The 144,179-nt window shown below is 41.7% G+C and overlaps 3 protein-coding genes and 1 pseudogene across 7 annotated transcripts; all 4 read left to right on the top strand.

Annotated features, from left to right (window-relative positions):
- The first annotated feature begins 20,039 nt into the window (after positions 1-20,039).
- On the top strand, positions 20,040-33,500 carry LOC308091260 (mixed lineage kinase domain-like protein). 3 transcript variants are annotated; one of them, XM_080436720.1, is made up of 14 exons: positions 20,094-20,122; positions 20,244-20,300; positions 25,803-25,930; positions 27,856-28,299; positions 28,578-28,676; positions 29,049-29,226; positions 29,511-29,611; positions 29,737-29,866; positions 30,336-30,420; positions 31,022-31,149; positions 31,328-31,377; positions 31,476-31,622; positions 32,679-32,701; positions 32,756-33,500. In XM_080436720.1, the coding sequence occupies exons 3-14, from the start codon at positions 25,843-25,845 to the stop codon at positions 32,780-32,782; spliced, it is 1,500 nt and encodes a 499-aa protein (XP_080292846.1). In that variant the 5' UTR covers positions 20,094-20,122; positions 20,244-20,300; positions 25,803-25,842; the 3' UTR covers positions 32,783-33,500. The 3 variants fall into 3 exon arrangements, with proteins under 3 accessions (XP_080292847.1, XP_080292846.1, XP_080292845.1); XM_080436719.1 differs by having other exon boundaries at positions 32,679-33,500; XM_080436721.1 differs by lacking the exon at positions 25,803-25,930 and having other exon boundaries at positions 20,040-20,122; positions 32,679-33,500.
- Positions 33,501-48,403: 14,903 nt separating this feature from the next.
- Positions 48,404-109,572, top strand: LOC308091619 (mixed lineage kinase domain-like protein; annotated as a pseudogene). Its single transcript, XR_013935103.1, has 13 exons — positions 48,404-48,451; positions 48,573-48,629; positions 72,428-72,877; positions 73,303-73,752; positions 74,079-74,153; positions 74,491-74,668; positions 75,112-75,212; positions 75,767-75,890; positions 78,404-78,488; positions 83,076-83,218; positions 83,392-83,441; positions 108,757-108,903; positions 109,445-109,572. The product of XR_013935103.1 is annotated as a mixed lineage kinase domain-like protein (transcript).
- Positions 56,308-72,360, top strand: LOC308091620 (tyrosine-protein kinase JAK3-like; the record flags this gene model as incomplete). The annotated part of the gene is made up of 14 exons (XM_080437282.1): positions 56,308-56,460; positions 56,589-56,916; positions 57,569-57,714; positions 57,813-57,865; positions 60,013-60,177; positions 60,631-60,753; positions 60,862-61,003; positions 61,151-61,478; positions 62,160-62,302; positions 62,400-62,452; positions 70,058-70,225; positions 70,707-70,829; positions 71,801-71,908; positions 72,314-72,360. Exons 1-14 carry the CDS (start codon positions 56,321-56,323, stop codon positions 72,358-72,360), a joined length of 2,067 nt encoding a protein of 688 aa, XP_080293408.1. The 5' UTR covers positions 56,308-56,320.
- A 6,975-nt stretch (positions 109,573-116,547) lies between the features above and the next one.
- Positions 116,548-137,060, top strand: LOC308091256 (mixed lineage kinase domain-like protein). Of its 2 annotated transcripts, none has more exons than XM_080436715.1 (14): positions 116,548-116,668; positions 126,941-127,282; positions 127,408-127,677; positions 129,031-129,153; positions 130,467-130,919; positions 131,195-131,311; positions 131,715-131,895; positions 132,198-132,298; positions 132,424-132,547; positions 132,974-133,058; positions 133,875-134,017; positions 134,193-134,242; positions 134,337-134,483; positions 135,728-137,060. In XM_080436715.1, exons 1-14 carry the CDS (start codon positions 116,551-116,553, stop codon positions 135,775-135,777), a joined length of 2,304 nt encoding a protein of 767 aa, XP_080292841.1. In that variant the 5' UTR covers positions 116,548-116,550; the 3' UTR covers positions 135,778-137,060. The 2 variants fall into 2 exon arrangements, with proteins under 2 accessions (XP_080292841.1, XP_080292840.1); XM_080436714.1 differs by having other exon boundaries at positions 132,394-132,547.
- The last annotated feature ends 7,119 nt before the right edge of the window (positions 137,061-144,179 follow it).

The raw sequence follows: 144,179 nt of genomic DNA, 5'->3' as shown, positions 1-144,179 counted from the left end.
GGAAATCTCATACGGTATGTACAAAACTTTGTAGATTTTGATTATTATTACAAAACCACTTCAACCCTATATACATTTCGGCCATTTGAAAATAGCTGATCTACAAACTCACAATGTTTCGCATCATTGTGAGCTTGTAGATCTGCTATTTTCAAAAGATTTTTATGCATTTTATACATTTCAAAACTTAGTGAAATGGGACATTCTGCACAATGAGTACTTTCTACTTTTGGTACTTTAAGTACATTTTGATACCAATACTTTTGTTTTTTGTTTTGATTTCCGGACCTTTACTTGTAACAGAGTATTTCTACATTGCAGTATTGATACTTTTACTTAAGGAGTACTTTTTACACCACTGGTTTTCATCATAATAACACACTAATAAATAACATATTGGGAAGCAGACAGACGTATACTTTTATTTTCCCTTTGTGCTTTTCTTATGCTTGTCCTGTTACGTTATATGTTTGAACCTTTTACATGTGCAGCCTGAGGCACCAGTCCTAGTTCCCATGTACTATATACACGGTCAAATCCTCAGCGTTCATTTAACCCATTAAAACTGGGAACGCATCTGTGTCATTTTAGAATTTAGCTACATATAGACCAATTATTTGTTTACCAACATTGAGACTGGATGCACAGGTGATTGTTTCACGCAATTAATTCTCAACCTGTTGTTTTGGGGTGCGCTGGTTTCAGTGCACCCCAACCCCCTCTTAGTGAGGTGCGTCCTAGCGAGACCTGACAGAATGGGTTTCATTGCGTGCATACTGGTTGTTTTTTCTGTTTTTCATGTGTCTATGAGGTTGATAGAACTTCATTACCCCCTGGTGGTGTTTTTATGGTGTTTTATGTCTTCTCTGACTATTTTGAGTTTCTACCTGGAGGCTGAAACCTTGAAGGTCAAACGTGCCAATAGAAAAACAGCCCTTTAGTGACACAGTAAAAATATACCCTCCCCCTCATTATCATAACACAACAGGTGTGGGCATGAGGAGGAGGAGGGACTAGGACAGGTGGGTGGTGCTTAGGTGGTGGAGGAGGTGCTAAGGTGAGAACCAGGTATACTTAATGAACTGGAGGCGTGTCCACATAAAAACATAATTTTAACAATTTCTGTACACTTTTTTGAAAACAATCTTCCTCCTAGCATAACCATAATACCTGATGATTATGTTTGAGGGGGGGGAAGAAATCACTGAAAATCACGGCACCCCGTCTTTAAGGGGTCTATATAGCAGCATACGTTTTTCAGAAAACTCACAGGATTTAAAACTGTGGTTTAGAATAGTTTTTCTCAAAAATAGCAGATATACAAGCTCACTGCACAATTTTATTTTATTTTTATCTTGAAAGCATTTAATATCCTTTTCCTATCACAGCAACTCACGAATCTTGCTGCTGTGTTTGCACATTGTTGTACTTCGCCCAGCAGATATGGGAGTTTTTTGTCATTGGTCATGTTTTCAAAATCTCCGTGTGTGGTTGTAATCTGTGGGAAGTATGTGTCTCTGATGTCTTGGTACAATGGACAGACGGTTAGGAAGTGTAGCTCGGTTTCCACTTCATTTTGTGTGCAGTGGGTGCATAGTCTGTCTTCTCTCGGGATATAGGTCTGCCTGTGACGACCTTTCTCGATCGCAAGACTGCGCTCACTGAGTCTGTACCTAGTTAAGATTTTTCTTTGTTTTGGGTCAGTCACGGTGCTCAGGTATTCTGCCACTGCGTATTCTCTGTTTAGGGCCAGATAGCATTCTAGTTTACTCTGCTTTTGTGTTGCTTCTTTCCAGTGTGTCAGGTAGTTTTCCTTTTGCTGTTTTATAATTTGGTTTAGTCCAATGGGTTTTCTATCTCGTGGCTCTGTTTGTGTTTGTGCCCGGAGTTCCAGGGCCAGCTGGCTGAGGGGGCATCTCTCTAGGGTTTCGCTGTGTGTGAGTGCCTTGTTATGGAGTGCATCTAGGTCGCTTTCTTTTAGGTGGTTGTAGAACTTAAGTGCTCTCTTTTTTATTTTGATAATTAGTGGGTATCGTCCTAATTCTGCCCTGCATGCATTATTTGGTGTTTTTCGCTGGGTACGGAGAATGGATTTGCAGAATTCTGTGTGTAGGGTCTCGGTTTGGTGTTTATCCCATTTTCAAGGTCATGGTTTGCTAATGGTCCCCAGATCTCACAACCATAGAGGGAAATTGGTTCTATCACAGAGTCCAGTATTTTAAGCCAGGTTTTAATTGGGATGTCTATTTTGATGTTTCTTTTGATAGCATAGAATGCCCTTCTTGCCTTGTCTCTCAGGTCATTTACAGCTTGGTTGTAGTTCCCTGTGCTGCTGATGTTTAGGCCAAGGTAGGTATAGTTTTTTGTTTGTTCTAGTGGGATTGTATTTAGGAAAAATTGATGGTTTTGGTGGCTGGATCTTTTTTGAAATATCATGCTTTTAGTCTTAGTTAGGTTCACTGTCAGGGCCCATGTCTGGGAGAATTTGTGTAGGAGATCAAGTTGCTGCTGTAGTCCTTCCTTGGTTGGAGACAGCAGCAGCAGGTCATCTGCAAAAAGTAAGCATTTGATTTCTGTGTTTGCCAAGAGGATGCCTGGAGCTGTGGACTGTTCTAACGTTTTTGCTAATTCGTTGATATATATGTTGAAGAGTGTTGGACTCAGGCTGCATCCCTGTCTAACTCCTCGGCTTTGGGGGAAAAAGTCTGTGTGCTTTTCGCCTATTTTAACTGCACATTTGTTGTTAGTGTACATTGATTTTATGATGTCATAGGTTTTCCCCCCAATGCCACTCTCCAACAGTTTGTACATCAGACCCTCATGCCAAATTGAATCGAATGTTTTTTTGAAGTCGACAAAGCAGGAGAATAATTTGCTTTTGTTTTTGTTTAATTGGTTGTCAATTAGGGTGTTTAGAGTGTAAATGTGGTCTGTTGTGCGATATTTTGGTAGAAAGCCAATTTGTGATTTGCTCAGGACATTGCTTTCTGTGAGGAAGTTTAGAATTCTGTGGTTGAGGATCATGCAGAGGATCTTTCCGAGGTTGCTGTTTACACAGATCCCGCGGTAGTTATTTGGGTCATATTTGTCTCCACTTTTGTGGAGTGGCGTTATCAGCCCTTGATTCCATGTGCTGGGGAAGATCCCAGAGCTGAGCACGATATTTAGGAGTTTTAGTATGGCTATTTGGAATTTGAGGTCGGTGAATTTGATCATTTCATTTAGAATACCGTCCGCCCCGCAGGCCTTCTTGGTTTTAAGTGTTTTTATTTTGTCTTGTAGTTCTTTTAGGTTGATTTGGGAATCTAGTGGATTCTGGTAGTCTTTTACGGCTGACTCTAGGTTTTGTAGTTTATCTTTTATTTGTTTTTGCTCTTTGTTCTTCTCGATTGGGCCAAAGAGGCTAGAAAAATGGTTCACCCATATATCTCCATTTTGGATGGGTAGTTCGTCCTGTTTTAGCTTATTTAGTCTGTTCCAGTTTTCCCAGAAGCTGTTTGTCTGTATGGAATCCTCGATATCTTGCAGTTGGTTTCTAACATGTTGATCTCTTTCTTCTCTTACTATTTTCTTGTATTGTTTCAGTGTTTCCCCATATTGGAGACGTGTGTTGTGGTTGTCTGGGTCTCTGTGTTTTTGGTTTGATAGTTTCCTTAATTTTTTCCTGAGATTATTGCAATCATTATCGTACCATTTGTCATTCTCAACATTTTTCCTGGCTTTCCTGTTTGATACTTTTAGGTTTGCTAGTGAGGCTGTTAGTTCAAATATATGATTGAGGCCTTCTACTGCCCTGTTTACACTTTCACTGTTTTCTTCAAAGGTTTTTTCTAGGAACTGATCCAGTTGTGATTGGACTTGTTTTTGCCTAATAGCATTTTGGAAAGCTTCTGCGCTGTGAAACCACACAGTCTCATAGTTTAACCCTTTAAGACCTGAGGCCTTTCTTAAAACATTTCTAAATCCTAACAGTTAAAAAAAAAAAAAAAAAAAAAATAGCAGATCTACAAGCTCATAGATCACTCGGTGCCGCGCTATGAGCTTGCATATCTGCTATTTTTGAATAGCCAAAGAAATCCAAAGTGACACAGATGCGTTCCAGGTCTTGTGGGTTGAGGATAGACTGGGGTGGCAGTGGCTCAGGGGTAGAGTGGCCGGGTAGAGTGAACTGGGTTAACCGCAAGGTTCCCAGTTCGATCCCGGGCTGGGGCGCTCCCCTACAGTTAGTGTTGAAGTGTCCTTGAGCAAGACGCTGAACCCCTAATTAAATAGATGAGCAGGTTGGTGCCTTGCATGTTTTCCTCCGCCGTGTGTGTGTGTGTGTGTGTGTGTGTGTGTGTGTGTGTGTGTGTGTGTGTGTGTGTGTATGTAATGCACAATCTATGTAAAGTGCTTTTCGCTATATAAATGCACCATTTAAGGATAGGTTGTTTTTATGAAAACATAAGCCTATGTGTAGTATAGCACTACTTATAAATGTTGACGGACAAAAAAAAAATCACTTTTTCCTGTAAAAGATCAGTTTATCTGGAATGTTTTGGCACAGCTTTTATATGCATCTGTCATGAGAATTATTCGGAGTAATACAACAGATTTGAAAGGTATGGGAGTTCATGAAACTGGAGACATAAATGATTCGCAGAAAACCTCAAATTCAAACATTTCAAAGTGAAATACTTCAAGCAGCCCATGAATGCCCTGCTGTGTGGTACAATATGGCCCGGTTACTGCATGATGTAATGTAATGCTTCACAAAGGGCTGTGTAAAGTATGCAGCTGACCATCTGGCAGTGTTGCCAGATTTTGCGAGAGCAATAAGCAACCAGGTCTATGAAAACAAGCACCCAAAAAAGCCCCCAATGAGCACTTTAAACCTATACACATCGGCTATTTGAAAATAGCCGATCTACAAGCTTGTAGATCTGCTATTTTCAAATCTCGATATGAATGTGAAATATTGTGAATATTTGTTTTAACATTTAAACAACACAAATCGTGTATTTCATATGACATCGCCCTCCACACGAAATAAAATAAAGATAAATATCACTCAGAATAACTTTGCATTGATTTACAGTGATCCTAACCCTCATAAGACAGGGGTGTCCAAACCTTTTCCAAATGGGGCCATATATGAAAATATGAAAATACCTCAGGGCTGAGTCAGCCGACAGCCCTCTCCTGTCATACTGTACCTTAGTTTGGACCATAACAAAGTTACATACAAATGCATTGTATTACAACCATTTTATTTAACTGCAGCGCAATATCAATAGTCTTGTGTTGGCACAGTGTGTAGCACTGCACTGCTATTAGATTTACAGTCCAAGTCTTTTGTTCAAACGACAAATGACTGTTGTGAACATTTTTATACAAATGGCCTTTCTTTCACATCTTAAGAATGAAACAACACAGGGAACAAGTAATTCTTTAGGAATTCAAATTCTACTGAGAAATAGCCTGTCTGTCCAGGTTAATTTCAAAACACTAAAATGTCAATGTATGAATCTTACATGACTGTATACTGACGGGCCATAAATAATACATTTTAGGAAAGAAGCCCCGGGCCATATAGAATCTGCAAGCGTCCTCAGGGCTGGACAAGCGTTCAGGCCGGTACCATATTGTTCTCTTGGTGTATACGCCAGCGATTCTCAACCAGTGTGCCGTACGAATATTGCAAGTGATCTTGCGACCCAAATAATTGGCGAAAATACAGCCCAGAAGATTTTAATGATAGAATAATGTTAATGATAAAATAACGTTAATGATAAAATAACGTGAATGTTTAAAAAAAAAGAATGAAAACTATGCTTTCCTCCGAGTGAAAAGCCTGGTGACGCGAGGCTAGCTAGAGATAATATACCCTCTTTTTCATAGTCACTTTTCCTCTAGCCATCTTGATCCAAAATCAGATCGGCCACAGAGCATGATAGATAACATGTTAATTACTTAAATTGTATGGTGCAGTACACCTTACCGTATACAGTAGAACCGTTTGAATTTGTTTCTTCACTTATCTACTCAGGTTTTTATTTGAATTGTGTTGTTGTTGTTCTGGTGTTGGATGAAGTATTACAGAGGTTCTCAAAGTTGGGCCCGGGCGTTCGTTGTGAGCTTTTAACTGGGGGTCCCTGGCACAAAAAACAGATGGGGGTCCGTGGCCATATGCCTATTAGTTATAGGGGTCCTTGACACAAAAACATTTGAGATGATGTTTGCACACAAATTACACACACAGAGCTGTGTGTGATAATTTGTTCTAATACTTTGGCACCTGAGAGTAAAATAATAATTGTGTCAGTCTAAAGTAAGAAGTTGGCATGTTGACACTCTGTCTGTGTAGTTTATTGATCACTTTGCATTAGGAATCGTCTTCACAGCTCCTGGAATTGGACAGTTCCGAAGTTCAAGCGTTGATGTCTCTCACCTTTAAGATGCTCTGGTTGCTTTCATTGCAAGAATAACAATCCGTTCAGATCCTCTCTTCTATAGATTTATGGTTTGCAGCCTGTAGTAAGGTAGTGATGGATGGATGGATGAATGGATGAATGGATGGATGGATGAATGGATGAATGGATGGATGAATGGATGGATGAATGGATGGATGAATGAATGAATTCATCCAATGACTGCTTAGTGGTTCGTTTAGTTTTTCTTCTCAACCATTTTGCTGCAACTCTCCTAAATATGGTCACATGTATTCTGTTTGGTTAAAGTTTATAGTAAAACTGTTATTTGGGGCTGAAGGGAAAATGTGGGTTTGATTAAGTTTGCCCTCAATCTGCAGTTTGGTAACATTTACCAACTGTGTTCAACAAATATTCCCGTATATTATACAAGTAGTCTTTCATAGAGTTATGATTTACTTTGACAGAAAAAACACAAAATGATATGTTTTTGGTCAAATACTAGAAGTAAGTATCAATAAAAAAAACAAAAACCTTAAGTACAGCACTTGAGTAAATGTACTTAGGTACTTTCCACCAGTGTATACGTAAGTGAAAACACTTGAAAGAGGAAGTTGTCCCTGAATGGGTCCTTGGTGAGGTCAGCTCTCCCTCCATTCATTTCGCTTAGACCTTTGACCTTTTCACTCTGACAGCCCTGGGAAGTGTCTTTTCCGTCAGCCTGGTTTATGCTTTACTGTAACCCTCTGACATGCTGTGAGCTTGTAGATCGGCTATTTTTGGTGCTTGACACCAACACACAGCTAAGTATAGCCTCTATACTTAACTCTCAGGCTTTATTGTCTGTTTTTTGCAATCGGCACAAGATTGATTGATTGATAGACAAAGTCTAAAAGGATATTACAAATAATGTTCTGGCGACCTGTTTCCATTGTGGTCCTTTGTAATTCAATTCATCCACATAGCATAACAAATGATCACTATAATACATGATCTGAATTCTTAACTCCCCCTGACTCCCCACCTTTAAAAGAGTCCAGTGGCTATAAGCGTGAATCAACTTTTGACTCCACGAATATTTGAGTTTCCACAAATATTTGGTAAGTTGTAAAAAACAATAAATTATACCTATACATAAACATCCATTGTTTTAAAAGCATGTGTTTCATGTGATGGCATTCCTGTCGTGTCATTTGGCATCTGTGCCCCTCAAACACAATCACAACACCAAAGGTCAAGTGGCCTTGCCCCCTATAAAAAATGATGAAATTCCAGGCCTGGATGTACGTAGGGTAGACTTGGTGAAAGGGAAAGTCCACCGTGGGTCAATGCACAGTGTTAATACTTTACTTGATAGCAAAAAAAATATTAAATAAAACCTGTTAACTTGTCATGCGGTGTCAATGATAGGCGTGAGGTACAAAAGTAACCCCCCCCCCCTTTCCTGTGTTGTTTGCCTTCCTCACTAGGGTTGAGATCCGGAACCGGATCCAACATTGAATTGAGTTTCCGGAAACCGGTTTTATCCGGTATGTAGACTCAGTGGATCAAACTTTTTAATTTCAAGGACCACCATAATATGAGAGTGTGCAAATGGACCAAATGGACCCGTAACAACATCAAATGGTTCCATTTGCACACTCTCTGAGTTACAGACCTGTAAGGGTCCATTTGGTTCCATTTGCACACTCTCAGAGTTACAGACCCGTAAGGGTTCATTTGGTTCCATTTGTACACTCTCAGAGTTACAGACCCTGTAAGGGTCCATTTGGTTCCATTTGCACACTCTCAGAGTTACAGACCCGTAAGGGTTCATTTGGTTCCATTTGTACACTCTCAGAGTTACAGACCTGTAAGGGTCCATTTGGTTCCATTTGCACACTCTCAGAGTTACAGACCTGTACGGGTTCATTTGGTTCCATGTGTACACTCTCAGAGTTACAGACCTGTACGGGTTCATTTGGTTCCATTTGTACACTCTCAGAGTTACAGACCTGTACGGGTCTATTTGGTTCCATTTGTACACTCTCAGAGTTACAGACCTGTAAGGGTCCATTTGGTTCCATTTGTACACTCTCAGAGTTGAGAGTACATATGGAATGGGACCTTTAAGGGGGAATCGTTAAAATCCTAAAGGATTCCATTCCTCGCCTGCCACCAGCGGTGGAAAGTAATTAAGTACATTTATTCAAGTACTGTACTTTTACTTTATTTGAGTATATCATTTGTTGATACTTTACTGTACTTCCACTTGAAAACATCTCAGAGGCAAACTTTGTACTTTTTACTCCACTGCAATGTTTTTGGTTTTCGTCTCTGTCGCAAAAGCAGACAGTCGTAGAAGCTCAAAATGCGACACTTCGTGCCACGTTGTGAGCTTGTAGATCTGCTACTTTTAATGCTTTTGTGTGACGCTTTAGTGCATACATGGGCAACTGGCGGCCCGGGGGCCACATGCGGCCCCCCACCTTCACTTAATGTGGCCTGCAGGTTAATATTGGAATACTGATATATTATTGATTTCAGCTGTTATGATTCCAAACATGCAAACATGACCCACTTTAGTTACTTCAGTCTATATTAGTTGCTTAATGACTAGTATTAAAGTTGTATTCTCTTTTTTATGTCCAATGTATTTGTATTTAAGTTCATAAAGTTAACATAAGTATAACTAAATGCATTTGACATTACATACAAAAAAATATACTTTTCAGGTTTCTAATTCAAAAATAGCAGAAAGAAAATCAGGATTCCAAAATAAAATAGCAAAAATAGCAGATCTTCAAAACACGTCGCACTCCGACGCGTTTTGAGCTTGTAGATCGGCTATTTTTGCTACTTTTGTGTGACATTAAATGGCGAAGTACGGCATCAATTTACGAAGAAAGTTCCCGCCTGGAGAGTGTCCCTCTTCATCATCAAAGTTGCCCACCCCTGCTTTAGTATGATCGAGTATAGGGCGTTAATTTACACAAAAAAATAAGTTAGAATAATGGAGATAAGAGGTTTCTGCCCGACGAGACAAATTTTACTTACGTAACAAAAACAATAATAATCAAGCATTCTTCCAACAGCAGTGCGTGCCGGTGCCACCTGCTGTTTTGCTCCGGCGACAGTGTAGCCATTGTTAGCTCAGGTCATGGTGGGATGAGGTGTTGATTACATTGTTACCGCCACTCATGGTCCCCTTGTAGAGGAACAAATGGTTGATGATGTAGCCATCGTTACCACCGCTCATGGTCCTTACAACTCATGCTGGATGAGATGCTGATTAGAGGAGGTGCTGACAGACAAGTACATTCATAGTGCGTTCAACTTCAAGAGAGGCTGGAGCCTCAATGATGTACAAGTTCCTGTGGTAAATACATGCTTATCGATTGTGTGTATATGGTGAATTTATTCAGAACTTTTATCCAAAGTGCTTTACAATATCGTCTCTGTTGGGTGGAAACCGTATATATATATATATATACTTATCAGGATTCAAATTCCAAATTAGCAAAAGTAGCAGATCCACAAGCTCAAAACGTGTCGCTTCGCGCCACGTTTCGAGCTTGTAGATCTGTTACTTTTGATGCTTTTGTGCGACGCAGTAGTATGAGGGCGTTAATTTTCCGAAAACACACACACACACACTCACTCACTCACTCACTCACTCACTCACACACACACACACACACACACACACACACACACACACACACACACACACACACACACACACACACACACACACACACACACACACACACACACACACACACGGCAGAGGAAACCATGCAGTTATAATAATGCAGTTCGCTGGGCTCATTTAAAACAGCCCTAAAAAAATCTTTCTGGAGGCCATAAGAGGAGACAGTACCAGTTTCCCGGTAGACAGACGACCCCCCTCCCCTTTTTTTTGTATATATTTTTTTTATTTTTCATGCATTTTTTTGTACATAGTGGTATTTTTTTCTCTATATTTTTATGTTGATATTTTGAACTGTTTGGTTGCTACTATATATGTCTATGAAATTAATTCAAGGACCCCAACGGAAACAAGTCCGCAAGGACTTTTTTGGTCGGACCTTTTAGACAAAAGTATTATAAATGTAACTGTGTTGTTTTACATTATTTTACCTAATATATATATTCAATCAATCAATCAATCAGTTATGGGGTTCAGTGTCTTGCTCAAGGACACTTCAACACTAACACAGTGGGAGCTGGGTGTGTGTGTGCGTGTGTGTGTGCGTGTGCATGTGCGTGTGCGCGTGCGTGCGTGCGGGCTCTGTCTATAATAAGCGTCACAAATCACAACGTGTTGGTGTTTCAGTTAAGACGCATGGTGTAAGACCTGTGTCTTAACTGAAATACCAACGAGTGTTCCTTTGAGAGCCAGGCCAGAAGAAATAACTTTACATCAATCCTGGGATCTGAGCAGAGTGCTAACAAGCCCCGCTTCTGTTTAGATTTGAGAACAGTTAATAAGCTGAAGTTAAAGGTGTATTTTAAAACAATGCCGGGGTCATTGAAAGGCCTACTCAAGGAATTCTGGGGTCATTGTAAGGTCTACTCAAGGCTTCTGTGTGCAGTTTATAAGTTGATTCAATACGCCCCCCTCCTATAAGCCCATTGAACTTCAAACTCCATGTTAGACTCATTGCATAAACACATCCCTAGTTCTGATGACTGATGTTGTCCTTCTGATGGGTGAGGGGGCCGTGCTTTTTCAAAATTACTTTTGTGTTTTTTTTCTCTTAATTTTTGTTTTTTTAAATTACCATTAAAGGAGTAGTTCACCCAAAAAATGACACATTTTCTAGCAATTACACACCCCATGAAGTATTGAATTCATGGAGATTTTTTTGTTTTTTGTCGCATTCCTAAGCCAATAATTTGATTACCGGCGGAAAGATGCTAATGTATCCGGTAGGAGACTCAAAGGAGTCACTTTGTGTCTCCTACCGGAACCGCTGCCGGTCATGAAATTATTGGTTTGGAATGCGACAAAAACAAAAAAATATCCATGAATTCAAGTCTCCATGGGGTGACTAATCGATAGAGAAAAAGTCATTTTGGGGGTGAACTATCCCTTTAAGAGTTACAGTACGATTAAGGAGGGATATGCTTTTTTGAGAAGCCATGCCCCCATTTTGACCAAAAGGTTAAAGCACTATATTCTGATTGTGATCATTGCTATAGAGAGTGTTTGTCGGGCAGAAACCTCCTATCTCCATATTTAAACTTTTTGTGTGTTTTTTTCGTAGCTTAACGCCCTACTTGATCATACTACGCAGGGATGTCAAACATACGGCCCGCGGGCCGGATCAGGCCCGCTAACTAGTTTAATCCGGCCCGCGAGATGATTTTGCAAAAGCATAAAAAAAAAAAAAAAAAAAAAAAATCTTTTTTTTTTTTTTTTTTTTGTGCCAAAAATGTTTTAATAGTTTTTTGGCCAAGTCTACACCTGCAACGACACGTAACTTCCACTTTCCTCTTCTTCTTCCTCGTCTTTGTATTGGTATTGTTTGTGTTGGAGCGCCTCAGTGCGGCTGCAGAGTTCATGTGCAACCTCTTCCAGAGAGAGATAGAGACACTAGAAACTCTGCTGGAGACACAAAACAAACTGTGTAGACACAAAACAAACTGTGTAGACTTGGCCCTTTGAAATAAAATGCATTTTGGCACAAAAAAAATACAAATTAAAAAAAAGTTCTTAACGGTTTTCGATTAATTAATCGGTAAGGCCTAACGGTAAACGGTTAATAAAATGTCTCCATTTGGCCATCCCTATTTGTGAAGTTTACATTTTCAGAATGTGCTTGTACTAACTAAGACTAAGTAAAGTAAACAAAGAAAAAATCTGAAGTTGTTGTTATTGTTATTATTAGTTATTATGCCATGATTTTACGGTACCGGTCCCGTACCGGTCCGGCCCTCTGGCCCTCTGGCCCTCCTCCATGTGGCCCCTGAGCTAAAATGAGTTTGCCATCCCTGTACTACAGCGTCACACAAAAGTAGCCTACCTAAGTAGCAGATATATAAGCTCAAAACGACTCGTTTTGAGCTTGTAGATCAGCTACTTTTGTTATTTTTGAATTTGAATCCTGAAAAGTAACAGTTTTGGAGGTTTCCACTCGACATAGACGCTATCTACATGAAGGGAGGAAAAATAAAAACAGACCTTTTCAAGTAAAAAAAAGAAAGAAAAAAACGTTCCAGTTGACAGACCAGCCTGGTGATATGGCAGTGATCAGGCCTTGTTCAGCAGTCTGATGGTAGCCGTCACTCCAAATGTCAAGATTTACAGACGCACTTTGTTCAAGATTGACTTAGGAGTTATTTCTGTTATTTCCAACTATTATCTGACCTTATCAGTGGTGAAAAAAGTATCCAAAATCTTTACTTAAGTAAAAGTACCAATACTGCAATATAGCAATACTCTGTTACGTAGTAAAAAGTAAAGTAAGTAAAAGTCCAGAATTCTAAATTTACTTGAGTAAAAGTACAAAAGTATTGGCATAAAAATGTACTTAAAGTACCAAAAGTACTAAAATATTTGAAAATAGCAGATCTACAAGCTCACAAGATCTGCAAGCTCACAACGCGTCGCATCGCGACACGTTGTGAGCTTGCAGATCGGCTATTTTCAAATAGCCTAGGTATAAAATAGGGCTAAACTGGTTAATGTATGTTTCATAATATCATATTTATCAGATTTATATCTGAAAAGTAACTAGTAACTAAAGTTTTCAAATAATTGTAGTGAAGTAAAAGTACAATATTTACCTCTGAGATGTAATGGAGTAGAAGTAAAAGTATTGTTAATTGGAAAAGTAAAGTACAAATACCTCAAAATTTTACTTAAGTACAGTAGGCCTACTTAAGTAAATGTACTTAGTTACTTTCCAGCACTGGACCTTATGGATTAAGCTGCTGCTACGTATAGTATGAAGAATAACGCCATAAAAGGTTAGAATGAAGTCCATGGTACATGTAAAACTGGGATGGGGGATATAGGAGCATGGCCAACACGTTTGTTGAAAACACATTTTTAGCAACAAATCTACCTAATCTCATTTGAGGGACGTCTGACTTTATGAGGTATATTCTGTCTACAATGGCAGTTAGGATCTCAGAATGCTTTTAGAGAAATTCTTCCTCTAAGTCGATAAGTGCACCTCAGGAAAAAAATTACTTTTAAAGCCAAATATATAACATAAATGCCCTAAATCGCGTATTGAATTATTATTCTAGCCTTTGACGTTTTTGTTTGTTGTGCGTGGCTGCCTCCATGCAGTGGTGGAAAAAGTACTGAAATGTTTTACTTAAGTAAAAGTATCAATACTGCAATGTAGAAGTACTCTGTTACAACTAAAAGTCCGGAATTCAGAATTTACTTGAGTAAAAGTACAAAAGTATTGGTATCAAAATGTACTTAAAGTACCAAAAGTAAAAGTACTAAAATGTTTGAAAATAGCAGGCTGACGCGTTGTGAGCTTGTAGATCGTCTATTTTCAAATAGCCTAGGTATAAAATAGGGCTAAAGTGGCAAATGTATGTTTTTATGATTTAATAATTGATGTCTGCAAAGTAACTAGCAACTAAAGTTTTCAAATAATTGTAGTGGAGTAAAAGTACAGTATTTGGCTCTAAGATGTAGTGGAGTAGAAGTAAAACTACTGAAAACTGGAAATACTCCATTAAAGTAAAAGTACCTCACAATTGTACTTAAGTACAGTACTTGAGTAAATGTACCTGGTTACTTTACACCACTACCCCCATGACACTGTGCTGTCACATTGATAAAGTGAAGCTCAGTGATCCATGCCGCTGCTCACATCAAACCCGCTCAAAAGAACTTTCCATCACTCCATGATTCAAAAAGACTGGTGACATCACCATTCCACCATTACCTAATGTTGACATCGAGTTCCTCCTGAACGGCTGGGCTGGCTTCTTGTCTGCTAGTAAATAACACGTGTCTTAATAACTGGAATGTTCCGTCTTCAACTTTATTTTATTTTATTTGAGAAACAGGTGTACAGCAGATACATGCCCCATAGCACACACAGTAATTCTCCCACTCCCTAGTCCAGCGGTCTTCAACAGGGGGTCCGGGACCCCTAGGGGGTCCTCAGAGCTACTATAGGGGGTCCGCCAAATCTTCGTGTGATAGGATTTAGTTTTTTTACATTAACCACTTGCTTTTCTGAGGGGAACATTAGCCAAAAATAGCAGATCTACAAGCTCTCAACGCCTCGCAGCACAAGGCGTTGAGAGCTTGTAGATCGGCTATTAACCACTTGAACCCTGGACAAATGAACAGCACCCGTCATATACACTGTGTAGAACTGTTGCATTGATGGAGTATTGTTGGTATTTGACCACTGTTAAAGTGGTCAAATACCAACAATACTCCATCAATGCATCAATGCCTGGTGATTTTTATTTATTTAATAATTCTTATTTTCATTGTTGTCGTTGTGCCGAGTCGGAATTTGGTCAGACCGGCCGGACAGATCAGACCGGCCGCCTGCCCTTCTGCCCGTCCATCTATCTATCCATCTCTCTCTCTCTCTCTCTCTCTCTCTCTCTCTCTCTCTCTCTCTCTCTCGCTCATCCACAAGTTTCCTAGGTAATTATGGGCATCACTTCCTGTAGGAATGTGAATTGAATGACTGACAACAGGAAGTGATGCCCATAATTCTCTCAATAGACACACACGACCGGAAGCGGAAGGCCTACAGATCCACGCCCACTTTTGACACAGCGCCGCTACTCGGGGTCCGTTAGAACGATGAACTGCAGCTGCCAATGCAATCCCTATGAGAGGATATGAGAGTTAGCTTTTAAAATATTCCTACATTAACTGGAGACGATATTGATTTAAATAAAAATATGTTTCCAAATGTATGGAGTGTCTTTGTCAACATATCTTCTTGTTTTCTTAATAGTTGATGTGTTTCACATTTAATTTGCCACTTTAACGAGTTACCCATAATGTTAACACAGCAGAGGGTAGACAGCAGACAGACAAGTTGTCGCATTTCGGTGACATCACTGTCTTTACGAGTGCCGAGCGCCGACCAGTGGCGTACCCACTATAGAGGCAGGACAGGCGGTCGCCTGCCCAACTAAGATCTCGCCTCCCCTAGAAAAAACAAATAACCCGAAAAGTGTTGCTTGCGTGCTTAATGTCCTCAAAGTCACGCATCCAACAAGCTTTGAACTGAGCAGATTGGACCTTCTGTTCCAGAGATAATGACCAAAACATATTGAAAACGGCCACTTTCGCCAGTTTTCTGGGTATTGAAAACCTCAAGGGATGCGTCCGTGACGTATATACCATGCGACCACTTAAACTCTAGATCTCCGATGCTAGCGGTTTTGACATACTGATGGAGTATATTATAGTATATTGTGGGTAGTATATCGAGATGACAGATATGGGACATTAAAAAGGACAAATTAAACAAATGGGACAGTTTATTAGAACACAAAAAGAATCGCTACAGCCTCAGTAGTTAACCAGTGAAATGACGGTATTTTACAATGTCTCTCATAGGGAATGCATTGAGAGCTGCAGTTCATCGTTCTAACGGACCTCGAGTAGCGGCGCTGTCTCAAAAGTGGGCGTGGATTTGTAGGCCTTCCGCTTCCGGTCGTGTGTGTCTATGCCCCAGGACACTGGAAACTTGTGGATATAACAAATAAGAAAAGGTGTCACCTTTTCTTACATACGAGCACACACATACACACACAACCGTACAAGTACAATTACACGAGCCAATATTCCTTCACTGTATGAGTCATGACATTGTAACACGGTGTAACACGGTCATGATGTTATGCTATCGAGTGTTTGTTCAGTAACAGGAGTATCCATGTCTCATTTCTTTGGGTCATCACTTTCCAAATGTATTTTCTGTTTATTAAAGAGCTGGAGAGGCAGGGAGACTGTTACTGAACAAACACTCTATAGCAATGAGTCGAATCAGAATATATAGTAATTTAACCCTTAGTTTAACAAAGGAATATCACTTACTCTAACAAACTGTCTCTACACCTTGGGAAAACTGAATCCATCCTATTTGGGACCAGACATTCCCTCAGTAAAATGAAGGTAAATGACTTCAAGTTCAAAGTCGATGACACAATCATCACTAGCAAAGAAGAGATTACCTATTTGGGATGTATTCTTGACAAATACCTGACAGGTGAAAGCATGGCAACAAAGGTGGTCAAAGGAGTAAACCAGAGAACCAGATTTATGGGCAGAGTTTCCTCTTTTGTCAACCCTCAGGCCCTCAGGACCCTCTCAGGGGCCCTGATTCAGACCCTTTTTGACTATGCTAGCTCCTCTTGGTACTCCAACACCTCAGTGTCACTGCAGACTAACTTCAAACCTCCCAAAACAAACTGATCCGACTACTTCTCAGACTGGGGCCCATGACCCACCTCTCTCCCACTCACTTTGCCAGCCTAGGCTGGCTCAGGGTGGAAGACAGGGTTAAACAACTAAAAATGGGTCTGGTCTTCAAAATTGTAAATGCAGATTTGCCCGATATGCCCCCTATACCCGCATATCTGTATAAATACCTCAAAAAAGTTAGTGACACCCACAGCCACGAAAGGGAGCGTAAACAACAATCTGGTACCACCCACCCATAAAACAAACATGGGCAAATTCTCCTTCTATAGCACAGCCACCAAGGAATGGAATAGTCTAACCTCATCCCTCAAAAAATGCAGTTCGCTGGGCTCATTCAAAACAGCCCTAAAAACCCATCTTTCTGGAGGCCGAAAGAGGAGCTAGTACCAGTTTCCCTGTAGACAGACGACCCCCCACCCTCCTCTTTTTGTACATATTTTGTATTTCCTCATGCTTTTTTTGTATATAATTTTTATTTTTCCATGCTTCCCCCCCCCCTTTTTTTTGTACATATATTTTTTAAATGCTTTTTTTGTACATAGTGGTATTTTTTCTGTATTATCTGTATTTTCATGTTGATTTTTGAACTGTTTGGTTGCTACTATATATGTCTATGAAATTAACTCAAGGACCCCAACGGAAACAAGTCCGCAAGGACTTTTTTGGCCGGACCTTTTAGACAAAAGCATTATAAATGTAACTGTGTTGTTTTACATTCTTTTGCCTAATAAAAATTTCAATCAATCAATTACTCTACCTTTAAATAAGCATGTCAAAGAGAACATAAAAAGATAATAAAGAACAGCAGATAAGGTGCAAAAGTGGTGACACATTGGTAGTACACAAAGGTGTGTGCATGTTTAGGCATAAGGTGCAAAAAACACGTGCAGAGCAGAAACTTTACTGAATACAGATTAAATAAACAAGTGAAATTGGAAGTTGTGACACAAAGAAATAAGCAGGCACACAATTAGAACTGGAACACTAAACAATTGAAGCTGATAAATGGGTAGTATTGGGTACTCTCTCCTGATTGGCTCACCTGAAAATGTATTGTCTCTTTTTAAAGAGCTGGAGAGACCCCTGTTACTCTATAGCAATGATTACTATCACAATATAGTGCTTTAACCTTTTAACAAAAAACTTTTGTTTTAACCAAAAAAATATCACTTACCCTACCTTTAATGTACATGTGGTTCAATGTGTACACTCACAGACTTTACAGACAGTCTGTAAGGCTCCATTTGGTTCCTTACTGTCAATCATGTAGCTAGGGACCCCCTGGAACCTAGGAGGAGGTTCCAGGGGGTCTGTTGAGAATTTTTTTTGCACAAAATATGTGCATTATGACGCGTTATATTTGACATCAAATTACGTTTTGAAGCCTTTGTATATTTATACAATAGGTCATGGTAAAAAGCTAATAGCTTTTGTTATTGTTGAAGTAAATTTCACATTTCATTCAAAGTGTTAAAAACGTGTTTGACAGGATTTCCTCCTCCATGACTCATGACTTTTGGACAATCCCAAAAACACGTTTGCATTGAGAGACGCTACATTTGGAGCAAACGTGGTGATGTAATCAGTTTGGCATTTAACCTGGTCAGTGGGGGAAAGTAAGACGCATATATTATTATGATTTTAATTGTCAATCAAAATTATATGTTGTGTGCAGGTACATAAGAGAAAAGTTTTTTTTTGTTCGGCTTCCTTCAGACAATACAGCAGCATAGGTGATAATAATAATAAAGATAAGAATAACAACCCCCTCAGGCATTAGCAATATCAGTCACCAGAACCAGGGGGACGTGTGTTTTCAATTAATCAAAGTTTCAATGGGTTTATATAGGAAGGTCTGATAAATGAATATATCAAACATCTAAATATTCAATCAAGCCACTTAAAAAACTGTCTAGGGTGCACACAAAAACCCGGAGTAGATGTTAAAATGACCCCAGAAGTGTTTTTTAAAAGTGAAATACCCCTTTAGATGCAGTTCTTGAGTAATTGTACTAGGAGAGGATCACCTATTATTGTAGGCTACTGCAAACCTGTTACATTCCATTATGGAGTAGCCATTCACTGCCATCTACTGGTCAAACTTTATATTGTCGTTTGTTGATTTTTTTGTTATAGTTTTGGCTATTTTCTGGGTGTTAATTTCAATCAATTAATTAATTTATTTATTTTTAATTATTCAAATAACCGTTTACAAAAATGGCGTGTACACGTCAGCAGTGGTGGAAAAAGTACTCAAGTGTTTTACTTAAGTAAAAGTATCAATATTGCAATGTAGTACATAGCCTACTCTGAGTCTGTTACAAGTAAAAGTCCGGAATAAAACATTTACTTGAGTAAAAGTAAGTATTGGTATCAAAATGTGCTAAAAGTACCAAAATGTTTGAAAATAGCAGATCTACAAGCTCACAACGTGTCGATATGCGACACGTTGTGAGCTTGTAGATCGGCCATTTTCAAATAGCCGAGGTATAAAATATAGCTAAAGTGGTTAAGTATGTTTCATAATGTAATGATTTATATCTGCAAAGTAACTAGTAACTAAAATGTTCAAATAATTGTAGTGGAGTAAAAGTACAATATTTTCTTCTGAGATGTAGTGGAGTAGAGAAGTACTTACAGCTTCTCGCCTGTTTAGGTGTTGTGCCTTAAGTGTTGCCTTCAAGCGTCTTTATGTTTTGTAAAACTGTTGTTTTGGTCAGTCTTATTTTTTGTCTTTGCCAAGGCTGTTTAGCAAGTGTTTGTAGTGTCTTTTTGGAGCCTTGGACCAACTATCACATCCATATTCTAACTTTTTGTGTGTTTTTTTTCATAAATGAACGCCCTACTCCTTTACTACAGTGTCACTCAAAAGTATCAGATCCACAATCTCGAAACACGGCGTGAAACGTGGCGCGAAGCGACGCGTTTTGATCTACAAGCTTTATGGGCTTGTACATCAGCTAATTACAGCGAAGAGATTTTGTGTGGAGGGGTAAAAAGGAGCCAAGTACAGAGCCCTGGGGAACCCCTGTCAATATATATAGGGTTTAAGTGTTTAACACCTGCACTGGTCCCTCTCTATTAATTCATTATTTAATTGAGCAAATCATATAGTAAGTCAGCAATCTGTGCTTGTCAGAGCCATTGGCATGTCAGACTTGTCAGGTAGAGAGGAAGTAGAGAAAATAGGAGGAGCAGAGGAGTCTCAAGTTTCAAGCAACAACAAGCTGTATCTAGTTTCAGTTCAGTGTCCTCGGTGTGAACAGGCGTCCTGCATCAACACTCACTACAGGTAAATGAGCTCCTTACGTTCTTCAATGTGTTTTATTGAAATCAGTTTGTTGCTAAGTTGCTGCTAAGTTTACATGTAATGGTAATTTCCTTTTCCTGCTTCCTGTTTATTCTGTCCACAGTTCTCTCTACAGTACAGAGCAGACTGTAGGCCTGCTACAGCACTGAGTGTGGCTGCAGTAAGTATGATATGTGCACCGTGTCTGTATCAATATAAATGAACTCAGATCAATCCTCACTCTCACTGTTTAACAGTAATTTAACAGTGAGAGTGTAGAGGATTTTGCTTTGTATAAGTGTCAGTTCCCTTTTACACTCTCTTGAGTTACATTAACAGCATTTTTCAGTCAGGGCCATCTGTGGCATAACTGTTAGGGTTGCCAACAGTCCCGTATTAGCCGGGACGCCCCGTATTTGAGGCAAAAGAGGTGTGTCCCGTACAGGACATAGTTTGTCCCGTACTCCCGGGTGAAGGGGGAGGAAAACAAATCTGCTTGCGCACAATGCAGTGTGTCTGCCTGCGTGCCTGTGTGTTTGTGTGCTGTATACGAAGGGCGCTAGGACCCTGGGGGTGCCGCTCGCGCGTGTGTGTGTGTATGTGTGTGTGTGTCCATGCAGGGCCTGGCTGTAAATAAGTGTTAACTTAGTCCAACACCCTGGGTAAACAACAAACTTTGCTTTGCTTTGCTTTGCTTTGCGTGCTTGTGTGAGATTTCCTCATTGACGTGTGAGGAGAAATGTGCGCTGTGGCCGTGCGGTGGAAGAAAGAGAGATGCCCCGGCCCTTCTAAAAAGAAAATACTTTGTTCTTAAAAACAAACAGTGGAAGAACAACTGTGTTAAGTCCATGAGTGGAGAGTGGAGATGTGTCAGACTCAGAGCCTTTTGAATCTGCACCTTGTGTCAGACGGTCTGTAACCATAGAGTTAAAAATAATAGAGAGGGCACCCGAATTCTCCTCCCATCCACTTGCATTGAGTTGCTCACCCAGCGCATGGGCCTGTTTGAACCCTTCTTCCGGGTTGGAAATTTGGTGGGCGAGGCCTATTTGGGGCTCCAAACGCGTCACTTCTGTGACGCGTTTTGCGTCACAGTGACGCGTTTTGCGTCACAGTGACGCGTTTTGCGTCACAGAAGCGCGCAGCCCCGTGCGCAAGCTCGTGCGCATGCTCGTGAGTCGAGCCCATTGGTCGAAACCGTTTCCTCGTTCATGTGTTGAAGCCCCAGGCCTGCACGCGCCTGCACTACCATGAATGGCCAGCATGTTCAATTGGCTTCAGTGAAACCACTGGGTTCTGGGGGCTTGTCTGTAACATGTTAGAACTCCCTGCAACGCTCTGCAGGGACGCGGGAAGTGGGGTGCTGAGGGTGCTGCAGCACCCCTGGTGGTGGGGAAGAGAAAGACACATTTTTTTTTGTAAATTAAACAAATATATATCATTTTAAAGTCTATATACACACTTATATATTAAAACAATGATGTATTTAACTTTGGGGAATAAAATATTTGTTGAAAAAGGTGAAAAAACGTGAAAAATTTGGAAAATATCGCGGGACACATATCGCGCGTGCGGAGTCCCCCGCCAAGCCCAGCCCCCCTTGGCATAAATGACTTCCAGCGTCCCTGACGCTCTGGACCAGAGCTACTGTCGCAGGGACGTGCTGGCCACTGGGAAATTCGGGAAAATTCCAGAACGGCCGCGCCATTTACGGGCCGCCAGACGGCCGGTGGGCCACCCCCAAAAAAAAAAAACGGCCCAAAAACGGTGGGCCCGGCCCAAAAACGGTGGGCCGGTTCGGAAAATCACAGAGCTGAATTTTGGTCCCAGCACGCCCCTGTATGTCAGAGAGAGTTTTCATAACATGGCACAGACATGCTCAAGCGGGCCAAACAAAATAAGGTGCATCTAACATTGCTCTACCGAAAACAAGCTGTTGCATGTGAGGTTATGTTAATATATCATACTAGCTTATAGTTAGTTAGACACGGACGGGGCTGCAACAGCATGGACTGCACTAACACGCTGAACAGTGCAATGTTTAATGATTCAAATACTGCAAAGAAAATCCAATGCTGAGATGATAACAGCCCCAACACTGTAAGTAAATGCACCCCGTGTGTGTGTGTGTGTGTGTGTGTGTGTGTGTGTGTGTGTGTGTGTGTGTGTGTGTGTGTGTGTGTGTGTGTGTGTGTGTGTGTGTGTGTGTGTGTGTGTGTGTGTGTGTGTGTGTGTGTGTGTGTGTGTGTCAGTCAGCTGATTGATTGGAAAATGGTTGGTTGAAGGATAACATTAAAGGGATATTTCACTTTCAAAAAAACTTTTGGTCATTTTATCGTCTACTCAGGCCTTTGTGAGGCCCCCAGACAGTTTTTAAGTTGCTCGATTCAGTATTTAGACATTTGATATTCATTTTATCAGACACGCCCCCTTCCTATACAAACCCATTGTAACTTCAAACTCCATTTTAACCATGTTAGATTTGTCGAAAACACCCGTCCTTGGTTCTGGTGACTCACCCTGCCCTCGTAATGCGTGAGGGGGCCGTGTTTTTCCGATTATTTTTTTCATTTATTTTATTTTATTTTTTTATTGTATTTTATTATTTTTATTTTCCAAAACTGTCTGGGGGGCTCACAAAGGCCTGAGTAGATGATAAAATGACCAAAAGTTTTTTTTAAAGTGAAATATCCCTTTAAGTCTAATAATTATGTACCGTGCATGTTCACATCATGTATACTTTACATTACTTAATACAATTTTTCTAATATTTAATTTTTTAACATTTTGGACAAAATAGCCAATTGTACATCGAGGTGCCCAGATGTCCCTAGTTCTGAGGCAGAATAGACCATGCTCCACTGGTGTTCACGAGGGCTCTTTATTTTAACCCAAGTCAGACAACAACGTGAAAAACTGCAACATAAAACAAATAATATATATTTTTAAACAATGAATTATAAACATCATGAAATATAAATGTCCTACTGTATTTTTAAATGTCCATGAATGAATTGTCCGTGTTGATGAATGAATTGTTTGTCCATATTCACATAAACATAAACACATCTGATGAAACAACAATGATGACAATTTATACAAAGATAACACAACAAAATACTGTGTGCGCCTTCTGCACAGATATCTAGGAGGTTAGATTTGTTATAGTTTTCAGAAACTATTTTTAGCTGAAGGAGAGCTCCTTCCCTCTTCAGAAACTCAGTAGTACTGATTACAGGCCTCTAAGGTATAACAATGTTCTGTTGATTGGTGCTACGTGACTGCCCAAGTAATACCATGACACGAACCTGAACTGTAGATGGCACTGCAGTAATATACAAATAATCAATACAGTGTTTCACTCAAATATAAACCAAAAAAACACAAAAAATATACAACCCTTTTATGGCGACAGCTACATACAATGTGATGTAGTAGCCTAATGCAGGTGTAAGACCATTGTGTTTGTATTGTGTTATAGGCTGTTTTTTTTTCACTTTCGCTTTAACTGGAGAAGCACTTTGTCATGGTGATTTAAACTAAGGTTGCATTGGAAAGGTTGAAAGGTTGATTACCACATTGTGTTAAATGGCCCTTACTATAGTGATACATCAGAAACAACATGGCACTGTTTCACCATGAGCTTTCAGTTCCTTTTTAAGAAGTGATTTTTGAGTGTGTCGGTAAACACTCACTCCGATAAACAGCCTGACTGGAATGTGGGCGTGCACTTCTGTTCATATATATACGGTGGGGGCGTGACTGTGGAAAAGGGGGCGGGTTTGGTAAAAAAAGGTCTGGAACGCGTCATGATGGGTTGCCATGTCTGCTTATTGTGAGCGACATTGCCCTTGTTTTTCTGTGAAGGTGCTTGTAAAGACTGGTGGTTGCGGTCTGTCCCTGTTTCTAAAACGTTGATATTTGGACGTTGTTGATATTTGGTATGAGTTATTGTTAACGGAACAATGTCCCGCAAATCAGATATGAAAATAAAATACACTTTTTTTTTCTCCAAAAAACGTTTATTTTCTCTTTTTTTGGGCTAGTGAAAGTTAGAGGAGTTCTTACTGTATGGTGTGTGTTATATGAGATGAGGGCTTACCATAATAACAGTAATTCTTAATCATAAACTCCAGTCACAGCACTGCAGAGGGGAGGTGTGTGTGTCTGTGTCAAGCTGGCGCTCATTGACGTTCGTTAATGTTACATCAAGGCAATTATGTTTCTGCACTGTCAAATAGGCCAACATCTAATATAGCATTAAAGCCATATTTATTTTTACAAGCGACCCTCTCTGGCTTATAGATATGTTGTTCAAGTTGTTGTTAATAACTACACTTGGTCCAGATGACAAGAATATGACTATGATTTAAGTAGAATTTATATTTATGCAGTATTTATATTATATTTGTTATTAGTGTCTATATGTCCTCTGAAACAATTGGGGTTCATAATGAGGATTTACCTCAGCTTGTATAATTGTATTTCTTTTTGTATGTAAAACACTTTTTTAATATACTTTATAAATGAAGCACTTTGACATTTTTCGAATTGCTTCTCTGCTGACTATATCCAAAGAGTTTATAAATAGATGGAGACGGCGGTCTTGTGCATCCGTTTGTTTGAAAATACGCTAGTCTGTCATGCTCTCTCGTGTCTGGTGTCTTTTGGGTAAAGCGAGCTTGCTTTCATAATGAGAGAGAGAGAGAGCGCACCAACACCGTTTTTAAAAAAAGAACGAGGAGTTGATATTTAAGATATGTTTGGAGTTGAGTGAGGGAGATAATTATGGCTGAGAACGGTACATGCCGCAAACTGTACATGAAAATAGAGCATGTGAGAGCATGGCCATTCAATTAGCCTTAGCATTATTTTATAATCTAATACTATACATTGATATTTCCCGATATGTGTAGAGTGTAATGAAGAGATTTTAGGCTGCAGCGAACCCTGCGTGGTACTGCACAAGTAGAAGTTGTTTTTTTAAAAGTGTCCTGACTGCCTCGCATAACATACAACCAGGCCCACCTTAGTCTCGCGTGGCCAGACTATTGCCTCCCACAATTTTCAAATGTTTCCGGTCATTGAGATTGTGGAATAGTTGTCTGGCTACGCGAGACTAGGCCCACCTATATACACTATGCTCTAATTACAAAATAATACATAATTCTAATGGCAGAGATGAGTCATCAAGGTGATTAGCCTCCATCCATTCACATGCAACTCCTCTTAATATATATATATATATGGCCACCGATCGGATTAAAATGCTTTTTAATGAACAATACGGAATATAAGGGTACTTCTGAGGGCCTGAACAGAATTGTAACATCCGTGGCCATGGGATAAGCACTTTATATTTGAAATCTGTTTATATCATTTCCACAACCGTTAAGCGCAAGGCCACGTTTGGTTTATAATGACTGTTTTTTTAAAAATATATCACAGATTTTTATAACACTGACAAAGTAATGTCATGTTTATTTGGATAATTTTGCGCAATGGCCTTTGGAGCAGTTTGTTGTCAATTGTGTGCTTGCTTGCTTGTTAGTGTCATTAGATAACATTTTGATAAATTAAGGCAAAAATAAGAATTAAATAACATTAAAAAATAATAAAGCAACAGCTAAGATACATGTGAAGGCCTGTTATGTGTGCAGTACCTTTTTTGTCTTCTTTGCAGCGTGCGACGTGTTGTGAGCTTGTCGTCATGCACTGTCGTCATGCACTGGTGCACAAGAACTAAGTACAAACAGCCTTCAGTGCTTGAATGTGAATGTCTACAGTACTGCACAGCAGAGTCCTTTGAAAGTACGTTCACCAAACCTCTCTAAACCACAAGTTTCACCATTTCATTGTTCTTTACACTAGAAGAAAGCACCCTTTGGGAGCGTGCATGTAGCAATGACACATGTGTATAAATGCAGAAGTGTAGGTAACGATGGACACGAGGTAGCATTTGGTGTTAGAGTAGACGCTTTGTTGTCATGTTGCAGAGGGAGTTATGTGGTACATCTGTCCTCTCATCTTTGGTCCTTGTTTGAACTCCATGACATTCTTGGAATTGCCTGGATTTGTTAGAGTTCCTGTTAAACAGAGATTTTAGTTTAGGAAGGGGGATCCATGAATGGCTGGAGTTGGATCCCTCCATTATGGCAACAGGCACGGAAGCACTTGTTACCAACAGAACCTTTTGATGTTTCCCAAGGGAACTTGACAGCATTGCATGAAATGCAGACGCTATCCATATTCAGTGTGTGAAAAACTTATTTCTGTGAGTTGTTGTGGAGGTGTCCAGGCTCTTCTGAAGTGTGTGTCCTTTTTTGTGGTCCTTTTACAATGTGTTGTGTACTGATGGTCCTCATAGAGTGGTTCTGCAAAGATGGATAGGACACCATGTGTAGTGTACACCTTTAAGAGTAACCATGACGTCACTAGGCAGCCAGGAAGCGAGTGGTGATAGATGGCAGAATGTATGTATCTGTATTGTGTAACACATTTATATTTGAAATAGTTACAGCTATTATTTGAATGTTCAAAATGTCATCTACGCAGTTGATGACAAGTTGTTTTGTTTTGTTTCTTTTCTTGAAAAGAAAGGAAGGGATGTAGTGTACACCTTTAAGAGTAACCATGACGTCACTAGGCAGCCAGGAAGCGAGTGGTGATAGATGGCAGAATGTATGCTCTGTATTGTAAGAGTGACCACCAGTAAAGCATCCAATTATATTGTAACCTCAACGACATGTGTGGACATTCAGATTAAACCATGAATGACTTATCAATACAGTTGTGATGGGAGTTGCCAAATTTGTGCATAATATATAAATCATCATTTATTTTGTAGTAAACTATGTAGAAAAAATATTACAACTGATGGTATACAGCATATGTCATATACTGTAAATGACAATGTTTGTGACAATTATGATGTTGTGTATACATGTTGAATGACAATATGTAAGTGTAGTGGCTACAATGGATAACAGGGTTATGGGGGAAAAATTAGTTGTGACCTGTGGGCCTCGGCTGTTTCCAATGATTGGTTCACTTCTGACTGGCTCATCTTCTGTCTATTGTCCTCTCGGCGCTCAGCTGAGAAGTGAAGGTCGTTGTTATTGTAAATAGGTTGTTTATTAGAATGAGTTCCATACACATCCAACAACGTGCATTTGATAATGGTATTGTTGTATTCATGCAGTAAATTAAAGTCTGGCAGTGTAGTGGATACAATGCATTGCATGAGAAAACACAAGTAGTTATACCTGTGTCCTCCAGTGACTGACCGCCTCTTCCTCTGTTGACTGTCCTCACCGCAGTATTAGCTGAGATTGAGAAGTGCAGATAGTTGTAATGTATGCTTTATATTTGTAAGTACATGATGGAATCTGCACAATACCTTATGTGTGACAATGGTGTCTTTGTATTTGATGCATTAAATTGAAGTATGTGTCATGAGCACAATGCTTTACAGGGTTAATAGGATAACATGCATAGTATAGCTGTGGCCTGAGGCTGCTCCTTGGACCTGCTGTGCCTCCGATTCTGTGGCAATCTTTGTCACGGCTGAGTTAAACGAGTTAGACAGCATGTGTATCCTTATTAGTGTATAACTATGACATGATAATACATACATGAAGAAAATGTTTAAACATGGTGAAAATGTTGTTTGTGCATGCAAAGTTCAGATTCAGTCTATTGCAGTTCAACCTATCTGTCCCCCTTTCTCCCTTCAGTCATGGATTTAATAGACCCCATCTTGGGCATAGCGACTACACTCTACGCGCTCTGCCAGGAGGTCAAGGCCAACAAGACACGATGCACGCGTCTGAAAGAACGTGTGAAGAGGCTGGAGCCGGTGCTGAGGGCCATCAAGCGAAAAGGGGCCCAGATCTCTCCTGAGGTGAACACGGCCCTCGAGGAGCTCACGCTCACACTCAAGTCTGCTGAGGATGTAGTCAAAAAATACAAAGCTGATAAAAAAAATATCATCAAGCGGTTCTGGACCACCTACAACTACGGGGACGAGTTTGAGAGCCTTAACGACCGTCTCACCGACGCATACCAGGTGCTGTCCCTGAATCTGCAGGTGCAGATGGATCATAAGCTGTTTGATGCAGATTCTCAACGGAAAGAGTATGAGGCAGACAGGAAGAAGGATCATGCAGATATCCTGAAAAGTGAGAGGAGGGGGGTCTTGTCTTCTTTTGTATAAAATACATTTCTGCAAGAAGTCTATCATTGTTCTTTGAGCCAGATGTGTACAGCCTTTCTTTTTTGCGTTGTATGGGAGCTGAAAACTGAATTTGAAATAGGTCTAATTATTTGTTCAATTATTATTAGTCTACCAGTGTTGACTGTATAATAGTGTAAATAGTCAAATTGAAGCTGTACATAGGTATGCCTTTATGAAGATCTTGATTGTGTGATTGGCTTTAATATCAGATGTATTTCACAGTGCTACACGACCAAAAGGATACTGTGGAGGAGAAACTGGATGCTACATCATTGAAACTGGATGCTAATAAGCCAGACGTGAAACAAATGATTGAAATGCGTAAGTAAACAACTTGAAAGTCAATTGCCACATATCATTCAATATAGTGCATGTTATGGTTTGTGAACTATTGCACTTTGTATTTCACCCATAATACGTCGGGATGATTTTTCATCCCAGACTTCAGAGGAAGGGCTATTTATTTGTTACACATGTCACAAATAAAACTATTAAGAAAATAAAAGCCCCAGGTAAATATAAAATGCAGTTTTGTCATTTGAAAGTCATTTATTCACAGCGGTATCCCTCAGTGACTTTAGGCTGTGCTATTTATTCAATGTTTTTATTCCAGAGAGGGATTTAATTTCACTGACAGCTATCTGATGTTTCTGTTTTCTTCTTCAATCTCATTGGTGGTTTTGCCGTCACCAGTTCAGAAGTCTGAGATCATTCCTGAAGGCATCCGAAAGATCAACCCTGAGGACCTGATCTTTGATATTCCCCAAATTCCCATCATGACAACTGACAGCTTTGAAGTCTACAAGGGAGAATACAGGAAGTATCCTGTGGCCATCAAAAGATTCCTCTGTCCACAGACCACTATACCAAGGTTTGTGGCACACGTTTTAATTGATCAAATAATGATATACTATGATAATACAATATAGATTATTGGGCATTTGTCGGATGTATATGATATACATAACCATAGCCTTATTTATTCACAAATACAATGAGAAAATATCATTTTGGTTAACTCTCGTCTAATACAATTGAACAAATTGATGAACATTACTGTCAATCGGGTACAGTGTGGGGAGAGAGCGGGCTGAAAATGCTGCGAGCCTGGCTGGGTGTTTATCTATGTAGCCTACTGTAATATTTCTCTAAAAGCGAGGTGATGAAGATATTGGAAAAGGAGATCGCAACCATGATTAACTATGAATCACCATACATACTGCGGATGTTTGGAGTCTGTTTCCAGGGTGCCGATGGTGAGTCATTTTTATGATTGTGCTTGTTGAGAAGAATTATTGAAACCACGTCATCATCTGCTTTTTTCATTTTTCTACTTTACGCCTGTCTCCTATATAATATGAGATTTCCCTTTCCCTGCCAGCACTACTCATAGTGATGGAGTACTGTGAGAAGGGAAGTCTGAGAGGGGTTTTGGACAACTCGAGGTTTAAACTACGCAGTTGGGACAGGAGGGCTCGCATGTGTTTGGATGCTGCACAAGGCATCTACAGGTGAGTTCCCAGTGGTCAGTCTTTGATGGAGAAAAACAAACCAATTAGATTCAGAATGAGTTCAATAAGTAAGAATCTAACCTTGACATGGTACAGTCAAACAAATGTCGGTGCCTCAGCGATTTCTCTGTTGTTTTTTGGTGATGTCATGTCTCAAGAGATGAGAGTCGTGTCATTTAAATCACAAACATATGTCATTCTAACTCCTGGTGAAAACAAGGAACATGGATTTAATGCCTTGCATGCGCATAGCTTATTGCTTCAATATTTCACTTCAGTTGAAGGCAGCCAACATGCGCTACCTTTGATTGCCTGCGGAAATTAGATTAGAAATTATAGAATGGTCCAGGCTAGTACCAATTTGCCAAAACAAATATGTTTTGTCCAGGCAGGGTTAAGCCACACCTTTAAAATCTCTTACAATTTTATTCTGATAAGTTACACACTGACAACTATTGCTTCCTCTTAGATTACATCAGTCAGAACAAGAATCCAAAGTCCATGGGAGCATCACCAGCGACAAGTTCATGGTAGCTGAAGGCTACAGAGTTAAGGTATGACGTTAAATATAAAGCATTTTCCTTATTAAGTTGATGTCATTTTGTCTTGATTCATTTTGTTCACAGCTCACTGCATACATTATGATCTTTCAAATGTCACAATTTTAATCTTCTTCTTTCGGCTAATTGACCCTTTGTCGAGTTTCTTCACGCCTATTGGTTACTGTTTCTTGGTTGGCATAAGCAACCGTCCGTTTTTCAATTGCCTCGTATTGATAATTAATGTATTCAATTCTTATTTTAAACTTGCCGTTAGTAAAAAAGGAACAGCTCGGGTGCAGTAAAGTGACTGGGCTTAACGTGTTCTAAAAGAAAATATATATTTTTCTAATGTTTTGCAAACTCAACATAAACAACCAGAAGGAGGCTGAACCAGAGTGAAACAAGGCGGGAGAAGCCTGCTGGTTGGTTGGTCAGACAGACAGACAGACAATCAGAAGGCTGACGATGTGTTAATTTATAGCTATTAAATATTCCTTAGTGACTTTTGTTTTCTAGCCAGACATAAGTCACTGTTGCCTACACCTTTGTATGTATTTCCTATGGTGATTATTATATTGTATTATCATTTATTGGTTGTCTGTTTTGTGACTAGCTGGGTGGTTTGGAACTGGTTCAGACAGAGATGTCTGTGAACCCAAAGAGGAGCTCCCTTCGCTACCGATCACCTGAACAGCTGGAGAGTTTCAATCATCCATACTGCAAGAAATGTGAGATTTACAGGTCAGTCCTCTACAGTAATAAGATTTCTCTTCTTTTTTTTTTTTTTTACTTACAAATAAATAACATGCATAAAAACAATAAAGTTCAGAGTTTAATTAACTCTAATTGGACCTATATAGCCAATAACTGAAATGAATTAATGAACCAAACCACACTGTATTTTTCTTTTCTTTCCCAGTCTTGGAATGGTCCTGTGGGAAATCGCAACCTGTATGAAACCCCTTGACGGTATGTGTCCTGAAAACAGTGGTTAACGCAGACTGTACCTTTCTTGCAAACTTTCTTTACACTTTGTATGTATTTTATAACAATTTCTCTCATAACAGATTGTACCACAGATCTCCACATTTATAATAGAGTGTTTGTGGAGAAGCGAGTGCTAGAACCACTTCCTGAGGACTGTCCTGAACAGCTGGGAGGACTGATCAATGCCTGTCGTGCGTATGACGCTTCCCAAAGGCCAACAGTTGGAGGTAATTGTGTTTAGCTGCTTTCGGACCCGGGTTGAGTGTTATCCCAAGGAAGACAGAGTAGAGTAGACCAATGTGAAAAGAAAGATAGTAGAACCTGGGTGTGCCCAATCTGGGAACCCATTCGGTAAAAAAAAAGGGCAGGGAAACACAGTGGTGCTGACAGATGCTGCTGTTAGCAGAACCTGTCTTGAGAGATTAGGGTGTGCCTAACCCTAGGTATGATCTGATCAAATTGTGAAAACACTAACAGATGTTGGCTTGGCCAAACTCAACTCTTCAAACTGACCCCTTGGCAATATGCCAATGGGGTGAAGAGTCTCAGCCCCCGGAAGAACTCACCCCGGCTTGTCTACTGACCAGTGGTGGAAAGTAACTAATTACATGTATACTCAAGTACTGTACTTAAGTAAAATTTTGAGGTATTTGTACTTTACTTGAGTATTTCCAATTTCCAATAATTTTACTTCTACTCCACTACCTCTCAAGAGGCAAATATTGTACTTTTACTCCACTACAATTATTTTAAAACTTTAGTTACTAGTTACTTTGCAGATATTATTACATTATAAAACAGTTTAGTCCTATTTTATACCTAGGCTATTTGAGAATAGCAGATCGACAAGCTCACAACGCATCGCATCGCAACGCGTTGTGAGCTTGTAGATCTGCTATTTTCTTTTTTTTTTTCTATGTTTGTACTTTTACTTTTGGTACTTTAAGTATATTTTGATGCCAATACTTTTGTACTTTAACTCAAGTAACATTTGGAACACAGGCCTTTTACTTGTAACAGAGTATTTTTATATTGTGGTATTGTTACTTTTACTTAAGTAAAATATCTGAGTATTTTTTCCACCATTGATACTGACTCCAGGCCGGAAATGCAAGTGGCAAAATGCATTAAAATTACATTTTATTTTATTGTTTCACATCAATAATTCTTATCTCTCTAAGCCTAACCTCATTGGTCACTGTCGCTACCCCTTTGGTCATTTCAACTTTTGGTGTAGTCGTAAACATCCCACAAAATAAATGATATTTATCTCTATTCTACAGTGCTGGTGGACAAGCTGCGCCAGGTGGTGGAGGAGTTGGAGGAGGAGTTGGAGGAGGAGTTGGAGGAGGAGGAGGAGTTGGAGGAGGAGTTGGAGGAGGAGTAAGCCAACAGGTGTTCTCAGAAGAAGGAACAGCATGGTGTTTATGCATGGATGTATATTGTACCATGTGTTATACGGTTCAGGACATAAACGTCTTGTAACTGTTCGACCTCCACTCATATGCATATTATTACATATTTTTCTAAATCTTAAGGCTTAATGTCAGTGTATGTTTACAATTACTGCCTTTTTGTTAACGTGGGAGATTTTTCTAACATTACCACGTGTTTCATATAACAAAAAGAAAAGCTGTTTCTCTCGATGGACGCAGCTAATCAAAATAGATGTTTAGATGTGGCTGACCATCAATTTAATATGATTTTTATGGAGAACAATGAGCAGGGGTTGATTATGTTCAGGACATGATTATTGATTGATTGATTGATTGATTATTGAATACTTTATTAGTCAGAAATGTAAACAGCACGTGGTACAGTAGGCCACATGCTGCCAAAAAAAAGGCCCAACCCAAAATAAATTGCAGTAGTAATGTGATATAGTTTGTATTGGTCCTAATACCCTCCTACCTCATATATTAAAAGTTGTGCTTTATGGATTTAGTGGAAAATACTTTTTTCAGGGTCAAAAGCAACGTTTTGAGGTTTTAAAGCGGTGTCGGTCTTGGTCAAATGGTGTTAAATATTGGAGGGTTTATGTGGAGTTATCCAACATATGGGTGTCTATTCTTGAGTTTTGTGGGTCAATCTTTCCAATAAAACACTTTTTGAGAGGATATTTTAATGTCTGATGCCTGTATTTTTTTGCTACATTTGGCACTTATACAGTTTGTGTCACACCGCTCATATGGGAGGATCTAAACCTGGTATAAATTGCTCCTTATAGGCATGGTTAACAAATATACAGTAAGAAGTAAAATGTAAACAATTTATTTAGCGTTCTTCTATTGATTTCTATAGCCCCTGTTATATGCTGTTATTTGTACATCTGGGTCTATTACATGGTTAAATCAATTATATGTATTTTATGAAAATATAGGCTACGTATATTTTAAAATAATCGGGCTCATGGGCTCCGACACCTAATAATTGACAGATTAAGCACTGCAAATAGGCTATTTCTACAAATTAGATTTTTCTTACCTTCCTAGATTTAGAGGGATAGTTTAGTATAATTATTTTGATTTGTATTTTATGTTACATGGGACATAATGGGAGTGTAAATGTGATTCAAATTTTATTTTCCAAGGTATATTTAGCGCAGTGGCATTCACAAAAACATAGTTTTCAATCATGTTTGTTAACTGCCCAATAGCTTTTGTTTCCACTGTTGAACTGACTTTATTAGTGTATTTCAATGAATAAAATTCTATGAGATGCAGCTCCTTATTGTCAAATGCCTCAGGAGTTAATGTCACCTTGAGGGCCTGGTACCTCCGTATGGTTCCCAGTGTTTGTGGGGGAGTGTAGCAGTGCTGGGGTCCACCTCGGGGCAATAGCTGAATGGGTATATAGCCCCTGTTATGTGTTGAGGTGTCCATGAGAAAGGAGTACGCTGAAAGCTGAAATTATTCCTTTTTATATCAGAGAATGCATTGGTAGTGCCGATGCATTAACTACCCCTAACCAGACCAAAGCGGTGATTGAGGACCTTGGATGCCAAATAATGGCTGTCCTCCTTGTTAAGATTTGATGGGATATATGTCCTCACTTGTATGTACAGTAATACTGTGTTCTATATATGATGTGCAATGTTATGATTGTGCCACAGTGAGGCGCCAAGACACAGGGTATAGGATGCATGCCTGCCTCCTATGTCCTAATCACATCCATATGATTGATTACCACCTGTGTGTGGAGTAGTTCATTCAGTGGAGGCTGTCAGACTGATGAGTGCAGCCCTTCTAATAAATGGATTCTTATCTCCATCGTGTTTTCTCCGAATGCAACGTTAGCTGCAAAACTACAGCATAATTTTAACAGTCCTCTTCAGTGGGAAGTGCACAGATTTGCCCGTAACAATGCACTGTAACACCTTCAGCTTTGTCGCTTGTAAGTAACGCCTGAACGTCTGCCCAACTGAATCTGCTACCAAACTTCACTGTCTTAGAGCTTGATCTGGATGGGAAAATAAGAGGGCATGGATGCCATGAACTGGGGGTGGAACCTGTATGCAGGGGCGTAGCCACGGGTGGGCATAGGTAGGCCTGGGCCCACCCACCTGGCTGTTGTGCCCACCCAAAAAATAAAATAAATATACATTCACCCTAATATATTCACCCAATCCGCACAAAACCGCCCCAAAAACACCCAAATCCGCACAAAACCGCCCAAAAAATCTCGCACCCCACTCACGCACGCGCGCACGAGTGCCCACCCACAAATGCCCAGGCCCAGCTACTGCCAGCGTTCTGGCTACGCCCATGCCTGTATGAATGTTGCTCCAGTCCAGACAGTCTCTTTAAGGTCATTACTGTAACTGCTCCACTGCCTGCAAGACACTCTGCTGTTCTTGTTGAATATATGGACTATACCATGTAATAATGTCTACATGGGCGGTTGTGTCAACTTGAGGAATGTGGCAATCCATAATTATGTTTCTTCCAGAGGAGTCTGAGGATGGCAATGAATAGTGACTGTATAAGTCACGTGCATAATGAGCTGGTAAACCTGTTTTACTGGATTGGACTACTTTGTGGTTATTTAAGTAATTGTATAAGTAATAGATGCATGTTTCCAAAAATGTCAACCATTTTTACACTTCATGTGACAGTTTTTATTTTCAATACTTAAAATATTTTAAATGAGCAAAATGGGATTTAGCAATAAATAATTAACTGATGGTAGACTCTGACATTCTCGGTTGTATTGAATACTATTTGAGATATAGCCATTTTAAGCTCCTGGCAGCCAACATGGACACATCCTGAAAATAACGCCTTTCCTGGAGGTTTTTAGTCCGTTCCTAAGCATGCATAGGTACCAAAATAAATTGAAAGAAAGATATTTTGTATCCACCTGTTTCCGCGGGAATTTACTGGAGCAAAAATCCTGTGTGGGAAACATCCTGCGGGGGGACCGGAAGTAGGAAATAGCGGCTCAGTGTGTTTACATTTGCCAGCAGAACGTAGCTGTACTGCGAACGGGCCTTTTGCATGTAGGGGGGCGGGGGGAGTCAGCGCACTGAAGTCAAGGCACAGACTACTGTGTTGTTGACGGACAACGGATGCACGCTTATGAGAAACAACACAAATAAAAGCTGGCAAAACAGTTGCGTGCATTAGCGCAAGATGAGGATAAATGAAACATTCAGTCTAAAATAGGCTACAGTGAAGTCGGACTGAATGACTGAAACGTTTTTTCTTTTTTAACTCTCTTGGTGATTATCTGGCACAGTAGTTGTGGATTAGCAAACTGGACATTAATGTTTCCTTTTCGCGTGCGAATTACTGGACATTTGTGCGAACGAGCTACGTTCTGCTGGCAAATGTAAACACACTGAGCCGCTATTTCCTACTTCCGGTCCCCCCGCAGGATGTTTCCCACACAGGATTTTTGCTCCAGTAAATTCCTGCGGAAACAGGTGGATACATTTTTTCAATTGATATAGCAATTTAAAGATCCCCGCAGCCATCTTGGACACCATCTTGAAAATTACACCTTTCCAGAAGGTTTATTTTCCTAGATTTTTAGTAGGTTATTTAGCATTCCCAATATTACCAGAATGCATCCAAAAACCTTTCGTATCAATTTTAGGTGGTTCTTGGTTCGATTCCCGCCGGGGACGCTGTGGGCTCTGGGGGCGTGTCATCTCCTCCGCGTCATCAGTGCCCATACCCTAGGTTTGGCGGAAGGGCCTTTCTGTATGGAGTTTGCATGTTCTCCCCGTGTCCCCTAAGGTAGGTACCCTCACAAAAACATGCAGTAATCCTGATCTATACTGCCTCCCCCTGGTCAGCCGGGGCGCATTTTAAAACTATAGTATGTCTGCATTAACTACTGAGCCACTTAACGACCAACAAATTAAATCCTAATTATTTTTGGATAGTAATTGAGTCTCATCAGTACAGACAGTGCTTCAACCTCAAAAGGGCCACTTAGCTGCAAAGGTGAGTGGGTGCGTATTATACATCATATGCTTAATACTAGAGATGCACCGATTGAAAAATTCTTGGCCGATACCGATTACTGTTTTTTTTAAAGTCTGACCTGCCGATACCGGTTTTACCGATTTTCTATCTAAGAACTAAACAACTAGTGTAACTAGAATTGTTCAGGCCGAGTACAAGTACTTAATTTTGTGTATTTGCCAATATAGAGTACCAATAAGATTAAACCAGGAAAATAACACTTAATAGTACAATATCCACAATCACAGACGATATCCAGTCTAATATCATGATATGGCTATGATATTGATGCCCTAACTATACAACGAAAGGCCTAAAGTGATTACAAAAAGAATACTACTGTAGTCTATTTAATTTGTTTTATTTGTACCATTGCTGTCATGGCTGTCACTGTTATAGAGCTGCATGATTATGGCAAATTATGGGTCCATATTGAGATCAGTTATTGAAATGATTATTTTTTTAAATGGTAATCTTTTTTAACAAAAAATCTTATCTCAATGCAAAATGATTTTCTTATTTTGACTAAAAGCAAAAATAAATAAATACGGTTTTACCATTCAGACACATAGCATGTATGTCTGCATTTCATTGTTTTAAAGGTGAGAAATGTACCTTATGTCACTAGTCATGGAGCCTTCAACAGGGGGTCCGGGACCCTAGGGGGTCCTCAGAGTTACTACAGGGGGGGCCGCCAAATCTTTGTGTGATACGATATATTTTTTTACATTAACCACTAGCATCCCATTTTTGAGGAGGACTTAAGCCAAAAATAGCAGATCTACAAGCTCATGAGCTTGTAGATCAAAAAGAGGTATATAGGTGTAGAGGGGGGAAAATAGCAGATCAAGTTAAAAAATCTGAAACACAATCTGAAATCTGAAACACAATTTTATACAATATAGAGTAGGGGGTCCCTGCTTCATCTCTCTCTCAGCTAGGGGGTCCTTGGCCTGAAAATGTTGAAGACCCCTGCTCTAGTCTAGTCTAGTATCTTGCCTTTCAATGATATCAAAGGCAAAATATTACCATAAGTCACTGTTTTGGCTTATTTTAACCTCTGGGACTTATGTTACACAACTCTCTGGTCTATTGCTCAGTGGACTTTGTTAAACTATTCTCAACACATAGGCATAATGACACAAACAAAAATAACACACATAACAACCAAAATATTTTTACAGTATATAAGTAATTTATTTAACCATACGTAGCTACAACAGTGAACAGACCACAATGACATTTTTATGTGTAAACTGTGTTATACTTTTAGTATGACGTTTGAGTACAGCTGCAGCTTGTACTGTTAATAATCTTCTTAATATAGATAGAATTCAATCAATCACATTTACAGTAGCCCTACCTAATGAGATGGGTGGGCACTATGCTGGGAGCACAACAAGTCCATTCTGGGTTTAATTTGAGAGACGGCCACTCGGAGATCATCTTCCACGTTTAGTTTCGACCTGTACTTATTTTTAATGTAAGTCAGTGCTGAGATAGTCTTTTCACATAAGTACGTAGATCCAAACTGTATCAGTACATCCATTGCAGCCTTGTATAGCTGTGGGTATTCCCTCTTGACTGAAATCCAAAACTCGGCAAGCGGCATAGTATTGTAGCGACCCTGCTGGAATAATGACAGAGACTTGTGGGAGGGGGGGGTTTTGATGGGGGGAGGAGGTGCCTAGTTCAGGTATGCAGTTTAGGGCAGGCTGAGAAGGGGTTAACACATGATCAAAGGGGGTGGGTAAAGAAGAAGCCCGCGAAGAGGAACGAGGAAGTGGCAGAGACACTATGGTGGCACAGTGTGTGGAGAGACTCAAGCTAGACAGACAGCGCAGCCTCTTTATTGTTTTCGGCACCCTCCCAACCCAGTTTTAGCCTGTATTGAAAGGGCAATAAAACCCGGTTCTCCGGTTAAAACGTCAATCCATGTTTCCTCCTTTTATCTAAGTTAGTGAGTTAGCTGTGAGGGACCGCAAACGCTACATTGGTGTCTGAACGTGGGTTTGCCAGGCCTCTATTCCCCGAATACAGCTACCTACGCTCGCTAACAACCACCGAGGGAACGAGATGGACGAACGGATAAAAACAAGTGACTTTTACTCTCTGAACACTCCACCAGAAACGCCGGTGGGGAAACACACCGACGAGGGTCAGGTTGTACGAAGTAAGACTCACTCACCTGCTACGTTGCTTATGGCCCCCCCCAGCGACATGGAAAATAGCCCATTCAGCATTGCTCTGCCTGTAGATGCACGCTACAGACCGGGAGCAAGGAATGTAAAGAATGTAAACACTACAGCACATGGACCTCCCACAGACGACGGCGATGATGTCACAACCCTGGCTGATCTCAAAGGTAAAATGGATGGCCAACCAGGCTCTATTGCAGAGTTAGAGAAGGACATTACAGCTAAAATAGAGGATGGTTTTATGCAAAGAATGGCCATTGCAATGGAGCATGCTTTTGGCAATTTCCTGAATAACTCCAGGGGCAAGTTTGTGGCTATGATGGGGGAAGAAACACAACGTTATGTGACCTAACCTTATGATTTGGGGGACAATGTGAAGGCTAACCTGGCTGACAAAAATACTGCAAATGTGAACACCGACAATACAAGCGGCAAGACTGTCATAGTTAAGGATGCTAGTGTTAATGTGCCACATGCAAGACCAACACGCCATACGGATGAGAGCGCCGGTGCAGTTGGTTACTCTATGGGGGGTCGTGACCAGCGCAGCTCTATTACTACAGCCCCAGTTAGTTCACCTGCTGCTGCTAACCAGTTAGCTGACCTGGTACCTGCTCTGACTGCTGCATTCACTACAGCGTTGACTAACACACAGCAGCCTCCCCCAGCCCCCAGGGTTGGCCGCTTGCAAGTTGGGCACTACGATGGGCTCACATCCTGGGAAACGTACTGGGCCCAGTTTGATCTTCTGGCAACAGCCAATGGCTGGACCCCTGCAGAGAGAGCGGTCCAACTGGTCTCAGCATTGCAAGGCGAGGCTAGGAAAGTGCTGCTGGATGTAACTGCCGCTGACTTGGAGAATCCACAAGCTATATCCAAGGCCTTAGAGAGACGCTTCGGGAATACTACACCCGCCGTTGTTATACGGCAGAGGTTCAACGAGCGTGTGCGGGCACCTGGGGAAAAGTTGGGAGTGTTTGCGGCGGAGCTACGCTACCTCGCTCAAAGAGGATTTCCTGATTTTGATGATACATCACGCTTGGTGCTAACCAAAGAAGCATTCATTCGTGGCCTCCTACCCCCTCCCTTACGTCAACAAGTCCGACTTGTGGACCCGCAGACCCTGGAGGAAGCACTGGAGAAAGCTTTGGCGGTGGAAGAGATCCTCATAGAAGGTTTCGAACAGCCCCCTAGTAAGGTTTTGAATTACCCCCAGCCCCGGCCCACCCAAACCCCGAGATCAATTCCCCCTGCCAGGGCCTCAGGCCGCCCGCCAATGTCACCAGGAGATCAAGATAATAGGCTCTGTTGGAGGTGCAACCAGAGAGGTCACACACAGTGGTCTTGTACAGTCCCTGATTCAGCCTTGAATGCACCGGGATCGGGAAACGCACCGGGCTCGGCTTAGAGGGGAGCGAGCCGAGCCATATTCCACTTCCCAGAGACTGTGGCACTCAGTCTGCGACAAACATGCCCCATCTCCCTGTTAACCATGCCATTTGCACCCCCAACCCGTTTAGTGATGGCTGCTGCAGAGTACCGGCAGTAATTAATGGTCAGTTGGTACACGCCCTTATTGACACAGGCTCAAATGCAAGTCTCCTCCACCCCGATCTTCTGCCGCCGGGGACCCCAACTCAAGCTACCGATGTTCCCCTCATAACAGTCACGGGGGAAAGGGCTCTCATGTTGGGGAGGTGTGAAGCGCAGATCCAGGTGGGGGTCTACTCTGCCTGCCAACCCTTCTGGGTGGCCGAAGTGAAAGAGATGTGCTTACTTGGACTGGACTTTATGTGTGAAGCAGGGTTGGTACTAGACTTCAACAGACAGATCCTCTTGTTTCCGGACGGAACTTGCATCCCCTTTCTGAGTGACTCACCCGCACCAGGAATGACAGAAAATGTATCAGGGAACAACGACGTGCGGGGAGAACCAACTGATTATGCTGACCCGCCTCAGTGGGAGCCCCCTTATGCAGACTGCCCTCTTCCACTGCCTGCTGACAGTCTCCTGGTTCCGGATCCGGAGATGCGTGCCCAGTCGCACTTTCCTGCTGCTATACGTTCAGCGAGTGTGGCCCCTGTCTCGGAGAAGGAGACAGCGGCCAGCACCATTGTCAAGGACATTTGGGAGAGGAATCGGGGGGGGATGGACTCAAGACAGCAAGATGAGCTCATGTGTATCCTGTATGAGTATCGACACTGTTTCGCCACGAGTCCCCATGATGTGGGCTGCACACACTTGGTCCAACACTCTATTGATACGGGAAATGCACGACCGGTTCGACAGCGGCCTCGTCGAATGCCTTATGCCCGCCAAGCTGCTGCCAAACAGCTGCTGCGGGAAATGGAGGATGCTGGCATCATCGAGCCATCAGAGAGCCCATGGGTGTCACCAGTCGTTATGGTTCCGAAGAAAGATGGGTCCTGGAGGTTGTGTGTTGACTACCGGCCCTTGAATGACAGGACAGAGAAGGACTCTTATCCGCTGCCAAGGATAGACGAGTCTCTTGACTATGTGGCCGGGTCTGCCTGGTTTTCCTCACTGGACCTACAGAGCGGATACTGCCACCTGAACGCTGCCTTGTATACTTGGACGACATTCTAGTCCACGGCCCCAGTTTTGAGTCAGCACTTGCGAGCCTGAGAGAGGTGCTTGAGCGGATCAAGTGCGCAGGCCTGAAGCTTCACCCTGCAAAGTGCAACTTCCTGCAACAAGAGGTCTCCTTCTTAGGTCACAGAGTCAGTGGAGCTGGCATCATGACGGAGCCAGACAAGGTGGCAGCTGTCCGAGATTGGCCTGCCCCCACTGATGTCCACCAGTTAAGGTCGTTCCTGGGCCTGGCGTCCTATTATAGACGTTTTGTGGCTGGGTTCTCTTCGGTGGCTGCACCTATGTTCCAGTTGCTGCATAAAGACGCGTCTTATGTGTGGGGGCCGGACCAAGAGGCAGCATTCCAGATGCTGAAACAGGCCTTATGTAAGGACCCGGTACTGGTTGCACCCAACCCTGAGCTTCCCCTTGTTCTTGACACGGTACCCGGTACTGGTTGCACCCAACCCTGAGCTTCCCCTTGTTCTTGACACGGACGCTAGCAACACCGGCCTTGGTGCCGTGCTCTCGCAGCTGACCCCAGAGGGGGAGCGTGTTATTGCCTATCACAGTCGCACCTTTGACAAACCAGAGAAGAACTACTGTGTCACTCGCAGGGAACTGTTGGCGGTGATCGACGCGGTGGAGCACTTCAAACACATCCTCTGTGGCCTTCCATTCACCATCCGTACTGACCATGCTGCGTTGAAGTGGCTCATGTCATTCAAGGAGCCGGAGGGACAAGTTGCGAGATGGATCGAGCAGCTGCAGGCCTTTCAGTTCACCATACAGCACAGAGCGGGTGTGAGCCACACGAATGCAGACAGTCTCTCGCGCCGACCATGTGTCCCAGGCTGTGGCCACTGTGGCCGTGCTGAACGACGTGAAGCAGAAAATCTACGGGCTGGCGAGGTTGTCTGTCGGGCCCTGTTACCAGTGAGAGAGAGAGGGTGGGGAGACCTGCAACTCGAAGACCCGGACCTCAAAATGGTCATGGGGTGGCTGGAGACGAACGCCCGGCCCCCATGGGGAGATGTGGTTGCTCATTCTGCCACCGTGAGAGGCCTTTGGTCTCAATGGCCAGGAGTGAAGTTGGAGGATGGGGTCCTGAAGCGGTGCTGGTGTAAGCCATCCACTGGGGAGCCCCACTGGCAGGTGGTTGTGCCCTACGCGGTTGGGACCTACGCGAAAAGGTGCTTGAGGTGCATCATGGCCCTCCTGGAGTCGGTCACTTTGGGGTGACGAAGACGCTGAGGCGGTTGAGACAGACGTACTACTGGGGCCTGTGCAGGAGGGATGTGGAGGACTACTGCCGCCGCTGTGATGCTTGTACAGCCCGTAAAGGGCCCCAAGGCCAGTCGCATGCACCCTTGCAGCTGCACCGGGTGGGTGCACCCATGGACAGGGTGGCGGTCGATGTGCTGGGTCCGCTCCCCCGTACCAGTAGGGGAAACCGTTATGTTCTTGTCGCAATCGACTACTTCACGAAGTGGCCTGAAGCATACGCCCTTCCTGACCAGGAGGCAGCGACTTTGGCGGAGGCCCTGGTGCAGGGAATATTCAGCCGCTTCGGGGCCCCCTCGGAGCTCCACTCAGACCAGGGGCGCAACTTTGAGTCACAAGTGTTCAAGGCGTTGTGTAGCCAACTGAACATCCATAAAACTAGGACTACTCCGCTTCATCCACAGAGCGATGGCCTCGTGGAGCGTTTCATGCGGACCCTAGGTGCCCAGTTGTCTCTCACCACTGCCCCTGATCAGAGTGATTGGGACTTGCAGATACCGCTTATCCTCATGGCGTGTCGGAGTGCTGTCCAAGAGTCCACTGGTTGTACTCCTGCCTTGTTGATGTTGGGCAGGGAGCTGAGGACGCCGCCTGACCTGGCCTATGGGCGGCCACCCGATGTGCCAGACGCTTTGGCTGGGCCGGAATATGCCAGGAAGTTACAGGACCGGATGGAACTGGCCCACGGATTCCCCAGGCAGCAGGCTGAACAGGCGGGAGCCCGTCAGAAGCGCGGACATGACGCGTTCGTCAAAGGTCAGGACTTCCAGGCTGGAGACATGGTCTGGGTGTATGGGCCGAAGAGAGTGAAGGGCCGCTGCCCTAAGTTGGACAGCAAATGGATTGGGCCCTGCTATGTGGTCGAGAGAGTGGGGGAGGTGGTGTATCGTGTGAAGCTGGCTCCTAGGGGTCGCACGGTGGTCCTGCACCGTGACAGGATGGCTCCATATCGGGGGACTCAGCAGCCAGCCTTTCCAGTGACTCCCACCAGAGCGGAAATATTTGTGAAAGTGTTCCTGGAGGGCTCGCAGGTGAGCAGTGATAGAGCGCTTCACAATGTTAACACTTAGTTCATTTTCCTCCATGAATTCATGAAGCTCAGAAAACATATCAATCGTGCCCATTTCAACTCGCGCAGTCCAGCGCTCGAGTTTCCTTGTGAATGCGTGGATTTTATCACTCAGGGACAGGATGTTTGTGTTGTCACCTTGCAAGGACAGATTAAGTCCATTCAGTTTATCAAATATGCAAGATAAATACGCCAGCCTGGCTACCCATTCAGGTTTAGTCAGGTGCTCAGCCAGCTCTGGTGCTTTCTCCATCAGAAATAAGTACCTCATCCCGCAGCTCAAACAGGCGGGTGAGAACATTTCCCCTGGACAGCCATCTCACCTCAGTATGGAACAGCAGGCCTTCGTGCTCCGAGCCCAGTTCGTTGCAGAGAGTTGCAAATAGCCTGGTGTTGAGTGGACAAGATTTTATAAAGTTGACCATTTTCGTCGCAGTATCAAGAACACTTTTAAGCTCTGGTTCCAGTGTTTTGCTTGCAAGAGCCTCTCTGTGAATAATGCAGTGCGTAAACTTTATGTGAGGAGCCACTTTTAAGACTCTAGCTTTCAGTCCCGTCCTATTCCCCATCATGGCCCCCGCGCCGTCTGTACGAACCCTGATGCAATCATCCCAAGACAGTCCCTCTTCTTTTAGCTTGTTGTCAAGTTTTGTGAAAATGTCCTCGCCTGTACACGTTCCCTCCAGCGTAGTGCAAGTGAGCAGCTCCTCTTCCAGTTTTCCTTCAAAACGGTATCTCACAAATACAAGCAGCTGGGCACAGTTTGCAATATCTGTGGACTCATCTAACTGCAAAGCATATTTTGATTTCTTCACTCTGTCAGTCAGTTGACACAAGTTAAGTTTAACGTCCTGTGCCATGTCAGTGATGCGCCTGCTTATGGTGTTATCAGACAGGGGCACTGTATCCAGCTCCTTGGCGAATTTATCACCATGCATAATCCAACTAATAACTATAGCAGAGGGTTTAATAAGGATTTCCCCAATTGTATGTGGCTTTTTTGTCTGTGCAATTAAGTATGCAACCTCATATGATGCCATTTGGGCTTTGGCCGAGATTTTAGTTTGTTTTGTCATGGTCTCCTTTTCGCCGAGCAACGCTCATTCTTTTCGGCGAAAGAATTCCACTAGTTTATCAGCGTACTCGGCATGATTAGTTGTTAAATGTCGTAGAATTTGTGTAGGCTTCATGCTTTCATGTGCAAGCAAATCATTACAAATAACACATTGGGGCTGTTGTTCTTTTTGGTTGTAGTCCTCTCGATATACTCTTTTCCTCTGTGAGGAAGACTGGACAGGCTGCTGTCTTTTTCTTGTCTTTTTGGAGGAAGGCTTGTCAGGGGGCCTTTGTTTTACCCACACCCCGGTCTCCTCCCTGGGGTGTGCTCTCTTCTGCTGCGCTGGGGCTGGGGCTGTTTGACGGTGGAATTGTTTCGCCACTCTCCTCTTGTGGCTTCTCTTTATCTTTGGCCGGTATTAACCAACGTTTCATTTTTATAACAACTATGCTGGCTTATAGCCTTTTGATTTGTGTTAATTGCGTGCACAAAATCACTCCACAACAACACAACGTGAGCTGACCTCCGCACTCGCACTCTGTGCCTTGCAGCTGCGGCCTGTCGCTCCGTAATTACCTCACAGGTTGCGTGCGTGGGCGGAGAGAAAGACAACAGGACTTTTCCTTTCATGTTGATTCCACACATTCTACATTGCATCATTTTAACCTTACATTCTTTATTTACCCCTTTGTAACAATTATGGTTAATATATACTATTCCAGTGTAACATATGTTTAATTACCAAAAATAATTTTGCGACCCCATTGTCGGGGGTCGCGACCAAAATAATTTCGCGGTGCAGGAAAAGAGCAAAAGCAGAAGGTACTCTATGTCATCTGTTGAGAAGGAGCACCGAGGCAAAGGACGGCAGAACAGGACAAGTAAAGTTCATTTATGCCTGCTGAGAGAAAGCGTTTCAAAATGTCCAATAATGTTAATAATAACCATAGTAACACTCAACAATCATAATCCATGAAAACCCTTGATCCACAGCCTCACCATCAGACCTCCTCCTCACCTCTGATCAAAGTTAGGCTCCTTTGCATCAAACTATTGTGACACTGCATTCCTTTAAATCCTGTCATGCCCTTCATTAATCACTCATCATGTACATAATTATCTGTTTTGACTCTCAAAACAGATGGAATTTTCCATTCCATTCGGCATACCTTAGACTTTCTCATCAACATAGCATCATCATAATTGTGAGGCGGCCATAGCTGAGTGGTTAGTGAGCCCGCCTAGGGAGCCAGAGGCCCTGGTTGCCCCAGGTACAATTCCAGGCCACGCCAGCATATGTGTTGATGAAATGAAATTTGTCCCTGAGCAAGACTCTTAACCCCTAATTGCTCACAGGCCCTCATTGGAAACAAGCCCGCAAGAACTTTCATGCACGTCCTGTTAAAAGGAATTATCCTTATCCTTATAACAATTATCTGTTTTGACAGAAGCTAGTACCTGTTCACCTTAATGGAAACCACAACTATTAAAAAACTAGTTTAGCTGGTAGAACTTAATCTCTTCCTGTGCTCAAGTACAGTATGGCCCTTTTGCTCCTGCAATGTAAGATGGAAGCACTGTCTGTACTGATAAGACCCAATTATTGAAATCCCAAACATGGAATATACTTGGACCATGCCACATTTAATGCCTGTACACTGGACAGTGTACAACTTCCCAGTCTCCAGGTTTTCGAAAGTATAGCTACCACTTTAACCCTGACATCCCAATTTTGGGCATGTCATTATAGGCTGAAACGATAAGAAAATTACTGATCTACAAGCTCACAACATGCTGTGATGTGTTGTGAGCCTGTAGATCGGCTTTCCCCCCCAAATAATATGTGTTTTATTTATTTATTTAGGGCTAGGTCTATGTGATTCTGGCAATATTACCTTTTTTAAAGCACATTTAGCTATTTTCACAGAATTAGCAATCATTTATTTTAGCTTGCTGTCAATTGTGTGTACATAGTACCATGTGCAATAGGCCTACTAAAAATCTGCTGCAACTCATGTAATGAGCATGTTACTTTACGAGTCACCAAAGTTATAAAAATGCATTTTTGTATGTTTCTACAATATAATGAAGAATATATATAGCTAATATCTAGAATGTTAGTACTTCTTCCACCACTGGTGGTTTGTCATTGTGTAACATGCGTTCACGTAACCTCTGTGGCTCATCATTAGCCCCCTGTGTGTCCTCCCCCTTCACTGTAGCTCTACTCACAGACAAAAATAACTTTAATCTTTATTCAGGATATGAGGTTTGTAGGCTGATATTTCAGAGAATTGAGATGTTGTGTAGCCTTATCGCCCCATATGACAGTTATGAACACAGAAAGATGCATTGTAATGTCTTCTGTTCTTATAAACGAATGGAGTCCATCGATGGTGAAAGGTCCTTCCCCCCACAGACCTGTACACACGAGATAAGATGACCAAAGGAATGTACGACCCTGGTGGAATGCCTTCTAAAGACTTCACAGTGTCATGTGAATAAAACTGCTAATATGTGATTGTGTCCGTGATTTCTTTTTGCATTTTTCTTTCTCATAAAATTATTAATATTTCCCATGATAAATAGCAGTTATTGCTATAGTTGAATGGCTTGAAATGTGGAATGGACAGAGACCGCTTACGGAGAGAAGTATTTAAACTTTTTCATTGTGGATGTTCCCTTTTTTGATTGTTTGTTTATGGATCTGCACCTGTCATTAATCTAGGTTTTATGAGTTGACATACATGTACAATGCTAATATGTACAGTAGCAATGTCAGTATTGCCTGGAAGAATCAAACACAAGGTTAAATAAATGATACAGAACATTCAAGTACAACTTTTCGCGCCAAACGAGGCGAGTGTTGCACCGCCAGGGGGCGAGCGTTCAGCAAAATAAATGGGGGCGAGTGTGTTTTGGGGCGAGCGTTCGGGTTACCCATTAACCGATTAACCACATGAATCCTATAGCGTCCCTATTCTGGGACGAACATTCAGCGAACATAGCAGATCTACAAGCTCATAACAGGCTTGTACATCAGCTAATTCCAGCGAAGAGATTTGGTGTGGAGGGGCAAAAAGGAGCGGACCAAGTACATAGCCCTGGGGAACCCCTGTCAATATATACAGGGTTTAAGTGTTTTAAAGAATATTTCAGAACACCTGCGCTGGTCCCTCTAGTAAGTCAGCAATCTGTGCTTGGGTGTGTCAGACATGGAGCCATTGGCTCACTCTTAGTTCCAACAACAAAGGCATTTCAGACTGTCAGGCAGAGAGGAAGTAGAGAAAATAGGAGGAGCAGAGTCTTGTAAAAGCAAGCTGTATCTAGTTTCAGTTCAGTGTCCTCGGTGTGAACAGGCGTCCTGCATCGACACTCACTACAGGTAAATGAGCTCCTTAAGTTCTTTAATGTGTTTTATTGAAATCAGTTTGTTGCTAAGCTGCTGCTAAGTTTACATGTAATGGTAATTTCCTTTTCCTGCTTCCTGTTTATTCTGTCCACAGTTCTCTCTACAGTACAGAGCAGACTGTAGGCCTGCTACAGCACTGAGTGTGGCTGCAGTAAGTATGATATGTGCACTGTGTCTGTATCAATATAAATGAACTCAGATCAATCCTCACTCTCACTGTTAATTTAACAGCGAGAGTGTAGAGGATTTTGCTTTGTATAAGTGTCAGTTCCCTTTTACACTCTCTGAGTTACATTAACAGTATTTTTCAGTCAGGGCCATCTGTGGCATTTAGGGTTGCCAACAGTCCCATTAGCCGGGACGCCCCGGGGCCGTATTTGAGGCAAAAGAGGCGGAAAAACCGCCCAATCTGGCAACACTGCCCGTATTTGAGGCAAAAGAGGCGTGTCCCGTACGGGACATAGTTTGTCCCGGACTCCCGGGTAAAGGGGGAGGGAAAACAAATCTGCTTGCGCACAATGCAGTGTGTCTGCCTGCGTGCCTGTGTGTTTGTGTGCTGTATACGAAGGGCGCTAGGACCCTGGGGGTGCCGCTCGCGCGTGTGTGTGTGTGTATGTGTTTGCGTGCTTGTGTGAGATTTCCTCATTGACGTGTGAGTAGAAATGTGCGCTGTGTGGCCGTGTGGTGGAAGAGAGAGAGATGCCCCGGCCCTTCTAAAAAGAAAATACTTTGTTCTTAAAAACAAACAGTGGAAGAACAACTGTGTTAAGTCCATGAGTGGAGAGTGGAGATGTGTCAGACTCAGAGCCTTTTGAATCTGCACCTTGTGTCAGACGGTCTGTAACACGTTAGAACTCCCTGCAACGCTCTGGACCAGAGCTACTGTATGTCAGAGAGAGGTTTCATAACATGGCACAGACATGCTCAAGCGGGCGAAACAAAATAAGGTGCATCTAACATTGCTCTACCGAAAATAAGCTGTTGCATGTGAGGTTATGTTAATATATCATACTAGCTTATAGTTAGTTAGACACGGACGGGGCTGCAACAGCATGGACTGCACTAACACGCTGAACAGTGCAATGTTTAATGATTCAAATACTGCAAAGAAAATCCAATGCTGAGATGATAACAGCCCCAACACTGTAAGTAAATGCACCCCGTGTGTGTGTGTGTGTGTGTGTGTGTGTGTGTGTGTGTGTGTGTGTGTGTGTGTCAGTCAGCTGATTGATTGGAAAATGGTTGGTTGAAGGATAACATTAAAGGGATATTTCACTTTCAAAAAAACTTTTGGTCATTTTATCGTCTACTCAGGCCTTTGTGAGCCCCCCAGACAGTTTTTAAGTTGCTCGATTCAGTATTTAGACATTTGATATTCATTTTATCAGACACGCCCCCTTCCTATAGAAACCCATTGTAACTTCAAACTCCATTTTAACCATGTTAGATTTGTCGAAAACACCCGTCCTTGGTTCTGGTGACTCACCCTGCCCTCGTAATGCGTGAGGGGGCCGTGTTTTTCCGATTATTTTTTTCATTTATTTTATTTAATTTTTTTATTGTATTTATTATTTTTATTTTCCAAAACTGTCTGGGGGGCTCACAAAGGCCTGAGTAGATGATAAAATGACCATAAGTTTTTTTTAAAGTGAAATATCCCTTTAAGTCTAATAATTATGTACCGTGCATGTTCACATCATGTATACTTTACATTACTTAATACAATTTTTCTAATATTTTATTTTTTAACATTTTGGACAAAATAGCCAATTGTACATCGAGGTGCCCAGATGTCCCTAGTGCCCACCTATCCTGTATACGATTTGAACATGCTGATGTACAATATAACCGTTCCTAAATTATATTGTTCTGAGGCAGAATAGACCATGCTCCACTGGTGTTCACGAGGGCTCTTTATTTTAACCCAAGTCAGACAACAACGTCAAAAACTGCAACATAAAACAAATAATATATATTTTTAAACAATGAATTATAAACATCATGAAATATAAATGTCCTACTGTCTTTTTAAATGTCCATGAATGAATTGTCCGTGTTGATGAATGAATTGTTTGTCCATATTCACATAAACATAAACACATCTGATGAAACAACAATGATGACAATTTATACAAAGATAACACAACAAAATACCGTGTGCGCCTTCTGCACAGATATCTAGGAGGTTAGATTTGTTATAGTTTTCAGAAACTATTTTTAGCTGAAGGAGAGCTCCTTCCCTCTTCAGAAACTCAGTAGTACTGATTACAGGCCTCTAAGGTATAACAATGTTCTGTTGATTGGTGCTACGTGACTGCCCAAGTAATACCATGACACGAACCTGAACTGTAGATGGCACTGCAGTAATATACAAATAATCAATACAGTGTTTCACTCAAATATAAACCACATAAAAAAAAACACAAAAAATATACAACCCTTTTATGGCGACAGCTACATACAATGTGATGTAGTAGCCTAATGCAGGTGTAAGACCATTGTGTTTGTATTGTGTTATAGGCTGTTTTTTTTTCACTTTCGCTTTAACTGGAGAAGCACTTTGTCATGGTGATTTAAACTAAGGTTGCATTGGAAAGGTTGAAAGGTTGATTACCACATTGTGTTAAATGGCCCTTACTATAGTGATACATCAGAAACAACATGGCACTGTTTCACCATGAGCTTTCAGTTCCTTTTTAAGAAGTGATTTTTGAGTGTGTCGGTAAACACTCACTCCGATAAACAGCCTGACTGGAATGTGGGCGTGCACTTCTGTTATATATATACGGTGGGGGCGTGGCTGTGGAAAGGGGGCGGGTTTGGTAAAAAAGGTCTGGAACGTGTCAAGATTGGTTGCCATGTCTGCTTATTGTAAGCGACATTGCCCTTGTTTTTCTGTGAAGGTGCTTGTAAAGACTGGTGGTTGCGGTCTGTCCCTGTTTCTAAAATGTTGTTGACATTTGGAAGTTGTTGATATTTGGTATGAGTTATTGGTTAACGGAACAATGTCCCGCGAATCAACGATGGGCTAGTGAAAGTTAGAGGAGTTCTTACTGTATGGTGTGTGTTATATGAGATGTGGGCTTACCATAATCACAGTAATTCTTAATCATAAACTCCAGTCACAGCACTGCAGAGGGGAGGTGTGTGTGTCTGTGTCAAGCTGGCGCTCGTTGACGTTCGGTCAATGTTACATCAAGGCAATTATGTTTCTGCACTGTCAAATAGGCCAACATCTAATATAGCATCAAAACCATATTTCTTTTTACAAGCGACCCTCTCTGGCTTATATTTTGTTCAAGTTGTTGTTAATAACTACACTTGGTCCAGATGACAAGAATATGACTATGATTTAAGTAGAATTTATATTTATTCAGTATTTATATTATATTTGTTATTACTGTCTATATGTCCTCTGAAACAATTGGGGTTCATAATGAGGATTTACCTCAGCTTGTATTTTTGTATGTAAAACACTTTTTTTATATGCTTTATAAATTAAGCACTTTGAAACTGAAGATGATGGCCAATGTTGATGATAATTGAAAAATTATATAGGCCTATATATTTTTTCCCCATTGTTTTATTTAATTTTTCGAATTGCTTCTCTGCTGGCTATATCCAAAGAGTTTATAAATAGATGGAGACGGCGGTCTTGTGCATCCATTTGTTTGAAAATACGCTAGTCTGTCATGCTCTCTAATAATGCATAATTCTAATGCCAGAGATTAGTCATGCTTTTTATTGAAAAATACGGAATTTAAGGGTACTTCTGAGGGCCCGAACAGAATTGTAACATCCGTGGCCATGGGATAAGCACTTTATATTCGAAATCTGAACGTTTATGTCATCTCCACAACCGTAGAGTGCAAGGCCACGTTTGATTTATAATGACTGATCTACTCACCCTGCAACAGCTAAGGTACAGCAATGGTTATTGATGCTGCTGCCGAGCAGATAAATATTCAGTCGTCTGTTATTCTTTATTTTTTATATCACAGATTTTTAGAATTGTGACAAAGTAATGTCATGTTTATTTGGATAATTATGCGCAATGGCCTTTTGAGCAGTTTGTTAATTGTGTGCTTGCTTGCTTGTTAGTGTCATTAGATTAGATTTTGATGAAATGAAGGCAAAAACAATAATTAAAGTTGTACAATGCAGAATCCCAAATAACGATTTTTAGCAACCTCTGCTGGTCACTACCGTCACTGCATACAATTTCCGTAATCCTCGATTACCCAGAATTCCATTCGTTTTCACCGGAAGCCGGAAGCGTTTCAAAAAGCGATCTTTTAATTGTTTTATACTATCTACGGATCGTTTCTCTTAGCCAGTGGAGCATTAGTTACCATGAGCTGTGCTTTCTTTTTCTGTTCTTTTTCGATCTTCTAATCCTACATTCTCTTAACATCAGCGTGAGGTTCCTTTTTGCTATTACCGCGGTAGTTCCTGGCCAAACAGGAAACCGTTGCGGTAGTTCCTGGGGACGTCGGCCACGACGTCATGACGTTGGCCAGGAACGTCATTTTCCCGGGAAAGTCCCGTTCAATAGAAAATATATAAATAAAAGGCTTCCGGGGGTGAAATTCATGGAGTGGGTGTTGTGAAACTTTTGCCACTGACAAAAGATATACAATTTAACTTTAGTTTTGTTGAAAACGTTACCTAGTATTACTTTAAATAATAAAATAATAAAGCAACAGCTAAGGTACATGTGAAGGCCTGTTGTGTGTGCAGTACCTTTTTTTTCTCCCGCCATGGAGATGGTAGCATTACATTAAAGGGTCTACACCATGAAAATCACTTTTTTCTTGTTTTTTTGTATTTTTTGGGGTCCCCAGTGTCTCTTGTACCCAAATTTCTTTTTTAAATTCAGTCATTCCTTCTCATTTCATGGATTTCCAGAATGGGCGTGTCTGAACAGGCGATCTCAGAATGGAAATGTTCATGATGTCACAAACATTTTTGATGGCAAACCCAATGTTAAATGAAAAGTGCCCGAATCGCTCCGAAACTTTTTCTACCCCCCCTAAGTGGGGGTCTACGAACAAATATTTCGGGCTCGGATTTTGGCTCCGCCCCCCGGAAGTGGGTGAAACAGGCACCTCAAACACTTGGTGGAATTGTTCAAAAATGTTCAAAGTGTTTTTTTTTTCGATTTTGTATTTTTCTTAGATGCTTCTTTTTATGCAGAATTTTTCCTTTTTTTTAATTTTTTATATTTTTTTAATAATTTTTAATAATAAAACAGACAGAATTGCTCAGTAGCCCCCCCCTGCCCAAGAGGACGTTTTGGTATTGCAGCTGAAAGTGCTGTATAAGCCAGAGACAATTGACTTGGGATGAGTATATCTGAGTGATGATTTAGGCTCAAACCTTTTGAAAAAGGTTTGAGGGACATACACCATATGATATTAAATATCAAATATTTTTTTTAAATTCATGGTGTAGATCCTTTAAGACATTATAATGCTATTGTATTTGTTGTTGTTGGTGCATAATTGTAGCCTATACTTGTAGCCTTTTTCAAAGCACTTTCACTGTGTTGTTGTTTATTGTATAGAAGAGCATTTGCTTGCTATAAATACAGGGTGTTGAAAAAAATAATTTACTCCACTACAATTACAATTATTGTAATTATTATCATTATTATTCTTACTACAATTATTTGAAAACTTTAGTTACTAGTTACTTTGTAGATTTAGATTATTATTACGAAACTTACGTTAACCACTTCACCCCATATACATTTTGTCCATTTGAAAATAGCCGATCTACAAGCTCACAGATCTTGCAGATCTGCTATTTTCAAAAGATGTCGTACATTCGAAAACTTGTGAAATGGGACATTCTGCATAATGAGTAGCCTACTTTCTAGTTTTGGTATTTTAAGTACATCTGCTATTCAAAAAATAGCAAATACACAAGCTCACAGTGCATCACTTCGTGCCGCGCTGTACATCTGCTATTTTTGATGATTTTAGAAACATCTCGAAAGAACTACTGGTTTAGAAGGCATTTGTAGAATGGGCCTCATGCAGGTCTTAATGGGTTAATAGGATAACATAGTATAGCTGTGGCCTGAGGCTCCTTGGACCTGCTGTGACTCTAATTCTGTGGCAATCTTTGTCACAGCTGAGTTAGACGAGTTAGACAGCATGTGTGTCCTTATTAGTGTATAACTATGACATCATAATACATACATGAAGAATATGTTTAAAAGGATCCCTGGCTAATAAGACAAATATGCCTTAATACATTAATCGTCCTCTATAAAATTAAAACATTTAAAATTAAACACCTTAAGGGATAGTTCACCCAAAAGATTACTTTTCTTCCTATCGATTAGTCACCCCATGGAGAATTGAATTCATGGATATTTTTTTGTAACCAGCGGACCGGTAGGCAGCGGTTCCGGTAGGAGACACACAGGAGAGTCTTTGTGTCTCCTATACCGGAACCGCTGCCGGTCATCAAATTATTGGTTTGGGAATAAGACAAAAAGTCTCCATGGGGTGACTAATCGATAGAAAGAAAGTCATTTTGGGGGTGAACTATCCCTTTAGAAACAATTAATCTTTCACTCAATATGGGCACTGCCCGTCGCAAGTTCATTTGCCCATGTGTGGTCTAGCCCTATGGAATTTATAGAATGCATGTATTAAGGCATATTTGGCTTATTAGCCATGAGGGATCCTTTTAAACATGGTGAAAATGTTGTTTGTGAGTGCAAAATTTTGATTCAGTCTAATGCAGTTCAACCTGTCCCCCTTTCTCCCTTCAGTCATGGATTTAATAGACCCCATCTTGTCCTTAGCGACTAAACTCTACGCTCTCTGCGAGGAGGTGCGGGCCAACAAGAAACGATGCAAGCGTCTGGAAAAAACGCGTTAAAGGGCTGGAGCAGGTGATGGCCACCCAGCGAAAAGGGGCCCAGATCTCTCCCGAGGTGAACACGGCCCTCGAGGAGCTCAAGCTCACGCTCAAGTCTGCTAGGGATGTCATAAAAAAATACAAAGCTGATAAAGAATATCTCATCAATCCGATCATGAACACCTACAACCACGGGGTTGTTTGCGAGCCTGAACGACCGTCTCAACGACGCGTTCCAGAAACACAAATATGAATGTAGCTAAACTACTGCAAGCTACAGCGAAATGTAACTAAGCTACATAGCTCAGCTACATGTAGCTTAATGCTCCCCAACACTGAATGGAAGTACACTCTCAGAGTACACCCGTGTGGTCCCTGGACCACACTTTGACTGTTTCCAGTGCACAATATGAGGACCCTGACTCTGTTTGACCAGAATGGAACAGAGCCTTCATTAGTATCATTGGTAAAACCTGTGAAGGAACAAAGGAAGACGCTCAGTTTCTTTCCAATATGGCTGCTGAGCATAGAGCCTATTGTGCGTAACTTACTGTCTGCTAACCATCCCAGCTAGCGTTTGTGTAAACGCAGGAGGAGGGGATGGGGCAACTGACAAGATTCATGTCAAGGTTCTGCTGAAACGTCAGTAGCCTACTTAACGCGTTGTAAGGACTCAGTCAGTCATTAAAACCTTCAACTATGATACCGTACGATACTGGTGCAGGCTGCGCTTTTACTTTGTGTTTGGATAAATGCATTGATTCCATGATGACAGTGCATATTATGCTAAACTTGGTCATGTTAACATTATTGCTTGTATAGCTACTGTTTTTGAATGGCTCAAAGTGAAAGAGATTCAATTCCATGCATATGGTGGTAACGTCAGTTTCAGGACTTCAGATTAATTGTCCTATAATTATTTCCCTATAGTGTTGATTCTTTCATGGTTCTGTCCTATGGTGAGAGATGACACAGCGTAGCAGAAAGACAATTGGAGGCAAAAGCCTGGAGAACTGGGACTTGCTCGGCGCAGGGGGCTTTGGATTTGTCTATAGTGCCGAACACAAGGACTTGGGCAAAGTGGCCATCAAGCTACCTAATGATGGGTATGATGACAATAATCAAAAAGTTTTTTTACTAGGTTGATTTACAATAATGACTTATTTCATAATCTTCAGCAAAGTCACTGTATTCTAACTACTGTCTTTCTCCTCCTAAACTGCCCACACTGCAGCTCTCCCCAATCGTATGCTGCCCTTTGTCGAGAGGCTAATTACATGGAAGCTGCCGACCCGCAGTATGTGCCCATGGTCTATGGGATGTACCAGGGCCGTACCCCTGGCCTCCCTAGAGGGAGGCAGGGTATAGTAATGGAGCTGATGGAAGGAGGGTCTCTACAGACCCTCCTGCAGACCCTGTCTAAGCCTCCCCCCTGGCCCCTGGCGTTCCGTCTGGCCTACCAGGTGGCCCAGGCCATGGACTTCCTCCACAGTAAGAGGGGCCTCGTACACATGGACCTGAAACCAGACAATATCCTACTGGATTCCAACTTAAACACCAAGGTATGTTCAATTCAATTCAATTCAATTCAATTCAATTCAATTCAATTCAATTCAATTCAATTCAATTCAATTCAATTCAATTCAATTCAATTCAATTCAATTCAATTCAATTCAAATGTCAATCGGATTCGTCAATCACTCTAGTCACTCACTTAGAGTGAGTGACGCCCACTAGCACAACACCAGAAGGATGATCTTGTTCCCCCTAGAATTGGCACAAACATGGAGACAAATTCAATCCACTATAGCCTACTGCTACCAAAATGTGAACATTTTCAAGATGCCGCCCAAGATGGCTGCTGGGAGCTTAAAATGGCTATATATATCAATTACTGGTTTTGGTGTCTAACCCTGGGTTTTAGGGCTCAAATTAACATCAGTTCATTATTTATTGGCACATCCAAGATGGCATCCCAAGGTGATTTCCCATTCTACTAAATAAAAAAACGTAAAAAACAACAAATTAACCTTTTTATATTATTATTTTTTCATTGAAAATGAACACTATTACTGGCACACTTAATGTAGTCAAGTATTAGCAGGCCGTGTTGCATATTGCCACATCTTTGCCCTGACTGAGTCTCTTCACTGTCATGCTGAAATAAAAGCATAAATGCTTAAAATTACTGTTCTATCTTATTACTTTCAAAAGATAGCAGATTTCGGCTTGTCTAGTACGGTGTCCAACAGTGTTTTGGAGACTATGGGGAAAGGTGACAAAGGAGGCACTCTAGCCTTCATCGCCCCTGAGGCTTTTGAAGATGACTACCATTGTGCTCGCTCATATGATGTTTACAGGTGAACTATTGAAGGAATGCTGTTGATACAGAGTCATCTGATACATGTTATTTTGTGAAAATGTTTTTTCCAACTGGTTTACCTCTCTGTTTTATCAGCTACGCTATACTTCTCTGGACCATTTTGACTGGAGACAACAAGCCCTATCCAGGTGCATTTAAATGATCCATAATTGCATGTGAATGTCAGTGTATTCAGACGTATACAGTATGTACGTATACAGTACTCAGTATATAGTGTTGTAACAAGCCAGTGGTCAACATCCAGCTGGTGCTTAACACAGTTGTACACACATCTTAAGGCTACAGAACCACTGGTTTATGTACCACTACCATGTACCAACTCCATGTTCAGCTTTTTTTCTTCTCCATAAATCAACACTATTGAAAACCCTTTACGTCTGTGTAAAAAAAAATTGAACCAATGAAAAGTTTTGGCACATTGAGTGCCAAAACCGTATTAATACGGTTTTGCAAATACACCCGTGGAGTGCCAACTTTACTAAAAACCGTATATATATGTGAGTTTTGTCTTTTTGTTTTTTTCGTTTATTTCCATGCGGGAGGGGCTAGAGCAGCTCTGGGATCACCCTAGGCGATTCTGAGAAGGAAGGGCCAGATGGATCATCGACCGGAAGCGGATGGCTCCCCATCCGCTTCCTGTCTATTTCCTTCTCTAAAACACCTATAACTCCGAAACTTTTTTCTATGGGGAAAACAACTCATTTTGCATCCGCGATCGCTCCGCCATTGTTATTCGCTTGAGAGATGTTATCGCTCCAGCCGTTAGCCAAGACCATCGGGTAAAATGGAGGCATGGTTTTTTTTTCATGGATTGCTCCTCATGGAGTCTACAGCTTTAAACAGCACAATGGAGGTTAACGGTGAGATTCCCGGCACCGAACGTATTCTGTTAATATAACATTCTGGCACCCAATGTGTGTTAAAAAGCTCCTCTGACAAAACCTCCCAACTCCATTGGATCCTCAAACTGTCCGTCAAAACATGCAACTCCCCCTCTCTCCTCTCCTGCTGCTCTTCCACACACACCACAGCGCACTGCGCAGTGAGCGCGCACAGAGGAGGAGCAGCACATAAATAAACAGTAACGACGCAGGGTTTTCCCCCCGTAGTCTGTTAAAACTATGCAGTGTACCTGTTTATCAAACTTAGCACTGACGCTAATGTTATGAAAACAAGTCATTCTATTTCTAAAATCTATGAAGTGTTTAATGAGGAGAGCAATGTGACAAGAAATGATTTCTCTCGCTAGTTCTACTCAAACTCCAACTCTGTGAACCCCTCTTTGCAGAAGTTATTGTAATATTTAAAGGCCTGTTTATTATTGTAGGCCTATATAATAAGTGTCATGAAGCATCAGGGCATTAATTCACACGTTGTGATGCATTGTGAGCTTGGAGATCCATTGTTAGCTTTTGGGAATTTAGACCCATTTGAAACCTCTCCCTCAGCAGCGAGTGGAGCTATTGTCAGATGATCGGACTCCTAACTCCACTTAGGCTGGATTTCTGCTCGGACAAAACTCCTAACTCCACTTGAACTGTATTTGGGTGAAGTGTTGATAATATAATGACAAATGCAAGTATCTGACAATATATAAAGTCACTATACCAACTTTGATGAGGCAGCATTGCTTTGTTTTAAAAAAATATAAGGTTTTCTTCATTTCCTGAAAAACTTATATTTTGTTTTTTTATTTCCTGAAAAATGAGTTAGCTGGTTGCTGCTGGACAGCAGAGATATGTAAAGCACTTTTCAATAGCAAAGTTACAATGTGTTTTACAAACTACCAAATACAATATACAATATTAGAATTTGTTAGTTTGTAAATCACTTAACTTAATGTAACTTTGCTCTCACTATCAAGACAGCTGCATTTCAATCAAGGCAGCAAATGTGTCTGTCTGTCTGTCTGCCTGCCTGCCTGCCTGCCTGCCTGTCTGTCTGTCTGTCTGTCTGTCTGTCTGTCTGTCTGTCTGTCTGTCTGCCTGCCTGTCTGTGTCATTATCAAATGCAATCATGAACACACACACACACACACACACACACACACACACACACACACACACACACACACACACACACACACACACACACACACACACACACACACACACACACACACACACACACCCCACACAAATGTGTTTCCTGTGTTTTTTGTATTTATTGAATATTTTTTAGACAGAAATGTAAAAACAGTTGTATAGTCAAACACATTGTCTAAAAGGATAACACCAAAAAAGTCCTTCCTGTCTTGTTTCCATTGTGGTCTTAGGCCTAGGTGGAGGACGGAATCAATCCCTGAAATTAAGGATTCAAAAGGGAGACAGACCTCTTCTGGACAAAATAGATGTCCATCAAGCAGCTGGATTAGAAGATCTGGTGGAGCTCATGGAGAGATGCTGGGACCCTGAGCCCGAAAAGAGACCTTCGTTTACAGGTGAATTTACATTAATACTGAGAAGTCCTCGTTTAGAGGTGAATTTACATTAATACTGAGAAGTCCTCGTTTAGAGGTGAATTTACATTAATACTGAGAAGCCCTCGTTTAGAGGTGAATTTACATTTATACTCAGACGCACTCTTATATTTCACAATACATATTTGTATTAGATATTTCAAGTTGTTAAATATACTCCAACATGGTCAAATATATTAAATGTGTGGTAGGTCTACTATGGGGTCATGCGAGTGTTTACCACTTAAAGCAATACTTTATATCTATAATTTTCTTACCCTGTGATGTCTTGAACACACACTTTCGGTTGAAACCGTGACATACTTCTATGGTTATATTTTGGAAAAGCATAGAGCGAGAAAGATAGAACACTCCCGGGTCAAATATCTTTGTCCTGATTTTGCTTTGATCATTTCACGGTGATTTTCATTTCAGAATGCGTTGAAGTGACAAGTAGTGTTTTTTCAAGACATGAGGAGGGAATCGATGCAGCTGTCTGTGAAATCCTGACTAAGGAATCCACAGCGACCAACCTCAAAGAACTGAAACATCTGGAAGGTAAAGAGACACAGATAAAAATATAACCTTTGATTTAAAGACTGTGGTGTAACATTACACTGTTATAATACAAGGTGATAATGTGATATCACACTGTTTTAATACAAGGTGATAAGAGTGGCAGAGAGACAATTGGCAACAAAAGCCTGGAGAACTGGGAATTGCTCGGCTCAGGGGGCTTTGGATTTGTCTATAGTGCCGAACACAAGGACTTGGGCAAAGTGGCCATAAAGCTACCTCATGATGATGGGTATGATGACACTGATCAAAAATCTAGATTATTATGATGAGATTTTTTTATTAGCTTGATTTACAATAATGACTTATTTCATAATCTTCAGCTAAGTCACTGTATTCTAACTGCTGTCTTTCTTCTCCTAAACTGCCCACACTGCAGCTCTGGCCAATATGCTGCCCTTTGTCAAGAGGCTGATTACATGGAAGCTGCCGACCCGCAGTATGTGCCCATGGTCTATGGGATGTACCAGGGCCGTCCCCCCAACATGGGCTCTAAAGAGAGGCAGGGTATAGTAATGGAACTGATGGAGGGAGGGTCTCTACAGACCCTCCTGCAGACCCTGTCTAAGCATCCACCCTGGGCCCTGGCGTTCCGTCTGGCCCACCAGGTGGCCCAGGCCATGGACTTCCTCCACAGCAAGAGGGGCCTCGTACACATGGACCTGAAACCAGACAATATCCTACTGGATGCCAAACTAAATGCCAAGGTATGTTCAGTTCAATTCAATTCAATTCAATTCAATTCAATTCAATTCAATTCAATTCAGTTCAGTTCAGTTCAGTTCAGTTCAGTTCAGTTCAGTTCAGTTCAGTTCAGTTCAGTTCAGTTCAGTTCAACTCAACTCAATTCAATTGTCAATCGGATTCGTCAATCACTCTAGTCACTCACTTAGAGTGAGTGACGCCCACTAGCACAACACCAGAAGGAGGATCTTGTTCCCCCTAGAATTGGCACAAACATGGGGACAAATTCAATCCACTATAGCTACTGCCACCAAATCTGAACATTTTCAAGATGCCGTCCAAGATGGCTGCCGGGAGCTTAAAATGGCTATATATATATCAATTACTGGTTTTGGTGTCTAACCCTGGGTTTTAAGGCTCAAATTAACATCAGTTCATTATTTATTGGCAAATCCAAGATGGCATCCCAAGGTGATTTCCCATTCTACTAAATAAAAAAACAACAAATTAACCTTTTTATATTATTATTTTTTTCATTGAAAATGAACACTATTACTGTCACACTTAGTCAAGTATGTAGTCAAGTATTAGCATGCCGTGTTGCATATTGCCACATATTTGCCCTGACTGAGTCTCTTCACTGTCATGCTGAAATAAAAGCATAACTGCTTAAAATTACTGTTCTATCCTATTCCTTTCAATAGATAGCAGATTTTGGCTTGTCTTTGGTGTCCAACAGTGTTTCGATGACTGCGGGCAAAGGTTTCAAAGGAGGCACTCTGGCCTTCATCCCCCCTGAGGCTTTTGAAGATGACTACCATCGTGTTCGCTCATATGATGTTTACAGGTGAACTATTGAAGGAATGCTGTTGATACAGAGTCATCTGATACATGTTATTTTGTGGGAAAAAAAATCCAACTGGTTTTCCTCTCTGTTTTATCAGCTACGCTATACTTCTCTGGACCATTTTGACTGGAGACAACAAGCCCTATCCAGGTGCATTTAAATGATCCATAATTGCATGTGAATGTCAGTGTATTCAGACGTATACAGTATGTACGTATACAGTACTCAGTATATAGTGTTGTAACAAGCCAGTGGTCAACATGCAGCTGCTGCTGGACACAGTTGTACACACATCTTAAGGCTACAGAACCACTGGTTTATGTACCATTACCATGTACCAACTCCATTTTCATTTCTTTTTTTCATAAATCAACGCTATTGAAAACCCTTTACGTCTGTGTAAAAAAACCCAAGAATAAATGACTTGACAGTCATATTATTAGCAGCTGCATGTTGTATTTTGTCTCTCTGTGTGTGTGTGTGTGTGTGTGCGTGCATGTGTGCGTGTGTGCGTGTGTGCGTGTGTGCGTGTGTGTGTGTGTGTGTGTGTGTGTGTGCCGTGTGTGTGCGGCTTGTCAGCGTGTGTGTGATTGTTATCATAGACCTGATTGTTTCTCACCAAACCTGGCAACATTGAATGTGTGACGCTAAACGCTAATTATGTTTTTTATATAAGTGGTGGCAACATTTTTAGACACCACAAGTTCTTCCTAACAATAGCGAAGATTAAAGTAAGGGTGAACATGGCCAAATAATAACTTAATAGCCCGACTAGGTCTGAGGAAGCACGCTAGCATTTAGGCTAACTCTATAGCCTGACTTCTCGCCAAACCTGGCAACATTGAATGTGTGACGGTAAATGCTAATTACGTTTTTTATATAAGTGTTGGCAACCTTCTTAGACAACACACAGGTCTTCCCAACAATAGCGAAGATTAAAGTCAGGGTGAACATGGCCAAATAATAACTTAATAGCCCAACTAGGTCTGAGGAAGCACGATAGCATTTAAGCTAACTCTGTAGTGCAGGGGTGTCAAACTCATTTTGGGGTCCGGGCCACATTGGTCAAATGGTGACTTGATGTGGGCCGAAACCAGTTGCGGACGCGCATGCGCGCTCACACGCCTTCAGTTCAGTTATACAGCATCTGTTGTCTCAGACATTGCCACTAACTACGTATATCACTTTTTTATAATGTATTAAGAAGAATAGCTACTTTAATTATTGACATTAAAAACAAACAATGCAATTTGTAAGGAGCCCCAATAAACCATTTTAAGTAGAATAATTCAATTTGAAGTTAAACAATACCTGGTTGTGTGGGTGGTTAGGTAACGATTACCATGTTTTAAGCCACGTTTTCACTACAGTGCCAGAATTTTTCCAGCAAAATAATTAGATTTATAGAACAACAGTGGTGTAAAGTAACTAATTACATTTACTCAAGTACTGTACTTAAGTAAAGATTTGATATATTTTTACTTTACTAGAGTATTTCCAATTTCCAGTACTTTTACTTCTACTCCACTACATCTCAGTCACTGCTATAACTACAGTATATCAAATTCTTGGCCGAAACCGAATATAGGAAACACTTGGCCGAATGGCTGAAAATTATTATTGAAAAAAAAATATATATATATAGGCTACATTTTTTTAAATAAATATTATTTAGTACCATTGCTGTCATGGCTATGCCTCTGTTGTAGAGCTACATGATTATGGCAACACTTATCATAACTATAATCCATATTTAGATCAGTTATTTAAAATATGTTTATTTATTGTGTAGAATTATTTATTTACTATTGTGTAGTAATATAATACAATATATCTCAAAACATTAGCATGCCATACAGTTGAATTATTGCAAATTAAATAAATATGATTTCAAGAAATTAAAACTAATATTGAATAGCCTAACAAAAGGCAATATAATGTCTGCAGTTGCATTATTGCACATTCCCTCCTTTTGGAGAAGTTACTTTCAGTTCCATTTCAGAAACACACACACACACACACACACACACACACACACACACACACACACACACACACACACACACACACGTGGAAAGACTGGTGACGGGAGGTTACACACACACACACACACACACACACACACACACACACACACACACACACACACATCAAAGTCAAGCGTTCACAGCTGGTGTTAATTATTTTGCCCTGCAAACTATTGCTGGTTATCCTACGAATGTTACACCCTCTGACAAGTGGATTCTAGTTTTCAAGATGAGAACAGTTACAAAGGAAGGCTACTCCTTTCTCACTACCTTCAGTTGAGACGCTGCTGTGTGAGGGGGAGGTGAGGGGGGAAGGGGTGAGGGGAGAAATGCAGCCACTCCTCAGACGAGAGACGCAACGGATATACTTCTCCATACAACGGTGTTTTAACGGATTTGTGATGCTGTTGAAAAAGCGTTCTCTCCAGGTAGAGTTGAATGATGGTGATGGTCCTCTGTATGCTAATGACCTTGGCTGTGGCTTCACGGCTTGGCCATTGTTCTCACAGAACAAGTTTGTCCAGTATTCAGACCCATGCAGCTAGCCTCAGTCCATAATTAAGAAGCTGCTGCTGCCATTCTTTAGTATTTTTTTTTCTCTCGTCTTTTTCCATTAAAAGGTAGTATTAAATGGCGTTTTCTAAAATCACATCGCGGGCCAGATTTGACGACGTCACGGGCCAGAAATGGCCCGCGAAACACCAGTTTGACATCACTGCTGTAGTGTGAAGCTAAGTTGCACTTGCAGCGTACTGTTGTTGAAGAAAGGAGCCTTGATTTCCTCAGGGAGGGGAGGGGAGGGGGGGTACTGCGGAGGGGGGGCCATCTCCCCATTGGCTTAAACGGGGAAGTGCCCCAATTGGCTTAAAGGAGTGAAGGACAGCCAGGACAGCCAATGATGAATAGGTGTTGAATAGGTGTCGTGGATGATGATGTGTCTGTCTCTTTGTAGAGCAGCGCTTGCAGCAGCTGCTAAAAATTGAACCAATGAAAGGTATTAAAAAGCGCCTCTGACAAAACCTCCCAACTCCATTGGATCCTCAACATGTCCGTCAAACCATGCAACTCCCCCTCTCTCCTCTCCTGCTGCCGTTCCACACACCACAGCGCACTGTGCAGTGAGCGTGCACAGAGGAGGAGCAGCACATAAACAAACAGTAACGACGCAGGGTTTTTCCCCCGTAGTCTGTTAAAACTATGCAGTGTACCTGTTTATAAAACTTAGCACTGACGCTAATGTTATGAAAACAAGTCATTCTATTTCTAAAATCTATGAAGTGTTTAATGAGGAGAGCAATGTGACAAGAAATGATTTCTCTCACTAGTTCTACTCCAGTGATGTCAAACTGGCCCGCGACATCGTCAAATCTGGCCCGCGATGTGATTTTAGAAAACGCCATTTAATACTACCTTTTAATGGAAAAAAAACGAGAGAAAAAAAAAGACAAAAAAATGGCAGCAGCAGCTTCTTAATTATGCTCTGAGGCTAGCTGCATGGGTTTTAATACTGGACAAACTTGTTCTGTGAGAACAATGGCCAAGCCGTGAAGCCACAGCCAAGGTCATTAGCATACAGAGGACCATCACCATCATTCAACTCTACCTGGAGAGAACGCTTTTTCAACAGCATCACAAATCCGGTAAAACACCGTTGTATGGAGAAGTATATCCGTTGCGTCTCTCGTCTGAGGAGTGGCTGCATTTTTCCCCTCACCCCTTCCCCCCTCACCTCCCCCTCACACAGCAGCGTCTCAACTGAAGGTAGTGAGAAAGGAGTAGCCTTCCTTTGTAACTGTTCTCATCTTGAAAACTAGAATCCACTTGTCAGAGGGTGTAACATTCGTAGGATAACCAGCAATAGTTTGCAGGGCAAAATAATTAACACCAGCTGTGAACGCTTGACTTTGATTGTGTGTGTGTGTGTGTGTGTGTGTGTGTGTAAGGATAGGATAAGTAGGATAAGGATAAGGATAATTCCTTTTTAACAGGACGTTCATGAAAGTCCTTGCGGGCTTGTTTCCAATGAGGGCCTGTGAGCAATTAGGGGTTAAGAGTCTTGCTCAGGGACAAATTTCATTTCATCGACACATATGCTGGCGTGGCCTGGAATCGTACCTGGGGCAACCAGGGCCTCTGGCTCCCTAGGCGGGCTCACTAAGCACTCAGCTATGTGTGTGTGTGTGTGTGTGTGTGTGTGTGTGTGTGTGTGTGTGTGTGTGTGCGTGTGTGTGCGTGTGTGTGTGTATGTGTGTGTGTGGGAATGTGCAATAATGCAACTGCAGACTTTATATTGCCTTTTGTTAGGCTATTCAATATTAGTTTTAATTTCTTGAAATCATATTTATTTAATTTGCAATAATTCAAGTAGTTATATTACTACACAATAATAAATAAATAATTCTACACAATAAATAAACATGTTTTAACACATTGATGGCCAAGATCGCATTGATGCGTTCTTTCAAATCCATCGCTTGCTTGCCAGCAATTCAAAAGAACGCATTGATGCGTTCTTTTGAATTTTCATTGTTTAATCTGTGATCGCGCTGCTCTGTTTATTTTTCATCAGCACTTTCGTTTTCCACTTACGTCACACTCACCCGGAGCCGGATGTATAACGCAGATTTCGTTTCCGGGTCACATTGTTTTTCTCCGGTCATTTTTGGCCAGAAACGGGAAAAACACGTTTTTTCACACGGTATAAAAAACGAACGGACAGCTCAACTTCTATTTTCTTTGGTCCGGGTGACTAACAGTCATCGTCGTCGTGTATCACATCGTTTTCAGGCCGGGGATCAGGGATTGTCGAAAACATAACATCCGGTGAATGACCGGATTTGACGTGGGCCTGTTTGGGAGGGGGCGAGCGAGGTGATCAATGTGTGGATTTGCTGCTCTCTACTGGTGGAACTGTCGTATATGCTTAAAACCACAATCAGAGAATGTATTTGAATGAAAAATTACAAAATAAAAAAAATTAAATAACACGCAAATTGCTGGCACAGGGGTGAGTACATTATGAATAAACTCTGGCAGTCAATGTGTTAAATAACTGATCTAAATATGGATTATAGTTATGATAAGTGTTGCCATAATCATGTAGCTCTACAACAGAGGCATAGCCATGACAGCAATGGTACAAAATAATATTTATTTAAAAAGACGTAGCCTATATATATTTTTTTTTTCAATAATAATTTTCAGCCATTCGGCCAAGTGTTTCCTATATTCGGTTTCGGCCAAGAATTTGATATACTGTAGTTATAGCAGTGACTGAGATGTAGTGGAGTATAAGTAAAAGTACTGGAATTTGGAAAGTAAAAATACATCAAATCTTTACTTAAGTACAGTACTTGAGTAAATGTAATTAGTTACTTTACACCACTGTTGTTCTATAAATCTAATTATTTAGCTGGAAAAATTCTGGCACTGTAGTGAAAACGTGGCTTAAAACATGGTAATCGTTACCTAACCACCCCCACAACCATGAGGTATTGTTTAACTTCAAATTGAATTATTCTACTTAAAATGGTTTATTGGGGCTCCTTACAAATTGCATTGTTTGTTTTTAATGTCAATAATTAAAGTAGCTATTCTTCTTAATACATTATAAAAAAGTGATATACGTAGTTAGTGGCAGTGTCTGAGACAACAGATGCTGTATAACTGAACTGAAGGCGTGTGAGCACGTATGCGCATCCGCAACTGGTTTCGGCCCACATCAAGTCACCATTTGACCAATGTGGCCCGGACCCCAAAATGAGTTTGACACCCCTGTTCTACTCAAACTCCAACTCTGTGAACCCCTCTTTGCAGAAGTTATTGTAATATTTAAAGGCCTGTTTATTATTGTAGGCCTATATAATAAGTGTCATGAAGCATCAGGGCATTAATTCACACGTTGTGATGCATTGCGAGCTTGGAGATCCATTGTTAGCTTTTGGGAATTTAGACCCATTTGAAACCTCTCCCTCAGCAGCGAGTGGAGCTATTGTCAGATGATCGGACTCCTAATTCCACTTGAGCTGTATTTGGGTAAAGTGTTGATAATATAATGACACATGCAACTATCTGACAATATATAAAGTCACTACACCAACTTTGATGAGGCAGTATTGCTTTGTTTTAAAAATATAAGGTTTTCTTCATTTCCTGAAAAACTTATATTTAGTTTTTTCATTTCCTGAAAAATGAGTTAGCTGGTTGCTGCTGGACAGCAGAGATATGTAAAGCACTTTTCAATAGCAAAGTTACAATGTGTTTTACAAACTACCAAATACAATATACAATATTAGAATTTGTTAGTTTGTAAATCACTTAACTTAATGTAACTTTGCTCTCACTATCCGGACAGCTGCATTTCAATTAAGGCAACAAATGTGTAAAGGATAAGGATAATTCCTTTTAACAGGTCGTTCATGAAAGTCCTTGCGGTCTTGTTTCCAATGAGAACCTGTGAGCAATTGGGGTTAAGAGTCTTGCTCAGGGACAAATTTCATATCATCGGCACATATGCTGGGATAGCCTGGAATCGAACCTGGGGCAACCAGGGCCTCTGGTTCTCTAGGCGGGCTCACTAACCACTGTCTGTATGTGTGTCTGTCTGTCTGTCTGTCTGTCTGTCTGTCTGTCTGTCTGTCTGTCTGTCTGCCTGCCTGCCTGTCAGCCTGCCTGCCTGCCCGCCAGCCTGCCTGCCTGTGTGCATGCCTGCCAGCCTGTCTGTGTGTCATTGTCTCCGCCAGGCCGAAAGGCATGGCGAGAGAGTATGTTTTCGCCCCTGTCCGTCCGTCCGTCCGTCCGTCCGTCCGTCCGTCCGTCCGTCCGTCCTGTCTGTGTGTGAACAGCTAATCTCTGGCACCGTTGGCCCGGTCGCTCCGAAACTGTGCACACACACTCCCTGGATGCCAATTCAGAACCTCTGCCCCAATTTTTTCACATGGGCCTGTTATAGCGCCACCAGGAGGCCGATTTGTGCAAAACTTTTTTTTTTACATTACTCCTACAGATTTTATCCAAACGTCATGGAAATCGGTACACAGTATCTCTATAGTCATGTGATTAACACAAATCTGTCCGATTTCCCATATTCCATCCTCATTGCCTATGGTTGGCTTCCAAAGTTTGCAGGATTGGTCCGTTTTGAACAAAAAGCCTCAAACTATGCACGCAGCTTGCGATTTCCGTGAATTTTCACACGCACATTCCCACTAGGCCGAGGAAGAAATGCCACCCTTTTCACATTGGCCTGTTATAGCGCCACCAGCAGGTCTAATTTAGCAAAACACATTTTTGGAACAAAATGCCTCAAATCATGAATGCAGTGTCTGATTGCCGTGAAAGACCTAAGAATAAATGGCACCCTTTTCACATTGGCCTATTATAGCGCCACCAGGAGGCCACAATAACGTACCTGACCTGGCGGAGACCTGTGCTCCGAGGAGCACTTTTTCTAGTTATCATATGCAATTACAAAAACACACGCACACGTACGTCGCACACGGACACGCACATGCACGCACACACACACACACACACACACACACACTCACACACACACACACACACACACACACACACACACACACCACACAAATGTGTTTCCTGTGTTTTTTTAATTTATTGAATATTTTTTAGACAGAAATGTAAAAACAGTAGTACAGTCAAACACATTGTCTAAAAGGATAACACCAAAAAAGTCCTTGCGGTCTTGTTTCCACTGTGGTCCTAGGCCTAGGTGTAGGAGGGGATCATTCTTTCTTGAAATTTAGGATTCAAAAGGGAGATAGACCTCGTCTGGACAAAATAGATGTCCATCAAGCAGCTGGATTAGAAGATCTGGTGGAGCTCATGGAGAGATGCTGGGACCCTGAGCCCGGAAAGAGGCCTTCGTTTACAGGTGAATTTACATTAATACTGAGAAGTCCTCGTTTAGAGGTGAATTTACATTAATACTGAGAAGCCCTCGTTTAGAGGTGAATTTACATTAATACTGAGAAGCCCTCGTTTAGAGGTGAATTTACATTTATACTCAGACGCACTCTTATATTTCACAATACATATTTGTATTAGATATCTCAAGTTGTTAAATATACTCCAACATGGTCAAATATAGTAAATGTGTGGTAGGTCGACTATGGGGTCATGCGAGTGTGTACCACTAAAAGCAATACTTTATATCTATAATTTTCTTACCCTGTGATGTCTTGAACACACACACTTTCGGTTGAAACCGTGACATGCACGAGTGCTTAAGGTGCATGGGCGTGTCCATGGGGTTCAACTGGAGCTCATCTGCATGCACGCGAGCGACCATTCTTCTATGGTTATATTTTTGCCCTGATTTTGCTTTGATCATTTCACGGTGATTTTCATTTCAGAATGCATTGAAGTGACAAGTCGTGTTTTTTCAAGACATGAGGAGGGAATCGATGCAGCTGTCTGTAAAAACCAGACGGAGGAATCCACATCGACCAACCTCAAAGAACTGAAGCATCTGGAAGGTAAAGAGACACAGATTAAAATATAACCTTTGATTATAGCCTCGGCTATAAACCCCTTGTACAATTGCAACGGTTTCATGTTTTTGTAACTGATTCATTGTTTTTTGTATTGTCCCTGTCAAATAAACATATATTTAAAAAAAGTGACATCACACTGTTATGATACAAGGTGATAATGTGACATCACACTGTTATAATACAAGGTGATAATGTAATACTAGAAACAACATTTCTTAGACATTTTAAGTGTGCCTGCAGGTTGCTAAGTCTGTGCAACCTTGTGTTGGAGAGGTAGGGTCAAATAAATGAATGTAGTGGGGGGGTAAATTGCAATTTGACTTCCGGTCTTACATATTAAATGTGTGTAGGTTGAGTAAATGTGTGGTAGGTCGACTATGGGGTCATGCGAATGTTTACCACTTAAAGCAATACTTTATATCTATAATTTTCTTACCCTGTGATGTCTTGAACACATACACTTCCAGTTGAAACCGTCACATGCTCGAGTGCATAAGGTGCATGGGCGTTAACCTGACTCAGCCAGATGAGGGCGGTATTGAGTTTCACAATACACCCTGATCTGGGATCGTTCAGGGAGTAAAGCTGCCCTGTCGCTGTGTGTACGAACCAATCAGCGGCTGCTAGGGGCGGGATCATCCAATCACCTGCCAAGTAGCTTTAAAAAAATGAAACGCCATCTTGCATCGATTCTGCTACCGGAGTCTCAGATGGAAGTAGGCTGTGAAACAAAATGTGTGTCACAAGCTTCTTCCATTTGGCGAAGTCAGGTTACATGGGCGTGTCCGTGGGGTTCAACTGGAGCTCATATGCACGCAAGCGACCAGGCGTGTGCATCTTTCTTCTATGGTCATATTTTGGAAACGCATAGAGCGAGAAAGATAGAACACTCCCGGGTCAAATATCTTTGTCCCGATTTTGCTTTGATCATTTCACGGTGATTTTCATTTCAGAATGCGTTGAAGTGACAAGTCGTGAGGAGGGAATCTATGCAGCCGTCTGTGAAATCCAGACTAAGGATTCCACATCAACCAACGTCAAAGAACTGAAGCATCTGGAAGGTAAAGAGACGATGATTAAAATATAGCCTTTGATTTAAAGACTGTGGTGTAACATTACACTGTTATAATACAAGGTGATAATGTGACATCACACTGTTGTAATACAAGGTGATAATGTGACATCACACTGTTACAATACAAGGTGATAATGTGACATCACACTGTTGTAATACAAGGTGATAATGTGACATCACACTGTTATAGTACAAGGTGATAATGTGACATCACACAATATATAATTAGATATTACAACTCATAAGACTATTGTGTAGAAGGCATTGTAGAATGGGCTTCATGCAGGTCTTAATGGGTTAATGTGTTAATAGGATAACATCATAGTATAGCTGTGGCCTGAGGCTCCTTGGACCTGCTGTGCCTCCAATTCTGTGGCAATCTTTGACACAGCTGAGTTAGATGAGTTAGACAGCATGTGTATCCTTATTAGTGTATAACTATGACATGATAATACATACTTGAAATGTCTATTGCAGTTCAACCTGTCCCCCTTTCTCCCTTCAGTCGTGGATTTAATAGACCCCATCTTGGGCATAGCGACTAAACTCTACGCTCTCTGCGAGGAGGTCAAGGCCAACAAGAAACGATGCACGCGTCTGAAAGACCGTGTGAAAGGGCTGGAGCTGGTGCTGAGGGCCATTCAGCGAAAAGGGGCCCAGATCTCTCCCGACTCCAAGATGCACACGACCCTCGAGGAGCTCAAGGTCACGCTGGAGTCTGCTACGGATGTCGTCAAAAAATACACAGCTGATAAAGAATATCTCATCAAGCGAATCGTGAACACCTACAACCACGGAGACGAGTTTGAGACCCTGAACGGGCGTCTCAACGACGCGTTCCAGGTGCTGTCCCTGAATCTGCAGGTGGAGATGGATCATAACCTGTTTGATGCAGCTTCTCAACGGGAAGAGGATGAAGCAGACAGGAAGGAGGATGAAGCAGAGATCCAGAAAAGTGAGGAGGGGGGTCTTGTCTTCTTTTGTATAAAATATATTTGTGCAAGAAGTCGATCATCGTTCTTTGAGCCAGATGTGTACAGGCCTTTCTTTTTTGCGTTGTATGGGAGCTGAAAACTGAATTTCAATTTGAAATAGGTCTAATTTTTATTTTTATTTATTATTATTATTATTAGTCTACCAGTGTTGACTGTATAATAGTGTAAACACTGGTTCTACAGAACCAGTGTCTAATGTCTAAAATTGAAGCTGTACATAGGTACGCCTTTATGAAGTTAATGTTGATTGTGTGATTGGCAAGTTAGACAGCATGTGTATCCTTATTAGTGTATAACTATGACATGATAATACATACCTGAAAATGAAAATGAGAAAATGTTTGTGCGTGCAAAATTCAGATTCTGTCCCCCTTTCTCCCTTCAGGCATGGATTTGATAGACCCCATCTTGAGCATAGCGACTAAACTCTACGCTCTTTGTGAGGAGGTCAAGGCCAACAAGAAACGATGCACACGTCTGAAAGACCGTGTGAAAGGGCTGGAGCTGGTGCTGAGGGCCACCAAGCGAAAAGGGGCCCAGATCTGTCCCGAGGTCTGCCTCGAGAAGCTCAAGGTCACGCTCAAGTCTGCTTCGGATGTCGTCAAAAAATACAGAATACAGAAGAAAGAAGATCTTATCAAGCGAATCGTGAAGACCTACAACCACGGAGATGAGTTTGCAAGCCTGAACGAGCGTCTCAACGACGCGTTCCAGGTGCTGTCCCTGAATCTGCAGGTGGAGATGGATCATAACCTGTACAAGATGTTTGAAGCAGTTTCTCAACAGTATGAGGATGAAGCAGACAGGAAGGAGGATTGTGCAGAGATCCTGAAAAGTGAGAGGAGGGGGGTCTTGTCTTTTGTATAAAATACATTTGTGCAAGAAGTCTATCATTTTTCTTTGAGCCATATGTGTAAAGGCCTTTCTTTTTTGCGTAAAAAAAAGCTTAAAACTTAATTTAAATTTGAAATAGGTCTAATTATATTTTTATTTTTTATTATTATCATTAGTCTACCAGTGTTGACTGTATAATATTGTAGACACCGGTTCTACAGAACCAGTGTCTAATGTCTAAAATTGAATCTGTACATAGGTACTGTACGCCTTTATGAAGTTAATGTTGATTGTGTGATTGGCTTTAATATCAGATTTATTTCACAGTGCTACAACAACATATGATGGACCAACAGGATACTGTGGAGGAGAAACTGGATGCTATGTCATGCTATGAAATGCGTAAGTAAACAGTAGTAGTAGTGCATGGTTTACTATTCCACTTTGTATTTCACCCATAATACCCTAGACTTCAGAGGAAGGGTTATTTATTTGTTAGACATTATGCTTTGTGTATAGACATTTTCAATTTGAATAAAACAATTACCAAAACAAAAGCCCCAGTCATGATTGTGGTAAATATAAAGTCATTTGAAAGCCATTTATTCACAGCAGTATCCCTCAGTGACTTTAGGCTGTGCTATTTATTCAATGTTTTTATTCCAGAAAGGGATTTACTGACAGCTGTCTGATATTTCTGTTTTCTTCTTCAATCCATTGGTGGTTTTGCCGTCACCAGTTCAGAAGTCTGAGAGCATTCCTAAAGACATCCGAAAGGTCAACCCTGAGTACCTGACCTTTGATTTACCCAAAACTCCCTTCATGAAAACTGACATCTTTGAAGTCTACAAGGGAGAATACAAGAAATATCCGGTGGCCATCAAAAAATACCTCTGTCCAAAGACCACTATACCAAGGTTTGCGGCACATGTTTTTAATTAATCAAATGTTTATACTATAATAATACAATATAGATTATAGGGCATAGCAGTGGCGGCCATTTCTTTCTTTCTGGGGGGGGCAGTGTCCCCAGCAAAAGTAGTCAACATAACATCCCAATCATTTTAACCATTTTATCCATTATGTTTGCCGCGCTGCAAGCTTGTATCTGCTATTTTTGAAATGTCGAAAATGTTTTAACACACATCTTCTCTTCTTGGGGTCCCTGGCACAAAATATTTGCAGAAGGGGGTCCGCGGCCAAATGCATATCAATTTGGGGGTCATTGGCATGAAAAAGTTTGAGAACCACTGCTGTAAATGAACAAAATAGATTAAGATTACTGTAAATCAGGTACAGTGTGGGGAGAGAGCGGGCCTGGCTGGGTGTTAATCTATGTATTGTATTATTTCCCTAAAAGCGAGGTGATGAGGATATTCGAGAATGAGGTCGAAACCATGAGGCGCTATGAATCACCACACATACTGCGGATGTTTGGAGTCTGTTTCCAGGGTGCTGATGGTGAGTCAATTTTATAATTTTGCTTTACTTGTTGAGAAGTATTATTGAAACCACGTCATCATCTGCTTTCAATTTTCTACTTTGCGCCTGTCTCCTATATCAGTTATTCTCAACCTGTGGGTCAGGACCCCCACATGATTTTGAGGGGATCCCCAGATGACAATAAAGTGACAATTTAAGGACTTTAAAGACCTTTTTAATAAAAATAAATAAATAAATGAAATGAATCATCAATGCATCAACCGACTATATTATAACTGGTCAAAAATTGTCCAAATTGTCAAGTAATATAAGAAAGAGGCAAATGTTGTGAAAATAGCCGATTTACAAGCTCATAACGCCTCACTTTGCGATGCATTGTGAGCTTGTAGCTTCTATTTTCACGATATTTATCTGTGGGAACCAAGTCAAACTAAATGTAATGCCTCAACTCGTACAATTCCAAGTGCTTATCAATGTGGGGTTCAAATATGATTATTTTTGGGGGTGGCAGCCTAAAAAGGTTTAGAACCACTGTTCTATATCATATGAGATTTCCTTTTCCCTGCCACTAGGTCTCATAGTGATGTAGTACTGTGAGAAGGGAAGTCTGAGAGACGTTTTGGACAACTCCAAGTTTAAACTACCTTGGGACAGGAAGGCTTGCATGTGTTTGGATGCTGCACAGGGCATCTACAGGTGAGTTCTCAGTGGAAAGTCTTTGGTAGAGAAAAACAAACCAATTAGATTCAGAATGAGTTCAATAAGTAAGAATCTGACTTGACGTTTTGACATTATACATTCCAGTGGTGTGTTCTAGGTCTTTTTACGATACGATAATACTTTATTGTCAGTTTGCACTGAAATTTGTCTTGCGACCCAACAGCCATGTATGCAACATATAACAGTACACACATTTGACATGACACAAGAAAACAACAAAATACATACATAAAGACATGCAAAGACAAGAGCAATGTCCGCCACTCAGCCTACCCCTGGCCTATAACTCCTGATTAAGCCTCAATGTCGTCTGATGGACAAAGGACCTCTTCAGTTTGACCTTATTGTATGTAGGAACACCGTATCTCCTTCCTGAAGGCAACAACCTATATTCTCCATACAAAGCATGGCTAGTGTTTGAAGTGATATTCCTTGCCAACCTTATCATACTGTTATTATACGTAGATGTATAGAGCCTCTGAAGTGGTTGTCCAACAATCTTTGAACAAATGTTCACTTGCTGCAGCAGTTGTGATTTTTAAGCTACAGACAGACATCCATACCAGGTGGGACTACAGTACTGCAGAACACTCATAATAACAGAAGTGAAAAACAAAAGAAGAATCTGTCTACTAGCACCAAAAGATCTCAGACGGCGAAGGAAATAGACTCTTTGTTTTGTTTTCTTACCCACTGATTCAATCTGGTCTTTCCATGACAAAAGGTGGTCTATTACTACTCCTAGGTATGTTTACGAACATACCTGGTTGATCTGTTCACTATGAATAGTAATGGGGGATCTGTGTATCTCTAGTGGAGCACCAAAAACAATCTCTTCTGTCTTTTTTGTGTTAATGATAAGAGCGTTGTTATCACTCCACTCCACCACCTTATTTACTCTGTGTTGGTGCAGTCCAGGATCACTGGAACTATCCAAAAGAGAAATCAAGACTGTATCATCAGAGTACTTTAGAATGTATTGGTCTGGTTTGTCAGTGCGACATTCAGACAGACATTCCTCAGTACGACAGCTGTCAGTATAAAGGGTGAAAAGTACAGCTGAGCTTACACAACCCTGGGGAGCACCAACATTAGTAGTTAATGCTGAGGAGAGGGTTTTGTTCACTTTCACCCTCTGTACTCTGTTAGATTTTATGTTTTTGGAGGGTATACGATATTTATTCCCTCCCACACTCATGTATACACTCACGCGTGGTCACTGAATGAAATCACCGCTCTATTGTTAAGTTAATGTGTGAATTACTTCAAAACTCCAATAGCCAGTGATCATTATCACCTCAAGACAATAGCCACACATAAGCCTTCACCTCATACGCCACATTATCATGAAAAAGGCTATTTAAACTGAAGTTTACATTCTTGCTGCCCCCAGCCCCTCCTCCTGCGTATCAGCTGGTACGCTTCCTCGGATGGTTACTGGAGGGTATACGATTTTCATCAAGTTTTCTTGGACGGCAGTCTACGTATATAGCGTAACATGGTAGAACACACCACTTGTACTGTACATTCAAACAAATGTTGGTGCTTCAGCGGTTCTTTGGTGATGGTGGTGGTGCCTCGTGACGCCATGTCTCAAGAGATGAGAGTCATGTCATTTAACCCATTAAGACCTGAGGCTGATTCTACAAATGCATCTGTAGTTCTAAAACTTTTTCATGTCAAGGACCCCAAAATGATATGTATTTGGCCGCGGACCCCCATCTGAAAATGTTTTGTGCCAGGGACCCCCCAGAAGAGAAGATTTGTGTAAAAAAAAATCTAAATTATTCAAGATGTTTCAAACACTTTCAAGAATTTTCTAAAATGTTCAAAAATAGCAGATGTACAAGCTCGCAGCGCGGCACAAGGTGACACGCTGTGAGCTTGTAGATCTGCTATTTTTTAATGGCCAATGCTAAAATCTAAAATGACACAGAGGCTTTCCCGGTTTTAATGGGCTAAATCAAATCACTGACTCAATATTGTTGCTGTCAGGTAGAAACCTCCTAGCAGATCCAGTAGCAGATTTTGAGCTTGTAGATCTGCTACTTTTGCTATTTATTTTTTTTGAATCCTGAAAAGTATGAACCACCCGACAGAGATTATATGTCATTCTAATAAAGCTTTTGACTTCTGCTGAATCTCTTGCCAACGGTAAAAGCAAGGATCATGGATTTAATAGCTTGCATGTGCATATTGCTTCAATGTTGTGCATCATTTGAGTTCAACAGGCTCTTCTTTTGATTGTTTGCGAACATTGAATGAAAGTGATAGAATGGATGCCCCAGATTAGCACCCATTTGCCAACAACTAATAATAGTAAAGAATCAATATTGGGATCGATAAGGAATTGGATCGATAAGGGGATTGAAATTAATAAAAAAACAATCCCCATTCCTAGTGTCCAGGCAGGGTTAAGCCACACCTTTAAAATCTCTTACAAGTTGATTCTGATAAATTACACACTGACAACTTTTGTTTCCTCTTAGATTACATCAGTCAGAAGAAGAATCCAGAGTCCATGGGAGCATCACCAGCGACAAGTTCATGGTAGCTGAAGGCTACAGAGTTAAGGTATGACACTGACAGAGTTAAATATAAAGCATATTTCATATTATATAATAAAGAAAAACATCACATGGATGCAACTGGGACGTATCATCAGTGTTGTAGCCTGGGGTCATCAGGTGTTTCGGGTCTCGCAGAGTCGCAACATACAACATACACCCTCGCCCAGGTGACCCAGCCAGGGTTGATCGAGCCCCGACTTACGTCCCAGTAGCTAAGGTCAGTCCTATATAGGGAAAGACAGGGCCACTCATTCCGCTTCTCCGGAAGTACTCTGCCGGGACTCAGGGAGGCTCTGGCACGTGGAGGGACTAGGCTCTGTGGGTTGTCTCCTGGCCGGGCTCCTCCTTCGTCTCACCAGGTCCAGGACCTGAGCGCTGCGCCAGATCCGTTGCACCGCCCCGATCCAAACATTTCCTTCTGGCGTGATGGTTCCTTGGGCCGTGGTGGTACTGCAGGCTCCACTTGCGGATTGCTTGAATGGCCCTCCTAAAGGCCTCACCGTGGGTTTGTTGGGCTTCTTCCTCACGGAAGACACAGCCTGGGGCGCCAACCCATACTGCTCCCGGGATGCCGTCTACATTCCGTTACATTAAGTTGATATGAAATTATACATTTTGCCTTGATTCATTTTGTTCACAGCTCACTACATGTATATGATCTTTAAAATTATCATAATTGTAATCTTATTCTTTCGGCTAATTGACCCTTTGTCATGTCTCTTTATGCCCATTGGTTGCTGTTGCGCTTGGTTGGACAAAATATCCTCTCTCTCTCCATCCACTGTCTACCATTGAAAAAAACATTTTGCAACTCAACATAAACAACCAGGAACCAGGGCGGGACAAGATGGAAGGAGCCTGCTGGTTGGCTGGTCAAACACCAATCAGAAGGCTGACGAGGGGTTAACCCATTAAGACCTGAGACGATTCTACAATGCCTTCTAAATCAGTAGTGATTTCTGTGCCAAGGACCCCCAAAATGATATGTATTTGGCCGCAGACCCCCCCATCTGAAAATGTTGTATGACAGCGACCCCCCAGAAGAGAAGATTTGCAACAAATGCAACACTTTCAAACCAATTTTTCAAAAATAGCAGAGTGAGCTTGTATGTCTGCTATTTTTGGGAACCGCCATTCTAAACCACGGTGCTAAATCTTAGTTTTTAGACGGGTGACGAAGTCCCGTCTCTCTAAACAGCTTTGAGGCATTTGGCCTTAGCCCCGCCCCCCTTTAAAACATTTGGGGAGTGCACGCCCACAATTCAACGTCAGAGACAGAGAGACAGAGAGAACTGCATTTCAAGGCCAGACACAGTCTGGTCAGGTCGCTAATCTGCCATGAGCGCGAGGCTGCGCTGGCCAGCGCTGTTGCCCTATCTCTGCAGTCTGCAGCCAGCGAAATTAATACATTTTACATGCACTGCTAGGTTGGATTGGATATGCTACTTGTCTTAGTTGGATTAAACCCAAACAAGTGGCTCAATATTAGCCACATATTCTTGCTAGTCAAAACCTCTCCCTCCGCTGTATAGCTCCGACAGCGGAGGGAGAGGTTCCGTAGGGGCTATGTCGTGCGCAGTAAATCAGCAGATCTACAAGCTCACAACGCGTCATGAATAGGACGCGTTGTGAGCTTATAGATCTGCTATTTACGGCATGCAACACCAAGTATGTTGTGCTCCGTTCCCCCTCTCATTAATGTATGACTTAAAGTAGCACGGATTTACCACTGTGAAGCAGAGATGGGGACTCGAGTTCGGGACTCTGGACTTTTTTTGGACAAATAAATGAATGAAATGCCCAAAAAACGTCCACTCCCCTGTCCCCTCCCGCAAAGAAACCTCCAGTGCGCGCTGCGCGGAGCTGGCTCCCAACCGGCTTCAGTCAAGCTGCTTCGTGCTGCTCATTAACGTAAACATGGAGAGGCGAGCACAACAGCTGCTGTGTGTGTGGCCGCCGCGGCCTTTCATCATAAAGTTTAAATATAAAAACTTCGAAATTAAACAAATATGTTTAGCTCAGAATCAGCTATATAACCTCAGTTATCTTGGCATATGCTTACATTTTTTATAAGATGGTCGGATCATCTGTGACAGCACGTTTAGGAAACATCTGGTTTTCATTTTGCGCCGCTGTCTCGTTAAACCCAGCTGGGTGAATATTCAACACTTCACCACGGTAAACGCTACGCTCATGTAATGTTCACTGCATTAAAAGCTGTGGTTCTCAAACCTTTTCAGGCCGTGACCCCCCAAAAGAATCATATTTGAACTGGGGATCCACATTTAGTTTGACTCGGTTCCACAGATAAATATTGTGAAAATAGCAGATCTACAAGCTCGCGAGGCATTGTGAGCTCCGTTGTGGTCCCGACCCACAGGTTGAGAACCACTGACTACAGGCAAATTACATGTCTATGTTGTCGACCACGTAATGTAATATTACAGACCTCACAGGCTTATTTGGTTTCCAAAATGCGTAGTGTCATACTCCGTCGCGCCACATTGTTTATGTGCCCAAAAGATCAGATCTGTAAGCTGTCGACACGCCATGACGCAGCGCGTGGATAGCTTGTTATCTGTTGTCTGTTATTTTGGGTAGGTAGGCGACGGCACATTACGCGCGGTAGCAATGTATCTGGGTTTGAAGAGGCTATGATTGATGTAAACTTACTGTAAGTTACAGTAGCCTACTAGATTATAGCTGGCAGTTGTCACACTAGTGTAGCTCTGTTCGGGATTATTGCACAAAGGTGGATGATGAAAAAGTTGCACTTTGTGAACGGGGACAATAGCCTACTTGGATATAACTGCGTCACTTCAGAGGAAAGTAAATGGAGCTACTTACTTCAGAGATGTTTACACACCCCTGGAATCCATTAGAATGGTGGAAATGGAACGTAAACGATAACAGCCAACGTGAGTACATATCTTTCCTGAAACTGGCCGATGTATAGCCATATGCATTGCTACTGTATGTGACTGTGTACCACCGCCCGGCCGGGTCGGTCGGGGGAGGTCCGTGTTGTAGGAGCGTTGTCGTTACGCTCAAGAGACATCACAGCAGTGTGCACTAGATGTAGGCTATACCCAAACACGTTGACATGCCAATCTTCCTTAATAAAACATATGTAGACTAACTAGCAGGCTGGTCGGCTGTGTGTGAGCCTGTGCCTTCCGCAGTTGAGCTGCGCTATAAGACGCAAAGGAGCCTAAAGAATGTATCCTACTACTATTTTGATAAACATTCATTCTGTGCATTTCTCACTTTGGGTTGGGTTTGTGGACCATCATAACTGTATTTCAGCCTTAGGCTACATTGTATAAATGAATAAATAAATTAAGAAATTAAGGAAAAAAAACTTTTAAAAAACTTAGTAAAACTTAAACTCCTCTCTCACACTCTTCTCCACTGCCCATGTCCCGCCTCCCCGCGTTGTGACTGTCATGTAAGCATGTAGGAGCTCGGCTAATCAGAGGCAATAACGTAGGACGCGCAGCTTGTCAGTCACAACCCCCCAGTTCGCCCTGGAATGTCACCAGTAAAGCTTACCCGCTTGCTTCACATGTTAACTAGGTGTCCGGAGTATTTGTGCAATATATTAGTCCATATTTTTCAATTAAGAAGTGTTTAAATCCCGTCTGTGACCGATTCTGTCGGAAGTTCCCAATGGGCAGTACTGACGGGCGCATCCGGTGAAAGCCGGAATTACAATCAATGTAAACAGGAATTAAACGAGGGGGGGAAATGGCGTTCGTCCACAGACGGGATTAAAACACTTCTTTATTGAAAAATATGGACTAATACATTGCACAAATACTCCGGACACCTAGTTAACATTTGGGGCAAGCGGGTAAGCACCTTATATTTTGCATTTGTACATGTTTGGAGAAAGAAATATCAAATAAAAAAAACAGCCAATTACTCGAAAAAAAAAGTTCTAATCTTGTGCCATCGAACGAAGCTTCGAATACACACACCGTATATCTACTGTAGGTGTGCCCTGGGATCTTTTGGCTATGCCAGGTGTGCCTTGGCACCAAAAAGGTTGAGAAACACAAGAATCAATATATCAACCTATAACTGTTATTGGTTGATATATTGATTCTTGTACCACACCTCCTCAAGTCCATCTGTGCTTATTACCAAGATGTTTTACTGTACCAATTCTTAATAGTTAAATATTGCAATAGATCCCAATCAATTGTAATGTAAACATTACAAATGTAATAACACATTCTAAACAACTTCTTATCAGGTAACAACTACATATTCTTGTAACTCATGTCTTGCATTACCAATGCTGGCCAAAATCAATCAACTACATGGCAGAAAACACAAGCATCACACATCCCACTACCCACTACATGCCTGACCTCGCAAAAAAAAAAGAAATCCCACAGACGTACAGGGACTGACCTGTTTCACACTGTCACCCGTCTACACATGACATCTCAATGTTAATATAGCTAGTAAATTCTTAGTCCATCAAATCCATCAGTCACTGCTACCAACACCTTTTTCTGTATTTCCTATGGTTATTATTTTATTGTATTATCATTCATTGGTTGGTTGTCTGTTTTGTCACTAGCTGGGTGGTTTGGAGCTGGCAGAAACAGAGACGTCCTTGAGAAGGAACCCTAAGGGCCAAAAGAAGAGCTCCCTGCGCTACCGATCACCTGAACAGCTGGACAGTGTCAACCATCCATACTGCAAGATATGTGAGATTTACAGGTCAGTCCTCTACAGTAATAAGAATAATAACATAATATAAAACATTCAAACAAATAAAATGCATAAATACAATAAAGTTCAGAGCAATTAACTCTAATTGGACTTAGAGCCAATTACTGAAATGAATGAATGAATGAACCAAACCACACTGTATTTTTCTTTTCTTTTCCCAGTCTTGGAATGGTCCTGTGGGAAATCGCAACCCGTATGAACCCCCTTGACGGTGTGTGTCCTGAAAACAGTGGTTAACGCAGACTGTACCTTTCTTGCACTTTTTCTTTACACTTTGTATGTATTTTATAACAATTTCTCTCATAACAGATTGTACCACAAATCTCCACATTTTTAAGAGAGTGTGTGAGGACAAGCGAGTGCTAGAACCACTTCCTGATGACTGCCCTAAACAGCTGGGACAACTGATCAATGCCTGTCGTGGGTATGATGCTTCTCAAAGACCAACAATTGGAGGTAATTGTGTTTATCTGCTTTCGGACCCGGGTTGAGTGTTATCCCAAGGAAGACAGAGTAGAGTAGACCAATGTGAAAAGAAAGATAGTAGAACCTGGGTGTGCCCAATCTGGGAACCCAAAAGGTTACTTACACTGCCTTAAACACTACTGTTTAAGGCAGTGGTGCTGACAGATGCTGCTGTTAGCAGAATCTGTCTTGAGAGATTAGGGTGTGCCTAACCCCAGGTATGATCTGATCAAATTGTTAAAACACCAATAGATGTTGGCTTGGCCAAACTCAACTCTTCAAACTAACTATGCCAATGGGGTGAAGATTCTCAGCCCCCGGTAGAATTCATCCCGGCTTGTCTACTCACTCCAGGCCAAAAATGCAAGTGCATGGCTAAATGCATTAAAATGACATTTTATCAATAACAGCAGTTTTATCTCTCTAACCCTAACCTCATTGGTCACTGTCGCTACCTCTTTGGTCATTTCAACTTTTGGTGTAGTCGTAAACATCCCAAACAAATACATTATATTTCTCTCTATTCTACAGTGCTGGTGGACAAGCTACGCCAGGTGGTGGAGCAGTTGGAGGAGGGGTAAGAAGCCAACAGGTGTTCTCAGAAGAAGGAACAGCATGGTGTTTAAGCACGGATGTATATTGTACCATGTGTAAAGGTCATTTCAGACGGGAAGCGGCCGACGCGCCTATGTAATTCATTTTCAATGAGGGGTGGGCGATTATTTGGGATATGTGGAGTTGAGGGGCGGTGAGGCGAGCGAGTTTGTGCACACGCGTGCGGGCGGCAAGAGCTGGATTGTGGTGAGCTTTCCTTTTCCCCGCACTGGACAAAACAATGATAACATCGCGATCCCCGCTGATCCAAGCGGTAACGTCCGCCCCCACAGCACCCCATCTTTATAGTTCAGGACATAAAAGTCTTGTCACTGTTCGACCACCACTCATATGCATATTATTTCAATAAAAAAAAAATCTTAAGGTATTCAGACGGAGATGGAAAGAGGGAAATAGATCTCCGATCTCAGTGGTGCTTGTGCTGAAACTTTACTCATGCAATAAGCTACAATAAGGATAATCTGATAAACCACATGAACCCCAGCTTACGTATTCTGGGGGAACATAAACCAAACATTGCCAATCTAGCTCACAGTTACAACGCGTCGCGTTCCGACGTGCTGTGAGCTCATAGATTGGCAATGTTTGGTCTTTTTAGTCTCATATATCTTAATAATAAGTCAACTTTTCCGAGGGCGAGTGTCCTTCTGATGGATTTTTCTTGGCTGTCAATGTTTCTATCGTCCATGAAATAGCTCTGAAAGTGATCCAAACGACCGTGTATGATGTAACTATGAGGCAGATCAATCAGTTTTCCCCCAATGGGGCGTTCCTGGGCGTTCCCGTCTATCTCCGTGTGTATCTATCGAGTCTGATACTACACCTCCTGAATGCTATAGAGTCTGGAACTACACCTCCTGAATGCTATATAGGCCCCGTTTACACAGCAACGGTCTCTAGTGAAAACGGCAAAATAAAATATCAGATGTGCCATCCGTTTACACAGGAACGGCGTTTTGGGGGCTTGAATCTGCAACTAAGTGAAACCACCTTACAGGATGGAAATCTTGACGTGCAACCTCACGTCTCCATCTAAACGTGCAATACAGGGGAATCCGCAAAAGTGTGATGTTATGTTTCACGTTGGCCCTTGTACAGAGCCGTAGAACCACTATTGCCAGATCCTGTGAGAGAAATAAGCAGCCAGTTCTATGAAAACGAGCCCAAAAGAAGCGACTAGGCTACATGAGCACTACATTGGCTATTTGAAAATAGCCTCACAAAGCGTTGCATTCGCGACGCTTTGTGAGCTTGTAGATCGGCTATTTTCAAAAAGATCTTGAAAAGAAAAAGTGAAATAATATTTGGAATATATCTATATTACAATTGGCAGACTTGCTGAACCAGGGAAGACTTGCTGAACCAGGGAACGAAAAACAGGGAACGAAAAAATAAAAAACTGCGCACTGCGCATGCGTATGCACCGCTGTTGCCAGATCGTGCGCGAGCAACAAGCAACCAGCTTCATGAAAAAACACAAAGCTGCGCACTGCGCACTGCGCATGCGTCGACGCACTTTCTCTAACCAATTTACACCCACTTCACGCTTACAACACCTGGACATGGCAACCCAACCTCACTCTCCGAGCGTATCAGCGTCGTCGCTCATCGTTCTGTGATTGACAGCAAAAGTTGGCCAATCAGGTGGCTCCGAGTGCAGCCGACAAAAGACGAACGGCAGCCATTGTTGTTTGTGCGAGTCAGGGTGCGAGTGCCTTCACTTCTTACTTTCGCTTATAAAACGCTCTCAAACTTCTTCTTTGAGGCACGGAATTCACTTATAACATATCGTTTGGATAGAATTTAGTTGTTTCACTTCATATGTGTGGTCAATTAATCATGACAGAGCCTATTTAAAAATAAAAATTCAGGGAACCGGCAGGGGCGGCCAGTCACACGCATGTATCCCAATAAGTCAACCTATTTTGGGCATGGCCATCTCAAAAGTCCTGTTGCGTCACATTAGTCGCGGAAACGCACCAGAGACGGGGAGAGAGTGACACCACGCACGTCTCTGTGTGTGTGTGTGTGTGTGTGTGTGTGTGTGTGTGTGTGTGTGTGTGGTGGGGGTGGGGCGGGGGGGACAGCCATGCGCGCACACAGGGAGAGAGGGGGAGAGAGAGGGAGGGTGGGAGAGAAAGAATAGTGAGCCAAACACAGCGACAGAATTTTCGCTGACGGACCGAGAGAGACAGAGAGACATAGAGGGAGAGAGAGAGAAAGGAAGAGAGGGAGGGAGGGAAAGAGAGAGAGAGGGAACGAGGGAGGGAGAGAGAGGAAGACAGGGAGAGAGAGAGGGCCAGAGGGGAGAGAGAGAGAGACAAGGAGATGGAGAGAGAGGGAGGACGGCAGGACGCGATGCGTTGTTAAAAATTTAAAAACTTTTTTGGGGGAAATTTTTATCCCACGATTTTTGAACCCCAAAATAAGCGAGCCCTCGCCCTCGCGACCATCTGGGTATTTTTTATTTATTTTTTTATCCCATGATTTTTTACCCCCAAACGATATTTTCTTTGGGGGGGTTAGGGGGGGTGGTAGGGGGGGGGGGGGGTACCATGCTGCACTGGTGTATGTAAATAAAGGAAGTAGAACGGAAGTGGTTCTACACATGCGTGACTGGTCTATATGGCAGCGAGTCACGCGCCACCTAGCCACCTAGCATGCGCACATTGTTTTAAATCACTGTTTGCGTCTCCGTGTAAATGCAAAATTAAAAGTGACAACGCGCCGTGACGGTACTTTGTCGTTTTCTGTTTTGATCGTTGCCGTGTAAACGTGGCCATAGAGTATGGAGAGAATCCGAACATGGAAGCTGGCATCTGTTCATCATTTCCGTTCACAAATATATATAATAAAATATCTTTACATTTTATTTTTTAATTTCCATTTCTGCTAAGCAGCAAGCTATTATGCTTAGATGATTTTGATTTATATTAGGATACAAATTTGCGCGACTGTAAAGATGAAACGAAGCGGGGAGGAGGCTTCATCTTCTAGACCATCTTCTAGTGTTGCCAATGATACTAATGAAGGCTCTGTTCCATTCTGCTCAAACATTGTTTATGTTGGCTCACTGGAAACACTCTGCTACACCAGTGGGTCTCAAAGTGTGGGATTTTATGTCTTGTCTCTTTGATTCTCAGTGTGTTGGTGAGCAGGGTAACACCCATGTCAACAGGAAACCCAGCTGAGGACAGTGAGGACCTGGTGGCTGCTGCTCAGAACAGAGAAAGGAACATGTATGAGTCAGCTGACAGCAGTGTAAGAACCTGATGGTCTCTCCATGACATTTATGTATATGTTCTAATGACTACATGAGCTCCAATGTAGCAGTCCCAAATACATGTGTAAGATTTAGCTGTTGATACAGTGACATAAAAAACTTATAATAAATAAAACATGCCACAACATAGGGATGCCAGGCTAACCACATGAACTATTCTGAGGTGAACATTTAGCAAGAGTAGATGAAGATCAGCTATTTTGGGCAAACCGATTTGGTGTTGTGTAAATAAAGCATTAGACCTAGTACAGAGCCCTCAACTAAGCAAACAGGGTTTAAGTGGTTAATTTGGTTTAATATGCAAATAACATTGCCAACAAAATGTGGAACATTACATTATTTATGCAAATTTACCAATATGTGATTATATATATTCATATATATTCAGCATATTCCATATTCAGACATTTATTTTAGTCTAAACTCCTCTTGGAGTTGAGGAGGAATACCAAACCGGTCGCCCCTAAACACGGTCGCCACGGATCGCAACGAACGGTCGCCCCCCAGAAAGGTCGCCCCCAGAGGTTAAGTCCCGTCGCCCCCACAAACCGTTCCATGTATTTCTGCACAGAGGGGAATTACAATAATTAGTTTTTCTGTCTTTTTCTTCTTCTGTGCAGTTTTTTTTTACACCCCTCCTCAGAGGTTATTATCGTTTAGCATTTTTCATTATTTTTATCAATTGTAAAGAGGTGGTCTTTAGTAAATCTATATTTATGTTTATTTATATTATCCATGATTTGATTTACCTTTTTTCTGTTCTGTTTTTTAGGGAACTGTTCCTTTGCCTGGTGAGATGGAGGTCCATGCTGTTACAGCTGGTAAGACGGAGGACCATCCTGCCTCTCCACATCCCTCGCTGGAGCTCCAACATGAACCTGATTCATGCTTCAGTGGTTTGATGACAGAAGAATCCATCTCCCTGCCTCATTTTCACAGTTTAACCTCACTGACACAAATTCCATGTGCAGAGAACACGGCAAGTCTCAGAGCAAAGCGGTCCAACAGCTTAAATGATGTTTCACTACTCGACAAAACACTAAAGATTACACCTGACATCGTTGTTGCAGAAAAAAAGGAAAAGTACAGGTTCTTCTGCACCCAAGCAGGACTGTTGTACCAGTGTAGCGAGACCGGCCTGGTGTCTAAGATGGAGACAGAGGGTGATGTGACTTACAGGACTGTCCCTTGGAACTCTATACCCCAGCTTGGCAAGCATGGCAAGAGGCCTGCAGGACCACTGTTTGACATCAAATGTCCTCAGATGTCTGTCTGTCAGCTACACTTTCCACATTGTGAGATCCTCTCCATGGATGGAGCCAATTCCCTGTCTGTTGTCCATGTGACGGAGGAAGGCATTGAGCTGATCAAACCCCATTTGATCACAGAAAGTCACGTCATCATAAATGTAACTACATTTTCTATATTTGGCCTCATCACCAACATGTTCTCCACGCCCAAACCTATCCAGACACACATGTCCTTGTTTTATTCACCACCGATGGATGATGGCGACCCCATATCGACCCTGAACGTATTGCTGCTGCCTGGGAACGTTGTGCTGGATGAAGTGATAAGTAAAAGGAGGAAGAGAAGGGAGGAAGGAGGAAACAGAGAAGAGATTTACATTGAGAAGCCTCCTTGTGAACTGATCCCAAACAAAGAATATGCCCTCTACATTGCCTCTCCAGATGACGCCATCAGAATTAAACCGAATAAGTCAAAATTTAAAGTCGACGAATCGTCCTATCACAATTACGTCTCAACATTTCAGGTGACGCTAAAGAGGAGGATGAAGAGTGTTGAGCTGCTTCTGAGAGACAGCAACACCTCCGTCTGTGAGTGGGAAGACTGTGTGGACTTCCCAGCACCTGCTATAAGGAGACAACTAAGCCAACAGGTTCAGAGCACAGCGAGTCATGCAGCAAAAGACAGACTGTGTTCTGTACGGAGCAGCTTAATCGACAGCGTTTCAGATGCCAGTCTCAACGTCCTCCTGGACAAACTGTTTGAGGAGGAGGTGATAAATGATGCAGAGCGGGAGACGGCCACTGGGATGAAGATGAGAAATGAAAAGGCACGCTTTGTCATTGACACGGTGAGGCACAAAGGACCTGATGCAAGTTCAAGCATGATCAGGATTCTGTGTGATCTGGACACGTGCCTCTCCAAACAGCTTGGGTTGATGTAAAACTGGACTGATGTACTGAAAATACCTTCAGAAAAACGGGGGGGGGGGGGGCAATATATGCAATGTGCAATATGCACAATAAGCCATAGCAACAGAATAGATTGAATTTGAAAGAAAGAGGCCCATGCCATACCCATTAACAAGTGAGCATTGGAAACAGCTGAGCAGATTGCTGAGAGATTGTGAATATTGTAGTCCAACTCTTTTTAACCCAGGTTTGATAAATCAGTACATTAAAACCGGAAAATGTGACCCAAAGAATATCGCAGCGAGTCACGGTACCTAGCCCACAAACTGGAATTTCTGACTTTAAAGTGGGCGGCAGTTGAAAAGTTTAGTGATTACCTGTACGGAAGCCAGTTCACTGTTGTGACCGACACTAATCCCCTAACGTATATTCTTACCACTGCAAAACTAGATGCCACTAGCTACAGATGGCTAGCAGCCCTGTCCACTTTTGACTTCAAACATATAACAGACGAATACAGCAACAGTGATGGAGCTCTAACTCTGGTGCAGTCACTAGCAATTTCGCCTGATGATGATGACCAGATGACTTTGTGAACGAGGAACAGCATGGTGGTCTATCTCCCCTTCCTCACCTGTCTGAAACAGATATCGGAGACTTACAGCAAGCTGACCCCTGTCTCAGGGAAGTCATAGCCCACATTGAAAGTGGAGAAAAAGTCCCTCCAACAGTCAGAAAAGAGCTCCCTGATATTCCATTCCTTCTATTCCTAAGTGAGTGGAATCGACTAGAACTGCGCAATCAAGTTCTGTATCGAAGACGGCAAGACAACGCCTGTGTCACTTATCAGCTTGTCTTACCTGAAGAGCTCCAAGCTGTTGTTCTGCAAAGTCTTCACAATGATATGGGTCACTTAGGTATTGAGCATACCCTAGACTTGGTCAGAACAAGAGGCCAGTAGAGGCCGAAGATGACAGCTGACGTTGACAGAAAAATCAAGACCTGTGACCGGTGCGTCCGAAGAAAAACACCACCAGAAAAAGTTGCACCATTGGTCAACATAATATCCACCAGACCCCTAGAGCTTGTCTCTATCGACTTCTTGTCGATAGACCCTGACAGAAGTAATACAAAAGATGTCCTAGTGATAACAGACCATTTTACGAAATACGCTGTTGCCATCCCAACACCAAACCAGAAGGCCCAGACGGTTGCAAAATGTCTCTGGGATAACTACATAGTCCATTGCCAAATCCCTGAACGCTTGCATAGCGACCAAGGACTGGACTTTGAGTTGCATACTATCAAGGAACTATGCAAGGTTGCTGGTATCCGTACCTTTAATGCCCAAAAGATATCAGAAAAGAACAAGATTTGACAGACACATAACCGCTTCTAGGCTAGAAGCTGGTGACAGAGTGTTGGTGAGAGCTGTCCGCCTTTGCGGTAAGCACAAGCTTGCTGATAAATGGGAGTCAGCCATATACAGTATGTGGTGGTGAAGCAAGCTGGAGATGTCCCAGTGGACCAGAGAACAAAGATGGTCCTCTGCAAACTCTCCATAGAGACCTTCTACTCCCATGTGGATCTCTCCCACTGACTGAAGAGAAGCATGATTTGCTAAAACCACAAAGGCCAAGAACATGGAAGTCTGCTCAAGAACCTGTAGATGTGAGTGTACACTCAGACTCTGAGGATGAAATTCCTTATGAGTTGTTCAGAGAGCAGCCTGCTATGGGAAACACAAGATTTACAACCATCTATGAAATCCCCAGAGCAAACGACTGCCCTGAGCCAATCTTTCAAGATAAAACTACCTGACAATGACCTACTTGATGTTGCTCCAGAAGAAGATGGTGACCTACCTGCTGATAATCCAGTGAGTGAAGATCACTTACCTGATGTTGCTCCAGGAGGAGAAGATCACTTAACTGATGATGCCCTAGGGCCTAGTGGGTGAAGAGTACCTACCTGATAACCTACCTGATCACTCACACAGTACTGAAGTGAGAGACTTACCTGATGTTCCGCAAGCCACTTCTGGTGATGAATACTTACCTTCTACTGCTGATGAGATACTTGAAAAAGAGAAAAACATGAAAGAACCTACCGAAGTATACTTACCGATGAATGTCCAAGAGTCTCCTGAAGAGGAACCTCCTACCGATGAAACTTTGCAAACTCCTACAAAGGATGTCCCTGTGGAAGAAAGGGAAACCGAAGTTGACAATGTTCCAGTGGCAACTGATGATGCAGTACCAACTGAAGACGTTGAAACTGATGGACAAGCCAGTGCTGTCCGACGTTCAATGAGGAACAGAGGAGAACCTGAAAGATTTCAGTATTCAACTCCTGGCAACCCACTGATATCCGTTGTCCAGTCCAGCACCGTTGTCCAGTCCAGCACCACTTTCACTGAAGCCTTAATGGAAACAAAGACTAAGACACTTACCTCAGCCCATCCCTTAAACCTGTTACCAAGCAGCTGTTCCAATGCACAGGGATGAGCATAGCTTCAGGGGGGAGGGTGTAACCCAGGTTTGATAAATCAATACATTAAAACCTGAAAATGTAAAAAATAATTGGCTACTCTAAATTTGTAAAAAAAAAAAAAAAAAGGAAAATGTGTCCCAAAGAAAATGTGTCACCATATTAATTATAAGAAAATATATTTAAGATAATCTGTCAAGATACAAAAGGGTTAAACATGTATGATTATGCCCAGTGAGAAAACTAAGCAGAAAAAACGTCAACTAAGTTAACCACTTATTTTGAAAATGTGTACTAATTTTGAACATGACACTTCCTGTTGAAATCAGCCAAGTCCTGTGTGTAGAGCATGTCACTTCCTCTTGAGCTACATGAGAGACAGAGACAGCAGCTACAGTGTGGAGCGACAAGCCACCATCTTGTATAAAAGTGATCAAAATTGATAAAATTCAAGCTAAAACCAGTCCAGCAACTGTTTTATGCTGAAACCACTCTTCTGGGTGCAGCCAGAGAGCCCTGACATCAATGTTTGATGTTAGAGGAGAGATGCCAGCATGGTCAGGTTTTTTGGAACCGCTTGGAGTTTGATTCAGCTTGGACACCTGTGATGTTCGATGGCGAGCTAAACCTACGGAGATGAAGATCAGATCAACTAACAATTGCATGCAGAAGACTGAAGATTGAATCCACTGACTGTCTCGATACACACGTATCCATCCAACTCACTCTACAGTGTGGTAGGACAAATCCAACCTCCACTGCACAGCCAACACGCATACCACTTTTTGTATTTCAAAAAGGTTCAAAAGTATTTGTATGAGTATGTTTTTTTTAATATTTTTTCAATGTCATTCTCTGCTCTTTATTGTTATTAAAAGGAAGAGGTGCAGTTCATACCTTCCAAAGAGTAAAACTGTGCAGTGGTGCTCATTCTGATTCTGGTGTCATTAATGGTAACTGCTCCATAGTCGATCCTAGCAACTTCTGGTCACTAGTCCATACCCAACATAACTATAACAAATATTTATAGTTATGCCACTTGCTATAACACTTCATTATGTTGCATAAAATGGCAGATTTCAAACTTGTGTTAGAATGTGGTCAGTCGGCTTCATATTCCTCTACCATTTAGCTACGGCAGCCCAAGCATAAAGTTTTGCCTTCTGTCAAGAGCCACAGCACTATTTCACTAAGAAATATGTCACAATACTCAAATGAAATACTGTCAAAATGCCATTTCATGTTGTCTTTAAAAAGTGGAGATGCATTGACTAAGAAGGTCATGATTTCTGTGCAGCTTTAAATTAATTGGTGGTTTAACGGCCATTAGGCACTCACATGAAGTGAATTCCAAAACACTGATCGATCAACAGAATGCAAAAAGGAAATATTTTAAACTTGATTATTTTCACCTAATAGGAGCCACTCCCATAAAATACATAGATCGTAGTATGACAAAGGGGGGTTGGCCTATGTCATGTGGGGTGGTGGTGGAGTATGGGGTGTGTGTGTCGTGTGTGGGGCTGGGAGTTTTGGAGCTTGAAATGTACAAAAGCACTGGCATCAAAATATACTTTGAGTACCAAAGTAAAAGTACTCAGCGTGGCAGCCTAATTAAGAGGCCTACAAAAGGAGAGACAGAAGAGCTGCTCCAGGCAGGAGAAGGGAGCTGAGAAGTCTGCTGCCCAGCCGAAGCGAGCGCTGTGGCCTGCCTGGCCAGAAGGAGGGCTGCTACCACGGGCAAGGGTCCTGGGGGGCAGTAGTCTCGCGTTGCCAGACAACTATTCCACAATCTCCGAATGCTATATAGAGTCTGGAACCACAACTCCCGAAATCCGATTGAGGAAACTGGCACTTCCGTTCACGAAAATATATTTTAAAATATCTTTACATTTTCTTTTTTAATTTCCATTTCTGCTAAGCAGCAAGCTAAATATACTTAAATGATTTTGATTTATAGTCGGATAAATTTGCGCGACTGTGAAGACGAAACGGAAGTGGGGAGGAGGCTTCACATCCGGTTTATATTCTAATCATGATCAGAGCTTCCGAGTCCCGACTGTATGACCGGAAACATTTGAAAATTGTGGGAGGCAACAGTCTGGCCACATGAGACTAGGGGGGCAGGGACACCCCAGTTGGTGGCGGGGGGGGGGGGGCAGTGGTAGACAATGTTCCCTCAAAACGGCTATGTCGCCTGCGGGGTGTGCCCTGTCCGCCTGCGGGAGAACCTCGTCCGTGGGAGGCTGCCCGGAGGATGTGACGGCAGCAGAGCTGGAGAGACGAGGGGACCGTTGTGCAGCCGGCTGCTGGACCACCCACTGGAGGACCACATCGCGCCCTGTGGAGGACCAGAGAGAAGGAAGACACCGACCCGAAGTTTTGGCACGCAATCACCCCAGCGGCAGATGCTCTGCCCCGCCGGTAAGTCTCCATCGACAACAACAGTTGTGGTCTCCAGAGCATGTCACTAAACGGCATGTTTCTTGTATCAGTGATTGGAACGCTTCCTTGTCCTCCGCAGGGACCTCGGAGCCTGTGTGGAGAGGTGGTGCCACCAAGAGTAGCGGTCCCCCCCCCCCCCCTTTCTTCAGCTGGCCCTTTTTAACTTTACCTCTGTTTTTAGTTTTTTTCCATTTTGTTCCAAGTTGTCCATTTGAACCGGTGTTGCCTAGTTTAAAATAGTGAGGACCAGACCTCCTAAAAGGTGACGTAGTCGGTGTTTTTTATTGATTTTAGTCTTAAAGGGATAGTTCACCCCCAAAAAGACTTTTTTTCTATCGATTAGTCACCCCATGGAGACTTGAATTAATTAATATGTTTTAGTTTTTGGCGCATCCCTAAGCACACTCTTTTTGTCTCCTACCGGAACCGCTGCCTACCGGTCTGCTGGTCATCAAATTATTGGCTTAGGAATGCGACAGAAACTAAAGAATATTCATGAATTCAAGTCTCCATGGGGTGACTAATTCATAGGAAATAAATATTTTCTTGGGTAAACAGTTATCCCTTTAAGCAACCTGAACTTATTATTAACTTGTATAATTATCTTGCCTCCGCTGTCCGTCACTCTGTCCAGAAGTCGGACCAGACCCTGCAGGACAGTACTGGCTACTGCTCTGTCCTGCACGACTCCCTCACTGGCCTTGGAGAACACAACCTCCAGCACCGCTCCAGAGCACGGGAGCAAATCGACACTATTCACTGGTTTTTAATCCTGGTGGGCCCACCTGTACCATTCTGATTTCATCTGAGGGTGCCATCTGGTGGACAAAGTACATAATAAGTTGAAACAGTTGTAGATGCGCAGACTGATAGGCCTGTACACCATAAGAGAACCTTTTTCTCTCATTTAACCCTGACCCTAACATTAACTCTAATGAAAAGAGAAGCTTTTCTCTCATTTAACCCTAACCCTAACATTAATGAGAGGGTCACCTATTAGGCTACTGCAAAGCTGCTATATTCTGTTATGGAGTAGCCATTCACTGCCATCTACTGGTCAAACTTTATATTGTCGTTATATATCTCCACTGTCCACACACATCTTTTACACCCTTGACTACCCAGCTGCTTCCAATTAACCACCATCCAGCCGGCTTGGAAGTGTGGGTCAAGTTGTGTTATTGTATGTTTATCATTGGTACTGTAAAACGCATTGCTACAGAACACATGTAGAACTCATGGTTTTAAAAATGCTTATGTATTGAACTGAAGTTTGAATTGAATGTGTGTGTGGGTCACCTCTCCCCTCTGCAGTACTGTCAATCCTGTTGATTGGGAAGGTGCCAAGTACTGTAGAGGAGGAGGGGTGTTTGATTCAGGGTTAAGAGCAATCTTATTTTAAAAGAGTTTGGGTATGAATGGGTGCCCGGAAAATCATGTTAAGTTGATGGTAAAACCTTCGATAATTGTGTAAGTTAACTCATAGGCCTGGTGTTAGCTTATTGTGAGTTAAATGAATTGCCAATTGTTGTTCTGTGTTTTTGGTATGTCTCACTTCCTATAAAAAGGAGCCTGCAGGTGATGAGAGGGAGGTTGAATTGGGTTGATTCACACATACTGTAACAGCCTGAGGGGGAGCTGGCCGGGTCCTTTCCTTGCAGTAAAGGCTACTTTCCACCGGACCGATTTTGGCCCGACTCGGCGTCGGAAAGCGTTAAATGAGATTTTTTTAGTTCTGAGTGTTAATTTCAATAAATTATTTTTTTATTTATGTTTGATTATTCGAAAAAACGTTTTCAAAAATAGCGTGTACACGTCAGCAGTGGTGGAAAAAGTACTCAAGTGTTTTACTTAAGTAAAAGTACCAATACTGCAATGTACAGTAGATGTAGCCTACTCTCTGTCTGTCTGTTACTAGTAAAAGTCTGAAATTCAAAATCTACTTGAGTAAAAGTACTAAAGTATTGGTATCAAAATGTGCTTAAAGTACCAAAAGTAAAAGTACCAAAAAGTTTGAAAATAGCTGATCTACAAGCTCACAACGTGTCGATATGCGACACGTTGTGAGCTTGTAGATCGGCTATTTTCAAATAGCCTAGGTATAAAATAAAGTGGTTAATGTATGTTTTATAATGTAATGATTTATATCTGCAAAGTAACTATTAACTAAAATGTTCAAATAATTGTAGTGGAGTAAAAGTACAATATTTGGATGTCAGGTAGAGAGGAAGTAGAGAAAATAGGAGTCTACATAAAAACAAGCTGTAGTTTAGTTTAATTTCAGTGTCCTCGGTGTGAACAGGCGTCCTGCATCAACACTCACTACAGGTAAATGAGCTCCTTACGTTCTTTAAAGTGTTTTATTGAAATCAGTTTGTTGCTAAGAAGTTGCTAAGAAGTCCGAAGAAGAAGAAAAGAAAGACGAAACATAGGACAACGTAGACTTGTTGTGCTAATGGTATTATGACATGAAGAAACCATATAACCTTTTAAAAAACTGCTCACAGTCACAACGCATTGCAGCGTGCGACGTGTTGTTGTGAGCTTGTCGTCACTGGTCCACAAGAACTAAGTACAAACCAGCCTTCGGTGCTTGAATGTGAATGTCTAAAGTACTGCACAGCAGAGTCCTTTGAAAGCATGTGTAGGAGCTGCCGCTCTAAACCACAAGTTTCACCATTTCATTGTTCTTTACACTAGAAGAAAGCACCCTTCAGGAGCCTGCATGTAGCAATGACACATTGTGTATAAATGCAGAAGTGTAGGTCATCTAGAAAATGTGTGAAAAAATCATTTTTAACACAAATCTTATCTTTTGGGGGTCCCTGCCACAAAATGTTTTCAGATGGGGGTCCGCAGCCAAATACATTTCAATTTGGTGGTCCTTGACACGAAAAAGTTTGAGAACCACTGTTGTAGATGAAAATGTTTGATGGCACAAAATAGGGCTGGGCGATATGACCAAAATCTCATATCCCGATATAGCTCATTTTATATCCCGATACGATATACATCACGATATAGCACATTTTTGGTAAATTCAATTAATGAATAGTTCACATAAAATTGCAATGTGGAAATGCAGTTTGAAATGATATACTCAACAAATAAAGGTAGTAGGTACTAAATATTTGTTTTATTTAGAACCTGTTTTCCAAATTCCAAGCATGTATTCATGCAAAAATATTTGTTGGTCATGATAACATCTGCCATTAAATGTATTCAACATGTAGCAGTAGCCTACTTCGTAAACGGTAACACCACCCAGACGTCTCAGCATCATCATGTTAGTGCAAGTTGCTCCAAGTATTCTTTGTTCTCTAGTCTAGAGAAGGCATTCTAGGCAATAGAAAACACTTAAGAACTGTGGTGAATATTGTGAATATTTGCCTAACAGTAACAAATATTGGTATTGGCCTATAAGAAATAACATATTGAACACTTCTTAGTTTTAAAGAGCATCGTGCAGGCCAGGCCAGGGCCAAATACCAAATAAACTTCCAAGTTTAAAGTGCAGCAACAAAATCAGGCTCACAATATAATTATACAAAATCTAACAAAAAACAAACAAACAAAAATAATACAGGCCTTTCTGCCTTAGGCCTACTGGCCGAGCCCCTAAAATAAATAATATATCAAAAATCAAATGTAAACATGGAACCCTTCCAAGTTAAAGTGTAGCTGCAAATGGATCACAGAAATATTATACATATATAATATGAGGTACTGTAGGTATAATATATAAAGGTAAACAAAACTACTTCAAGTAGCATGGATGGATTATGAAAACATCCAAACATTTGGCAAATCTCATGCTTCTACAGGTTCAGTGCTAGGAATACAAGCTGGTCAACTCTAGCTGGTTTCAGAGCTGACCTCTGGCATGTCACAATGTTCCCACTTGCACTGAAAGCCCGCTCTGAAGGGGAACTTGTGGCAGGGATGCAAAGATATTTTCTCGCTAGCTTGGCCACATGGGGGAAATGTGCCTCATTCGCCTTCCACCATTCCAGTGGATCTGTGTCTGGACCAGCGTCCAGTAAGAGATAGAGGGTGAGCTCATTTTCAATGGATTCTCTGCTTGAATGAGGGGCCGCTTGGCTTGGCTTTGCTGCTGTTTGAAAGTAGCTGCTCAAACTCTTCTTTTTTTTCTTAGCAGGAACCTCCTCTGGCTCTGGCTCATCCTGATCTCTGACAGTGGCAGCTGACGGAAGGGGGACTGCCTCTGGCTCTTTTTGTTCGGCCACCAGCTTCTGCAGCTCTGCAGCAGCTCTTGTCTTGATGTAGTCCACCCTCTCTTGTTTGATGTATGTGGTTTTGAACCGAGGGTCAACAAGAGAAGCCATGTCAAGCAGCTCCTGGGTTTCCTGGTCATCATACTTCTCATTTAGGTATTTTAGTATGCCCTCTTTGATGTTCGTGGTGAGCTGAGTGTCACCATCCTGATGCTTGAGTATCTGGTTGTTGAACAGATGGAGGACGGGTTTCAAGTAGGAAACACTTGGGTAGAGCTCCCCAGACAAGGCATCCGTAAACTCCTTGAGAGGACCCAGTGCCTTGTTCATGGACTCCAGAACGTCCATGTCCTGCCAAGTTGGGACCAGGTGACGCACTTTCTTGTCGGCACGGAGAACCTGTGAGATAGCTTTCTCCTGCTCGAGCACCCTTTCAACCATCGCTTGCATAGAGCCCCACCTTGTAGGGGTTTCTGTGATCAGCTGATGACTGGGCAAGGGTGGGTTTTGCTCTGCTTGAGCTTTGGCCAGCTCCCGTCTTCTCTTCCATGAATTGGAGAAGGCAGCCACAATCTTCTTGCAGACGCCGACTGCTCGTTCCACCTGGTGTAGTTTCACACCCCTCCCTGTGGAAATAAAGGAGAAGTAAATGTAACGTTCTATACTTTTTAAAATATTACACTGTGTACAGGACAGGTAAAATGTATTAATTAATTACATGTTATGAATTTAATTTATTTATTCATATATATATATATTTTTTTGTTTAGTATAGAGGTCCACACTGACATCATGACTTTACAAAATGATGGATTGGATGGAGGAGTATTCTGTATTTTTAGCTTTTAACTGGCTTTTAAATGCTCAGAAATATTGTAGGAGAATTTTGCCATTATGGCTGTTAATATAACTAAAATGGTTCCATAGTGATAGTCCATACATTAATCCTCTAATCCTCCACAGTGGTTCTCAAAGTGGATTTCAGGGACTATGTGGGTTCCTTTAGGCCGTCTAAATTGACCCATACAAGTCTGTAACTCTGACAGTATACAAATGGAACCAAATGAACCCTAACGTCAGAGTTAAGGTGAGACCTTCCTTGACACTGCTCTGTTCTAAGGTATTACTGTGTATTTATATGCATTTTTAAAAACAATATATGTATTAGCAATTTTCAATTAGGCTACACAAAACAACAATATGGCTCTTGTGTTAAAATGCCTATAAATGATCAAACAAAAACATACACATATACAATAAATGACATTATGAAAACAAAAAACAAAAATGTATAAGCATTTTTAGATCGATTTAGAGTTACTCACCAATGGCTAGATGAAGACGGTGGCCAAAACACTGCAGGCGTGTTGTATTCATCAGCTGAAGGGCAAGGATGTTGTTGCTGGCGTTGTCTGTGGTGATACATACGAGGCGATCCTCCTGCAGTCCCCACGACTCAAGGGCTTCAGTGAGACCTCTGGCTATCTCGACTCCAGTGTGGTCTTCTGGAAAATAACTTGTCTGTAAACACCGACTGCGGAGGTTCCAAGCTTGGTCGATGAAGTGTATCGTCAAGGCCATATATGGATGTGTCGTTCGGCTCGACCACATATCTGTTGTTGTAGCGTAGAACATTCCCTTGTGTATCTCCTCCTCCACTTTGGCCCGGCACTCATCATATAAACCAGGTAACACGACTTTAGTGATGTGTTTTCGGCTGGGCATTTCGTATCTAGGATCGAGTGTTTGCACCAACTCACGAAACCCCCGTTTCTCGACCGTGTAGATTGGAGCCATATCTTTACAGATGTGCTTGACAACGGCAGTAGTTATGTCCTTCCATCTGCGGGAGGTATGGCTATATGGTGTGCCACGGGTAAACGCCTGTTCCAAAGTCTGCGTCTGGAGTTGTTTCTTCTTCTTCTTAACGTCAACGTTACTCCCGCCGGCTTTTGCTGCTTTTTCTCGTTGACTCTCTCTGTATTCTTTGTCATGATTCTTTCTCAGGTGATAAAATAAGTTAGTCGTGTTGGAGTCCGGTGATGGGACCGGGCAGCGGCATACTTTACAAACTACTGTGGTCTGGTCCGTGTCGGTCTTTTTAAATCCAAACCACATCCATGCGACAGAAGTTCCCCCTTTTTTAGGTACAAGCTCCTCGGTTTGTGTTGGCTGGTCATCTTGTTGATCCTCTTGTTGTTGCGAATTAGTACTGTTACCCTGGTCAGCTACGTCTTCCTCCATAGTTGTTTGTTTTGTTTATGCTTTAGCAGCGTGCGTCCCTGGGCATGCCGTATGTCGCGTCGGTGACGTAAATACTGCCGTAAAGCGTGTTTTGCGACATTTTGCGATATAAACGATAGAGCTTCATATTAAACGATAGACATTTTCTATCGTCCAGACGATACATATCGACATATCGCCCAGCCCTAGCACAAAAGGCCAAATGCCAGGTCAGGAAGGCCATCAAATAAAACAAGATTTTAAACTATCTGCAGTGAAATAAATAAATGATGGTATCTATAATCTGACCCATGCTCAGCCCAGCACCAATCAAAGTCACTGGATTGGTTTAAAGATGGAGACTCAGGGGAGTTAAGAATTCAGAATCTCAACAAAAGACACTGGTGTCTACATGACAAGAAAGAGACACTGGTGTCTATACGACAAGAAAGAGACACTGGTGTCTACATGACAAGAAAGAGACACTGGTGTCTATACGACAAGAAAGAGACACTGGTGTCTACATGACAAGAAAGAGACACTGGTGTCTATACGACAAGAAAGAGACACTGGTGTCTACATGACAAGAAAGAGACACTGGTGTCTATACGACAAGAAAGAGACACTGGTGTCTACATGACAAGAAAGAGACACTGGTGTCTACATGACAAGAAAGAGACACTGGTGTCTACATGACAAGAAAGAGACACTGGTGTCTACATGACAAGAAAGAGACACTGGTGTCTATACGACAAGAAAGAGACACTGGTGTCTACATGACAAGAAAGAGACACTGGTGTCTATACGACAAGAAAGAGACACTGGTGTCTACATGACAAGAAAGAGACACTGGTGTCTACATGACAAGAAAGAGACACTGGTGTCTACATGACAAGAAAGAGACACTGGTGTCTACATGACAAGAAAGAGACACTGGTGTCTATACGACAAGAAAGAGACACTGGTGTCTACATGACAAGAAAGAGACACTGGTGTCTACATGACAAGAAAGAGACACTGGTGTCTACATGACAAGAAAGAGACACTGGTGTCTATACGACAAGAAAGAGACACTGGTGTCTACATGACAAGAAAGAGACACTGGTGTCTACATGACAAGAAAGAGACACTGGTGTCTATACGACAAGAAAGAGACACTGGTGTCTACATGACAAGAAAGAGACACTGGTGTCTATACGACAAGAAAGAGACACTGGTGTCTATACGACAAGAAAGAGACACTGGTGTCTACATGACAAGAAAGAGACACTGGTGTCTACATGACAAGAAAGAGACACTGGTGTCTACATGACAAGAAAGAGACACTGGTGTCTACATGACAAGAAAGAGACACTGGTGTCTACATATTGACAAGACTGAGGAGAAAGTGGTACAGTCAGCTGGGGCATTAAGGCCACTGTGGCCTCAGGGCATGCCATTTTTTGAGGGGCACAAGGCTAAACTGAGGAGAAACGACAGCCATGGCCTTCATGGCCTCCCTGAAATTCCTGCCCTGTTTGTGAGTGACGGATCCGCCACAGTTAAAAACCTGCGCCTATAGTTCTTGTTTTAAATCACGTATTTTAATGGCTTTTATAAAAAATAATCTGGAGAGATCTCATGTTTACAGTGAGAGAACACTATGCAACCTGTTGTTCTTCATTGTTTAAAGCAAGAACCACAGGCGCTGGTTTTTAACTGTGGCGAATCCGTTTTCTGTACTGTACCACTCGTCCTAGGATATCGTAACGTCATTATAAAGGTAAGAATAACATCATGCGTAATTCTCCTTTAAGTTGATATGAAATGGTTAATTTTGTCTCGATTCATTTTGTTCACAGCTCACTGCATATATATGATCTTTCAAATGTCACAATTCTAATCTTCTTTCGATTAATTGACCCTTTGTCAAGTCTCTTCACGCCTAGACTGCCCCAACGCTCCTGATTTCGTGTATAGAGGGGCGGGTGTTAGAGCCGGCGAGAGATTGCGCCTGATCCCCATTGGTTCACCGATCTGTCCGTCAACCCCCGCCCCGTTAACACAACATTACGAGCGACGCCCACTGCACTCAGGCCGATTCATGTTTTTACCTATAACTGCACCGATCTGTGTAAAACTTTGTATGCGCACTCCCTAGAGGTCAAGGAAAAACCTTTGCCCTGCATTTTTCCCATCTGCCTTTTATAGCGCCACCAGGAGGCCGACTTATGTAAAACACATTTCTTTATATTACTCCTTCCGATTTTATCCAAATTTCACGCAAATCGGTACACATGATCTCCATAGTCATGTGATCAAGACGGATGTGTTTGATTTTTCATATTCCATCCTCATTGGCTAAGATTGACATCTAAAGTTTGCAGTAGTGGCTTATTTTGAACAAAATTCCGCAAATCATGAACGCACCGTCCGATTGCGGTCAAACTTTGCACGCACATTCACACTATGTTGAGGAACAAATGCCACCCTTTTAACATTGGCCTGTTATAGCGCCACCAGCAGGTCTAATTTAGCAAAAATAAATGTTGCACAAAATGCCTCAAACCATGAATGCAGTGTCCGATTGCCGTGCAAGGCCTAAGAACAAATGGTACCCTTTAAACATTGGCCTATTATAGCGCCACCAGGAGGCCACAATAACCTACCTGACCTGGCGGAGACCTGTGCTCCGAGGAGCACTTTTTCTAGTTAATGTATTCAATTCTTATTTTAAACTTGTTGTCAGTGAAAAGGAACAGCTCGGGTGCAGTAAAGTGACTGGCCTTAACATGTTCTCCTCCAAAAGAAATGGATATTTGTCTCCGCCAGGCCGAAAGGCATGGCGAGAGAGTATGTTTTACCCCCTGTCCGTGAACTTTCCGATTGTCGTGAAAGGCCTAAGAAGAAACGGGCACCCTTTTCACAATGGCCTATTATAGCGCCACCAGGAGGCCACAATAACCTACCTGACCGGAGACCTGTGCTCCGAGGAGCACTTTTTCTAGTTTTCTAATGTTTTGCAAACTCAACATAAACAACCAGGAGGAGGCTGAACCAGGTTGGAACTAGGCTGGAGAAGCCTGCTGGTTGGTTGGTCAGACAGACACTAATCAGAAGGCTGATGTGTTAATTTATAGCTAGTAAATATTCCTTTGTGACTTTTGTTTTCTAGCCAGACATCAGTCACTGCTGCCTACACCTTTTTTTCTGTATATCCTATGGTAATTATTATATTGTATTATCATTTATTGGTTGTCTGTTTTGTGACTAGCTGGTGCATGGTTTGGAACTGGCACAGACAGAGATGTACTTGAACCCAAAGAGGGGCTCCCTGCGGCCTGCGCTACCGATCACCTGAACAGCTGGAGAGTATCAATCATCCATACTGCAAGAGTGAGATTTACAGGTCATAGTCCTTGGGCCAGACCAGATATCGGTACCACTAAGTCGGCAAAACCTTACCTATACTAAATTGTTTTTTGGGCCAATATAAGTAAATAAAAATATGATAGCCTTTCCATAGGAGCAGCTTTTTATATTTTTTGACATTTTGTTATTTTTCTCAATAGGCGGATTTTCATTCATAGCCAACAACATATTAAAAGTTATATAACACACTTTTTGGACATCACACTGCTCCTTTTTTTTAATAAATTAAACAAACCTGTGTCCAATTAAAGTAGTTGATGAAGTGGGTGTGGCCTATTATTTGGTTAGTGGCCAGGGGTGTGTGGGACCGCAGTATGAGGGCGGCCCACATCAACTACCTGGAGATGGCAGTCTTTTTGGCGTTAAAGCGCTTCAGACCCCACATCAGTGGATGTCACGTTCTGGTCAAGACGGACAATACCACGACCATGGCCTACATCAACAAGCAAGGAGGCCTGCGGTCTCCTACCTTGGACGGTGTTATGCCCCAGTCTAGGGGTGCCTGAGACACAACATGAATATGTTCACGCCTTCCCCCAACTCCCAAGTACAAACAAAGGGTTGAAGTGCAAAATATAACAAGGTTTATTTATAAAGATATAAAGTAATAACAAAAGATTAACATAAACTTGGGTCATAAGGGTGTAACTCACTGAGGAACTAAAGTAACCAAAAGAACGAACTGAAAAGAAACTCTTACCTATCAAAAGAACCAATAATACAATATCTTACCTTCCTAACAATAAACAATAAGCAAAAGAAACATCACTTCAGGATCAACTTATATCAACTGAAGATACATAGGTCAAATCATAGAACTCATAAGTAACAGAACATAAAGTGTGGTGGCCAGTTGGAAGCGGAGGAAGACGGGCTCCTGCCCCTGCGTGCCGCACTGAGATCTGTGCTCCTCTTATATAGGGAGCCTCCACCCTATTAGCCACTTGGAAGGCAGCACTCCTGTGAGCTCCCCACCAATCACTGGCCGGCTTGGATGAGCGCCCCACCAATCGCCTTCCGGGAATGGCACACCTGAATTTGCATACATTCCTTTCATCTCCACCATCTCACCTCTGACACACACACACACACCCTTCCACACTAGGACCAACTCATAATAATAACCTCAAATACGACCCCAGTCGTAACAGACGGCTTGGCACGAAGGTTGATACTATGGTGCAACACGCACCTGGAGTCAATCAACGCCTCTCATGTACCTGGACTTCTGAACAGGGGAGCCGACCCCACCCCACCCGGGGGCCACACCGAGCACCGTGCGGCCTCCCACTACTCTTCCGCACCGGGGAGCGTCGTTTCGGTCGGCGACGATGAGGCTGATGACGACGTCCTCACTCCCTACCAGGCCGAGCAGCACGACGAACGGGACTACCTGGTCGTCGACGAGGTCGAGGGGGATGGGGAGGCCGTACGGGATGACGCCCAAGAGGCGGACCGCGCCCCCCCGACACCCGGCCCAGCCCCAGCGGGGAACCTCCACACTGTCCTTGTTCACGCTGAGGCGCTCACAGCCCCACCGGCCGAAAAAGGTCAGGTTCGGCGGCCCCGAGTGGACCTATTTGCATCAGAGGAGAACGCGAAATGTTCGCTGTTTTTCTCAATGAAAGGCCAGGCTCCGCTGGGGTTGGACGCCCTGGCGCACGAGTGGCCGGGTGGGCTACTTTATGCGTTCCCTCCGCTGGAGCTGATCCACCCCACTCTGGAACGGATCAGGCTCCGGGGCCTGACGGTGCTGCTGGTGGCTCCAGCATGGGGCACTTGGAGGTCGGAGATAGCTCCCCTCCTATACGAGTGACCTTGGCCCCTCCCGCTGCGAGAGAACCTGCTGCAGCAGGCGGGGGGCGAGATTCATCATCCCACACCCGCAGACCTAGATCTGTGGAGTGGTGCTTGGACCGGTCCCCGGTTGTGGTCCCGTTCCAGGCTTCGGTCGCAGACATCCTGAGGATAGGTTGGATCTGGGAAACGCCTTCTCCACAATCAAAGTATACTTGGCGGCCATCTCGGCCAACCATGTTGGTATCGATGGAAAAACCGCTGGGAAACAACCACTGGTGTGCCAGTTCATGAAGGGCGTGTTGCGTGAACACCCTGTCTCCAGGTCCTTGTTTCCCACGTGGGACTTGGTCCTGGTGCTCGACTCACTCTCTCGTCCTCCTTTTGAACCACTGGAGACGGTGGAACCAAAGTTCCTCACGCTCAAGACGGTGCTCTTGGTTGCGCTGACAACAGCGAAACGGGTGAGCGATATGCATGCCCTATCGGTAGTTCCGGAGTGCATGAGGTTTGCTGGTGATAACAGTAGGGTTGTTCTTAAACCCAACCCGGCGTTCATCCCCAAGAACCACCTGGCGGTGGTAACGCCGACCGTGCTGGTGGCTTTTCGTCCGCCTCCGTTTGCCTCAGAGGAGGATCGGAGGCTGCACTGTCTTTGTCCAGTGAGGGCCTTGCGGCTGTATGTCCGGAGGACTGCGGCCCAGGACCGACCCAGCCAGCTGTTCGTTTCCTTGGGCCCCGGGCCTGGGGGAAAGGCGGTGACTAAGTCTGCGCTTTCCCGCTGGATTGTGGAGGCTATTCGCCTGGCGTACACTAGTAGGGGGGCCCCAGTGCCTGACGGCCTGAGAGCGCACTCTACTAGGGGTGTATCGACGTCCTGGGCCCTCTGCAGAGGGGTTTCCATTCAGGACGTTTGCACGGCAGCGAGTTGGGCGTCTCCCTCGACTTTCGCTGCTTTCTACAGCCTGGGCGTGGCGGCGTCTTCCATGGCGCACGCAGTCCTGGGTGTGGCTTCCACCTGAAGGTGGGTAGGTGCATAGAACGGCCGTAGGATCTGTTCATGCCCCTGTACTTTAGTGTATGATAGGCCGACGTCTGGGCCTTAGATTAATAAGGCGGACTTCGGTCTGTCAGGGCCCTCCCCCCCACTAGAATAGACAGGCTGTGCCTGCTTATTAGTTATGAGGCAAACTTCGGTCTGTCAGGGCTCCACTTCTTTTCCACCCCCAGACCCGGTGGGTCTGGGGGTGCTTGGACGCCAGGGGGTCACGTCCCAGGGTCACGTCCCAGGGCGTGGCCCTGGCGCCCAGGCGCTGGGGCAGGTATTGTGGTATCTCGGTTGTAGATACATTCCGGGGGTTTATATCTCCCATATGTGAACAACGAGAGAGCAATGTAGCAAAACTAAGGGTTACTTCCGTAACCCCGGTTTTGTAAATTGCGAACGAGTTGTTCACAGAAACACCCTTCTTTTTGCTTCACCGTAGGTAGAAGGCTACGTTTTACCTTCTAGTTTTACCCTATTTCTCATAAAAAGTGCTTGTTTAAGATAAGGCTGAAAATGACCACCTCAGAATGAAATACTATGGGTAAATTATACATTTCCTGAATCCTTAGGGTCATGTCAGTATTCCAGTTGTTGTATTTTGTGTCTCTGATGTTTCTTGATGCCACAGAACTAAAAGAAAATATATGGTTTAGGCGGAAATTGTGAGAAAAAAAAGGTTATTAAAGGTTTGAAGAGCTCCAGTGACCACTGTACTTATCATACATAGTCACCAAAGGGCTTGAATGAAAGCTCAAAGTGTCCCCTTAAAAATGATACCAAACATAAAATATAAAACATTGTAATATGTCCTGAACGTGAGCCAATACCAAGATATGCACATGTGTCTAAAATGCCATTTTTCAATGGGGGGTGGTAACTTTAGCAGCTGATAACCCCAATTTAGCTGGGCCTCAGGAAGGTCTATCATACAAAAATAATATCTAGGGATGTATAGGAATAAAAAAATCCAAACTAGAATTTGCCATCCCAGGTGGTACCGATATGTGAGATTTTGGGGTTTGGCCCAAGGACTATCAGTCCTCTACAGTAATAAGATTTCTTTTTTTTTGTAACATACAAATAAATAACATGCATAAAAACAATAAAGATCAGAGGATAATCAATTAACTCTAATTGGACCTATATAGCCAATAACTGAAATGAATTAATGAACCAAACCACACTGTATTTTTCTTTTCTTTTCCCAGTCTCGGAATGGTCCTGTGGGAAATCGCGACCCGTATGAAACCCCTTGACGGTGTGTGTCCTGAAAACAGTGGTTAACACAGACTGTACCTTTCTAGCAAGCTTTCTTTACACTTTGTATGTATTATAACACATGTCTCTCATAACAGATTGTACCACAGATCTCCACATTTATAATAGAGTGTGTGAGGAGAAGCGAATGCTAGAACCACTTCCTGAGGACTGTCTGAAAAATCTGGGAGGACTGATCAATGCCTGTCGTGCGTATGACGCTTCCCAAAGGCCAACAGTTGGAGGTAAATGTGTTTAGCTACTTTCGGACCCGGGTTGAATGTTATCCCAGGTAGAGCAGACCAATGTGAACAGAAAGATAGTAGAACCTGGGTCAGGGTGTGCCCAATCTGGGAACCCATTCGGTAAAAGAAAAGGGGAGGGGGGGGGGACACTACGTGTTTAAGGCAGTGGTGCTGACAGATGCTGCTGTTAGCAGAATCTGTCTTAAGAGATTAGGGTGTGCTTAACCCCAGGTATGATCTGATCAAATTGTGAAAACACACAGATGTTGGCTTGGCCAAACTAAACTCTTCAAACTCACCCCTGTAGTAGCCCCCAGTATAACTCATCTCGGCGTGTCTACTCACTCCAGGCCAGAAATGCAAGTGGCTAAATGCATTAAAAAGACTTTTTTGGGGGGTATTGTTTCACATCAATAACAGCAGTTTTATCTCTCTAACCCTTATCTCTTTGGTCATCCAAATAACCCCTTTGGTCATTTCAACTTTTGGTGTAGTCGTAAACATTGCAAACAAATTAAATATATTTATCTCTATTCTACAGTGCTGGTGGACAAGCTACGCCGGGTGGTGGAGCAGTTGGAGGAGGAGTAAGCCAACAGGTGTTCTCAGAAGAAGGAACAGCATGGTGTTTATGCATGGATGTATATTGTACCATGTGTTATACGGTTCAGGACAAAAGTCACCATTCATATGCATATTATTTCAATTTAGAAAAGAATCTTAAGGCTTTATGTTAGTGTATGTTTACAATTCCTGCCTTTTTGTTAACGTGGGGAACAAATAGAATAAAAAAAAAAAAAGAATAAAGCCTTTTCTCTCGATGGACACAGCCCATCAAAATAGATGTTTAGATGTGGCTTAACATCAATTTAATAATATGATTTTCATGGAGAACAATGAGCAGGGGTTGATTATGTTCAGGACATGATTGTTGATTGATTGATTGAATACTTTATTAGTCAGAAATGTAAACAGCACGTGGTACAGTAGGCCAGTCAATCTAAGCCAAAAAAAGGCCCAACCCAAAATAAATTGCATTTACGATGATTCCTACATTAGTAGTCTGATTCACTAATTCACTAATGTTTTATTGTCTGTGTTTTGAGCGGGAGGTCCGCCCATTCTCAAGTCTGCTCCGAGGCTGACTTATCAGGGATCATAGCTTGCGTATGTCATTAGAATGCTTTATTCTTCATGCAAAATCAATTACAACAGTGCCAAACCTCAAATAAAATATGTATTTGCCCAACATCTGTCAACACATATATATAAAAAAGGAAAAATATGTCAAACGATGTATTGCTTGTAGCCTATGTAAGTCACCCCATCCATGCCACTGGCTTTGTTGTTTTAGTAGGGGGTACTAAGTGAAAAATCGTTACGCGGCGGATAAAAGCATGAAATTTGATACAGATGTCCCTTGGGTCATCCTAAAACATCCTAGAAGGGGTGCCCAAAAAAATCTTAAACAGGAAGTGAGTTATGGACAAAATCCAAAATGGCCACCTAAACTGTTGACCGTTGACTCAAAAGACACCAAAATAATCTCCAAAAAGCATAACATGTGGCACACATGTCCCTTGGGTCATCCTAAGACATCCTAGAAGGGGTGCCCAAAAAATTCTGAAACAGGAAGTGAGTTATTGACCAAATTGAAAATGGCCGCCTAGTGTTGTCGATTGACTCAAAAGACAACTAAAGAATCTCCAAAAAGTATAAAATGTGTCACACATGTCCCTTGGGTCATCCTAAGACATCCTAGAAGGGGTGCCCAAAAAAGTCTTCAACAGGAAGTGAGTTATTGACTAAATTGAAAATGGCCGCCTACAGTGCTGGCGATTGACTCAAAAAGCCTATAGAATCTCCAAAAAGCATACAATTTGGCACATATGTCCCTTGGGTCATCCTAACACATCCTAGAAGGGGTGCCCAAAATAATCTGAAACAGGAAGTGAGTTATTGACTAAATTGAAAATGGCCGCCTACAGTGTTGAAAGATGATGCAAGATACCTAAAGAATCTCATAAAAGCATGAAATGTGGTACAAATGTCCCTTGGGTGATCTGAACGCATCCTTCAAGGGGTGCCCAAAAAGGTTTTAAACAGGAAGTGACCGCCTAAAGCAGTTGACACAAAAGAAAACATAAAGGGACGTCATAAAAGTGTATAATTTGGTACGTACATTGAGTGCTTCTTAATATATCCTAGAAGAGGTTATTTATTTGCTTGTTTATTAAACTTTTTAGGAAGGGACCATGTTGAAGAAATTCTAACAGTTAAACAGTTGACCATGGCAGTCTGCATATTATGCAGACTCAATACGACAGGTTATGCAGTGCATAACCTGCCGTATTTTGTAGTCTACCTTCTGTTTTCATTTCTACATCACTTATTCATTTTACTTTCTGCATTCTTTTTTTATTGTACTCTTTGAATCTTCTTTATTTATCTAACTCTCTGCATATTCTTATTTATTTTACTCTGCATCTTATCTTACTCTGCATATTCTTATTTTACTCTCTGCATCTTATTTATTTTGCACTCTACATCTTCTTGCTTGTTTTACGCTCTATCTTCTCATGTATTTTCTTCTTGATCATTACTGTTTTTTTGTGATTAGTGTTTAGTAACTAGTACATGTATTCATGTGTGCCATTTCGCAATTACCAGCACATTGGCATAATGCTCTGCAAGGTAACCCAGCATCCCGGCATCTACACTTTCTTGAACAGAAGGGCTCAGCTTTGCCGCCACACTTGAGTTCTCTACAAACTTAAGCAGCCTCTGGCAAGAGTGTCCATAAAGGTGTCCACGAATCAGCGACTTTAATCCATCCATATTTGTCAGGAGATGGTAGAGATTGCATAGCTTTCAGGCTTCTGGACCAAATGCCAGATTGGCTGCTCGATTTGAATATTGTAGCAGTGCAGCCCGTGTGGGAGGAGTGTTTTCCATTGAGAGACTATTAAAACTTTTTTTGGCACCCCTTAGGATGCATTCAGATCACCCAAGGGACATTTGTACCAAATTTCATGCTTTTATATGAGATTATTTTTTATGAGTGTCTTTTGCATCGTCTGTCAACACTGTACACGGCCATTTTCAATTTAGTCAATAACTCACTTCCTGTTTCAGATAATTTCAGGCACCCCTTCTAGGATGTCTTAGGATGACCCAAGGGACATGTATGCCAAATTGTATGCTTTTATGAGATTCTTTAGTTGTCTTTTGAGTCAATCGACAACACTGTAGACGGTCATTTTCAATTTTGTCAATGACTCACTTCCTGTTTAAGATTTTTCTGGGCACCCCTTCTGGGATGTCTTGGGATGACCCAAGGGACATGTATGCCAAATTGTATGCTTTTATGAGATTCTTTAGTTGTCTTTTGAGTCAATGGATAACACTGTAGGCGGCCATTTTCAATTTTGTCCATAACTCACTTCCTGTTTCAGATTCCTTTGGGCACCCCTTCTAGGATGTCTTAGGATGACCCAAGGGACATATGTGCCAAATTTTATGCTTTTTGGAGATTCTTTTGGTGTCTTTTGAGTCAACGGTCAACAGTTTAGGTGGTCATTTTGAATTTTGTCCATAACTCACTTCCTGTTTGAGATTTTTTTGGGCACCCCTTCTAGGATGTTTTAGGTATGTATGTATCAAATTTCATGCTTTTATCCGCCGCGTAACGATTTGGCCATTTTTTGTGCTTAGTACCCCCTACTATTTGGGAGGTTGTGTAGAACTGTCTCTACCTCCTCACAGGTAAAGTGCGTGGTGTTAGGAAACGTGTTAGGAAACGAGGCCAGCTCATATGCCGGCAGGCTCTCATACCAGGGGGGAGGAGGGAGATCAGCAATAGGTCTCTGGCTCTGACATTTATTGTTATAATAAACCTGCTGCCTGTATGGTTGGTTGTAATGTCATTTGAGTAGGTAGGGGGGCTGGGGTACTCACAGTCATTTAGGATGACTTGGATCGCTTTAGATCTTTTATGCAGCCAGATGTGAGAAAGTTTGTTTCTGCTCACTTTCTTACGGCGACCGCTGTGACTCGCCCCCGTCTCCAGAACGGTGTCCAGTAGTAAGCGCAGCTGGCCACGGATCCAGTCCACTATTGAAGTTGTTGTTACAACTTCAGGATGGGGATGTGCCAACGGGAACTTTTTCAGGACTCGCGCCACATATTTAAGCAGTTGTAATCCAAAAGCTCTACCGCTGTGGCTTTCTTTTTTTTTTTTTTGTGGCTGTAAAAACCCTGTTTCGGAAAAATATTGCACTTAACGGAGTGACGAGCCTTTTACACTTTTCCGTATCACCGGAGGCAAAGTAGTTGGTCTCTCGCTGCCGTTGTGTGTTGAAGCTGTCCCTGTAGATGTTCTCCTGGTTCACTGTATAGTGCTTTGACCAAGGGCAACTAAGTGCTGGTGAGCATCATTGGTGCGATATAAGAAAATAGAACCCATAACCATTCTAGCTATTAAAGGGACTACACCATGAATTTTAACTTTTTTCTTCTTTTTTGTGTGTTTTTGGTCTCCCCTACCTCTCTTCTATCCCCCAAAATACCCCAGTTTGAGCACTCAGGCTTTCACAGCATATCTAGGGTTTTATGTAAATTGGTCTCAAAACAGGCCAACTGATTTACCCCCGTCCGTGACGTCTCATGCAATACCTACTTTGTATAATCCCTCTTGTTCTTCAGTTCCGACATTTTTTTTTACTTTTTCCACACACAACCAGGAGTTAACATGCATACAAACTGGCTCAATAGCGCCACGTGCCAAATCAGGACAATGTGGTATTGCAGGTGAAAATGCTTTATAAGCCAGAGAGAAGTTAGTTGGAATGAGTATATCTGATGCTTGATTTAGGCTTGATTTAGGGACATAAACAATATGATATTAAACATTATTATTTATTTTTTAAATTTTGAGATAGTACACAGAGGCTGTGCTTGGTCCAGGGGAAAAACAATAGTTGATGCATTCAAATGTGGCAGTATATCCAACAAAAAATGTGTGCTTCTTGCCAAATAATATGCTTTCTGCTCTTTACTGATAATAAGATGCTTTGAAAAAAAAATAAAAAATCCATCTCATGAAGGTAGCCAATAGTAAAGTAAAAACAAAAAACCTAATCTTAACCCATGGAATGGTGCATGAACCCCCCACTATTGTGTGGGGTGGGTCTATGATGGACCCATCCGACACAATAGTGGTGGTCCCCAGGTTGCTCTTAGTCAGGATGGTGGTCCCTGGGTCAAAATCAGTTGAAAACCCCTGCTGTAGTATGATCAAGTAGGGCAGGGGTTCTCAAGCTTTTTCAGCCCAGGCACCCCTTGGAGGGGAGATTTTTTTCCAGGTACCCCCTCATCCTCGCAACACTGATAAGCATATACTTACAACCACATGTATACATTTAGATGCAATTGGATGCTATTTGTATTCAAAACATTTCAATCAAAATCATTCAGACCCATTTCATAGTCATAAACAGAAACCACTACTACTATATGAATCCTGTGCCAATAGTCATTTTATTCAAATTGCTTTACCTGGCGGCACACTTTTCAAGTAACTGATCTTAATAGTTTTCATAAAATGAACAGCAGCAAGAGTTCAGAAAATGAACACTTCTACAGTCCTACTAAAAACAGATGTAAAATTACCAGTCTAAAAGGTGACTTTTAGTAGGTGCTTCAATTTTAAAATAATAAACTTATTGTTAGGGATGTCAATGAGTGTTAGCTGGACAGACAAACACCTCTGCAGTGCTCTAATTTGACAAAAGTGACTGGAGTCTGTCTCATTTATCTCCAGAAGCTCTTGAATATGATGGAATATGATTAACGATTACTGTGATTGTGGTAAAGCTCACATTTGATATCACACCATGCAGTAAGAACTCCTGTAACTTTCAATAGCCCCGCCCAATACAAAAATAATTTAAATCAAATAATAATATTAATAATAATCTGTGAATTATTTCGCGGGCCCCCTGGCTAAGCGTCACGGACCCATCCGCAGACCTCACTTTGAGAACCAAAAGATGAATAAATATATTTTTTTTCACATTTTAATTTTAATTTACGGTTGCTGTATGAGGCCAAACGTGATACAAACATTCTTACGTTTTCCAATGTTGTAAAAATGTGTAGAATAAATATTAAGTTTCAACAATTCTGTCAACTAAGAATTACATCATAGCCTGCGACACACGTTTCTGCACGGCACCAGCCAGCCATGTAAACAAACCGGTGGGTGTGTGGTTCACTGCTACGCTATGGATTCTAAAGGCAAAAAAAGAAAGATAGCTGAGGAAAACAGAGGATTTAACAGTTTGTGGACAGAGGCATTTGCTTTCATTGCCACTTCAGATGGATCTCCTGAATGTTTGCTCTGCAATGAAAAGTTATAGTAAGTCCTGTGGTGCGCGCTGATCCTGCTCAGTGTTGCCAGGTCTGATTATTATAAGCGACTTTGGGCTTGTTTTCCTGTAAAGTCGCTTGTGAATATTCAGTTGCTGGTTGCTTTTCTTTTGGCTTGTTTCTGAAATGTAGTTGCTTATTTGGGCTTGCTTTCAAGATTCTTTTTGAAAATAGCTGATTTAATAGGGCTCAAGTGGTGAAATTGGTCGCTTCTTTTGGGCTTGTTTTCATAGACCTCGTCGCTTGTTTCTATCACAGAATCTGGCAACACTGATCCTGCTGCGGGGAATATTTTTGACAACATTAAAATGAATGCTCATTTACTATTTGTAAGTAACTAGTATTTTGTATAGGCTAATATACACTTTATAGGGCTAATATGCCCGTGTTGCCTTCATTAGAAGCTTAGATATTGTTTGTGGCTCCAGAATTTTTTTTGGTCCAAAATGGCTCTTTAAACATCTAGGGTTGCCGACCCCTGGTCTAGATGAAGTACAAAAATGTGCAAACTTTTGTCGTGATAACTGAATTTTTGACACGAGTTTGAAATCTGCATGATAAGCAACACAATACAGAGATACATTACAATATCCACAATCCCTCAGCACTCCCTCAGCACCACTGCTCAACTGTTTGAAATGCTAATTTGTTAATTGCATGGGCTGCTTTCTCTCAAGTTCAATATTCTGTTTCTATGGCTTATTGCCTGTATTTTGTTTTTCATATTGCGTTTTGCATATTGCCTATTGCATTCCTAATTTGTCATTGTGTTGGTTCAGAAATGCGTTCTCCCCTTCTCTCCAACTATTTGATAAAGAGAAAATAAATACATCTTCAGGTCAGGATACCAATTGTATCCAAAGAGGAGAAATAACTCATACAGATGCAGGATAAACAGCTGTTATTGGCAGTGAAACAAATTGTAACTAGAGTTCTCTCTTCTGATTGGATAAAATTGGTATCCTAGCCTGGAAATATTTTTTTGAATCAGAATATTGAGTTTTAACAACAACAAAAAGAAAAAGAAAAACTGAAACACTTGGTCATAAACTGTCAAGTACAGACTACAGGAAGTTTAGAAATGCATTCTATATTGCAGAACGTGATAAAACAGTAGAGCAACAGCGACATCTACTGTAACATAATGCAACAGAAACTCATACTGTAGATGACAACTAAAGTAAAAACAGGTTTAATCTCTTCATCCACAAGGAAATAATGGCGGTTCACTCCGTGTCAGTGTCCTTCCCAGTCAGTGTTTTCACTGTAAAATCATGGATGTGGATTTATTTCTACATGTTGATATGGACCAGCTGTTACAACACATCTGTGGCAGGTAATGTTACATGACATTATATTACTTATGAAAGTTATTTACGGCATAGTTAAGTACTGGGAATGGAGGGGTTGTTTAGGGAGTGGATAAATAAAATGTGTCCACGTTTCTTTTTTTTGGCAGGGCCAGCCATCACCATGCCAGCTTGTGATGGACATTTCCATCAATATTTATTTTTTTCCACAGAAAACAAGTGATCAATAATATTACCAAAAACACAGGCCTAGCCCCTGATGTATACAGTACTAATGGACTCTTGATGTGCCATAGTTTCTGTCTACTCTATTCCACTGCACTACACATTTTAAAACGAGCCACTTATCAAAAAATAAATTAAAAAATATATCACAGCATGTTGTGAGCTTGTAGATCAGCAATGCTCTTTTTAGCCTATAATGGCATGCCCAAAATTTGAATGTCAGGGTTAAAGCGGTTAGCTAGCCTATACTTTATCAAATCTGGAGACTGGGAAGTTATCCACTGTATACTGGCATGTGGCAGTCCTGAGACAAGCATTAAATGTGGCATGGTCAAAGTATATTCCATGTTTGGGATTTCAATAATTGGGTCAAATCAGTACAGACAGTGCTGAGTGCTTCCATCTTACATTGCAGGAGCAAAAGGGCCACTTAGCTGCAAAGGTGAGTGGGTGTAGCCTGGGACCAGACGAATCTGCGAGTGCAAAAAAAAATTGCATCCACGCAGTGATATAGTCTGGCTACGCGAGGCTAGAGTGGGTGTGTATTACACTTCATGTGGTTATTACAGTATATAGACAGATGGCTTTTCAGAAGACGGTGTTACTTGAGAACAGGAGGAGAATGGAAGTTCTTGCTAAACTAGTTTGTCAACGTAGCTTTTATAGTTGTGGTTTCCATTAAGGTGAACAGGTGCAGTGGGCCTTGTCTATCTTGATGAGAAAGTATGCAGATGGAACGGAAAAATACTTGAGAGTCAAAACGGATAATTATGTACATGATGAGTGATTAATGAAGGGCATGACAGGATCTAAAGGAATGCAGTGTCACAATAGTTTGATGCAAAGGAGCCTAACTTTGATCAGACGTGAGGAGGAGGTCTGATGGTGAGGCTGTGGATCAAGGGTTTCCATTATAATAATGTTATAATTGAGTTGTTATTGTTATTATTGGACACTTTGAAACACTTTCTCTCAACTGACGTAAATTAGCTTTACTTGTCCAGTTCTGCCCTCCTTTGCCTCCTTCTCAACAGATGACATGCCATGTTTTTGCTCTTTTCCACTGTGGTCATACCGTTGACTTGACTCACATACGTACCGTACGTGGTATGTGGTACGTACAGGTATCACGTACAATACCACAAATCTCCTGCAACAGATTAATGAGCATGTCATCCCGACACTTTACGAGTCACCAAAATGATTCAAACGCATTTTTTAAGATTAAATTGTGATTATTCAAAAAAAAAAGTTATTAAAAATAAATTATAGACAATATTTTTCGTAAAAAAAGAAAAAGTAAAAAGTGCCACAGACATAGACAAGTCTTTCCACGGACATGTTTGTCCATGTATGGACATGTTGATGACCCCTGGACCGTCGTGACAGCCTTGAATAGTGGCGCTTGTTTTGCTTGCTGCTGCCAGACATTATACAACTTTAATCTAGGCACCATATTTTTGGGATGACTGGGCACCTGGACAAGTGGGCACCTGGAGATGTGGGCACCAGGACAACTGGGCACCATTTTTTTTTTTACAATTTTCTAAAACTTATTTTACTCACATGGATATGAAGCATCGGCTGAAGGTGGAAATGTTTACCCAAAGAGTATTGAGTTTATTGAGTTTATTAGGATCCCCATTAGCTGGTGCATAACGACAGCTAATCTTCCTGGGGTACAAATAAAATAAAAACCAGAAATTTGACAAGACATTACAGGACAATGATATAAGCAAAGTACAACTTTCTGTCAATTTTCCTTCGAACAGTGACTTTCATATCATCTATCACTATCATATACAATTTATTTTCTGATTCCCCATCTCCTTGGAAAGAGAAAAAAAATAGTAATAATAATAATTTTACAAATGCCTACCTTTAATTCTATTAAAGTAAAAACAAACAAGATAAATAAATAAGTAAAATCCTAATCATAACTGAAAGGGTGTGTGTGTGTGTGTGTGTGTGTGTGTGTATGTATGTGAGCTAATGTGCCATGTTCCTGCATATATGTTTGATAACTCCTACGTATGAATGTGTGTACTGCTGTGTGATTACCATATAACCTGTCTGCAGCTTGTGTCATTACAACCTTTGGGTTTCTAGATGCCTCTTCAATTGTCGAAGGCATGGTGGAGAGTATGTTTCACCCTCTGTCCGTCCGTGTGTCCGTCCGCTCACAGCTAACATTGGTCAAGCTTCACGTGACATCACAATATGTAATATAAATAGGTAAGACAGGATTAATCAGGAACAGTACCTTCTTTTATCACCTGGCAGAGACCTGTACTCCGAGGAGCACATTTTCTAGTTAAACTTGATTTTGTATTTTCTTTAGCAATCTGATCTGGCATTCTTGTGAGAGCCCCTTTATACGGTAGTACGGTCTAAAGGAAGCTCTCCAGACATCAGTGTGTGTATGTGTGTGCACGTAGGTGACTTTTCAAAAGTTAAGAAAGTCAGTGTGTGTGTATTTGCGTGCACATAGCCTATAGGTGTGCATGCCTATTCTTAGAAGTCAGACACTATAGGTGATTCTCAGAAGTCTGGCCCTCATTTATCAACGGAGCGTATAAACCGGCGTATATTTTTCCATATATTCGGCCGTACCAACGTCGAAGTCACATTTATCAACAGATCCTATACAGCCGATCCTAGCGTACATTGGGTCGCAGCCTTGATAAATGTCACGGCTGAAACCGAGCGTAATTTAAATAACACGCCCTTAAATATTCTGGAAACACCCCGATTTTACGACATGAAGAACCGAAAAGAAAGAGTTTCGCCGGCTTGCCTCGCCTCGCTGCCTGTCAAGTCACACACACGCACACGCACACGCATCTCTCTCTCTCTCTCTCTCTCTCTCTCTCTCTCTCTCACACACACACACACACACACGCCCAACTGTGTCTTTCATGTAATCCGTAGCGGTACAATCTTTGTCACGTAGCCTACATGAATGACATATTATGATACCAATCACATCGCCATGAATGGAATACGTTTGCATATTAATGTATTTACCCCATACCGAGCAGTGCGCGTTCAAGTTACACTAAAATAAAGCAGTCAGACTCGGGCAGGCTGCAGTGATTCCGTGCCGCCACGTTAATAAGAGATTGGAGCGTCGGGTTTATATCCTTAACCCAGCCAGGTTGTAGTCTTCATAACTCTCTATGACATAACTCCATACCATAGGACAAGCTACTGTAAGTTTGTACACCTCATTGTCCATGAAAAGATGTTCGGGAGTCCCGAAAATGCGCTCGCAGAAGCGCTCGTATATTTTGAAAATAGCAGATCTACAAGCTCACAACGCGTCGCGATGCGACCCGTTGTGAGCTTGCAGATCTGCAATTTTAAAATAGCCAATGCAGCCAGATCTGCAAGCTTAACCGAATGACTGTTAAAGCAGTTTGTTTAAATTACTTTATAAAATGTTATATTTTCACAGGGATTATTTATTAGTGTAGATATACATTTAGGAGTGGATTATGTGTCCAGATGCCTGTCAGACAGTCAGACAATGCTGCTCCGCAGGTCTACAATGGAATAAACGGGCGCAGCCAAAGTCAACAACTGGTCTCTACCAGACGTGAGATCTCAGCGTACGGTAGGATGAAGCCAACGTCAGGATATATTGATAAATGCCGAAAGTTGCGGTGATCTCGCCGTACGCCCATTATTTGGTCTGCACCGCGTTGATAAATGAGGGCCACTGTGTCTGTATGTGTGTGTATGTGTGGCTTTTTCAACAGCCACCCACACACACACAAAAAACACCTACTTTGCACCTTGCACGACATTATCAGCATATATGAGCATACTGAGGGGTAAAATTTCCCCCAAAATGTGTCTTATACCTGAGCATAATTCAGTAAATGCAATTATACTGCATATTATCAGCAATTATATATGATTAAATTAAATCATTAATAACATCAGAAAATCAAATGATTTACGCTTGCATGTGTGCATGTAACATTTGGTTAAAACTATCAAATCTTGGGTACTCTATGACCTCACTGATCATAGATGCAGGCTGTATGTCACGCACGCAGCGAGTGCAGCTCACATACAGGAAATGCACATAAAGGAAATGCAGGCCTCTGCCTGCTGCAAGCCTTTGAGTGCACCTCAGCAGTCATTTCAACCAGTCAATATCATATTCTTTCTTTAGGCAAATCAAGATAACATAATTTAAAGCCTATATCCTAAAGTGAGCTGTTCAACATAAATTACGTTCTAATACATTTCCAGATGTTCAACAGTGCCAAATACAAGGCTTTTTGGTTTTTGAATGTTGAGTAAACTAATTTGTTGCTGGTCACCCATTCCATTACCGTTTTCAGTTCTTTGTTCAAAATCTCAGTTATCTCACCTATTGTGGTAGCCTGTGTATAGTATATATATTGTCATGTCATCCGAGTACATAGAGGCTTTTTCAAGAGCCAATGGAAAATCATTTGTATAAATTGAGAAGAGTAAAGGACCTAGAGAACTTCCTTGAGAAATTCCACTCGCAACACATCTAGCATTAGAGAACTGCCATTAAAATATACACTTTGAGTTCTATTATAGCTTTCTAGCCATGATATCGCCTTGCAAAACCATAACACTCCAATTTGTCAAGAAGAATTCTATGATCTATCACATCAAAGGCAGCGCTATACTGTAATCTAATAGTACTGCTGCCACCATTTTCTTCAATCTCTTTCAATCTCTTCAATCTCAATCTCTTTCATCCATTGATCTGTCATTTGTGTAAGTGCTGTGGCTGTTGAGTGACCCTCTCTGTACGCATGTTGATACTCACTTATGAGATTGTTAACAGAGAAATAGCTTTGTATTTGGTTGAATACATTCTTTTCTAGTAGTTTGTTTAGAACAGGTGACAAGCTTATTGGTCTGCTGTTAGAGCCAGTGAAGGCATTCTTTGCATTTTTAGGGAGTGGAATAACTTTGGCTACTTTCCAGATTTGCGGGCATATATCATCTCCCAGACTCATGTTAAAAATATGACAGATGGGTGCAGCAATGAACTTGGCTACGTTCTTTAATAGCTTACCGTCTATCAATACCTGGTGGTTTATCATTATTGATTGCCAGCAATAACTTTTCCACCTCTTCTGTCCCAACTTTACCCAACTCAAATGTACAATTTGTATTGTTCATAATACTTTCTCTAATATTAGGACAACTCGCAACTAGATTTTGGCATACCCTGCCTTAGCTTCTCCACTTTATCAATGAAATAGGTATTAAAATAATTGGCAATATCAGTGGTTTAGTGATACTGTATATGCCCCTTCTGATTCTATAAAGGATGGTGTTGAGTTGTTACCCCAGAGCTTTTTTCCATCATGCTTTATATTATTTATCTTAGTCACATAATACATTTTCTTCTTTTTCCTGTTCAGTTTGGTCACATTATTCCTTATTTAACAATATTGCTGCCACTCAGAATGATTGCCGGATTGTATTGCTGCCCCTTTCATTCGATCTCTATCAGCCATACATTCCTTTAGCTTCTCGTTAATCCATGGTGCTTTTACTGTTTTAACGGTTAACAGGTGCATGTTTATCCATTACTGGTAACAACAACTTCATGAAAACACTAAGTGCAACATTTGGGTCCCTCTCTTTACAAACATCAGACCAACATACACTTTCAACATCATCCATGAAGAATCACAGCAAAACCATTTATATGATCTCTACAGCATTATTTTCGGCCCTGCTTTTGGGACTTTGGCTTTCCTACATATTGCTACAAGGTTATGATCGCTGAAGCCAATCGGTACTGATACTGCTTTTGAGCACAGTTCGCTTGCGTTAGTGTATATGTGATCAATGCATTTGGATGATGTTACTCCAGAGCTATTAAGTCACCCTGGTTGGTTGGTTGGTTGGTTGATCACCTGATTTAGGTTACATGCACTTGTTACCGTCATCAATTTATTTTTCAATGAACAGTCTGATGAAAGAAAGTCAATATTCACGTCTCCCAATAAATATATCTCCCTGTTTTCATCACATGCCTTCTCAATCATTTCACACAGATTATCTAGATAATTACGATCAGAGCTTGGTGGTCTATAGCAACATCCAATCCATTTTAAATGGGGCACGTGAACTTGCAGCCATACCGTCTCTACCGCACTTAGCATCAAATCCTCCCTATACTTCACAGGAATGTGACTTTGTACATAAAATGCAACTCCTCCCCCATAGCAGTTTCTATCCTTTCTGTAAATATTATACCCCTGTATTGATAGTGCACCGTCCTCAAATGAGTCATCTAAGTGAGTTTCTGAGATGGTCAAAATATGAATATTATTAGATATCAACATATCCTGAACACACTGAACCTTATTTCTAAGGCTCCAGATAGTCAAGTAGTAGAGTAGTACACAATAAACGCTATAAACGACTCAAACGACCCAAAGACTACATTTCCCATGAACGTGGCTGCTGTACAGTGATTTCAGACCCGGAAGTGTAGTTTATAAGACTTTTAAGGCAGAATTAATTTAAAATGTCTCCATAAACAGGCTGTATCAAATATGAATGAATCATAAACGTTGCAGAGCCACCCCCCTGACAAACGCCCTGATGATGTGTTTATTTTTGGAACACAGTTCTTATGAGATGATCTAAGATTCCCCTATGGGGATTTCAACACAAAAAAATAACACTGCGACCCAGGTGGATAGCGCTCTCTAGCGGCAGTGACGTCAGACTTCAGTGCTCTATTTTGGCTAATAAACACTTATATTGTACTTTTGACCTCGTTGTTGGGCGGTGTAGCCGCCCCTATAAGTGGGGTTGGGACACCTCATTAGTACACCCTTTCCTGCACTGTGATTGGCCCATAATAGTACACCCCTCTACATTAGTACACCCCTAGCTGTACTGTGATTGGTGGACTCTATTGGCTGACTTTATTCAGCACTGTGATTGGCTAGTGAGACACATGATGACATTAATAACCTATAAATAGGACTATGCACTTAAAAAAAATAATAATAATTTAAGTGAGCTTCCATCACTGTGATGACCACTGTGATGACCACACCGCCCACTTCACACTGGGTGTGATTTTTGTGTTGTGTTTGGGGGTTTAAAGAACAGTGGGTTAAATATCACTTACCAACAACAAAGCAGCATGCTATGTCCTAATTCAGGTGCCCTCTCATCCAGGTGCCCACATGTCCCTAGTGCCCAGATGGTTTTTGTGCCCAGTTGTCCTGGTGCCCACCTCTTCAGGTGCCCACTCGTCCAGGTGCCCAGTTATCTCCACCCCTAAGTGCCCACTTGTCCAGGTGCCCACATGTCCCTAGTGCCCAGATGGTTTTGGTGCCCAGTTGTCCTGGTGCCCACCTCTCCAGGTTCCTACTCATTCAGGTGCCCAGTTATCTCCACAACTAAGTGACCACTTGTCCAGGTGCCCACATGTCCCTAGTGCCCAGATGGTTTTGGTGCCTATAGTTGTCCCTAGTGCCCAGATGGTTTTGGTGCCCACCTGTCCTGTTACCCTTTAAATGTTCCTGTTTCACCATTTCATTTAGTGATACTGTATGTCCTTATAAAAGACAGAAACTGTTTCATGCATTTGAATGAAACTTGAAAGATGAAATGGCGAAACAGGGAAGTTTGAGACACAGCACCAGGTTTCTGAAAAAAAGCTTCTAAAGTTTGCTCCTGTCTGTCTGTCTGTCCGTTTGTCAGGCCGTGTGTCTGTACAGCTAATTTCAGTGTATTGGTGTGCCGTGGGATGTTTTGTCTATAAAAAGTGTGTCCTGACAGGAAAAAGTTTTATACTAGTTATACAACTTATTAAAACTATTAACAGTTACAGACAAATGAAGGGAGGGTCTGCAAAGGTTTTGTAGAGGAAGTGGCCAAATAGTGATAATAATACTTCTATGTGGCATCAATTCAGCTCATCTTGGTTGGTGGATGAGAGTTCATTGTGTTTTCTTTAAGAGAGATTATAGCATTAATACATGTAATGTTTGTTGAGCAGTTGACTATGGATTTTGTTATACTTTTTCTACCATGTGATGTGATTGTCTTTCCTTCACTAAACGTAACACTCAGCTTTACTGTTAGTCAGTGGAAAGCTTGGATCTCCAAATAATACATTTTTGGTATTAGGATCTAAAGGTTTGGAATATCTCCTGCCACTCTAAGGTATTGTACAGTACATCCCTTTTCTTTTGTCTTTTTGCCCTCCCAAAGGAGGCATAATATGTGTGTTGTGTGTTAAAAACAGTTTAAATACTTAACTATCTACAGGGGTCTTGTTTATGAGCGATATGTAAAGAATAAGATGATACTGTGAGGTAGGATGTACACACTTATCCTTTCTCTACATAGAGAATTTCAAGAAGAAAAAACTAAAGTATAAAGTTCACTTGTGTCATTCTGACAGCAGGCTCTGTTGAGCACCATTGAGTGGAATCTACTGTATCTACAGTAATTACACTCACTCACTTTCAAGTTGTAACTGAAAGTGAGTAGGGTTGCCACCTTTCAGAAATCGAAATACGGGACACATGCGTCGACCGTTCGCGTGCACACGCACGAAGAATTTCGGGTTTTGGGCGGATTTTGGAGGTTTTTTTGTTACTTTATTTCGGTTTTAGGGTTAGGGTTATGTTGTTTAATTATTTTGGGGTGCCAGCCCCCCAAACATCCTGAAATGCATAGAAATCTATGAAATCTAAATAAAAAATCTATGAAATTTATATTAATTAGATTGAATTATTATATATGAATTATATTATTTATGGATTTATTAACTGTTAATCCATGAAAGATTTATGTTTTTTTTTCCTGATGAGCATAACAACATAAGAGTTATTCTTTAAATCGGCACACTATTTAATTATATTGATTAATATGTATTAAATACATGTTTATTTATTAGACTTTAAAAACATTAATAAACAATCAACCATATTAGTCTACTGAAATAGCCTCTATGCCCACATCAGCAGCCAATATGTAGGCTGCCACTAGGGCAGGTAAATAGAAATACTGACATCTTGTTAAAAAACACAACCAGATGTAATATCCCATAGCGAATCGATCTCAGGAGATGTTTCAGTCATGAAGAACTGTGACACTTGTGCTTGGGTCCTTTGGGTTCTTATATTTTTGGAATGTTGTTCTCCTGAGGCATGCTGTCTGATGTCAGCCAGTCCACCATGCGCCACAGATTACATACGCTGACAATCATTCTTTACAGTTTGCTTTGTAAACATCTCCACTGACGCTGTCAAGCCAAGGGTTTGCCCCTTCCCACTCACATCTGTACTTTTGGAAGCATTTTCTCTTTTGAGGACGCGGTTGAGTGTCGGCTGTAGACATTTTGAAACAGCGCGGTGCCTCTGCGCGAGCATTGACTGACTGAGCAGAGGTAACTAGGCAACCATGACAGGCAGCGCAGGGCAGACAGTGCACAGACAGAGGATCGGCACAGCGCTAACTCTCATTGGTCGTGTCATGAGTAATGAGCCACACTCCCAGACAATGGGATCGTAGCCAGCGTTGCCAAGTCTGTTTATTTCCCGCAACTTTTGGACAAAATTTGGCTTGTTTTTGTAGGTCGGCTCATTTCTATCACTATACTTGGCAACACTGAATGACGCCCGCTCATCTGAGCTCTCACTCTCTCAGTAACACAGCAAAGAGACAGGACGGCACATACATCGCCCTGTCATTCATATTTATTCCCCGACCTTAAAATACGGGACAAAGTGCGTCCCTTATCAGTTCAATATGGAACGCGTCTTTTAATTTCCAATTACGGGACAATTCCGTATTTTACGGGACGGGTGGCAACAAGTGCGTGAAATGCTAGTTTTAAACTAGCATTTGTAGATCGATACAGACAACTAGATAGCAAACATATAAACAACCAGTCCAGAACAGCTCCAGCTGCAGGTGGTCTGAAAGACACAACTGCTGCTCTCTCTGCCCAGATAGCAATCTAGAGCCGATAAATCAGTCATGCTATTTTAAATGTTTAACTTTGAACTCATTTTTTGTTTTGTTTGAAGGACAACATCAGGTGATCGGGCCTCAGGACGTGCTGGTCAAAGTGGGGGATGATGTGATCCTTCCTTGTCACATTGAACCAACAGTCAACATGGCCAGGAAGACAGTGGAGTGGACCAGACCTGACCTGGAGCCGTACATCATTCATCTCCTCCAAGATGGACATTACAAACATGGCCAAGAACTGAACCCCTTGTACAAAGGGAGGACGTCCCTGTTTCCTGAGGAGGTGGCTAATGGTAACATGTCACTGAAACTGTCCAGGGTGATGCTCTCAGATGAGGGGAAGTACAAGTGTAATGCTCCACAACTGAACTGCTACACTTTGATCCAGCTCGTTGTTGGTAAGATTTAGTGTACTGCACATGGATGGACAAAAGATGGGCAAATTGAACCTCATAGAGCGCTTTCTATTGGATGGATGGATGGATGGATAATCATGTTGAATCATGTTTATGTGTATTCGCAGTGTCTCAGCCAGTGATCTCTTCAGCTGGACCAACAGATGGTGGTTTATCTTTGTCATGTGATTCTGGGTGCTGGTATCCTGAATCTGAGATGTCTTGGCTGGACAGTGATGGAACCCTCCTCCCTGCTGGACCCTCAGTGACAGACAGACGTTCTAAACACTGTCATGTTGTCCAGAGGAATGTGACAGTGAGGCTACCAGGCCATGTGACCTGTAGAGTTCACCTACCACGCTTCAACCACACTGTTGACGAACAACGTTACATCTCAGGTAATGAATGTTTACATCACTGTTTAACACCTTGAAGAACCTCTTAAACACCTCTGTCACACTGTAACACTGTATTCACTGCAACATTATATATACAGTACATTCTATAAACACTACACACTGTATTCACTGTAGGGTTTAACATTTTCCGGGAAATAGCTCATTTTAATTCAATTTTCAGACCTTTTCCCGGGCTTCCCGGGAATTCCCGTTAAAGGGTAAAAAAAAAAGAAGTGCTCACTAAAATGCATTTATATGTAGATACTTAAATAGCCAATTTTACATCGAGGTGCCCAGATGTCCTTATTGTAACCACCTATCCTGTATTCCTAGTAAGCATTGACACCTATCTATTTGCTATTAAATATGCAAGAAAATGATCAGATTTAGAACAAGATATGTTCCATACCATACTGTATATATCGGGGGGTGATTGGGGTAGCCACCTGTGTGACACCGGCACTGCTGCTGCGGTGTTCTGTGTTTCTGACGTGACGTTACGGGACTGTTTGCTCTTGTTTTGGGGATTCTGTTCGATCAGACAGACCACCATGTGTTGTGCCGTTAACCGTAACGCATTAACTTTAGCGTGCGTTTTCTCTTCGGTTCTGGAGATGTGGTGGAGTTAGTAGGCATACTAAGCTATCATCGGCTGCGCTCGTATTCGTGGCAACACGCTCGCCCCAAAACACAGTCGCCCCGGGGCAAATCCGGCGGTATTCACCTGGTATTCCTACACGTAACCTCAGTAAACAACTATGCCTAAACTAAACCTAACCTTATTCCTAAACGTTACCTCAGTAAAACGGTGCCAACACCTAACTTTATTCCTACACTTATCCTCAGTAAAACTATATTCCTAACCTTATCCTCAGTAAAACAAATAGAAGAATACAAGAACCGCTTGTCTGCGAAAGAAATGGGGGTGACGTGTTTTGGGGCAAGTCTTCCGTTTACCGTTCACCCGTCGCTGTGTAGCAGCACGAGCGGCGCAGACTGAACATGGCATAGGAGGTCCAACCTGGGTCCTACGACAAACTACTGGTCTTCTCCTTGTGTTTTATTTTGTTCATTACTGTTAAATTCAGTGCATCCCATATTGGTTCAAAACGGAACGATGGAACCCTGCCCTGGTCGGCAATGCGGCAAGTAACTTGGCTAATTATAATAGTAATTCCTCCGCGCTGTAGATAGGCCTTTCTACTAATTAGTATTACTAACGGGATCCCGGGATCATTTATTTCAGAATTGTAGCAGTACTGTTTGCAACGTGTTAATAAAGTATTCAATCAATCAATCAATCAATCAAACAAACACACAAACACACAAACAAACAAACTCACTGTGTTTCAGAGAGTGACTTTCCCACAGAGGGAGGATCAACTGGAGCAGTGATTGCAGGGATTTCTGCAGTGATCATCATCATCTTAGTGGCAGCAGGACTGGGATATTTATACTGGAAAAAGAAGCACCCTGGTGAGTCTTGAACTGATTATTATAATAATAAAATAATCTATATTTGATAAATCATCCATCTATGCATCTATAATGATAATTAAAATGATTATTGTCTCCACAGCACACTGACCAATCACTGTCTCACATCATCTCTACTTTTACAGAATATGTCAAACCTTCTTCAATATATTGATTTTATTGATCAAACATGTGTTCATGTACTAACTTGTACTAATGTATATAATTATTGTGTTTGTAAGAGTTGACGTCAGGGGCGTCACGCCCATTCACTGTGCGTACATTCTATAAATCCACCGTCCACCGAAAGTCCATCCACCCCCACCTTCTGAGAGCTGGTGACATCACTGGTTGACATGATGTGTATTATACCTGTAATGGGAGTACCAGTGACAACCAGGAACAGCCTGGGTGACGACCACCAAGAGTGTGGTGACATCTAGAAACAACACTGATGATGTGTCCAAGCTTGTGCATCAGTAGATGTTTGTTAACTAATCTTTCTCCCCTGTAGGTCGGAAACAGACTCATCATGATGATAAAATCCTTGATGTACTACTGAGTTCGGACCGTTTTTGAGAAGCTATGCGTTATGTGCCATAAACGGTCCGGACCGTTTTTGGCCCATTTTTCTTTAAATATATTTTTCCCACGTGGGGCGCTCTAACGAAACTTTGGGATCATCCAAGGAGTCTCTAAGAAGGAGAGGCCGGATGTGGATCCATGTAAAAAATGCATCCGGTCGTCCGCTCCAATGTTATCTCCTTGACTAAAAGCTTAATATCTCCTATTTCTTTTTAACGTGGTGGAAGTGAGCCGTTTTCGATGGGCGATCACTCTGCAATGGAGGATCGCGTTAGAAATATTATTGTTCCAGGCGTTAGTCGGGACCCTCCGCCGTCTCGCATGCACGCTTTGTTTACATGCACGTCCTCGTCGGGGCTTCTACAGCACGAAACATATCAGCGTAAGTGGATGGAAGATATGCTGTTACTAGATATACCCTATTTTAATAAACCTCTGGCACACGATGTGTTAACACAAATCTTATCTTCTGGGGGGCCCTGCCACAACATATTTTCACTTTGTGCCGCGCTGCGAGCTTGTCTGCTATTAGTATAGCTGTGGCCTGAGGCTCCTTGGACCTGCTGTGCCTCCAATTCTGTGCCAATCTTTGTCACAGCTGAGTTAAACGAGTTAGACAGCATGTGTATCTTTATTAGTGTGTAACTATGACATAATAATACTGTGAATATGTCGTTTGTGCATGTCTATTGCAGTTCAAACCTATCTGCTCCCCTTTCTCCCTTCAGGCATGGATTTTATAGACCCCTTCTTGGGCATAGCGACTAAACTCTACGCTCTCTGCGAGGAGGTCAAGGCCAACAAGAAACGATGCACGCGTCTGAAAGACCGTGTCAAAGGGCTGGAGCAGGTGCTGAGGGCCATCCAGGGAAAAGGGGACCAGATCTCTCCCGACTCCAAGATGCACACGACCCTCGTGGAGCTCATATTGACGCTCGAGTCTGCTGGGGTTGTCGTCAAAAAATACAACGCTGATAGCAAAACCCTCTTCAAGCGGTTCTGGAACACCTTCAACTACGGGGACGAGTTTGAGAGCCTGAACGGGCGTCTCAACGACGCGTTCCAGGTGCTGTCCCTGAACCTGTCCCAGGTGGAGATGGATCATAAGCTGTTTGATGCAGCTTCTCAACAGGAACAGGATGAAGCAGACAAGAAGGAGGATTGTGCAGAGATCCAGAAAAGTGAGAGGAGCGGGGTCTTGTCTTCTTTTGTATAAAATACATTTGTGCAAGAAGTCTATCATTGTTCTTTGAGCCAGATGTGTACAGGCCTTTCTTTTTTGCGTTGTATGGGAGCTGAAAACTGAATTTGAAATAGGTCTAATTTAAAAAATATATATCATTAGTCTACCAGTGTTGACTGTATAATAGTGTAAATAGTCAAATTGAAGCTGTAGGTATGCCTTTATGAAGATCTTGATTGTGTGATTGGCTTTAATATCAGATGTATTTCACAGTGCTACAACATATGATGGACCAACTGGACCAACACAAGGGTACTGTGGAGGAGAAACTGGAGGCTATGTCATTGATACCGGATGCTAAGGCAGACTTGAAACAAATGATTGAAATGCGTAAGTACACAACTTGAAAGTCAGTTGCCATATTTCAATATAGTGCATGGTTTGTGAACTATTGCACTTTGTATTTCACCCTCAATACGTCAGGATGATTTTTCATCCCAGACCTCAGAGGAAGAGTCATTTATTTGTTAGACATTTCACATTATGCTTTGTATAGACTTTTTCAATTTGAATAAAACAATTAAGAAAACAAAAGCCCCAGTCATGATTGTGGTAAATATAAAATACAGTTTTGTCATTTGAAAGTAATTTATTCACAGCGGTATCCCTCAGTGACTTTAGGCTGTGCTATTTATTCAATGTTTTTATTCCAGAGAGGGATTTAGTTTCACTGACAGCTGTCTGATGTTTCTGTTTTCTTCTTTAATCTCATTGGTGGTTTTGCCGTCACCAGTTCAGAAGTCTGAGATCATTCCTGAAGGCATCCGACAGATCAACCCTGAGGACCTGACCTTTGATATCCCCAAAAAGCCCATCATGAACACTGACATCTTGGAAGTCTACAAGGGAGAATACAAGAAATATCCTGTGGCCATCAAAAGATACCTCTGTACTCCACAGACCACTATACCAAGGTTTGCGGCACACGTTTTAATTGATCAAATGTTTATACTATAATAATACAATATAGATTATTGAGTATTTGTTCGATGCCAAAAGCAGCGATGAATGCCGGGTGATATACATAACCATAGCCTTTTTTATTCACAAATACAATGAGAAAATATCATTTTGATTAACTCTCGTCTAATACAATTGAACAAATAGATAAACATTACTGTCAATCGTGTACAGTGTGGGGAGAGAGTGGGCTGAAAATGCTTCGAGCCTGGCTGGGTGTTAATCTATGTAGCCTACTGTATTATTTCTCTAAAAGCGAGGTGAGGAATATATTCAACAAGGAGATCGACACCATGATGCGCTATGAATCACCACACATACTGCGGATGTTTGGCGTCTGTTTCCAGGGTGACGATGGTGAGTAATTTGTATAATTGTGCTTGTTGAGAAGAATTATTGAAACCACATCATCATCTGCTTAAATTTTTCTACTTTGCGCCTGTCTCCAATAGAATATGAGATTTCCCTTTCCCTGCCGGCAGGACTCATAGTGATGGAGTACTGTGAGAAGGGAAGTCTGAGAGAGGTTTTGGACAACTCCAAGCGTAAACTACCTTGGGACAGGAAGGCTCGCATGTGTTTGGATGCTGCACAGGGCATCTACATGTGAGTTCCCAGTGGTCAGTCTTTGGTGGAGAAAAACAAACCAATTAGATTCAGAATGAGTTCAATAAGTAAGAATCTGACTTGACATTATGACATGGTACATTTAAACAAATGTTGGTGCTTCAGCGTTTTTTTCTGTTGTTTTTTGGTGAAAGCAGCCAACATGCTCTACCTTTGATTGTCTGCAGAAATTAGATTAAAACGAATGGTCCAGACTAGTACCAATTTGCCAACAACTACCAATAATAGGAAGGGATTGATAGGATCGATAAGGAATCGGCTCGATAAGGGGATTGAAATTGATTAAAAATATATATATTTCCCATTCCTAACTTAATTCCGAACTTAGCCACACCTTTTAAATCTCTTACAAGTTGATTCTGATAAGTTACACACTGACTAGTGACTACTATTGCTTCCTCTTAGATTACATCAGTCAGAACAAAAACCCAGAGTCCATGGGAGCATCACCAGCGACAACTTCATGGTAGCTGAAGGCTACAGAGTTAAGGTATGAGGGAGTTAAATATTTCATATTAAGTTGATATGAAATTATACATTTTGCTTTGATTCATTTTGTTCACAGCTCACTGCATATATATTATCTTTCAAATGTCACTTATTCTTTTGACTAATTGACCCTTTGTCAAGTCTCTTTACGCCCATTGGTTGCTGTTGCGCTTGGCACAAATATCCTCTCTCTCTCTATCCACTACCATTGAAAAAAACATTTTGCAAACTCAACATAAACAACCAGAAGGAGGCGGGACAAGGTGGAAGGATCCTGCTGGTTGGTTGGTCAAACACCAATCAGAAGGCTGACGATGGGTTAACCCACTAAGACCTGAGACCGATTCTACAAATGCCTTCTATATCAGTAGTGATTTATGTGCCAAGGACCCCCAAAATGATATGTATTTGGCGGCGGACCCCCCCCCCCCCCCCATCTGAAAATGTTGTCTGCCAGGGACCTACAACATTGTATGCCCCAGAAAATAAGATTTGTGTTAAAAAAAATGCAACAAATGCAACACTTTCAAACATATGTTTCAAAAATAGCAGAGTGAGCTTGTATGTCTATTTTAACCATTCTGAACCACTGTTCTAAATCCTAGAGTTTTCTGAAAAAGAATATGTTGCTATATACCTAAAATCTACACAGATGCTTTCACGGTCTTAATGGTTTAAACAATTTTAATTTAGCTTGTAAATATTCCTTTGTGACTTTTGTTTTCTGGACATCAGTCACTGCTACCAACACATTTTTCTGTATTTCTTATGGTAATTATTTTATTGTATTATCATTCATTGGTTGTTTTGTCACTAGCTGGGTGGTTTTGAGCTGGCACAAACAGAGACGTCCTTGAGAGGGAGCCCTGAGGGCCCAAAGAAGGGCTCCCTGCGCTACCGATCACCTGAGCTGCTGCAGATTGTCAACCATCCATACTGCAAGATATGTGAGATTTACAGGTCAGTCCTCTACAGTAATAAGAATAATAACATAGTATAAAACATACAAACAAATAAAATGCATAAATACAATAAAGTTCAGAGGATAACCAATTAACTCTAATTGGACATAGAGCCAATAACTGAAATTAATTAATGAACCAAACCACACTGTATATTTCTTTTCTTTTCCCAGTCTCGGAATGGTCCTGTGGGAAATCGCAACCCGTATGAAACCCCTTGACGGTGTGTGTCCTGAAAACAGTGGTTAACGCAGACTGTACCTTTCTTGCACACTTTACACTTTTTAGGTATTTTATAACAATTTCTCTCATAACAGATTGTACCACAGATCATAACATTTTAAAGAGAGTGTGTGAGGAGAAGCGAGTGCTAGAACCACTTCCTGAGGACTGTCCTAAAAAGCTGGGACAACTGATCAATGCCTGTCGTGGGTATGACGCTCTCCTAAGGCCAACAGCTGGAGGTAATTCTGTTTAGCTTCTTTTGGATCACATGGAAGACAGAGTAGAGTAGTGGGGTGGCAGTAGCGGTGCCGGGAGGTAGAGCAGCCGTCTTGGAATCCGAAGGTTCCAGGTTCGATCCCTGGCTTCTGTCCTTGAGCAAGATCTAACATGGGAACCATACACCCGACGTTTGGTTTCTAAGCTCTAACCTTTGATTGCCTTTCAATAAAACCACATTTGATAGGCTAAGTATCACCTACATGTTACTGATTAGAGCAGATTTTATATTTTTGTAATCAGTTCATTATTTCCTGCGTAATTGATGAATAAAATGTGTAATTTTGTGTAATTTGGAGAGCATTGCGCGATGCACAAATTGTCTTCTTTGAATAGACTATCATCTACAATATAATATATAAACATATAACACAATTGACAAAAATAATTGACACTCTCCCTTCTGCTGATTATAGGAAAAATAGAATCACAGAGATTTGTTGAGAATAAGTAGAGAGAGGGAGACTTTGAATGTTGTGCCGCGCTGTGCGCCCTGGCCGTCTCCAGACATCCATTGCAGGCGCGCCCTACCAAACCAAGTTTGGCATTGCGGGTAGTTTTAGATTCCGCTATACACTTTCCCAAACGTTTGTGGGCAAAATAGCAATTTGGGGGATAATGCAACAACACGGCCACAGCCACACCTCCAGGCGCAAATAGTGGAGTCGACATAATGAATAGCAGGGTATAGCGGCCGCAAAATACCGTTTAGGGACAGTGCCAGCTCCCTTATCCCTAATTCACGGATAGTGGGCAGTAAATCACGGGTAGTGGGCAGTGGATGCGGGTTTAGCAAAAATGTGGGTTTAGCAAAAATGGGGCCCTACATGTTTAAGGCAGTGGTGCTGACAGATGCTGCTCTTAGAAGAATCTGTCTTGAGAGATTAGGGTGTGCCTAACCGATCTGATCAAATTGTGAAAACACTACATGTTGGCTTGGCCAAACTCAACCGCACTTCAATGGGGTGAAGAGTCTCAGCCCCCGGTAGAACTCATCCCGGCTTGTCTACTCACTCCAGGCCGGAAATGCAAGTGGCAAAATGCACTAAAATTACAGTTTATTCTATTGTTTCACATCAATAACAGCAGTTTTATCTCTCTAACCCTAACCTCATTGGTCACTGTCGCTACCCCTTTGGTCATTTCAACTTTTGGTGTAGTCGTAAACATCCCAAACAAATAAATGATATTTATCTCTATTCTACAGTGCTGGTGGACAAGCTACGCCAGGTGGTGGAGCAGTTGGAGGAGGAGTAAGCCAGCAGGTGTTCTCAGAAGAAGGAACAGCATGGTGTTTATGGATGTATATTGTACCACAGCGCTACTCAACCCGCGGCCCGCGGGCCGCATGCGGCCCGATCGCAGCGTCTTGGCGGCCCCCTCATGGTCAAAAAAAAAAAGAAAAAAAAAAAAGGTTTTTTTTTTTTTTTTTTTTTAAGCACAGGATACAAATATACATTTCCGTTCAAATATATGGGTTGCAAATTTTTTTTTCAAAAACAAACAGACAGACATACATACAGGTGCGTCAATTGTTACAGGTATAATGCATAGTTTTCTATGCATTTCGGGTTTTTGGGGGGGGTTTGACCCCCACATTTTTCCGGCCGCGCGGCTTTGCCGCGCGCCCAGGATAGGTGTCCCTTATTTCAATCTCTGGGAGTTGGCAACCCTAACCTTGCCATACCTTATAGCTTTGCTGAACTGATGCCACTGGACATACACACAAAATAAACTGGTACAGTGAAAAGAATATGATGTCAAAATGTACATTTTCTTGTGTGTTACAAAATCGAAAAATCCAAAATAGGACCGTCATTTTTATGGCGGCCCCTTGGACTTTTGGTATTTTGCTGAGTGGCCCCTGAGCCATCTTAAGTTGAGTAGCCCTGTTGTACCATGTGTTACAGTTCAGGACATAAAAGTCTTGTCACTGTTCGAGCACCACTAATATACATATTATTTTAATTTTAAAAATATTAAGGCTTAATGTTAGTGTATGTTTACAATTACTGCCTTTTTGTTAACGTGGGAGATTTTTCTAACATTAACACGTGTTTCATATAACAAAGATAAAAGCTGTTTCTCTCGATGGACGCAGGCCATCAAAATAGATGTTTAGATGTGGCTGACCATCAATTTAATACGATTTTTATGGAGAACAGTGAGCAGGGGTTGATTATGTTCAGGACATGATTATTGATTGATTGATTGATTGATTGATTGAATACTTTATTAGTCAGAAATGTAAACAGCATGTGGTACAGTAGGCCACATGCTGCCAAAAAAAAGGCCCAACCCAAAATAAATTGCAGTAGTAATGTGATATAGTTTGTATTGGTCCTAATACCCTCCTACCTCATATATTAAAAGTTGTGCTTTATGGATTTAGTGGAAAATTTTTCAGGGTCAAAAGCAACGTTTTGAGGTTTTAAAGCGGTGTCGGTCTTGGTCAAATGGTGTTAAATATTGAAGGGTTTATGTGGAGTTATCCAACATATTTGGTGTCTATTCTTGAGTTTTGTGGGTCAATCTTTCCAATAAAACACTTTTTGAGAGGATATTTTAATGTCTGATGCCTGTATTTTTTTGCTACATTTGGCTTACAGTTTGTGTCACACCACTCATATGGGAGGATCTAAACCTGGTATAAATTGCTCCTTATAGGCATGGTTAACAAATATACAGTAAGAAGTCAAATGTTAACAATTTATTTAGCGTTCTTCTATTGCTTTCTATAGCCCCTGTTATATGCTGTTATTTGTACATCTGGGTCTATTACATGGTTAAATCAATTAAATGTATTTTATGAAAATATAGGCTACGTATATTTAAAAATAATCGGGCTCCGACACCTAATAATTTACAGATTAAGCACTGCAAATAGGCTATTTCTACAAATTAGGTTTTTCTTACCTTCCTAGATTTAGAGGGATAGTTTAGTATAATTATTTTGATTTGTATTTTATGTTACATGGGACATAATGGGAGTGTAAATGTGATTCAAAATGTATTTTCCAAGGTATATTTGGCGCAGTGGCATTCACAAAAACATAGTTTTCAATCATGTTTGTTAACTGCCCAATAGCTTTTGTTTCCACTGTTGAACTGACTTTATTAGTGTATTTCAATTAATAAAATTCTATGAGATGCAGCTCCTTATTTTCAAATGCCTCAGGAGTTAATGTCACCTTGAGGGCCTGGTACCTCCGTATGGTCCCCAGGGGTTGTGGGGGAGTGTAGCAGTGCTGGGGTCCACCTCGGGGCAATAGCTGAATGGGTATATAGCCCCTGTTATGTGTTGAGGTGTCCATGAGAAAGGAGAAAGCTGAAAGCTGAAATTATTCCTTTTTATATCAGTGAATGCATTGGTAGTGCCAATGCATTAACTACCCCTAACCAGACCAAAGAGGTGATTGAGAACCTTGGATGCCAAATAATGGCTGTCCTTGTTAAGATTTGATGGGATATAATATATCATATATAGAACACAGTATTACTGTACATACAAGTGAGGACATATTATGTCCTCACTTGTATGTACAGTAATACTGTGTTCTATATATGATGTGTGCAATGTTATGATTGTGCCACAGCGAGGCGCCAAGACACAGGGTATAGGATGCATGCCTGCCTCCTATGTCCTAATCACATCCATATGATTACCACCTGTGTGTGGAGTTCTTCATTCAGTGGAGGCTGTCACCGTGAGACTGATGAGTGCAGCCCTTCTAATAAATGGATTCTTATCTCCATCGTGTTTTCTCCGAATGCAACGTTAGCTGCAAAACTACAGCATAACTTAACAGTCCTCTTCAGTGGGAAGTGCACAGATTTGCCCGTAACAATGCACTGTAACACTAACACCTTCAGCTTTGTTGCTTGTAACCCAGCTGGCACACGACGTCTATTGACGTTGATTTTTGGTTGGATTTAGGTCGTGACGTCAGCTAACCAAAATCCAACGTTAGACCAACGTCAACTTCCAACAATGTATCAACGTAATAATTTGACGTCAATTGACGTTGATATTTGGTTGATTTTAGGTTGTGTTGGTAACTGACCAATAACCAATGTCTGTTCAACGTATTATCCCAACGTCAGTTTGACGTCAAATACTGACTTGCTGTTGTTGGATTTTTGACCAAACCTCAGTGTCTGCCCAACGTTATTTTACTAACGTCCACATAACGTTGAGGTCTAACATCATCAGACGTTAATATTTGGTTGGTTTTAGGTTGTGTTGGTAACTAACCATTAACTAACGTCTGTTCAACGTATTATCCCAACGTCAGTTTGACGTCAAATACTGACATGCTGTTGTCGGATATTTGACCAAACCTCAATGTCTGCCCAATGTTATTATGACAACATCCACACAACGTTGCAGTCTAACATCATTAGACGTAGATATTTGGTTGGTTTTAGGTTGTGTTGGTAACTAACCAATAACCAACGTATTTTCAACGTATTATCCCAACGTAAGGTTGACGTTGAATACTGACATGCTGTTGTCGGATTTTTGACCAAACCTCAATGTCTGCCCAACGTTATTTTACTAACGTCCACATAACGTTGATGTCTAACATCATCAGACGTTGATATTTGGTTGGTTTTAGGTTGTGTTGGTAACTAGCCAATAACCAACGTCTGTTCAATGTGTTATCCCAACGTCAGTTTGACGTCAAATTCTGACATGCTGTTGTCAGATTTTTGACCAAACCTCAGTGTCTGCCCAACGTTATTATGAAAACGTCCACACAACATTGCAGTCTAACATCATTAGACGTTGATATTTGGTTGAATTTAGGTTGTGTTGGTAACTGACCAATAACCAACGTCTGTTCAACGTATTACCCCAACGTAAGGTTGACGTTGAATACTGACATGCTGTTGTCGGATTTTTGACCAAACCTCAATGTCTGCTCAACGTTATTTTACTAACGTCCACATAACGTTGATGTCTAACATCATCAGACGTTGATATTTGGTTAGTTTTAGGTTGTGTTGGTAACTGACCAATAACCAATGTCTGTTCAACGTATTATCCCAACGTCAGTTTGACGTCAAATACTGACATGCTGTTGTTGGATTTTTGACCAAACCTCAGTGTCTGCCCAACGTTATTTTACTAACGTCCACATAACGTTGATGTCTAACATCATCAGACGTTGATATTTGGTTGGTTTTAGGTTGTGTTGGTAACTAGCCAATAACCAACGTCTGTTCAATGTGTTATCCCAGCGTCAGTTTGACGTCGAATTCTGACATGCTGTTGTCAGATTTTTGACCAAACCTCAGTGTCTGCCCAACGTTATTATGAAAACGTCCACACAACATTGCAGTCTAACATCATTAGACGTTGATATTTGGTTGGTTTTAGGTTGTGTTGGTAACTGACCAATAACCAACGTCTGTTCAACGTATTACCCCAACGTAAGGTTGACGTTGAATACTGACATGCTGTTGTCGGATTTTTGACCAAACCTCAATGTCTGCTCAACGTTATTTTACTAACGTCCACATAACGTTGATGTCTAACATCATCAGACGTTGATATTTGGTTAGTTTTAGGTTGTGTTGGTAAGTAACCAATACCCAACGTCTGCTCAACGTATTATGATAACGTCATATTGACGTAGAATACTGACATGCTGTTGTCAGGTATTGTGACCAAAACCCGATGTCTGCTTAACGTTGTTATGCTAACGTCCACACAATGTTAATTTCTAACATCATTAAACGTTGATATCTGGTTGGTTTTAAGTTGTGTTGGTAAGTAACCTATACCCAATGTCTGTTCAACGTATCATGCTAACGTCGTACTGACATAGAATACTGACATGCTGTTGTCCGGTATTGTGACCAAAACACAACGTCTGCTTAACGTTATTATGCTAACGTCCACACAATGCTACATTATAACATCATTAAACGTTGATATCTAGTTAGTTGTAAGTTATGTTGGTAGTAAACTATTCCCAACGTCTGTTCAACGTATCATGCTAACGTCGTACTGACGTAGAATACTGACATACTGTTGTCGGGTATCGTGACCAAAACACAACGTCTGCTAAACGTTATAATGCTTATGTCCACACAACGTTACATTCTAACATCATTAAACGTTGATATCTGGTTAGTTTTAAGTTGTGTTGGTAAGTAACCAATACCCAACGTCTGTTCAACATATTATGCTAACGTCGTATTGACGTAGAATACTGACATGCTGATGTCAGGTATTGTAACCAAAACACAACGTCTGCTAAATGTTATTATGCAAACGTCCACACAATGTTACATTCTAACATCATTAAACGTTGATATCTGGTTAGTTTGAAGTTGTGTTGGTAAGTAACCAATACCCAACGTCTACTCAACGTATTATGCTAACGTCATAGCATGATACGCATGGTACTACGTAGAATACTGACATGCTGATGTCAGGTATTGTGACCAAAACCCAACGTCTGCTAAACGTTATAATGCTAATGTCCACACAATGTTACATTCTAACATCATTAAACGTTGATATCTGGTTAGTTTTAAGTTGTGTTGGTAAGTAACCTATACCCAACGTCTGTTCAACGTATCATGCTAACGTCGTACTGATGTAGAATGCTGACATACTGTTGTCGGGTATCGTGACCAAAACACAAGGTCTGCTAAACGTTATTATGCTAACGTCCACACAATTTTACATTCTAACATCATGAAACGTTGATATCTGGTTAGTTTTAAGTTGTGTTGGTAAGTAACCAATACCCAACGTCTGTTCAACATATTATGCTAACGTCGTATTGACGTAGAATACTGACATGCTGATGTCAGGTATTGTGACCAAAACCCAACGTCTGCTAAATGTTATTATGCTAACGTCCACACAATTTTACATTCTAACATCATTAAACGTTGATATCTGGTTAGTTTTAAGTTGTGTTGGTAAGTAACCAATACCCAACGTCTACTCAACGTATTATGCTAACGTCATATTGACGTAGAATACTGACATGCTGTTGTCGGGTATTGTGACCAAAACCCAATGTCTGTTTAACGTTATTATGCTAACGTCCACACAATGTTAAATTCTAACATCATTAAACGTTGATATCTGGTTGGTTTTAAGTTGTGTTGGTAACTAACCTATACCCAACGTCTGTTCAACGTATCATGCTAACGTCGTACTGACATAGAATACTGACATGCTGTTGTCCGGTATTGTGACCAAAACACAACGTCTGCTTAACGTTATTATGCTAACGTCCACACAATGCTACATTCTAACATCATTAAACTTTGATATCTGGTTAGTTTTAAGTTGTGTTGGTAGTAATATTCCCAACGTCTGTTCAACGTATCATGCTAACGTTGTGCTGACGTAGAATACTGACATACCGTTGTCGGGTATTGTGACCAAAACATAACGTCTGCTAAACGTTATTATGCCAATGTCCATACAATGTTAGATTTCTAACATCCTTAAACGTTGATATCTGGTTAGTTTTAAGTTGTGTTGGTAAGTAACCTATACCCAACGTCTGTTCAACGTATCATGCTAACGTCGTACTGACGTAGAATGCTGACATACTGTTGTCGGGTATCGTGACCAAAACACAAGGTCTGCTTAACGTTATTATGCTAACGTCCACACAATGTTACATCCTAACATCATGAAACGTTGATATCTGGTTAGTTTAAATTTGTGTTGGTAAGTAACCAATACCCAACGTCTGTTCAACATATCATGCTAACGTTGTACTGACGTAGAATACTGACATGCTGTTGTCGGGTATTGTGACCAAAACCCAATGTCTGCTTAACATTACAATGTTAACAGCCACACATCAACGTTAGATCCTAACGCCATTAGATGTAGATTTGTTGTTGGTTTAAGTTGTGTTGGTGAATAACCAACATTCAACGTCTGTTCAACGTCTCTTGCTAACGTAACATTAACGTGGAATACTGACATTTTGTTGTTGGGTATTGTGACCAAAGCCCAACGTCTTCTTAACATTATAATCTTAACGTGCACACAACGTTAAATACTAACGCCATTATATATGCTGTTAAGCAACTGTAATCCAACATTTTCTTAACGTCTCATGCCAATGTCATATTGACGTAAATACCAATATTCAGTCGTCTTGTGTGGGTATTGTGACCAAAACCCAATGTCTGCGAAACTTCATAATGAAAAGATCCCCTCAACATTCAAACCTCATTAGATGTAGATATTTTGCTGGGTTAATGTGGCTGTTACTTAAACAAAATCCAACATAGTCTGACTGTAGAATATGGACAATAAGTACTGAAGGTTGTGACATAGAGTAATGATCTAGCATCTGTTTAAGCTGCAAAAGTCCAACCAGAGCAATTTGTAGCTGTTTCTTCTGTGGTTCAACTATATTCTTCCAGATGAGCTACAGGGCCACCCCATGGCCCAGAAAAGTGTTTGTGCAGTTCTATAACCCTCAGCCTTTTCCAGATAACTGAATTTGACTTTCAGACAAATACCATCAAGTTGCTCCTGAGGCACATGCCAGCAGCCCACCTATAGTTAACCTGGGGCTGTATGTGAGACTGATTAGCTACAGGTTTCTTTGCCAGTGTGGATTTAGAGCCAAGGCAACATGGTTAAGGCCAGTTATACCTTTTTCCTTCCGCTTTAGCAGATGTTAGTTGTTGGTGATCAGCCAGCTGCATCTTAAAGGAATGCGACCGACAGTGAGGTAGGTAGACAGCCAATAATTTGCCCTTAGTTTGCTTCAGGAGACCTTCCTTAGTTCCAGAGGGCAAATTCAGTTTCAGCTTCACACAGCTTATGGCTGCTCAAATGTTTTATGTTGAGCGCTTGGGGTGGGTGGACTGTCGGGGTCCACCCCTACAGTGTCTTGCTCAGGACACTTCGCCCCGTCCAGGGCCTTTGAGGCAAACCGGGGACCTTCTGATTATCTAACCAGTAACCTATGCTGCCCTAAATAATAAACCCATATGAAAAGAAATGCATCAATACATTACAATGCATAGACACCGGCCTACCTCAAAACCAGGGTCTTCCTAAGTTGTGACATATGGAGCAAGAGTGTGTGACTGTGACACCGTTTATCATCCACACCACTATGTATGTACTACTGGGTGGACGGAAGGGCGGACAGATGGACAGACAGACAGACAGACAGACAGACAGACAGACAGACAGACAGACACTTTTTGTTACCCTTTCAGCCTAAATGCCTGACTGTACCTCATGCTGTTTAAATTTCTGACTTATAAAGTAATCAATCAATCAATCACAAAAAGTAAAATAATTGTTTGCCCTGATATGTAGTGGAGTAAAATAATAAAGTATCAAAAGATAGTGTGGGAGCCAAGTTCGAATATTGTGTTTATTATATTAATAACTGCTTATTTTGTGATTTGTATTTTTGCCTAAACAGTTCATGTATATCGAAGTATATGATTGTTAAATAAGCTAAGTTAAAAAGGTTTAAATAAGTCAATAATTTGTTTAATTCATGATGAGGTTCTGTAGGTTAAAAACAATGCTGTTACTGTAGCTTTAAGAAGAGAGCTCAGGTTGTGTAACTGAGAATTTGATTGAGATTGCTAACACCTGAGTGTGCCCAGGGCAGTGCTGATTAAGATTTCTATCACCT

Source organism: Gymnoscopelus braueri (assembly GCF_963280865.1).
Source record: "Gymnoscopelus braueri genome assembly, chromosome: 9".
In the NCBI taxonomy this organism is placed as follows: Eukaryota; Metazoa; Chordata; class Actinopteri; order Myctophiformes; family Myctophidae; genus Gymnoscopelus; species Gymnoscopelus braueri.
The sequence above is the reverse complement of the archived record's forward strand: the minus strand, read 5'-3'. Positions and strand labels throughout refer to the sequence as shown.

What these genes read in the sequence shown, in the direction of transcription:
- LOC308091260 (XM_080436719.1), top strand. Translation starts at nt 25,843, where the DNA reads ATGCACTGGTGCACAAGAACTAAGTACAAACAGCCTTCAGTGCTTGAA. An exon ending in CTGAAGGCTACAGAGTTAAG is followed by an intron (nt 30,421 to 31,021) that starts GTATGACGTTAA and finishes TTTTGTGACTAG; the next exon opens with CTGGGTGGTTTGGAACTGGT. An exon ending in CTGTATGAAACCCCTTGACG is followed by an intron (nt 31,378 to 31,475) that starts GTATGTGTCCTG and finishes CTCTCATAACAG; the next exon opens with ATTGTACCACAGATCTCCAC.
- LOC308091256 (XM_080436714.1), top strand. Translation starts at nt 116,551, where the DNA reads ATGGCGGTTCACTCCGTGTCAGTGTCCTTCCCAGTCAGTGTTTTCACT. An exon ending in TTTGATCCAGCTCGTTGTTG is followed by an intron (nt 127,283 to 127,407) that starts GTAAGATTTAGT and finishes GTGTATTCGCAG; the next exon opens with TGTCTCAGCCAGTGATCTCT. An exon ending in GCTGCACAGGGCATCTACAT is followed by an intron (nt 132,548 to 132,973) that starts GTGAGTTCCCAG and finishes GCTTCCTCTTAG; the next exon opens with ATTACATCAGTCAGAACAAA.